Source organism: Ursus americanus, chromosome X (genome assembly GCF_024610735.1).
Source record: "Ursus americanus isolate L20-20 chromosome X, mUrsAme1.1.p, whole genome shotgun sequence".
Taxonomy (NCBI): domain Eukaryota; kingdom Metazoa; phylum Chordata; class Mammalia; order Carnivora; family Ursidae; genus Ursus; species Ursus americanus.
Window position 1 is genome coordinate 88,923,586 of NC_142164.1, and position 140,042 is coordinate 89,063,627.

General features: G+C 55.1%; 1 protein-coding gene and 1 pseudogene across 10 annotated transcripts; one reads left to right on the plus strand and one right to left on the minus strand.

Annotated features, from left to right (window-relative positions):
• Positions 1-3,113: 3,113 nt before the first annotated feature.
• BCOR (BCL6 corepressor) lies at positions 3,114-115,719 on the plus strand. 10 transcript variants are annotated; one of them, XM_087859980.1, is made up of 15 exons: positions 3,114-3,360; positions 91,346-91,471; positions 92,787-92,865; positions 93,827-96,718; positions 97,403-97,456; positions 97,935-98,121; positions 104,140-104,400; positions 104,783-105,127; positions 105,757-106,082; positions 106,328-106,582; positions 110,776-110,942; positions 112,251-112,396; positions 112,856-112,933; positions 113,137-113,293; positions 114,533-115,719. In XM_087859980.1, exons 2-15 carry the CDS (start codon positions 91,386-91,388, stop codon positions 114,822-114,824), a joined length of 5,325 nt encoding a protein of 1,774 aa, XP_087716106.1. In that variant the 5' UTR covers positions 3,114-3,360; positions 91,346-91,385; the 3' UTR covers positions 114,825-115,719. The 10 variants fall into 10 exon arrangements, with proteins under 10 accessions (XP_087716106.1, XP_087716108.1, XP_087716107.1 ...); XM_087859982.1 differs by lacking the exon at positions 3,114-3,360 and adding an exon at positions 34,398-34,533; XM_087859981.1 differs by lacking the exon at positions 3,114-3,360 and adding an exon at positions 71,227-71,361.
• Positions 3,316-8,637, minus strand: LOC148106978 (uncharacterized; annotated as a pseudogene).
• Positions 115,720-140,042: the final 24,323 nt, after the last annotated feature.

A 140,042-nucleotide genomic window follows, 5' to 3' on the forward strand; every position in this document is an offset into this window, starting at 1 on the left:
AGACGAAGGGCCCCTTCCAGAGAACTGGGGTGCGAACCAGGAACAGGGACCCAAAGGTCCCTCCTGAACCCTCTCCTACCACCTACTAAGTATTTTCCTGCTATCTGCCACATATCTTTGTGCATAGATGACCAGAGGAGGCCAGTCGCCCACCGCAATGGCCACCCCTCCTCCTCCTTTAGTAAGGTGAGGGGGCAAGGCACCCAAGCTAGAAGGTAACACTTCTCATCGTCCCTTGCAGCAAGAAGGGGCCAATGAGACAGACATGGAAATCACTGGGCGAGACTTCTGAGAAATCTTTTTAAAGGAGGCTGACTCAAAGGGAAGGGGGCGTCCCATGTGCCCCTTGTTCCTCCCCTTCTTGCTGCTTGAAGGATTTTAAAGCAGTGAGTGGCATGATGAGATGGAGGAGGGGAGTTTGGGGAGAGTGGGTTCAACTGCCTGGCGAAGAGTCCTAGACGATCTGAGTTAAGGCAGGCAGGTGTGTTAAGAGCACAGGATAGATGTTATGGGCGCAGGACCTACATGATTTGATGGCGGGGACCACATCCTGCGCCTTTTGGGCGCCAAGCAGAGTAGAATGTAAGCTCTGTGAGGGCAGGGCTTACCTTTGCATACCCAGACCTAGCAGGATGCCCACCACAAAGTGGCCGATCCTGAAATGTTGTCCAATAACTGAATAGAGAATAAATGAAAAATTTTCCAGAAGAAAGCGGGCTCAAGGGGTCAGGAGTGTCCATGCCCTGGGAAGGAATGATTCTCCAGGATCGCTTCTCTTGCTTCATGCCACCTGTGATTGCCCGCCATCCCCATGCTCAGATCCAGGCCGGGTTGCTTGGGACCTGGGGGAGACAAGCCCTAGGAATGCCACCCCGCATCGCGCTATTCCCAGCAACGCCACCGACCCTGTTTGCAGGCCCAGTTAATGCGACTGTTTCCACAACATCACTTCCTCTGCAGCGTGAGAAAAGAGGAAGAAAACTCGCTGTGTGACTCTCCTCTTCCCCCAGGGAAAGCACAAAGCTGTTGGAAACAATGAGGGCAGCCCTGTGTAAAGGGGAGACTTTTGTCTGTGCAGTCAGGGGTTGCTGCGTCGGGGACTTCCTGCAGGGACATTCGGCAGCTTTGCAGAGAAATAAATGCTCACATTCAGAATGACCAGCCTAGAACACTTTTATGAGCCTTTTCTCCTCCCCAGGCTGTACACAGATAATAAATCAAATTAGCATCCTGAACCTCCCGTTCAGCATCACTTGTCACCCGTCCCCCTGCACGAGGGGTAAGTGAGTTTCGGCAAGGTTGTTCTCAGCTACAATCGGGCCACGTGGGATGGAGGCCTGTGGCCTCTTTGGAAATCATCTGATGCTTCCAACCTGGGCTGGCCACAGGCTGAGGTCACAGGGTCCTGCTGGTCACTCCAGTACAGATTGTAAAAGAGGCCACAGAAACCCCAGCCTTACGGTCAAGACTGGGTTGTTACTTTGAGAGAAAATAAACGTTTTCATTTCTTGGTTAATAATCCTAGGAACGTGAGCCAAAATAGACAACTGTCAGAAAGGGCAGGAGGAAGGGAGGGAGGGAGGGCGGGCGGGAGGAAGGGAGGGAGGGAGGGTGGGCGGGAGGAAAGGACGGGGTGGGGGGGAGGAGAGGGAGGGAGAACAGACTATATCAATAATCAGAAACAGAAAATAGGCATTTTCCTCTCCCATGTTCTGCCTAATACAGTGACTTACATCACAGATGCATGCAACAGATGTTGGAGGAATCAAACTGGAAAAGAGAAAGTTTGCTTTCAGGTAACCGGAAGTGAAATTTGTCCTCGTTTCGGATTGCCCAGTTAGTGACATAGAAGGGACAACGGGGTAGGTTCAGAAAATGAGGGCGAAAAATAACAATATGATATGAAAGCACATTCTATCGGATTATCTACATAGAGGAAAAAAAATTTTTAATCGCATCCTCTCTTAGGGGCCACCGGAAGGAGGGGGACAGCGCAGAGAGCCAGTGGCAGCTCTCCAAATGGCAGATGTGGTCCCACTGATCAGCGTCTCAGAGCTATTGGCTAAGGGAGACGACTGCCTTCGGACAGATGTGGCCTCACAGCTGGTGAGGGCTGTGACTGAAGCTGGCTGCAGGATGCTGGTGGTCCTGATGTGGTCCATTAGTTTAAAAAAGAACCACTGGGCTGCAAACCACACTTCCCCCACCCCCTCCCAACCACGCTTCTCCACCCCCACCCACCCCATGGAAGGGAAGCCAATGAGCCATGTTTGGGGGGGGGCATATACTCTTTCCTTCTTGCTATATGTTCCGAATCACCTCAAACACTGTTCCAGCCTGCCTGACCCTGAGCAGAAGCCTCCAGAGAAAGAACAGGGTGGGGGAGAAATGGCTGACACCAAGTAAAAGCTGCTTTGGGTATGTGCCCCAGCAAGTTCAAATGCTGCCAGGCTGATTGGCCAGGAGGTGGGGGGGGGAGGTTAATATATTTTTGAATAAGAGTTTCCTGTTACCTGCAAACACTCAAAAACCAGAGGTTTTATTACGGTAGAACAATCATCTTAGAAAGAACAATAGTTGAGGCTGCTTTCTGGAAAATCACTTGCCTCGCTGGTGCCGTCAGTCAGTCCTTCAGGCGCCCATTCATTCCACCAGTATTTGAGTGCCTACTATGTGCCAACTACAATGCCTCGGGCAAAAAATAGAGCCCGCAGGCGAACACTAGGTTGTGCAGACGGGTCTGTACTTTTGCTTCCAACGTGAGCATCAGGGCATAATGTTCAACCATCCTGGACTCTGAGTGACCTGGGATCAAATTCTCTCCAAGTCCTTTAACTAAGCTGGGTGACCCTGAGCTAGTTATGTAACTGATCACTCTCTCTGCCTCAGTTTCTTGATCTGCAAAGTTGGAGGGCTTCTGAATACTCAGCCCAAAGCGGAAGTGGGAGCTACTATTAATTATTTAACGCACGCACTCCACCCCACCCCAGCTCTGCTCCGTGCCACAGCCCACCGCTGGGTGGTATTTCTGAGGCTGGCCAGGCCCTCTGCCGCTGGGCCGTGACCCTGGAAATCGGGTCAGGCACGAGTCAAGGCGGCATAAGCGTGGTGTGTGTGGGGGTGGGGGGTGCTTTCTTTGCGCGCGGCTGCAAGCGTTTCCCCAGGGCCTCCGGAGAGTCTGAAAACTCACTTCGGAGGAGAGGAAGGAGCGTGAAGTGGCTCTTTCGATCTGAGACACCCCCTCCTGGAGAAATCACCCCCTCCCCCCAGCCCAGCGCGGAGTGAAATCTTAGAAGCCGCCGCTGCTGGGTTTGAACGGAATGCCGGAGTCGGTGGAAGCCGGAGCTGGTCGGCCCGAAGGTCAGCGAGTTGTTTTGAGTTCTCGTACCCGGAAGGGGGGGCAGGGAGGAGAGGACGCCAGGGCCCGAGAGACCCCGCGTCAGAGCAGAAATTGTTTGTGCTCCGGAACAGGCAGCTCAGCGGAAGCCGCGACGGGGGCGGGTCACGTGCGGCGGTGGCGGCGCAGCTGGCGGGGGAGCCAGGCTGGGACAAGGGCCCGGCCGGATGGGGGTGGCGGTTTTCGCAGCCGAGGGCAGAACCGGCGTGCTCCGGGCGCTGAGAGCGAGCGGCGCCCCGAGTCCGGGGCGAGGCAGGCGCGCGAGTTACGGGGTGGGGTGGGGGGTGCTGGTGTGGGAGCCAGGGTGCTCGGAGCTCCGCGTGCTGCGGCACAGGCGGGACGAGGAATTGCTGGGGGGTGGGGGGGGGTGCGGAAGCGGGCCCCCGAGGCCGGAGTGGCGCTAGCGGGACCGACGCGGAGACCGCGAGGGCGTCTGAACCCCGAGAACGGAGGCGCCGCTCTCGCAGTCGCCGGCCTTGTTTTCTTCTTGCACGCAAATCCCGGAACGACCGGAACCGCCATCCCCGCCTGCGTCCCAGGGGCGCCCCATTCCGCGTGGAGGAGGCTGCATCCCGCCGGGCGGCTCCGGGCCGGGATCGGCTGAGGCCGCGGCCCGGGAAGGCTGCCGAGGTGGCTCCGCGGAGGGTGCGAGCCGAAGCCGTGGTGCACACAACACACACGCCTCCCCCTCCCCCGGAAGAGCCGGCGAGCGAAGGCGCGGGCCGTCTCTGGGGGCTCTCTGGGGACTCCCCGGGGGCGTGCGAGCCGCGCGGCGGCCGCAGAGCGGGAGAGGGTGCTGTAGAGAAACCGTCGGCCCCACCTTGAAGACAGGAGTGGCCTCGTGGCCAGGGGTGAGGAGTCTCACGCTTCCCCAAAGCGGCGCGCTCTACTCTAGCGTGGGAGGGAAAGGACACAAACTTGGCCACCCGCCAGAGCCCGTGAAGACGGCTGGCTTGGGTGTCCTCCTTCCTCCCCGTGGCCTGAAATGTACCCCTCCCAGCACCGCCGTGGCCCACGAGGTTCAGATCCGAGGCCTGGAAGAGTGGGGGAGTGTGGTCAGGCCTCGGACAGGAAACCCACCCACGTTCCTCTCCCGCGCCACGCGAGGAAGGCGCGGAACAGTTGTCTCGCAAAGTTTCCCGCGTCCCCTCACCCACCCCACCCCCAATCGGGGAAGGGCGGCTTTTCCGGACGTGGGGGCAGGGGATGGCCTCGGAACGGGGAGTGGTGCTAGTTCCTTTTCCCGAGACCCGGGCGCAGGAGAGGGGAGCGGGCCGCCAGCGTGTTCGTGTCCCCAGAGTGGCGGCGCTTGGCCCGCTGCGACGTCTGCTCGGGGTCGCGGGGCAGCGGGAGCCGTGCAGAGTCTGGGACGACGTGAGACGCCATTTGCATTCCCCTTCCCTCCTGCAGGTTGGCGGGGGCGGGGGTGTCGCCCGCCGCGGAAGCGTATTCCTGGCAGTGACACTGATTAGATGCTGTGTCGGTACGTGCACAGAATCGGGGTGGGCCTTCACCTCTCCTGTGCGCATACACTTTCTGTTGGAAAAGTTGCTGTTCCCCCCCCCCCCCGCTCTCGCCGCACAGCTGCTGTCTCCAGGGCGGAATTAGGCGAGCACGTTTGCTCAGCCCGAGGGAGACAGGATCGCGCCGGCGCGGGGAGGCCGCCGGGCCCGGGCCGCGAAAATCCAGCCCTGGCTTTGCGTCGAGCTGCAGAGTGCGGCGCTTACGCGCGCCGGGCCAGCGGAGGCCTGGTTTCCATCTGCCCCTTTTGCCTCCGTGTTAAGTTCGCCGGGGAAAACCCAATGATCCGTGTAGAGCCCCTCGGAGGGGAACCCACCGCACCCCCCCCCAAGCCCGATTCTGACCGATGGAAAAGATGACAGTATAGGTCAGAGCAGGCTGCCCGCGAGTATTAATGCGGCCGCCTCCGTTCCCGGTGCTTGGGGAGGATGGGCGCCTCGCCAGGAAACCGCCGAAGGGGGAGCCACGAGGGCCGCCTGCCCCTTCCCGGGCTAGAAAAAGTGGATTCTTAGAGAGACTAGACAAATGTGGTCAGACAGCTGCGGGAACTTAGCCTATCTAAATACAGGTCGTCCATGTATCTTTCAAGCAAGATCAATTTTTTTTTTTTAAATCGAGTACACGTTGAGTCAGCTATAAATACTATGAGAACTGGTTAATCAGTAGATACGAAGGAGAACCTCGCTTTTTTGCTTGGTATGAAACGTATGTGCCGGAGGTGCTGGGCTGAGCACGATGTATCTTGGCACGGCCCGTGTGTGTCCTAAGAAGGCGCGGTCCTCCTTGTTTTCCACCTTGGAGGACTTTTAATATAACTCTAAAAGGGGATTTATTTTAGTTGTAGTTTCTATTTGGAGGTTGCTTACTCCTTGCAAACTCCTGTCTGGGATTGTTTGTACTGCGTAGTAGACTGTCCAGGGTTTTGGCTTTTAAAGCCCACGTCTTTTCGCTTGGCTTTTTTCTTTTCCTGCGTACGTGCAGCTGGGTGCAAGGAAACCGCCCCCCCCCCGCCGCCGCCGCCGCCGCCCCGCAGCCAGCCCTGTGCTGCCACCACCTTCAGTCTCTCGCTTGCGCACCACGCGGCCTCGGAAGAGGGGAAATGTGAACTCTCCGGGTGGCGCTCGAGAACTGGAATTCTGATTTAGGGCTGCGGCTGTGTCCGGGGCGGCGGCTTGGGGGCCGGAGGCTGTGAAGGGGAAGCCCCGTAGGTGACCCTGAGGCTTCGGGAGCAAACCTGGAGGCGGCCGCGTCTTTGTCTTCCGCGGGGCTGGCAGCCTGGCACGCACGGTTCCGATAAGGATCAACCGAGAGCGAGAGCGCACCGCCAGCACATTTCAGTGATTGGGCGAATGCCTGCAGCCACGTCAGGGAAAGGCCATTTGCGTTGTCTCTGAAAAGGAAAAGGCTGTCCCACCTAATGAATTATGGGTGACCCGGGAGAGGCCAGGCCCCAGAGCAAGGGGCGAGGAGGCCTCCTCAGACCTCGTCAGACCCTTCTTCGCCCAGCTCCTCCCCATCGCACAGGAGAGGAAACGGGAAGCTTCTAGAAATCCGAAATCGGGCCAATTCTGTTGACATAAATAGTAATGCATTTATGTGTCCCTAAAATGAGGCCCAGGAACGAGGCCTGCCACATTCCAGCCCTAGACCAGTGTTAAACTCTGGCTGAAGTACATCCCCAGAGGATGTGGCTTTTGCCCAGCCCCTCCAAGAACTGATTTATAGGAGGTGGCCTTGAGCCATCAAAAAAGGGTGGCCTGGGAGAGTCTACTGGAGGTCCTCTCTCCACCAGTGCTGTTTACCCAAGGCCTCAGGGCGAGGGTGGTGGGTAATGGTGCCTGAGCCCTGGCAGAAGCTTCCCATTAATCCAGTCTAAATGAGCACCATTAAAGCGCCCGTTCCTTCCTACGTCACCACCACACACGCAGGCCTTTAAGGCAAAGTGTAGCCCAGTTTGAGCCCATTTTGCCTTCCGGCCCTTTTTTGGTGGCCACGAGTGCCCTTTCCTCTCTGCCCCAGCCCCTGCCGCCACAGGGGCCTTTGGGAACTTGAACCTGGCCGGTTTTTCTTAGCCTCTCCCTAACCAAAGGTAAGAGAGTACCAAATCCCAACAGCACACACACTGTAGTACTGTATGAGAGGCAGCCTTCTAGGTGTTTTACATATTAACTCACATTATCCTCAAGACAACCCTATGAATTAGACACTGTTGTTGGCCTCTTTTTACAGATGAGGTCACTGAAGCCCAGAGCTGTTCAGCAGCTGGCCCAAAGCAACGCAGTTTAGGATAGGGCAGGGATTGCCCTGAGCCGGGGAGGCAGAGCCGGGCTGCTCTCCAGTGTTGTGGAGTGAAGGCGAGCCCTTTGGGGGATGTTTCTAGGTGGACTGCCTGAACCCCTGCCTTCCGAAGGAAAAAGTTATGGGAACAGCTGAGAAGGCCCAACGTCTGGGCCTTATTTTGCAAAAAAGAAAGTTTCGGGGCTTCATACGCTATTGTGGCTCCGCGCTAGAGAAGGGGTCAGAGAAGACAGCGCAAAGGCCCATGCCCCACCTTGCCGCAGAGCATCCGGTGGTCACGTCCACCGGAGGTGACTGGGGGCTGGGAATAGCCGATTGCGGAGGAACTCCTTATCACCAAGTGTCAGTGGTCCTGGGAGGCGGAGCTAAACGGACGCTTGTGGGGGCGGCTGGGCCACACCGGTCCCTGGGCTCCTCCCGCAGAACTGGACCGATGTCATAGCGCCGTCAGCAGCTCCTGGCTCCCCTCCTCTTGAACCGCCAGTCCCGAGCCTGGAGCGGGGGGGGGGGGGGGGGAGGGGGGGCGTAGCTGGAGAGGCCAGCCCGTCATTCCCGGTGGGGACGGCTGGTTCTAGGTTGCTCACACCCACCCTGCCTCGCGTAAACATGGGACACCCTTTCCGGGCGAGAGCGCGCGCGCGCAAGCACATACACACACGCGAGCGCGCGCGGGTTCCAAGCGCACAGCCGGCCACCCGGGCCTCCGCCTTCCCTTCCTCCTTTCCGCTAGGGCACTTCGGAAGCCCTCGGCGGCTCTGTGCTGCGCCGGCTGTGGCGGCGTCAGGGTAGAGGGGCCGAGCTGCCCTCCTCTTCCCCAGAGTCAGTGCGCACGCTGCACCCCTGGGGCCTGCAGCCAGGCCTGTGGATCTCCCCTCCACCCTCCCACCCAGACCCCCCCCCGCAAGTGGCGGTGGCTGGCGGGGACCTGTGCACAGTGTTTCCTGATGGCTGGGGGTGGGGGGTGCAAAGGAGACGACCAGGCAGGGGGGTGAGCGCGTGGATGGGGGTGGCGATAAATCCTCTCTCCCGCGAAGGCTGGCTCGGCCTCCGGCCACCGCTAGCAGGAGTCTACCCCGCACGTCTTGTTTTGGCCGCGGCTTGACGCCCCTGCGTGCCTGGCCAGAGTGTGGGTGTGTGTGTTGGGTGGGGGTTCGTGGTCAGAGCCGGCGCCGGGCTGGGCTGGGCGCCCCCTCGAGCCTTTACTTTTAGCACGCGAGGACTCACGGCCCCGCTGCCCTCGCCACCGCCTGGGCCCGCAGAGGGGCAGGCGGGCCGGCCTAGCCGCACTCGCGGGCGTTGAGAGCGGCTCCGAGGGCCCGGGCCGGCCGCCGAGCCGAGGGAGGGAGCGCAGCAGCCCGCGCGCCTCGAGGCAGAACACACGCCTTTCCCGGAACCTTGAAACCCAGGGGAGCCGCTGCCATCTTCGCGTGACGAGCAGCGAGACGCCGGTGATTAAGTGTTTCTTTCCGGCTCCCTCCCCGGGTTGCGGCTCTCCTCCTTTCCACGGGACTGGGAGAATAAAACCTGGGGAAAAACACAACTGCGCTCTCCACTCGCACTCCGCGTCCTTGCTGGGCTCCCAGGGTGCGTCGAGGCGAGGCGTTCTCGGGCTCCCTCCACCTCGCCTCGCCAAGGATCGAGGTCTAGGGCCACGTGCCTCAGTTTCCACCGGCCTCGACCCAAATCGGAGAGTCTCATGGCGGGGGGGGGGGGGGACACGTTACCAAAGCCACCCGATTCCCCCCCTCCCCATCTGCTCTCCTCCCATGGGGATGAAACCTTAACATAGGAATCCCCCACCCACACCAGGGACTAATCCTGCCGCCCCTCCTGGGATTAACTCGGCTCACAGGTCCATAAAACACTTCCTGCGCAGCCAGAGGGTCTGTCTGCAGAAACACTTTAAAATTGTCCTCCCGGGTCTGCAGTCGGAGGCAAGTGAGTAAACAGGAGGCTGTAAGGGCCGATCCTCACAGTTTGCAGGATGGGGAGGAGCGGCCCCAGGTGGGGGCCGTGGGGGCTGTCTCAGCCCTGAAGGTGGCCCAGGACCCAGCAGATAGAGCTCAGGAAAGGACACAGCATTTACCACCGGACACTGATCTGGGGTAGGGTGGGTGCAGGCAGGAGCAGGCAGCCGTCAACTGGCTTCTGGTCCTCACTCGGTGAGGAAGATTGGATCCCTAAAACTTTGTGGGGAGGAGGGGCTCAGGCTCCTTGGCTGGCAAATGGGAACAAGACCGGTGACCCTGCCCAGCTCAGGTGGGATTCTGAGACCCAAAGTGTCAAATCACTTTGTTAAAGGGGCATGACCCCTCCACTTCACTGGGATCAATGTTCAGCCGCTCTTACCCTAGAAAACGCAGTGATTTGATCATTAGAAAACAAAACAGAGTAAAAAGCAGCCGTCCCTCAAATCCATGCCGGAATGTAGCAGACCAAGGGAATCCAAAAGCAAGTTAATCTTTTGAACCTCTTTTTCTTTTACATTGCTTCAAATTAAGTTTCTGAAGTGATGGGAGAACCTTTGGAATGTTGTAAGAAAAAGCTCTGTCAAAAAATGGGGGGGTTAAACGGAAAGAAAAAGGACCTTCGAAGTGGCTCAAACCACACTGTGAGAAGAACCCGGATGAAGAAGAGAAATTTGAAGTACCTTTCTAGCTGCTTCAGTCTGTCTGGAGAGCAGATGCCATAGACAGCCACTCCATCCCTCAGGACCCCGGAAGTAGGCCCTGACTCTGGCTTGGTCATCTGAGTACGAGGTGACGTTGGAGTTCAGGGTGGGACAATGAGGAAGGGTAATAATATGCTTAAAATGAACATCAGAAGAAAGACGTAGGCCTGCCTCGGACTCCTGAAGGCCCAGAGCTGCTAAAATTGTGTGCGGGAAGGGGCGCCCCGTGACCTCCCTCCCCACAGATGGACTGACGCAGCGTGACCGGCCCCGGGTGGCACCCAGGGACACTGGGGATAGAGGCCGAGGCCGAGCATTCACCCAGCCTAGCAAGTTGCGGGGTGGGGGGGGGCCTCTGGCTGCACCACCCACCGACCTTCCTCTCCCCTCCCAGGCCCTGAGGCCTCTGGGCAGGGTCAGCTCGCCTCCACCCCACTGCCCCGTGTGCGGCGCCCTCCCCTCCCTGGCATCCAGCCTGGATCCCGAGGCCTCCTCCGCCCTGTAGTCCCGGTCTTCTCCCTCGTGATTCATTTAGCAGCGGTGCAGAAAGCCTGTTTACCTCTGCAGCCCAGGGCGACTCGATCTGCTTAAAAAGCCCTAACGCCAGCGCCGACCAGTAGGGGGGGATTGTCCTATAGATTATTTCTCCCTCCTGGTTTTTTTTTTTTTTTTTTTAACGAGAAGGCTTGGTTGGAGAGGGGGTGGGGTGGCGTGTTGCTGCTGTTTTTTAAAACACCGTATTTGAAAGAGAAACAAAAGCCACACAAAAGCCGTTTAGGAGGTAGGAAGGCTGTTTTTACATATAAAAAGTGCAGCGAATACCAAGGGGCCCCCAGCAGTGATAAACTAAATGGTTGGCCGATTCCGCCAATTAGCAGTTAATCTGTTATCTGCGATCTGCAAACAAGTTTTGAGGCTCGAAGGACACCGAATTCCTGTTCCCGTCAACAGGGTTGTAGGGACTCCAATCTGTTGGGCACCTCGGATGCTCTCGGTTTCTGTAACCGGGAATCCAGCTTCCACAAACATGTTTCCCGGGTTGGAGGACAGACTTGAGACCCAGAAAATTCACTTCGGCAGCCGAGGAGCCCCCGCCTGCATCTCCCCTCGGGCCTGAGCTTGTCTATTTGGTTACGATTTCTCCAAATTGGTCTTTACCCCCCTAGTTTCGCAGACCTCCTAATTCTGCGCGTAGTAGGTCTCCAACACATGTGGAATGAATGTCAAAACCTAAAACGAGGCTCTAGACCTGGAAGGCAGCCTGGTGCGCCGCCTCGCCTTCGGAATCCCGTTCTGGTGCCCAGAGCCCCCAGGTCGCCGCAGCCAGTGCGCAGCTTCACCCTGCGCGGGCCGGGCGGGCGGGCGGGGGAGGCCGGGAGGCACGAAGCGCCTGGAGCCTGCACGATGATAAATATTGCGCAGACAGCCCATAAATAATTTGCATTATGTTCAGCTGACAACGCAGGGCGATTAATTTTAATAGCTACATATTTGCCTGGGCTGCTGCTTTCGTAGGCCCGGTAATGAAAGGCGAGAGGCCGCGCTGGCTCCGTGCTCGCGGTCTCAGAAGGCAGCCGGGAGGTGCGGGAGGGACGGACGCGGCGCCTCCTCCATGCAGCCCCCCGGGGAGCCCTCGCCCCAGAGCCCCCCCCCTGCCCTCCACGCCGTGTATGGATGGGGTGCTCGCGCCGCGGGAGCACCCCGGGGCCCGAGCAACAGGAGCCACCATAATGACACTGCACATTTGCCGGTATGGGGAGAGCCACTTGTGGACCAGGAGACCCTCCCCGAGGCGATGCACCCCACCCGGCCCAAGTCCGAAGTGAACTCCGGAGGGGATTTCACGTTCCAGTTTGGTGGCGGTGGGGGATTGCTGATTTTAGGCGCCGCCAAATCGCCGGTGGGCCCCAGCGCGGAGGAGACTTTTCCGCCCTCCGGACCCGGACAAGGGACAGAACAAAGCCCGGCTGCCCACGCGTCCTCTCCGCGCGCGTCCTGAGTCCTGCCGTCCCGCGCCCCGCGGGAGGCCCCCCCCCCCCAAAAAAATGCTTCCCGAGCTCCTCGGTTTAAAGGACCGAATACATTAAGGACGGAAGAAAGGGTTCGGTGGAGCTTTTAAAAAAGGGGGGCGGGGAGGGGAGCGCAGGGAGGAAGGACACAGCGCAGCGGCCGCCGCGGTCCCGTGGTGGCCGGGTGCGCGCGTGTGCGTGTCTGTGTGTGCGTTCCGATGACAAAGCCCCGCAGCCGCCAGCAAGCTCCTGGCTGCCGGAGCACTGGTGGGGGAGGGGAAGGGGAGGAGGGGAGCCGGCGCTCGCGTAGGTAGCGGGGAATCGAAGCTTCCCCAGAGAAAGAGTTCATTCATGAGCTGGCGGAGGCCTCCTGGCCGGGCCAGGTGGAGCCTCCTGAAGCCAACACCTGTGTATTTCCCTTTTCGGAAAGGGGGGGAGCGCATCGATCATTACCATATTTTAATTGCCTTTAGCAAAGATCATCTCTAATTATGGGTTGCGAGGAGAGTTGGCCAGAGGTCTGTAGCCCTTTATTATCTTTGCGTGTGTGTGTGTGTGTGTGTGTGTGTGTGTCGCCACTGAGACAATGCACCCGGCTCTTCTCGAAATGCCAATCCGAGGGTGTCCGTGCGCGCCTGCGAAGCGGTCACGACGTGCTGAATCCACGCAGACAGATCAGGCTGCGTGCACAATAAAAGCCGAGCAGGCGGCGAAGGGCCGCGCAGACCCACGGGTTTTCTTTTTAGAAACGGTGGTGCGAAGAGACTTGACAATAATAACACGCAGCAGGATTAAATCAGGGCGGGAAGAAGAAAATGCATTTTCGTTTCTAGAACCGCGGACTGCGTTTAACCCATCCGATCCCCCGAGAGCTTTTTGTACCCACGTGGAGTCCCGCGCAGGGACAGGTGCTGGGCACTGATCTGGGACAGCCACATTATTTTAATATTAATCTCTTCCTTTAATTCAGCATTTTGTCAGTTACAGGGACGTGGAATCCTTAACGATGTCTGTTTGATGGGAAATGGTAACTGGCCAGGCAAAAAGGAGAAAGATGTTGAGGGGTTTTTAGCTTTTAAAAATCTTCATTTCCTTAATTTTTGTCACTTGCGCAAACCCTTGAGGCGTAAGCCTATTTTAATTTCATCGGAGGGAGAAGAGCAGCCGGGAAGGTTGTTGGATGGTCAGGGGTTCTTGGGAGGATATTTTGGAGTTGAGATGTTGGTGATTAGTCAAGAGCTATGTGGTCAGGAGTGGGCAGCAGCCCCTCTGAACTTGACTTTCGCAAAGAATCCTGGCACCTCTGAGCCACCATGCTGTTTCTGGGAGTCCTGCCTGGTGCAGCCAGGGGCTGGGGTCAGGAGCCTTGGAGAATTGGGGGCTTTTGTACTGGCTCTGTTTCCTGCCTGCCACCCCCCACACCTGGCCTCCTGGCCTCACCAGCAGCCAGCTCTGCCCGGAGGAAGGCAGAGCCAGATGACTGGTCCAACCCCCGAGAGACTGCCTGGCTTTCTCCTCCCCTGTAATCAAAACCAGATGCACTGAAGCGCCTTTCATCAGAGGAAGCCCAAAGCCCTTTCACAGGCTTCAATAAAAGCCTTACTAGGGCCTACCAGCCTGCTCAGTGTCTGGGCCCCTGTGCCCATTTCCCAGCTGAGGAAGCCTGGGGCTGCAGCCAGGGGCTAGCTCCTTCTCTGGGACCCCAGAAGCCAAGGACAACTACTCAACCGCTGTGGCCCCTCCAAGGCAAGTAGGGTACTGGGATCCCTGCCAGGTACGCGGGTGCAGACCCGGTGGACAGGAGAAAACAGACATGGGAGGGAAGCCAACAGCTAATGCCTAAGGAAGGACAAGAAGAGTGGCCTATGAGAAGGAACCAAAGGAGCAAAGAAAGTAGAGATGGGCTGGAAAGGTGACGATGATCGGAATATTCAGAAGGGCTCCATGGTACTTGGACCATCTCCCACTCGGCCCCCTTGTGCCACTGTATTGTGGTGTTTCTGTCTCCCCCACTGGACTACAAACCCCCCAAGGGCAGAGATTGTCATATTTATCTTTGCAAGCCCACCTCACGGCCTGGCACAAAATACGTGATCAAAATGTTTGAGAGATTAGGGCTCCCGGCTGGCTCAGTCCCTAAGGCGTGTGACTCTCCATCTCTGGGTGGGGCAGTGAGTTCCAGCCCATGTCGCTGGGCATAAAATTCAATATTAAGAAAGTGGGGGGATGCCTGCGTGGCTCAGTTGGTTAAGCAGCTGCCTTTGGCTCAGGTCATGATCCCAGGGGCCTGGGATGGAGTTCCTCCTCCAGCTCCTTGCTCAGCGGGGAGCCTGCTTCTCCCTCTGCCTGCAGCTTCCCCTGCTCCCCCTGCTCGTGCTCTCTGGATCTCTCTCTCTCTGGTGAATACATAAATAAAATCTTTTTTAAAAAATGTTTGGGAGATCACAGGTGTAGTGGAAACTTCTGGAACAAGACACATCTGGGCTTAAGGTGGGAACGTCTGCACCCCCCCCCCGGGGTTGTATAACCTGAGCCTCAGTTTCCTTATCTGTGAAAAGGGTATGAGAATGCTTACTCCCAAGATTGGGGCAAGATTCGATGAAGTAATTGCATGTAAAACATCAGGAAGATAATAATAAGATTTTAATAAATGTTGTGCCTTGTTCTTGAAGGAGTGAGGGCGAGTTTGGGCTGATATTATTTGGAGTATAGGAAGGAAGTTTCACACAAGGCCCTAGCTGGGCACAGGTCTCAGTGGCCTGGGATTTGGGTCAGAAGAGACAGCTCCAGTAGCCCTGTGAACTGGAGCTATGGGACCTCACCGTCCAAAGGGGGCAGGCAGCCCCACCATGAACTCTGGGAGCCATGCCAGCCTTCGGACTCAGGCTCTGGGGAAAGGGCAGGTCCCAGGCCCTTGGGCTCTCCTCTGCAGGGCTGATTTGGGACTGAGCCCTGGTTGTGCTCGGAGGGTCAGGCCTCCTGGGATGAGCGACCGGCAGATAATCCCAGTTGGTGCTGGCTTTCCGTGGTCCCGGGAACTGTCCCTTCTGCCCGACCTCTGCTCCTGTTTCATGGCTGTATTTGATCTTGGACAAGTTCATCCTCCGGTCTTTGGCAGGGCAGGGCGGGAACGTCGCCTGCTTCTCTTTGCGGCTTGTCTTCTTCCAGCCTTTTAGGCCGCACCCCACCTCTCACCCCGCACCCCACCCCACCGCAGGCACAGTTTGGCAACTTCACATCGCAGGCTCTTTTCTCCTGCTCCATGGCCTCCTTGCTTGTTGGGGGGTGAGGGGGTACCACGTGGGCTCCCCACATCCCCCTCCTCAGTCTTCCACATGCTAGGTTCTTGTAGCCCTCCCCAGGACTCCTCTTCTGAGCCTAGCGCTTCCCCAGGAGGGCCCGCTATGAATTCAGTCCTCGAAGGAGGATGGAGGGAGGGACAGGCCAAAGGGCACCGCTGGGTGATTCTGTGGGTGTGTAGCCTAGCCACTGTGACTCTGAGTACCGTGAATGAAAATGCACGTGCCTGAAGGGTGAGACCGGTGGAGTAGGGTGGAGACAAGAAAGGGGAGATGCGGAGTTTGTGGGGGAAGAAACTCAAGCCGACACTCCTTCCTTATTTCCATCCTTCCCCATCCCCGATTGGAGAACCTTCCAGAAGAAGCAAGAAGAATGTGGGGAGAGAAGAGAACGGACGGGAGAGCAAAGCTAGCTGGGTGGCGATGTTTGGTCCTTGGCTCCTGCCCAGTGAACCGGCTCCCTCGTGCAGCCGGTGTAGGTCAGGACGGGACAACAGATAGGGTTCTTTCAACCAGGTCCTTTAGGGAAGCGTGAGATCAGATTTGAGGAGCAGGCGGGATTGCATAAAGAACAAGACAGGAGTTATGTCATCGAGGTGGAGGATTTGGGTCGCGATCAAAAATGTCCTGCCCTCCACACTTCCGTTTTTAATCCAGCTCACCTTTTCCCGTGGATTTAACAACACGTTACAAAACCGATTGCCCCTACTTACTATCACAAAAATAAGGGTCATCGTGTGTCCGCTGCAGGGGTGCTCGCCCCGAAGCAATTGACTTCTGCTCGTGGGTTCGGTGGGTCCAGAATTAGGTGGAAAGACTCAAGAGCTGGCAGCTAGAATCGTCTGGGCACGGCTTCCCCCCCACGTCTGGCTGCTGCCTGGAACCTCAGCTCTGTCCCGCCGCACAGACACGGGGCTCTCCATGTGGCCTGGGCTTCCACATGGTGTGGTGGCTTCGGGCCGGTAGGCCTTGAAGTCACACAGGGGCAGCTCAGGGCTCCCAAACCAAGCCTGCCAGCAAACGGGTTGAAAGCTGCATTGCCTCTTCTGACCCGGCCTCAGAAGTCACGTGGTGTCATTTCTACTCTATCGTACTGGTTGCACAGAGTCACAAGCCCATTCAGAGTCACGGGAAAAGGACTTAGACCCTACCTGTCATCGGGAGGAGTGTCAAAGAACTTGTGGCCATGGTGGGGGGGGGCATGCCAGGCACTCCGAGCTTAATGAACAGTGGCTCTAAACAGAATAGTCCACGTTATAATAGGAACTGGTGCTCTCAGGAGGCTGCATAAATTATACAGGGGGTCGCTAGGGGCGCCTGCGCGGCGCAGTTGGCAGAACGTCAGGACTCTTGGTTTCGGCTCAGGTCTGATCTCAGGGTCGTGCGATCGAGCCCTGCGATGTTTGATGCTTGAGTGTTTCTCTCTCCCTCTGCCCCTTCCCCCTGCTCTCTCCCTCTCTCTCCCTCTGCCCCTTCCCCCTGCTCTCTCCCTCTCTCTCAAAATAAATAAATAAATCCTTTTTAAAAAATTATACAAGGGGTGGGGAGGCAGAGAGTTCAAATGAGGCCAGGGTGAAAGAAATAGATCCGTAAAGCAAATATGGATTTTACGAAAAATAGACAATGTCAGAGGACAGCTCTGTCTGTGAGCTTGGGAAGCCTGGGAAGGACGGAGAAGAACTGTGTGCTGGGGGGCGCCTGGGTGGCGCAGTCGTTAAGCGTCTGCCTTCGGCCCAGGGCGTGATCCCGGCGTTCTGGGATCGAGCCCCATGTCAGGCTCCTCCGCTGGGAGCCTGCTTCTTCCTCTCCCACTCCCCCTGCTTGTGTTCCCTCTCTCGCTGGCTGTCTCTCTCTCTGTCAAATAAATAAATAAAATCTTTAAAAAAAAAAAAAAAAAAAGAACTGTGTGGTGGGATCAGATGGGTTCTAGGCCCTGCAGCGCTGAAAGGGAAAGCGGGTAGAGGACAGGACTTAGCTGCCCCCATCCTTCGCCCTCCATCTTTGGGGGCTCTGTGGCAGCCTTTCATCGCTTCAGACAACAGGATCTGTACTATTTGCTTACAAATCCCTTTTTGTTTTTTCCAGCACACGGGCGTCTCTGTGTTGGTATGAAGCTGGAGATGTAGTCAATGTATGTCCGAGAGTAAGTGTGGAAAAAATAATACATTAGGCTAATAATAAATTACTCTAATACTTAATGTTTGCCCCCTAACCTCAGGTGTGGTTTTAAATATCCAGCGCGGAGAGTGTTGGGGCTGCGCACATCTCTAGGGCCCCAGGTTCTCATTATCTTTGTCTCTCACCCCTGAATGGAGAGTTTGACTTCTAATTTCATGCCAGGGCTTTCACAGGCAACATAATTGTATTTGCCTCTGCCTTTGATCTGCTGCTTGATCCGCTGTTTCATTGTGGCTTGACTAGGAGACAGAGATGGAAACGTGGTGGAAAAACATGATTTTGTTTTGCTTTGGAATTGGCAGTTATTCTTTTCTCTGGCTCCCTTAACGCGACACACCTTCCCTAAATCTGAAATCTAATCATTTTCCCGTGTTTGAAAATCCAAAAGGCATGTGCCCCCTCTGGCATGCTTTCCTTTTTGCTCGTGAAGATTTAATTTTCAGCGAGGCTTGGGGGGCAGGACGCTCATGTTTTAGATCTCCATGAAAACGAAGTCCCTGGGGTTAGCAGAGAACTCCTGGGTGAACTCTGACCCACCTGCCCCTCTCCTGACCTCACCTCGACTTGCCAGGATGTACCTGGCGTACCCGGGCCTCCCCTTCAGGTGATTTCGGTCTGGGGGGGCTGGCCCCTTCTCTTCTGGAGGCCAAAGAAACCCAGATTCAGCAGGAACCTGGCAGGTCAGAACCAAGCAACAGTCAGGGTGGTGCTGAAGTCCGCTGGCTTCTCAGGCGGGGCCGCCACATGGGGTTTTGCAGGCTGTGCCTTGCACAAAGGTCCCCAGCCAAGACAAGGAGCGAGCGCTGGAATTCAGGCCCGGGGCACCTGTCCCCCATTCTTACAAAGTCACCGAGGAGGCTAGTGGTGGTTCTCTTCTCAGGGCAGAGGAGAAATAGATTCTCTGATCCAGAAGAAAAGAGAAACGGTGACACAGGGCAGGACAGGGGTCAAAAGGGCATCTTGGGAGCTAAGTGGGCCCGCCTAAGGCTGCAGACCAAGCCAGTGTTGACCCAGTGGGTTGGAACAGTAGGCCCATTTACTGACTCGCTCTTTGCAGGGTCTAGTGTTCGTGAATTACTGGGTCCCGCCTAGGCTTTCATCTGCAGTGTCTAGTGTTCCTGAATTACTGGGTCCCTCCTGGGCTTTACTTGGAGTTTAAAGAAAAAAAAAAAGACAAGGGTGTCACGCTATCTATGTGTCTTGTTCAGCAAGCAAGGTAGCATTTGGGGGGGGAGGGCGCCATGTTTTTTTTGGTTTTGAATGTGAAGACTTTAAGGGATGTTAGCTGCAGGCCTTTATGGGCTGGGTGTAGGCGTCTGAGCGGTTTGAGGGTAAGACCCTAACAGGTGGTGCAATGTAGTTTGACATCCTAACAAGTTACCTGTGAAAGAAAATGCACACTCCTGTGTAATGGATGGAGATAATTTACATTTAAAAGTGGAAGATGCCTGGCTGTCTCAGTCCTAGAGCATACCACTCTAGATCTTGGGGTCGTGAGTTCAAGCCCCATGTTGGGTGTAGAGATTACTTTAAATAATACAAAGGTAAAGACATAAAAATGTCTAAAATAAATAAAAGTGGAAGATTAGGGTGCCTGGCTGGTTCAGTCAGTAGAGCCTGAAACTCTTGATCTCGGGGTCAGGAGTTCCGAGCCCCTTGTTGGGCACAGAGCCTACAAAAAAAAAAAGTAGAAGCTGATCCAGATAAAGCAATTCCTGATCAAATTTAAACAACTCCAGAGAGGGACTTTTTTTTTTTTTTTAAAGATTTTATTTATTTATTCGACAGAGATAGAGACAGCCAGCGAGAGAGGGAACACAAGCAGGGGGAGTGGGAGAGGAAGAGGCAGGCTCATAGCGGAGGAGCCTGATGTGGGGCTCGATTCCAGAACACCGGGATCACGCCCTGAGCCAAAGGCAGACGCTTAACCGCTGTGCCACCCAGGTGCCCCAGAGAGGGACTTTTCTGGTGTCAGCAATAGGCTGCTAGGGAAAGCCTTTGGAAGCCGTCTAAATTAGCCCTGTAATGCCTACTCCTGTTGGTTTCTATACTGGGTGGTATTGGCATTCGGAATTCCATTAATACTTGGAAAGGTATTTTCACAGTAAAGCTGTAAACGGGGTCTCTCTTGAGAAGGACAAATTTGGAGGACTTGTTCTTCCCCTTTAACCAGGAATGTATAGTCTGGGGGCCCTAAATCCATTCACCTCCCTTCCCATTTTCCTCCCCACACTTTCAGTAATTTGGATTGGGTCTGTTGAAGAAAGATAGCTTCTAAGGATGTTAGTTACATCGTCGTGACTGAGAGTTCTCAGAGTTTTAGTCTTCTAAGTGTGTATGGGGGGTACGCTGGGTGGCTCAGTTGGTTAAGCCTCTGACTCTTGATTTCAGCTCAGGTCATGGTCTCAGGGTCGCGGGATCCAGGCTGGTGACCGCTGGCACTGAGCGAGGAGTCTGCTGGAGATTCTCTTTCTCCCTCTCTCTTTGCCCCTCCCCCCTGCTCGCACTCTCTCTCTAAATAAATAAATACAATCTTTTTAAAAACTAATTCATGTGGTTTTTAAAAATTTTTTTTAAAGAGATTGTATTTATTTGAGAGAGAGAGCAAGCAAGAGAGAGAGAGCATGAGCAGGGGAAAGGGGCAGAGTGAAAGGGAGAAGCAGACTCCCTTTGAGCGGGTGTCCCATGCAGGGCTCCATCCCAGGACCCTGGGATCATGACCTGAGCCAAACGCAGACGCTTCACCGACTGAGCCGCCCAGTTGCCCCAGGGTCTTTTTTAATTTTTAAAAAGATTTATTTATTTGAGTGTGAGAGAGATAAAGAGAGAGAGTGCATGCGTGTGGGGGGGGGTAGTGAGGGGCAGAGAAAGAGAGACTCTCAAGCAGACTCCCCGCTGAGTGGGAGGCCAACCAGGGGCTAGATCTTAGGCCAGAGATAAACCCAGCTGAAACCGAGTCAGTCACCCAACTGGTGTACCACCGAGGTGCCTCAGAATGCGTGTGTTTTCAATTTTTTAAAAAATTGTGGAGTTTTTCACAAAGGACTATTTGCCCAAAGTTTATGAAGCCAAATAGTATGCAAAATCTTGGTACAAAAAAGCAGACCCCTCCCTTGTTGGGCCTGTTTCTTCTGGTAGATACCATCATATTTCTAAGTAATGTGTAGATGTGGCCTTCTCTTAAATAATCCATGGTAACTATCATCTGTTGGCCTCCTAGTATAGGAGAGGAGGGTTTTAGTTCTCTACCTCATACTTCCCCCCTCCCACTCTTGCAATAGAGCTATATCATAATTTCTTAAGAAATTCATATCCAGTGTTTACTTTGTGACCACATATATATTGTTTATTGCCAAGGCAAATGAGCTTCAGTGATTGCGTTTCCTTTGTTGTACATTTTTTTTCCCTGGGGTTAATAATTGCCTCAGTTTTTAATTTGCTTAATTTTCTTTGACCTATGACTAACTTTCCCACACTCCCCAACCTCTGTACAAATCATCTTGGGACAGTTTTCTGCACGTTCACATCCTGGAGACCATCTGCAAACAAATAGGCTGACCTATTTTGTTTTGTGTGTTTTCTTTCATTCCCATTATCTTTCTGTCTGAAAGCTTTCTGGAAGTTTCTAATCCTCCACTTAGTTTTATTTTTAAAAACTTTTCTTTGTATGAGTGTGGTGGGAGTTTTACCGATTTCAAATGGGGGTGTTGTGTTTTGATTGAAAATTGCATCTCTACCATCCAGGTAATGTCGGGAGCCGAGAAATGAATCTGAAGTTTCTGATTCTTGGTATTTTGCTTAGTTTAAATAAACTTTCACCATTTTCCCTAAACATCAACCTTTCAGAAGTGATGACTGTTATTCCCTGGAACCCTGGAACTAGCCAGTGTTAGTAAATTTTTATCTTTTCCTCTCCTCCCCTCCCAGAATGGATTCTACATTTTTAGAAAGTAAAGGTTATTTTAAAAATAATTAATTGGCCGGGCCGCCTGGGTGGCACAGCGGTTAAGCGTCTGCCTTCGGCTCAGGGCGTGATCCCGGTGTTCTGGAATCGAGCCCCACATCAGGCTCCTCCGCTATGAGCCTGCTTCTTCTTCTCCCCACTCCCCCTGCTTGTGTTCCCTCTCTCGCTGGCTGTCTCTATCTCTGTCGAATAAATAAATAAAATCTTTTAAAAAAAATAATTAATTGGCCCTTCCCCAGGCCATTTACTGCAGGATTCATGCCCTTTGTTTACATTCATTTCACGTTGCCTTTTATTTGTGTTTAGTTAGTCATTTACAAGTCTGCCTTCCCGCCTGGATTGTAAATCACTTGAGGGCCAGGGGTGCCTTTTTAAAAAATTCACTTTTGTACTTTTGGATTCCCCTAGGACCTAACACAGTGCCTTGCCCTTAGCAAGCTCTCCATAAACGCATGTCAAAAAAGTAGACAAATAGAGTGGCAGTCTTCTCCAATCAAGATCCCTTAAAGAGCGGTAACTTTCCAATCTTCTCTTGCCCGGAAAGCGACTGCGAAATCTCTTGAACGGTGGGCACCAGGCCGCAGGCCTCGCTCCCCGCCCCCCTCGACCCTCCGCCCGGGAGTCGCCACCCGCACGCCGCAGTCGGGAACAGCAGCCCAAGTTCGGCGGGAGAGGTGACAACGTGTGGACTGTTGCAGGACTCCGGGAACGAGAGGTCGTCTCTCGGGCTTGAAATCCACTCGGGCGGTGCAGCGAGGGGCGACTCCAAGCAGGAGCGGCCGCCCGGGGCCAGGGGTCAGCCGTGCCCCGCGGCGCGGAGGGGGCCACCGGAGGGACAGGGCGCGGCGCCCCGCGCGCTCCCCGGTTGCCCGGGAACGCCCGCGCGGCCGCCTCCGCCCGGCCTGCGGCTCCGCAGTCCCACCGCCGGGGGCAGCGCCGCCCGCGCCGCCCGGGCTAAGATGGCGGCCGGCGAGCAGCCGCGCGGGCCGCCGGCGCCCGGGGTGGCGGGGGAGGCGGGCGGCGCCCCCCGGGAGCCGTTGCGGGCGGCTGTGTTTCCCGGCCGGGCGAAGGCCGATCCTCCTTGGCCCGCAGGGACCACCCCCCGCCCCCGAGGACCCGGTCCTGCGACTTCCCCAGACAAGCACCCTGCCAGGCGCTCTACCTGGACGGGCCCTAGAGGGACATTGTATCACCCAACTGCCCCAGACTCGGGTTCCGAGGAGGTAGGGCTAGGCCCTGGCCGAGAGAAGGACTGAGGATGGCAGACCAGAATAGACGTGGTGCACGGAGAGCCAGCGGGTACCACTGGGTGCAGGCCTCGCCCCCCAAGCCATTTCCTCCCGCGTTGGCAGCTCGGCCAGTAAGCCTTGAACACCTATGGTGCACAATTACGCAATGCCAGTGACCGCAGGGAGTGGGGGGTCACGCCCGGTGAAGACACGGGGCCCAGAGCTCTTGAAATCAGAATTCTCCTGGAAAATCTGGTACATCCGGTTGTGAAATCCGTAATATCATCTAGTAAAGGCTACAGAACGTGTGCCGCTCGTCACATTGGCTCTGACATCGGTATGCGCACCGTGTAGGCTGCCTTCCTCCTAGGACACTCCAAAACCCGAGGTCCAATTTACCAGAAATGGCATTGATGAATGCGGTGCATTCTGAGTGATCTCGCCTCGGGCTCAGGTTGGGAGGTCAGAAGGCCCCTCCCCCCCCACCCCCGCCCCTGAGGGAGCCGCTGATGCAGGTAGAATCACAATGGTAGGAACAGAGATGTACCTGGGAAAGCTGGCCATTGTCCTCTGTAAACTTCAGGCTGGCACCTCCCATCAGTTCAAGGTTCCATCCAAAGTTTGCGTGTGGCTTATCAGCTCAGCGTGAGAGGCTGAATGTGAACCTTTTTGGGTTTTGTTTTGGTGAAATAAACTCGTTATGCATAAGGTTTGCACAGGCTTTTTATTCTTATGGAGAACACTTCCTCCACCCACCTAGGCAACAGCCACACCAGCCTTTCCTTCCCTCTGCATCCCCTCTTGTAATTACCTCTCTCTTGCCCCACTTTAGGCAGCTCCCGGTGCTTTGTTCAAGGACAGCAATAAACCCGAGACTGGACCTAACCGTCACTGGTCCTGACCTTCCCTCTAGCGGGCCTGGAGCCTGGAGGGCTGTGCTGGCTCTCCCCAGCCGATGAGGGCCCAGGCCACTGCTCGGTTGTCTTTATGAGCGGTTTCTCCCCTCTGCACACTTGTTGGCACTTTTCAGACACAATGCCTTACCAAAAAATAAATCGTATGCAAGAAAAAGTTCAAAGCGGCCCTTTGAAGCCAGGCCTCCAGGAGCTGGGGGTCAATCCTGCCAGGGAGCCAACCCTCCCTTTCTAAACCACAGCCAGCGCCATCGAGTTTACCACTGACCACGTGCCCACGGAATTCCTCTAGTAACACCAGCTCGGGTGGCCTGGGCGCACCCACCTCCAGCCCTGTCCAGCCCCACGCCCCTCCTGGGAGGCGCAGTAACCATAAAAGGCACGACAGGCGGTCCACCGAGCAGGTTTGGTGACGACTCTCTGGAGACCGCGGCCTCAAGCGGCAGGCCCCATCTGCAGTGCAGCTGAACGAGTTAAGCTGCCCCAAGCATGAGCGGCCTGGGGTGGGGCCTGGATGAGAAAGAACCAGCGGCAGCTTCAGCAGCTTCCAGCAGCCTCGGTCTCAAGATCCCCTAGTTACAGAACTGCGTGAACCTGACTCTCTTCGTTCCAAGGGCTGTGTGAGAGGCTTGGAAGACCCCCGTTCAGGGGTTGGGGAGGCGGCCTCGGAGCCCCGCCCAGTGTGAAGCTGGGTATGGAGTCGCGGGGAGGGGGTCGCACCCTCAAGGTACCCCCTGGGCGTGTCAGGTGCTTCTGCGCAGAACTAGCAGCAAGGAGCTGCAGCCCCCCCCCCCCGCCCCAGGCTCCTGCGGCCGAGATGAGCCCTGGAGGAGGGCAGTCAAAGGAGGCGCAGCTCTCCGTGCAGCTCCAGACGCGCTAAGGTTACTCGCAGTCTCTGGGACAGTCAGACCCCGCCGAGCCGCCCTTGCCCTCTGCCCTCCGGCACCGGCCGGAACCTGGGCTGAGTGTGCCCCCCACCCCCGGGACCGCCAGACTCAGTCCTACGCGACCCCGCCTCAGCCTCACAAAGGCCGCGTGCGGCTGGGGCAGAGGAGGAACGGCCGCGACTCTCAGATCTTTAATTACGCCCCTACCCTTCCCCCCACCCCATCGCCGGCTTCCAGCCCTTTAATCAATTTCACGATATTAAATATTAATTTCCCGCCAGCCAGGCTTTCTCGGAGCAGGGGGAAGGGACAGGCAGGGCAGTTCCTAGGAAGGGATGGCTTTGTAGGGTGTGACCCGGGTAGTAGGGCGCCGGGGATGCGCGGGCTCCTAAGTGACCTGCGCCGGCAACTCGGTCAGCGCTTTGCGGCTGGGGAACTTGCAGAGTTATGCAGGCCTCCGAGAGGGGCAGCTAGGTGCGCCGGGAGTCTCAGTGCGCTGGGCGACCGCTTCCTGCTCCGCACCCCCCCGCCCCCAGCCCCAAGTCAGCCTCTCGCGGGCCCGCGGCGCGCAGCGATGATGGATCGCGCCTGGCGGGGGTGATTTGGTGTTGATCGCACATTATCACTGGCAGGTTGGACTGGTTGCTGATGGACGACTTCTAGCGGCAGCAGCAGCAGCGTCTTCAGACACCGTGCGGGGACTCGCTTGCTCTGCGAGGGTCTCTCTTTACCCCGCCCCCCTAAACACCCCTCTCACACTTGCCGGCGTAGGAGGACATGAGAGTCGAGCAGGGTCTTGCAGCACCCAAGGCCGCCCGCCCTCGTCCGGGTCCCGGTGTGGGCCACAGGCCGGGCGAGGAGGGGAGCCAGGACGCCTCTCCCACTTCCTCCCATTCCTTCTTCCCTCGCCGCCTGCCCACCCACCCCCCATTCTTTCCTGCTTCCCCATCGAAATCGGGAGGGCCTGGGTCACTCGCCGGGTGGCTTCCCCGCCGCGGGTGCAGGCCGCGGGGCGGGGGGGGGCCGAGGTCCCCCCCGCTCTGCGGCCCCCGCCCCTCTCTGGGGTTCGAAGCACCGCGGCGCTGCGGTGCGCCCCTCCTCGCCTCTTTTTCTAAAGTGCCTGCAGATACAAAAGCGGTTTCGTAATGCCTTCCGTCTGCGAGAGCCGGAGGACCTTGGCTGACCTTTCGGAAACTGATTGCAACTGCCTGTTAACAGCCCGTACTGACCGCACCGAGCAGAGCGGAGGACAATCATTTAAGTGACAGACGGCGAGGTGGCCTCGGCTCAGTTGAGCGGCCTGGTTAAGCCCGCCCCTCCCCCCCCCGAGTGCCCCCCCCCCAGCCCCGGGCGCACTGCGGGCTGTAGCGGGCGCCCGGGCGGGCGCGCTGTGCGCGTGTGTGTGTGAGTGTGTGTGTGTGTGTGTGTGTGTGTGTGTGCGCCCGCCCGCCCGCGATTACCGGTTGACGGGTTAACCCTTCGCCGAGCGGCCGGCCCCTTTGAGGCCGGACGCTGTCGGCTTAATCTGCCATCTGCAAAAGAGGAATAAAAGGGCCGCCTCCGCCGACTTTCCCTAATGGATAAACTGTCCCCCCTCAGCGTGACCGGGGCTGCGTCCCCGCTGCTGCCGGGGAAAGATCCCGACCCTCAGCTCTTCCGGCACGTCCCCGGGTCCCCTCCCTGCGCCCCCTCCCTTCCCCGCACAGAAAGACGCCGACACAGAACAGCACAGGGACAGCGCGAGGGGTCTAAAGGCTCCGAGAGACTCGCGGTGCAGTGGACGTGGGTGTTCCCGGTGTTTTCTGTTTTGGAAACTGGAGAAAGGCTGGGGAGGGGTGGGCCCGCACCGGGAAGGCGAGGTGGGGGAGGGGAGGCTGGTGACAGGGCACCTCGGGCTGCGCTCGCTCCCTCTCTCGGGAGAGATCGCCAGCTGCTCTCCAACAGGCAGCGCCCTGAAATCTATTTAAAGAGAGGGAAAGGGGAGGAGAACAAAGGGGGAGGAGGGGGGCGGTGAGCGGAGCCTGGGCGAGAGCGAGCGAGCAGGGAGGATCCGCCGCTCCGCGGGCACATCAAGCGCTCACATCTGTACACTCCGCGATCGATGGGGAGAATGGATAATATTTGTCAGCTGCAGACCTTTCTCTTCCCGGTTCCCGGGGAGGGGAGGGGGCGAGGGAGGGGGAGGGGCGGGCAGACCAGGAGAGAGAGGCCGCCTCAAGGACAGCGCGCTTCCCGCTGCAGCCACACGGAAACCTAGAGCCATGAAAGCCCGGGGATTTTTCTCTTATTATCATTATTAATTATTTTTTATTATTCCACAGCAGCCAGCGAACGCTCGGCGGCGCCCCTCCCCCGCTCGCCTGCCGCCTCCCTTTGTTGATTCTCAGCTGCGAGCGCGGCGGGCCCGAGCCGCCGTCGCCGCCGCTGCCGCCGCCGCCGCCGCCGCCGCCGCCGAGCACGATCTGCTCTTGCGCCCTCGGTCGCAGCTGCGGCCCAGGAAGCCGGGGCTGCGTCCCCGCCCCCCCCCCCACCCCCCACGGCGCGGCAGGCCCCGCGTCCCCCTCCCAGCCGCCCGCCACGAGGCCAGCCCAGCCTCTTCGCTGCTTCTCGCTGCGGCTCCGCGTCCCCAACGCCGAGCAGAGGCGCTGGCTGCTGCCGCCCCGAGCCTCCGGCTGCGCGGGGGCCTTCACCACCCCTCACCCCCCGGCGGCTGCACTCTGATGCCGCCGTCCCCACACATGGTCTTCATTTCGCACACTCGCGGCGTGCTTCCTCTCGGCTCCTCTCCTCGGGGCTTTTCGGAGCGAGGAGGGAGGTTTGGAGGAAGTTAGAAACCCAGCGAGCCCAGGGGAAAGGGGGAAAACCCTCGCTCTCAGTCTGAGCTTCCCAGGCGGAGGGGAGCGCCCCTCGGGGGGTGGGGCAGAGCCTGGGTGCCCTCCCCTTCCTTAGATGCGGGAAGGTGAAGTGAGGGGTGGCGGGCCGGAGGAGGACGGGGAGCTGGGGAGTGAGCTCCAGGTTTGCTTTGGCTCGTCCCCCTGCCCGATCCTACCGGCCAGGGCAGAACTGACCCGCCCTCTCGGAACGGCACAGCGGGCCTGGGAGCCGATCGGATTAGCGGTCATCAAATGAGACCAAAGACACCTCAGACTGTCCCCCCACCTTCCGCGGGGGAGTTCCCTGGGTCTTTGCCCCCTCCCTCCTCCAAGGTGTAAAGCCTGGAGCTGACGCCCCACAGGCCGGGGTCCGGGCCCGCTGTGTGTGTGTGTGTGTGTGTGTGTGTGTGTGTGTGCAGAAAGTTCTAGTCGGGGTTTACTTGTGGCTTCGCGCCCCCACCCCCACTCCCCGCTGTCCTCCTGCGATTCCGGGCCAGCCTGCGGCGGCGTCCCCGACTGCTCCGCGGTCCTGGGCAGGGCAGGAAGCTGGCACGGCCGCCGGCTGGGCCGGCGCCACTTGGCCGGGCCGGCTGCTCGCTGGAACTCGCGCGGCACCTTCGCGCCGAGTCGGGTTCCCGGGTCTCCCGCCCAGTCACCCTGAGCGGCTCCCCCACCCCCGCACCCCCCGCTCAGTCAGTCGTCCTCTCTCCGGAGTCTCCCTGTCTCCGCCCGCCCTCTCAGCTTTTCCCCTCCTTGGTCTGTCTCGGGAGCCCCGTAGCGCAGTCAACCGCCCTTCCCGAGATTCAAAAAGAAGTTTTGTGTTTCCCCGGGGGCAGCAGCCTAATGCTTCCCTTGTTTTCCGGAACAAAGCAGACATTCAGTGGGGAGGGGGCAGGCGCTGACTCCTTCCCCTCCCCGCAGCACCCCGCACCCCTGCAGGTTCAGAACGCTCGCTCCCGGGCCCCGGCGGCCTGGGGATGGGGTGAGGGCCCTCTTCCCCCAGGCTCGACTACAAAAGCCGCGCCCCCCGCGCCCCAGCCTCCCCTAGCCTCTGCCAGGAGCCAGAGAGAAGGCGACATGGTGTTTGGGTGAGGTTCCCAGGCTGGGCTGGGAGGGCGCGCACGCAGCTGTTTACAGTGTGCCTGTGCTGCTGGAAGCTCACCCACCGCCGCCTGACAGCGTGGGGCACCCGCGCGCTGCCAGCTCAGAGGAGGCGCGGAGCGGCGAGCCCTCCGGCACTGGCCCGAGGCCTCTGCAGCCCTGGGGCAGGGCGCGCTGGGAAGCTCGAGGTCTCCAGTCGCGCGAGCCTCATCTAGCCCACCGACCGCCCCCTCCTCCCCAACAATGGCCTGAATCGGGTAGTATATCAAAGGGACTTGGGGGGAAGGGGTAAAGAGCTCGCGAGGGGCGCTCAGAGCTGTCCTTGCGCCAGGGTTCTCTGCAGCCCTTCCCCTCCCAGGGGTAAGTTCTCTGGCCGGAGTGAGCAAAGCACTGCACGCCAGCGACTCGGAGATGCCTCTCGCTGCAGAGAGCGTCCCGCCGCCCTACCCTACCGGGTGGACTTCCCCTCACCCCACCCCCGGGGGCCCGCTGCACTGGCAGTGACCACGCGAGCCGGGCCTTGTCCCCGCATTGCTGCCTTAGATGCCGCTCCAGCTCTTCCCCCCTCCCGGCCCCCGGCGCTTCCAGCGCGTCCTGAAACTTGATCCCGTGTCGGAAGGACAGTGTGTAAACACCCGGCGCGCTCCGAGAGCCCGCGGGAGGGGCCGGGCGAGGGCCGCCCGGGCAGCGCCGAAGCCCCGCGCCCTCGCCCGCCGGCTCGCCCCGGGCACGATCGGCGGGGCCGCCGCCTCGCTCTCTGCCTTCCCAGTTGGCTTAGTTAATTGGAACCGCCGCCGCCGCCACCGCGGCAGCCTGTTGTTGAATTTTCTAGATCGCAACCGTTCAGTCGTGGCTGCCTCCGGCTCCCCTCCCCCTCCCACAGCTGTTATCTCGGCCGGCAACTTGTTGGTGGTGGGGAGGCCCCTCCGCTGACCCTGGCCTCAGACTCTCTTCACCCCAGCAGTTCGGGGGTGTTTCTCTGCGGGGCGTGGGAAGGGAGGTAGAGTCTTATCGAAGAGTGAGGCTTTACGCCAGAATCTGAAGCTCGTTTTGGTGAGCATGAATACTCTCCAGGGGATCCTCTCAGCAGAAAGCCATCGTGCTCGCTGTCTTGCACTAGGAGTAGTGACAGTCCCCGAGGGGCTTCAGGAGCACCTCCAATAGTAACTGCAGTTCATTCCAGGAAGACCTTACCAAGGGGTGGGGGTGTTGGCAGGCACGAAGCTACCCGCTCCACTCCGTCCTGCCCTGCCCCCCAATCCTTCTCAGGCTTTGGGACTTGCTGCACCAGCGAGCTCTCTCCTAAACCGGGGCCTAGCCCATCTGAACCGGACAGGGCCATTTTCCCTCTTGGTTTGAAGTATGGGGTGGGTCCAGGGAGCACTTGTCAGCCTCAGTGGGTTCTGGAGGTGCACCTCCCACAAGCTGGTTCAGGTCTAAGCTTGTGCCAGCAGGCCCTCCTGGGCCTTGGGTCCCCCCAGCTGAGCCTCCCTTCTCCCTTGGCCTCCCTCATGTGGCCTAGCCACATGTCACCACTTGGTGCAGCCGATGGGGTCTACAAACCGTCAGCTCTGCGTGGGTTTACAAGGGGGCCCAGAGCCTGGCCTGATGGCCAAAGGGGAAAGAACTGAGGCAGTCGGATAGTACTGAGGGACTCAAGAAAATGCTGTTCGTGATGCCGCAGCCTTGCCCTATATCCAACATCCACCTTAGAACGACGTGTCCTCTGAGTAGAACTTTTTGCTAGTGGGTTTCACCGGCCCAGGGCCGATGTTGTAAAAGTGGCTGCACCCCCGGCCCGGAAACGCCTAAATACACAGAGGCAAACTCCCAGGGGGCTGGGTCTCTGCAAAACCGCCACGGAGGGGATCTGTAGCAGCCAGAAAGTGTCAGCTTTTCCTGTGACGGTTCTGAGAAGGGCACCCATTCCCTCCCTTTTGATGGTTCTCTGACAACTGTTATGGAACAAAGAGACAAGGCCACTGGCTCATTTTCTAACACCTCTTTCCTTTCCTTCTACCTTCTACCCAGATCGCCCCTTTGGGGTTTCCCCGAGGTGTCCTCTCTCTTTATAACCAGAGCAAGTTTTCCAGCTCAATCCAAATTGATTTGAGCTATGATAAAAAAGGGAATCTGTAAAATTGATATTATACCTTGGTGTCCAGGATGACACCTCAGCAGGTCAAGTTCACCTAGTTCTTTGGCATCTAAAAGCCTCCAGGCCCCTCCAAGCAGATGATCAAAGTGTATTTCCCCACTGCTAGTTTCTCTTCTCTTTCGGGGGGGGGGGGGGGATGAATCTGCTCAAAGATGTTTCTTCTCCTTCACCCGTATCCCATCAGTCTGCGAGAACCTTGTTTCTGTGTAGGGTAAAGTGTATTCCTGTGTTTTGATAAAGAAGAGAGTAATTTGTGTTCTTCTTCGGGCCTGAAAAGATAATTATGTGTCCTGGGAGCTTGCTCTTCTCCTGGCTGTTTAACAGACAGTCTGGATTCTCTCGTTCTGGACCAGGAGCGCTTCGGACTTCCAGCCTCCTCCTCGCTGTCCCCTTCCTTCTGTCGCCACCCAGCCATCACCAGGTCCTTGGGTGGGCCACAGGGCGGAAGGGTTTCTGTCTTGAAGCCTGGTGGTGCCTCAGAAGACCTTGCAACTCTGAGTCTGGTAGCAGGCATTCGCGTTTCTTTTACTGTGTAAAGAATATCCTGAGCCATTGGAATTCCTTTTCCATCTCCCTGAAAGCTTATGCCAAGAGCTCCCCATGGGGCCTATGGTGATGGATGTCCAGAGGGCCAGGGGTAGGAGCCATCATGGTGGGAAGAGTTGAGTGCTTGCCCTCAGGACTCAGACCTGACCCAAACCGAAATGCAAACAGCAACCCCCAAACGCAGCTCCATCCACCTGGTCTCTGGCTCAGAAACAAATCCTACCCGCCCCCACCCCGCAACTAGTAAAGACTGGGGAGAGACCATTCCTTCGGCCTCCCTTTAGCTCGACTCACGTTCCGTACAGTGAAGCATACCAGGAAGCTGAGAGGCATCCATCCACTACTCCTCACTTCCCCTGGCACTGGGCTCGGCTTGGCTGAACTTGCCGTTCCTGTCTTTTTAGAGGAGCTGGTTGTGTTCCCGAAGCAGGATCGCACTGCGCCGCCTCCCCAGGGGTCCTCAGCTATTGATTTTTAATATCCGTATTCAATATTGTGTATTAAATATTGAATCCATGCACGAGAGGATGTGATGCAAATCACCAGCCGTGCCTGAGACTTTAATAGTTGTTTTATTGCCCGGAAACCACAGTTGGACGCAAGGCATCCTGCAGCCGAGGCTGGGGGCGGGGATGACAGGCAGAGAGGAGAGCCGAGCAGACAGCGGAGCCAGGCCTCCCAGAGCTACAAGGCCTCTGGAGCAGCCGCAGCTGAAGGCATGGCCAGGCACTGACAGCTCACCCCTGGGCAGGTGGGCTGGGGGCCAGCTCTCGGGCTGCTACGGAAAGAGTGGCCCGCTCCGTGAGACCTGGGTAGAGGAAGAGGTGTGGGGCTGTGTCCTTCCTTCCTGGACTTCTCTGATGGGACTGCATTCCTGTTCGGCCATCCCCCTTCCCCTGCACGAGGATCTTCACCCAGACACACACACACACACACACACACACACACACACACACACACACACAGAGCTGTTGAACAGGAAAGTGAACTTGGGGGCAGGAAACGCAGGCCTTGGGCCTCCTCCACCGCTCTTAGCTCTTATGACCTCGGTACAGCCTCTCTTAACCTCTCTGGGCCCCATTTTCCTCCTCTGCCAGTGGGGGTAATGCTATCTGCCTTACCTCCCTCGCAGCGTGGCAGTGAGGCTGGGGCAAATGATATAATATTCAGGGAAAAGGCTTTTGTAGACTGTCAGGCCCCACGGTAGGCAGGCTGAGGGATTAGTGTTGGCTTTCCCGTTATACTCCCCCTCTCCCGCAGGCTGTGTCTCCCGGGCTGGCTTCTTTCTCTCTGGCATGAGCCCCCTCCTCCATGATGGGCTCCTCGCCTCTTCTCCCTTGGCCACCTCCACTTGGTCTCTGGGGCTCCTGGCTCGGTGTGGCTCTGAGCTCAGACTAGGCAGTCAGGTTTCGAGGACGCCCAGCGGGAGACAGGAAGGGCGAGAACAACTCTGTTTGTGGTGTGTGTGTGTGTGTGTGTGTGGTGGGGGGTGGGTGTAACTAGTGTGTACAAGGCCAACAGCCTTGGGAAGGCTCTCTTCTCCGCTGGAGGGAGGACAGGCGTGCTCCGAGGTGGCTGCCCTGGGCTGAGGCACCAGGGTTGGTGGGGTTGGGGGAAGCAGTGAGTTGGGGCCTTTGCTGGCCCAGTGCAGGGGTTGCTGGGCTCACTGTGCGGGCAGTGGGAGGGAGTGGCAGAGAATCTGAGGCTGGGGGCCTCTTCGCCACATTACACTGTTCCTCTCTGAAGTCCAGTCTTGATTCCCGCTTGTTGGAAAGTCAGGGCATGGGGTTTGCCCTAAGAGTCTTAAGGTCGGGAAGCCTGAATGTTCCTTGGGTGGAGGGTGGTGGCCCTCCAGCGGCCTCCAAGTCAGGTAAACAGTTGCCTGAGGTCCCCAGGGCGGAGACACGAGTTCGACAAGGGCCGTGCTCCAGCCCTGAGAAAGTACCAAACCCCTCTCACCCAGACCTTTGTCTGGGGCTCTGGGAGTGGCAGAGACCAGAGGGATCTCTATTAGTTTAAGACCACCCCGGGTCCGAGGGAGGCCCAGGCTGACTCGCCAAGCCCGCTCAGGCCCAACAGAGACCAGCTCTGGCAGTAGGCCCCGCCAGGAGTCTGCGTCCTTGTCCCCCGGACGCGTGAACGGGGGTATGCCAGGCCGGGCCTGGCTGCGCACGCCTCCGCGTCGGGGCTTCTGCTGCTGCCTGCGTTTCCGGGTCTGCGGCTGAGCCTCCCCGGCTCTCTCCCGCCGCTTTGTCTCGCTGCCAGCTCTTCGCCTGTCCTCGCCAGTCTCCTGGGTCGGCTGGTCGCGCTCTGCCTCTCCAAGTGCATCTTGGCATTTACGCTGCCTTGCTCTTTGCGCGCGTGTGGCCCCCTTCCCTCGGCCCGGGCTCAGCTCGCCTCTTCCCACCGGCTAGTTGACACTGCCGTGGGATCGCTGAGAGTGTCCACTCCTCATGCCCCCTCCCCCGGCCCAGGCCGACGTGTCCGGGGGCTCTGCGACCTCCGGGACTGAAACATCCCGAGGTTCTGGTTTAGCTCCACCAAAGCAAACCCAAGAGGGTCGGAGTATCCCTCACTGCGTTCCCTGATGCTCCCAGCCCTAGGCAGCAACTGAAGGGGGGCTTAGATGAGACCTACTTTGCCGAGTTAAGGGGGAACTCTTCAGCGACGGACCTCGCGCAGTCTGTGGCGTTCTGCGAACTCTCGAGACTGTAAGCCGCCGAGAATTTGACTACAGGGTTCTGCCTCTGACCCGAAAGTTGGCCAGACGTGTGGGTCCGGGTAGGGGTGTCCTGAGTGCGTGTGCCTGTGAGGATCGCAGGGACTCTCGGTGCATAGCCGCTACAAAGCGGGGGAGGGGGCACTGGCCTCGGGCGCTCGGACTGGGGGGCCAGCCAGGGGCCTGAGAACACCCTAGGCTGCGGGACAGGTGAAGACACCCTTCCGAGCCCGCCCCCTCCCCCTGGGCCCCGCACACGGTCGGCCTTGGAGGCGGAAACGGCGTCCAACTCCTTGAAAGTAAACTTGCCGCGAGGGGAGCGAAGGAGGGAGGGGGCTGGCGGGGGTGTCTGCGTCGGGAAGCCTTGTGTCAAGTTTCAGCCCCTAATGACACTCGGTGGCAAGGTGCCAAGGCCCTGGGAACGGCGGCAGGGGGAAGGGCCGCCGGGGTCGGGGTGAGAGGGACCGCGCCGCGGGGCCGGACCCGCGAACCCCGAGGCGCACCGCGCGCTCTCGGGCCGGAGGAGGCCGGGGGGCGGGGGCGGCGGGCGGGGAGGGGGCGCTCGGAGAGCCGCCTGAGCGGAGAGGAGCGCAGGCATCTTCCGCAATCCATTCATGCACTGAAGCGCGTGCAGAGCTGCTGATCGCTGCCATTGTTACTCGCGGGCGGTGTGGGAGCCGAGCCTCCACTCTGGCGAGAGATAAATGGCCTCTGACAGCCCCTCCTCGCCAAGAGAGCTCCTCGGATTTCACCGCGCGGCGGCTCTCAGGTCTGTGCCTCTCTCGCTTCCCGGTGAGAACCTTTAAATCAGCCTCCCGGCCCTCCCTCCTCCCCGACGCTGCCCCCCGCCTGCTCAGGCCCCGGCAGGGCCCCCGGGGCGCTGCGCGCCGTCTCTGGCCCCCTCCCCATCTTGGGGGGGGGCAAGGTGGGGAGCTCCGGGAGTACCCGGGGGCCGCGGGGGGAGGCGGCTGGCGTCCCCAGCCCCGGGTCCGCACCTCCCCCGGAGCGGAGCCCCGCGCCCCGCCTCCGCGCCCACAAGATGGATCAGGCTACCGTGCGGAGAGCGGGCTGTAAATATTTAAAAAGTCTCTCGCGCGCCGGCGGTAATGGCTTTCGCAGTCGGAATGTGTGCTAGGAGAAGAGAGGAAGGGCGATGTGTGTACAGTGTTGCGAGGTGGGGGAATCGTTCCTGCGCCTTCCCCACCGGGTCCGGGGTGGGCTGCAGGTTCCGGCTGCCCGATTTCCCGCCCTCCGCCTCTCCACCGTCGCGTCCCCCGGTAGCGTCAAGAACGCCAGTCGATAGGGAACTTGAGCATGGAAGGGCGACGCAGGCCCGGACGAGGTGACCTGGAGCCACTATCCCCTTCGGGGTCTCTCAAGGTCCTAGGCTGCGACTGGCTAGAGATTCCCCCGTCCAGGTCCTCTTCTCGCTGGTGCACGGGGGAGGGGGGGGGGAGACGCACAGGTTAGAACCCCCCTGAGTTCGGGCAGTCGCTAAAGCCTGGGCCGGGGTTTCTGCAGCGGGGGCCTGGGCCCTGTCTGTGCCTTTGCTCCCCTCCGCATGCCTCTCTTAAGCCTCGATCCACTCTAAAGGAGAGCCCTTCCCCGCACCCCCCCTTTCTGAATCTGAAAGTAGCTTTGTGGCTGCTGGGACAGAAAACCTGGGAGGAGGCGACGCGGAGATATGGGGTGGGGGGCGGTGCCTAGCGCCCAGGCTTAGTGGAGGTCACACGTGGATGTGGAGGGGGATCATTGGCTTCTCTGGCGAGAGTGGGCCTGGGATCTTTAAGGCCGAACCCGGCCGGATGGGAGAGGTGGGGGAGGGGGCATCCCGTCTTCTCGGCTGGGAGAGGCTTAATGGGCCCACCACAGGGTGTGTGCCGGGTGAGGCCGTCGCCTTGGCCAGCAGCCCCTCCCTGGCGGGGCGGGGACGCAGAGTTGCCCAGGGCTGGGGCGGGCCGGGCGCCGCGGGTTCTCCAGGAAGGTTGGAAGGGTGCGCGCCCAGGCTGGGGCAGCCCCCCTGCACTCCTTCGCTCCTCCCGCTCGAGGACCGGCCAAAGTGTGGGTGCTGGCGGCGTGTCAGGGCGCGCCAGGGCCGCTCTCTGCGTTCGAGCGCGTGGAGCTCCCGACTCCCGGCAGCTCCGCGCGCACTCCGGTACCAGGGGCTCGTGTGGTGCCCTGCTCGCTTGTTTGTCTCGTGTGAGCCTCGTAAACCGCCCTGATTTATTACCCAGACTAAATGCTTAATTTGTGAATATGAAACAGATTAAAAGGGGCGGGGGGGAGGGGGGCTTGAGGTCGGCATATTTTAGCAATCAGACCAAAGCAGCCAGGCAGATGTTTCAAATTTGTCGACATTTTCAGGCTCATGTGGAAAGCCAGCCAGAATGGTCAAGAGGTCTTCTTCCTTCAACCTGAGAACTTGGCAGTGATCAAAAAGGAGGTGATAAGTAGCTACAGAGAAAAGACACCGGAAGGCAAGGAGTTAACAGGCTGAGCCCTTCACTTCCAGGATTGGGAATGGGGTTGGGGGGTGGCCCCCGCTGAGAGCTGGTCACAAAGGCAAGAGAGGTCCTGGCTGAAAAGGCTGAAGTCCCAGAAGCCAACTTTGAAGAATAAAGTAGAGGGTCCATTTAAAGTTAATTCAGCAAATAAACTTGATTGGCGATAAAGCAAACAGGAAAGATGGAACCGCCAACTGAAAATGGCCAAAAGACAGTGAAAGTAGTTGGCTGTGGCCGAAACATGTGCTCGTGCCTTTCGCCAGGCAGGTCCCTGCAGCCGGCTGCCTCACACAGGCCTCACCCGAGCACCTTCTCCCTTTTGAAGAGCCCTCGTGTGAACAGGGGATGTTTTTTGGCATTTGTCATTTTTAGGCAACTTCACACGTCAAAGGCAAGCACAGTGTTCTTTTCGGCTCCCTGGTTGCAGCCGCCCAGTGAAGCAGATACAATTTCTATAAATTGGCCTTCTCCTCTGGGTTTTGATTGATCATCACCATATGAGATTATTGAAAGTCTAATGTCTTATTTCACTTTCTCCAAGGGGTGAGGAGGGGAACAGTTTATTGGAAGTCAGGCCACATGAAGACTCTGGTGTTTGTGCAATAGTAATTTCCATTAGCCTGGGTAGAGATCTGCCTCCGGAAACTCTCCCAGGCATCTCCTGCCGGTTCCTCCAAGCCCCCCTCTCCCCCCCACCCCAGGTCTCAGCTTCAGTGGCTCACAGGTACAGTACAAATTAGAGCCTTCTGGAGCCTTTGTCGTGGTAAGGAGAACATGACTGTTGACTACAATAAGGCAGCACGAGACTCATTTTTTAAACATATTTATTATAACTCAAGAATTCCCTCTTGAGAATTGTTTCCCACTCCAAACTTTTTTGTTCCCCTTTTGCCTCGATACCATCTTTCATTTTATTAAAGTTGATTATGGTTCCTCTGCCTTGTCCTCAGCCAGACAAAGGCTTAGGGAAAGTCAGAGAACGTGTTAATTATATGTTTCTTGTAAACCAACTTTTCATTTCCCCCTAACACATTTAGTTGGCTTGGTGTTTAGTTTAACACTCAATTGCTGCAAATATGCTGCTTAAAAATGCTGTCTTTATTAAAACAAATAAATGAATGCAAAGACCTTTCTAATTTCAACTCGCGTGGGCTAGAAACAGAACAGAAAATCGAAATCGAGAGCAAGAACGAAGGAAAGGCAGCGGGGAAGGGAGAGAAAAGAGACCAGGAAACACACACACACACACACACACACACACACACACACACATACACACACAGTATTCCTTCTGCCCTCCCTCCCCCAGCCATGTTAAACTGGTCCATACAATTGTCCCTCCCTGTGCGCCCTGCAGCTCGCCAGCCCTCCTGGATTTTCCATCACTTGGCGCCTAAGGCAATCATTAGCCGAGAATGGACAACCTCTACCTTCTGGCAGCCCATCACTTACCAGGGGGGGGGGGGGAGGCTGGCTGCAGGCTCCTGTGCAGGGGCTGGGCCCCATTTGCTCAACCTGAGAGGGGTCCTTGGTTCTTGCCCCTGGGTGCATTGGTGCCTAATTAAACTCTATCCAGGGCAACCTTCGCTAAATATACGGAGGCTGAGAGGAAGCTGGGAGGGAAAAGGGGTCATTACCTGGGCAGAGAGAGTGAATCTTCTGAGAGGCAGGAGGACGGGATCCCTCTGATCACACCTTCTGTTTACCCTCAGCAAAGCCTCTGAGTGCACATTAGCTGTCTTGCTGAAATCAAGGAGAAATGGAAATTAGGAAGGGGAAGGAAAAAAATCCAGAGCCCACAGATAATGAAACGGGGCCTGTGTCACCACCAGGCAGGAGGGAGGTCTACCGTAGCTGCAAACAGACAATGCCGGCTGCAGAAAAATGAGTCGGGTGCCCTTGTGGCATTGGAGTTATCGCTCATGTGCCACGGCCCGGTCGCACGCGGGAGCTGCAGCTGTGTATATAAATGGCTGTGAGGACGGAAAGGAACGGATGTGTCAGGAGCCCAAGGACCAGGTGTGTGTTGTGAAGCTAAACAGACTGTGGAAAAGCAGGGGGCGAATCCTCAGCCGAAGGCCAGGGACCCCCTGAAAGACCTGGGCCCACGCAGGATCCAAATGGCCCAACCTGGGTCATGGTCACTTTACCCAGGGCCGGCGAATGGGAGTGGATGCACGTGTCATAGAACAGTCGAGCTACCAGGGCTTTAATTGAGCCCCGCTTTAACCCAGCTGAAGAAAGCAGTTCAGAGGGTAAAAAAAACAAAACAAAAAAAAAAACAAACAAAAAAACCCCACTAGCTCAAGGTGACCCATTACTGGCAAAAGTAAGACTCGAACCCAGAGCTCCCTGCTCTGGGAAACGGAACCCGAGCAGGAGGCTGACTGGTGGTTAGAAGGAGATCCAGGGTGCTCTTGGTCACTGCAGAAGCCCAGTACTTTAGTCATTTAGCATGTATTAAGCACTTGCTGTGTGCAAAGCACCGCTCTGGGTGTATAAGGCCCAGTGCCAGTGCTGTGAGCCCTCCAAGGAATGCACAGGGGAGCCGCAGTCCTTTCTCTGTGCCTGGTAACAAGGGCCTTAAAGGACAAGGGGCGAAGGGGCTGGAGAAGGGAAGAAAGAAGCCGGGCACTCGCAGGGGTCTGCTTTTATACGCAGCCCACAAGGAGGTTTACAGCGGGGCAGTCTGGTTGTGCGACTGCTCTCCCAGGGGTGGAGGTGCAAGAGACCTCTGGATCAGGCCCTTCACCTCACTCTCCTTGCAGGGCCTGCCGGGAGCATGAGTCTAATGCAAATTGGGAAGCGCTCCTTGCAGTTCTCTCTTTTGCCCTGGACAAATAGAAGAGTGTAGCTTATCCCCAAAAGCTCCTGGACAAATGTAGGCTCTCTGGGGGAGCCGGTAAGGGAATACTGCCTCCCTTAACAAAACAAACCCGAGATTCTCCAAGGTTTAGCACTGGAAACGGAATCTCCCAGCAGAGAAGGGGAGCCGGCTTAAGTGCCCCCACTCTGTACCCCCTGGATTCCACCTGCCCCTTGGGGCGCTCACAGTGTGATCACAGGTGCCCTCCCTGCAGCCATCTGGCCTCGGCCCAGCCTCCGCTCTTGGTTTCCCTAAGCAGAGGCGAAACATGCTGGAACCTTCAAAGCACATTCCTAAACACTAAGGGAGATCTGCGGGGAAGTGAAAACAAAGAGGCCAAGGAGCGCTGGAGCAGTTCAGCTTACAGAGTCTGTGGGCCAACAGGGCTGGCCCAAGTTCAGTCAGACTTCCTGGCTGGGGGCCAGCCGGAGCTGGCAGCGTGCCCTTTCCAGCCCACCACTCAGGCCTGCGTTGGCCCCCAGACCTGGGCACACCCTCGCACCCAGCCCAAGCCCTGGGAAGCCCTGCCGTCCCTCGGTGGCCCTCTCAGCCCACCCTCTCGCCCCTTAGGGTGCTTGTTCCAGTGCCAGTCAACGGTCCCTGGGCCCCTTAGCCTAGAACTTCCCAAGAGTGAGTGCGTTGCCAGTGGGCCAGCCCCTCGGGGTGGCCCAGTGGGTCTGGGGGTGGCCCAGGGCCCCTGATGGGTGACTTCCGGCCTTGAGCAGCCATCTTGGGCAGTGGTGGATACTCGGTCACTGTGGACCCTGGTGCGCCCTGAAAATAGCACGTTGTAGGTGCCGACTTGCGATAAGTGTGACACCCAGGCTCCAAGAAGTACCCGCATATACAACGGGGAGGGCATCAGGCTCATGGCCCTTTATGGAAGGTGAGCACTCATTCAACACCTAGCCCCTCTTGTTTATCGGGCGTTGCATTTGTGGCCGTTGGGGGTGGCTGGGGGAGACCCCAGGCCCTGGGCCCCTCCTTAGAGAACTTACAATCCCCCCAAGAGAGATGAGCCCCACATAGCCGAAAACCTCACTGTGCTCACACTAATTGAAACCAGGGGAAAGAGCCGCCCTTGGTTTTCCCCTCAGGCATATATTGTTCCAGCCAAAGGGCGGATGGCGTGCTTCTGCCCACTTTCCACAGCTGGATACCCAGACTTCCCCCCAACTCTGGGCTGCCAACCTGCTGAACGGGGACTTGGTCGCGGGGAGTTCTGTGCCCTCTTTCCTGAGGTTCCATCCAGACAATGTCGCGTTAGGGGCAGATGTTAGGGGGAACACCTGCATGTGCCCCCAAATTCTAAGGCTAGATATCAAGGGTGTATAGAGGGAAAGTAAGCACCACCCACCCCCTTCCTCGGTCATCCAGTTTGTCTCTCTGGGGGGGTCACTGCTCCCCAAATTCTTGCTTACCCTCCCCGAGATCGTCTATTAAGGCTAATTCTTTTAAAAAATTATTTTATTTTTAAAAACCCCAAACCCACAGAAAAATCGAAGGAACAGTACAATGAACACCCATATAGGAAGGCAGATTTTCAAAAGCGCTATATTTATTCAACACGCCTACCCTTGGAAAGAATTCAAAACCCCTTCAAAGATCTGAATTAATTTAACTTTATCTTCAGATGTTAGTTAGGAATACTTTGCCCTCGTAGATACGTCGCTTGTCCATCCTTCCTCCCCACCCCCCACCCTCAGCCCCTAGCCCCTTGTCCACGTGTCTTGTTCATGGTGGGCCTTTGACAAATCTTGTGGGGTTCAAACAGCAAAGACCATGCAGTAGTTGGCAGGGTGGAGCCACGACTGCCGGCTTGGAAACCTGGCTCTGCCCCCTGACTTAGCTGTGCGGCTTTAGGCAGTTACTCTTAAGTGCCTCACTTTGCCCCTCTGTAAAATGGAGGGTAGTAATACGACAGATTTCAGAATGTTGGGAGAATTCAATTGGTGGATGGACAGAAAGCACTTAAAATAGTGCCTGGTATATATATATATATATTTATATATATATATATATATATATATATATATATGTATGTAGGTGCTTAATAGGTACAGGGGAGGCTGGACACTGAAACACATTTGGTATCAACTTTGTTTTGGTGATTGCCCGTGAGTCATTTGGCCCCAGGTTCATTGGTGAGGGCGAGGGAGGCCCAAGGAAACCGGGAATGCAGCTGCATAATCCCGCCCCCCCCAGAGAATCGTCCCAGCCCAGCTGTGCTCTGAGCTGAGGCAGAGTGGCGCATACATGACAAGGCTTTCCCGTGGACAGCTTCCACACTCGTGGAGAGTTTCTAGCCGCGCTTATTAAAAAGGCATTTGGAGGGAAAGTCCCCCCGCCCCCCATTTTCTGGTCTAGCTAGTCGCTGCTCTGCTGATAGAAACATCTTCGGAGAAAGAACTAGCATTTACTTGAGGGACAGAGCCAGGAAGAGCATGCCTGTCTCTGTCTCTCTCCGTTTCTCTCTCTCTCTCTCAGGGAGTTTGAGGCTCACAGAAGGCCCGCTTTGGGCCCAAGGTGAGGGTCGGACAGGCCAGCGGGTGCTATCCCAGGAGTCCCCCTGTCTGATAAGCCAGAGAGGGTCTTATGGACCCTCAGACAAAGTTGTCCCAGATGCTCTTCACATAGGAATGGTTGAGTGGTGGATGTCTTAACAGCCAGAGGCAAGAGAGGACACGGGAAAGATAAAGAAATTTGTTTAAAGGTATACTTTGCTCTGTGCTATAAAATACTGTGCCTAATGTTAGGCTTTGACGGCTGTAATATCTGACCTTGACATTGTAGTGTTTCTGCCATATAATTTAATTAACGTGTGATGCTGGCACGATGCCAGAGAGTCAAACGTTCTGACAGCTCTTGGAAGCCACGTAAGTCCCTTTGAAGTTCCCCCTGGTGAACTAGCACACAGAGAAACCCCCTAAGGTTGAGGACAGCCCCCGATACGCGGTACAGAAATTTAGCTGCGTTGTGGTTACACTGGATGGCACTGGCCAAGCTCCCTCCCAACTCCTTGTCCGGGTTCTAGAGGCCTGCTATGGTTTGTGAGGGCCCCCACCACCGTGAGTGGCTCCTGGAGGACGAAAAACTCATCCCTCATCAGGAACAACATGAGGAGGTCTCCCGTTTGCAGATTTTTTCCCCCCAGATGTTTTCTTCTCCCTCCACTTTGCCTATCACCAAATCATCGAGCTTCATACAGGAACATAAATTAGATAAGGGGTGTATTAACTAAGGACAAAGAGGACCATATACCTCCATTCTGCACATAATTAACCCTTACTATGCTCCTACCAAGTCTTTGGGCATTTATAGCACAGAACAAAACAGCATCTTGGCCATTCATAAAACTTCTTTTCACTGGAGAGAGAAAAAGAAGAAATTAACGAGCACAAATATGTACGTAATACTTCAGGTTGCGATAAGTGTTATGAAGAATTCAGAAGGGTGGGGCACCTGGGTGGCTCAGTTGGTCAAGCATCTGACTCTTAATTTCTGCTCAGGTCACGATCTCGGGGTCATGAGATCGAGTCCCAAGTCGGGCTCCACGCTCGGCATGGAGTCTGCTTGTCCTTCTCCCTCTGCCCCTTCCCCTGCTTGCTCGCTTGCTTCCTCCCTCCCTCCCTCTCTCAAATAAATAAGTAAAATCTTAAAAAAAAAGAATTAAGAAGGGTAGGGGACTAGAGAGAGGTGGGGTGTTCTTTGAAATGGTAGACTGTGCATTAGGAGTCTGGGGTTGACAGAATCACGTGCTTAGGTGGCGTATCAGTCAGTGCTCGCCCCAGTAATGCCGTATAACAAAACACCTTAGAACTTGGTTGTTTACATCGATAAGCATTTGTTTCTCACCTCTGTGTCTGTGAGTCACCTGTGGGTTAGCTCTTCTAGACTGTGTTCCATTGGGCTTGGCTCCAAGTGTGGGTTGGGTCCAGTCTCCTACATGCGTCTCTCATCCTCCATGGGCGAGAGGACGACCGGGGCCATGCCTGGTGCGTCCTACTCTCCAAACTTGCACTCTGTTACTTCTGCTTACATTCCATTGGCCAAAAGACGGTCTGCGGCATGACATCAATGGGATGGGTGGGAGGTACACTCCACCTCTAGCTGAATGAATTGCAAAGTCACGTGAAAAAGGGCGTGGACACAGGGTGGGGTGAAGAATTGGGAACAGCAATGCAATGTGAAACAGATGGTTCAAACCCCAACTATGTATCTCTAGCTATGGTATTCATATATACAAATACGTATATCAAATGATAGAACCGCCTTTGCTGGAATCTTCTGGTTTAGATTAAATTTAAATAAATCCATGCAATAATTACACATTAGCATCCCTGAGGTGATTTATTATGGGACCAGAGGCTTCTGGTCATGGCCACAAACCTCAGAAAACCTGGGAAGATGGACCACAGACCATCCCAGTGCTCAGAGAGAAGACCATGATACAGACCTTCCTTCTTGCCTGGGCTTCCCTTGCAGGTGGGAAAGACCAGAGGAGACCCCCGGATCCAGCAAGTGTCCTTGCTGGCCTCTGAACGTATCATGGAGTGACAGAAATCTGGAGTAGGCCCCAGGAGGTGTCACATGGGGCCTCACGGTACTACCAGCTAGACGTTGAGTTAGTCCCATTGGCTGTCTAGGACACGTATTCATGTGTTCGTTGTATAAGGGCATAGGTCAAAGATTCCAGAACTTTCTTGCAGCTCCTTTCCTCCTGGCGCGGTCTTCCCTTTCTCATGAATGCCATCCTTGAATAACGTGAGAGGGATCCCTGAGTGTCTCTTCAGAAAGTGATGATGTTTAACATCGGGCCTCTCTTCAATGAATTCCTCCAGGGCTCTGCAGTCAGCCAAGTACTGGAACCTGGCCCTTCCCTTTAGGAAGGAAGGCTTGCTGTTCAATTGATTCCGATGGCTAATGGAATCTAATCGCCTTTGGCCAAAGCGATTCCAATCCAAGGAATCCACTGTATAAAAACTTGAGGTGGCAGCATCAAGATTTCCATCCTGTAAGCAAAGATCATGGAGCCCAGGGGCAGATGTTTAATGGTGGGGCCCCATAGGGATTCAGACCATCTCTTATTTGGGAGAATCCGGGCCCGTCACCACAGGTGTACGAGGTGATCCATCTCCTGTAACTAATCCTAGCCTAGAACTGGAAGGGGGGCCAGCCGGTTATAATCACCTCGCAGACCTGCCGCCGGTGTGCGGTGCGCTGGCCCTACAACTCGGTCTCCGATTCCACTGGCAACGTTGTTCGATTTAACTGGGTCTATCTTGAACTTACCCGTCTCTCAACCTCCCTCGGCTTTGTTGCTTTGTCACTCTCAGTGTTAAATCTCTTCGCAACTCTATGCCAGAGGCCCTTCTGTGCTTCCAGCCTCCTTCCCCATTAGATGATGATAATGACGGTGGTGATGATTCACTTTTTGTCGAAGCAAACTAGCTACACGGAAAAGCACACATGCCACTAGTGCACGGCTTGAAGGCCACACCCATTTAACGAGCACCCAGATCAGGAAACAGAACATCACCAGCACCCCAGAAATCAGTTCGTGCCCCCTTCCAGGTACAATGGCCCCAAAGATAACTGTTGTTCTAACTACTTTTATGTGTGTATATATATATATATATATATATATACTTTTTTTTTTTTTTTAAGTAATCTCTACCCCCAACCCCAAGAGCAACAGTCACACGCTCCACCGACTGAGCCAGCTGGGCGCCCCTGTTGTCCTAACTGCCAATAGCATTGATTGGCATTTTCTGATTTGGGACTTGATAGAAACAGAATCTACAATGTGAGCTTTTTGTATCCTGCCTTTTTGTTCCACATCACGCTTATGAATTCCGTCCGCAGTGTGTCTGTGTGGTTCGTTCATTCTCCATGCTGCGTGGCGTCCCACTGTGTGAAGACACCACATTTTATTTATTTGTCCACTGTCCTATTGTTGATGGGCATCTGGGCAGCTTCGCGTTGGAGCTTTTGCTGATCGTGCCGCGATGAACACTTGCGCACCTGCCTTCTAGTGAAGAGATGGCCACGTTTCTGCAGGCTGTATGTATACCCACAAGCTGTATTGCCGGGGTACAACTTGGGCCTCCGTTCAGCTTTAACAGTGCCAGAGTTTTCCAAAGCAGTCGTGCCAATTCGTACTCCTACCACGGAGAATGAGAGTTCTCCTTGCCAGCACTTGGGATTTTCTCTTTTTCCTTTTAGGCATTCCAGTGGACCCTATTCGATTTCAAAGTAATTTCCTTCCTTGAAAATTCTCCCAAGTGTCTCCCATAAAACCGTCATGGGGGAAATGTTAGCTGATGCCCTGGGACCTAAGCGCCTGCGGTTTTCTTGTACTTTTCAGGAAAATCTGAAATGTGGTCCTTGATCTTTATTTTATTTTATTTATTTATTTATTTATTTAAAGATTTTATTTATTTATTTGACAGAGAGATAGCCAGCGAGAGAGGGAACACAAGCAGGGAGAGTGGGAGAGGAGGAAGCAGGCTCCTAGCGGAAGAGCCTGATGTGGGACTCGATCCCAGATCGCCGGGATCACGCCCTGAGCCGAAGGCAGACGCTTAACGACTGCGCTACCCAGGCGCCCCGGTCCTTGATCTTTAAAGACGGTAGCTTTTGGAAACAGGGAAAATAAAAAATCTGGATCAAACTTCAAGTCCCAGCTTCCCTTCCTCCAGTCTGGTCCCCCTCTACACTGGTTGCCACAAGCCACAAGCACACTCACCAGGCGGCCCGAGGTTTCCCGATGCCTACCCACGCCCTTCTGCCTACTCTGCCCTTCAAGGGGGCCTCAGCTCCTGCCCCCCCCCCCCCAGAGTGATCGCCCTCCTCTTCCTGACGCCCGGCTTCAGGCGTACTTCCTTCACAGAGCCCCACGCAAACTGCTGGCTTAAGTTTGATCGTCTCAGATGTCCTTGTGCTCATCGTCACAGCACAAAACTTGTCATCTGGCCTCTCTGTTAGATCTTTAGTTCCTTGATTCAGTTGTACGTTCTTAGATGGCAGGGACCACAGAGCCTAGCAAGGGGCTAACGCACAAGAGTTGTCCACGACATTAGGGCCCAGAAAGTCTGACTAGCATCAGATGAGCACATATCATGAGAGATTTCCTAACACTGCGTATATTTTGAGGAAAAGCTCGTGGTCCCCTCCGACGGTCTATAATAGCTGGGCTGAGCTTCAGGGCCCACAGGCTGGCTCACACTCTGAGTGCTTCAGTGTCACCTCCGGTGTCCGTGTAGAACGCAGAGTCCTGGCCCCGTGCCTGAAAAGTCGGACTGAGGAGGCCTGCGGTAGGGCCTGGCATTCTCTACCTTTTTTTTTTTTTAAGATTTATTTATTTTTATTTGAGAGAGAGATAATGGGGGAGGGGCAGAGGGAGAGGGAAGGAAAAGAATCCCAAGCAGACTTCCTGCTGAGCACGGAGCCCGACATGGGACTTGATCTCACGACCTGAGCTGAAACCCAAAGTCGGACGCTTAACCAACTGAGCCACCCGGGCGCCCCTGGCATCCTCTACCTTTAACACCCCCCACAGCTGACCACAGCCAGGTTGGGAAACTAGTTGGGTCTGAAAAGAATGTTCTCTTCTAGAAAATGAGAAAATGTCGGAGGGTGTGGGGAGAGGGGGCTGTGATGGAAGGTTTTGGGCTTAGAGAGATGGTGTTTGAGTCTCGGCTCTTTCGCTTACCACCACGCGTGTGACCATGGGCAAGTTCCTCGACCCCTCTGAGCCTCAGTTTTCTCTTCTGTGAAGTGGGAACAAACACCACGGAGCTGTTTCAGTGCAACGAGTTACCAGGGATTTGTTGGTAATTTGCCGAGAGGAATTCCAGGAAGGGAATTCTCTGGGTGGCTCTCACCTGGGGTACCTCGCATGTGGCTGCAGTCAGATATCACCGGGGGCAGCAGCCATCTAAAAGACGTCCAAGATGGGGCGCTCACATGGCAACTAGTTGATGGGGCCCACTGTCTGGAAGTTTGGTGGGGCTGTTGACTGCGGTGTCTGCGTGTGACTCCCCAGCATGGTGGCTGACTTCTTTCTGACTTCTCCCGGAATGGGTGCCCCAAAAGAGCTGGGAGGAAGTGGCATAGCTTTTTTTCTGACCTAGCCTCTAAGTCTCATGGCGTCACTTCTGCTGTGTTCAAAGCAGTCATGAGCCCATCCAGATTTCTGGGAGTGGGGGCATTGGCTCGCAGTGGGGAGAGGGTCAGTAACCTGCAGCCATGACCTGCGGCCGTGTATCTCGTGGTGTCGTTTTCAAGATGAAATAAGGCCATCTCTTTAAGTGCTGGGCCAGTGTGGATTCCCCTTCTAGACGGAGGCCTGGGAGCTCACGGGTCAATGTCAGTGCGGGGGGCCAGGTTCACAGTTGCAGTTGTCCATATCTACTGGGCAATAGGGACCAGGTGAAGGGACAATTGTTCTTGGTTTCTAGTCATTTCTAGTCCCTCTGGATAGTTGGTACAGGGCAGCAGTGGGGCACCTTCTGATTCTCTGATGGGGGTTACTGGCTGCAGGAGGTGTCCCGTGGTTCCCTGTGACCGCATATGAGCCCTGCCCATGTGCCTGTTCTCAACTAGAAGCTTTCTGGGCTCCAGATGGGAGCACTGGCTGAGGACACCATGTCTTCAGGAAGACACCCTGGTGTGGGGCCCTCCGGAAGCCCACTTGTGTTAAGATGGTGAACTGAGTGGCAGCTGGAGAGTAGCTTTTGTGGGCACGGTTCTTGTACCTCATGTTCAAGAATGGGTCCCTTCTCTGGCTTTTCTTTCTTCACCCCAGGTCTAGAAAGAGCCCCAGGAGCTGAGGAAGTCAACGAGAGACCATTTGGGCCAGGTCGCAGGCTCCCAGAGGGAGGTGGGGGATGGACTGCCTTCCGGAACTGCCTTCCAGGGTACCTCAGGATGAGGCAACATTAAAAGGGAGACTGGGAAGGCAGGACAGCGCAGGGACAGCCATTATGTGTGTGCTACAAGCTGCTGTCATTTGGGAAGGGGGTGGTTGAGAGCTGCCGCTGAGAAAGGGTCCCATTTACCCCTCTGGCTCACACTCTTATTCTGGAAAAAGGCAATGGAGCCTGTGTCTGGCAGTGTGAGGAAGCTTCTCTGTGTGGTCTTGCCATCCGCTCGCAGCCTCGTGCCTCAGGTGCCCCATCTGTAAAATAGTAGGTCATGAGCTGCCTGCCTCAAGTGTCATGAGGATGAAATGTGAGGGTGCACATTAAGCCCCCCCTTAATGGGGTTGGGCTTCAGGTAGGGATTTGCGTCAGCTGGAGCCAGGGAAGAAGGGAGGGGTAGTGAGGGTGGGTTCAGGGCGGAGCAGAGACCCGTGTGCTGTTTGTGGTTCCTGCCTCTGAGTAAGGACACTGGAGGAGCTCCCCACCCCCACCCCTACCCCCAGTTCCCCAAGGCCTCCCAGCTCCTGCTTCCCTCCCTCCAGACTGGTTCACCTTCTCCCTGAGCATTTCCCGGGCTGCTCCACCCATCCTTCTGCCTCCTTACATACCTGGCCTGGCCTGGCCCTCCCTACTCTAGTAGAAGACCAGCTCCTCCTGTTTCTACTCACTGGGCCCAAATCGCCATTCTCCTTAAGCTTCAGACCAAACCCTCCGTTTGGGAGTGGGCGCAGCAGCTTTGTGACCTCAGGAGAGCTACTTAACCTCTCTGAGTCAGTTTCCTCATCTACAAAAAAAGATAGTAATTGTGAGTAATGACTTGTTTTGACCGTACTCCCACGAGGTACTTAGCAGGTGCCTAATAAATGGCGGCTCTTTTCAGAATGGTGCTATGGGTGTGTATCCAGAAGGTGTTTCATTCAGCCACATTCAGGGATTGGACTGGCAAAGGGGGCCACTTACTGTCAGAGGGTGGATTAAGAAGCAGAGGTCCTCCTCCCGTGATGACTCGGGGAGAGCACCCCTTTATCTGCCTGCCTCCTTTACCTCCTGAGAGGTACCCTGTGCTATGCCCCAGGATGGAAACAGCGGGGACAGACTCGGGGGGGGGGGCAACCCAGAGGGAGCTGGGAACCCCTGAGGGAAGAAACAGTTCTGGATAGAGGATTTTCTCATCTCCTTGAGGGCTTTGCCCAATATACATGAAACATACCTTCTTCCAAAACTTTTGGACCCTACTCTCTCAATGAGATGTATCAGTTGGTTGTTGCTGTGTAACCAAGTACCCTAATATGGAGTGGCTGAAAACAACAGTGTATCTTCCTCGCTGTTGGGCAGTTCCTGCGCACAGCTGGTTGCTGGAGCGGGTGCACGGGGACAGTCAGCTGGGGGACATCTAGGGGAGGGGACGTAGATTCCACCTTGTCTTAGTTTGCCTGGGCCACCGTAACGAAGTACTACATGCTGGGGGCGGGGAGGGGTGCTGAAATGACAGAAAGGCACTGCCTCACGGTTCTGGACGCTAGGAGTCCGAGATCAAGGTGCCGGCAGGGTTGGCTTCTGAGGCCTCTCTCCTGGGCTTGTACACGGTCACCCTCTCACTGTGTCCTCACATGGTCTTCCCTCTGGGTGGGTCTGTGTCCATATTTCTTTTTATAAGGACACCAGTCAGATTGGATTAGGGCCCACCCTCATGACCACATTTTAATTGAACTAACTCTTTAAAGACCCTAATTCCAAATATACTCATAGTCTGAGGTACTAGGGGTTAGGACTTCAGCATGTGGATTTTGGGGGACACAGTTCAGTCCATGACGCAACCCCTTGGTGGGAGGAGCTACAGAGAAGTGGTGGCCATGTTTAATCTACGACGGGAGGTTGTACAGTACCCAACCATAGCAAATGCTCACGCGTGTCAGTTGCTAGTGTTACTGTCATTACCTTGGCATTGTGAGGTTAGTGAGGTAACACTTCCACTAGTGGCCCTGCCCCCCCCCGACTCACCCTCTCCAGCAGTCACTGCCCCTAACCCCTGACAGCAGGCTGTAGGGACCTCAGCCGTCTTGGCCACCAATCTTCCCACTCGCTCAGTTGGCCCTGAGTGGACTGAGTGGGCGGCCTCCCAGAACTGGACAAGCTGGGCTGGCCCCAACAGCCTTTATCACTCCCACACCCTCCCCCCAACATACCCCTCCACCCTACGCCTGACTGGTCGCCTCCCCCAGGGTGCCTGGAGTGTCTTTTCCAGGGCATTCTCTCCTGAGAGCACGGAAGCTGTTCCCATAGCACCTGGCTTATACATAGGGGGTGTTTAATAAGCATTTGTAGACTAGGTTTGATTGCAGAATCTTCACGGTCCCCTTAAGGCCCTAGCTCGGATCCCAAAGTCGCAAAGAGCCCAGTGGGACTTGGGAAGGTTTCTTCGATCGCAGCTTCTCTGATGCTCATTCCGCCCCTCCTGCCCCTTACCGGAACCCGTTCCACATCTGCCCGTCCTCACCAGGGGGCCCCTTCTGAAGACGCAGGGTTTTCACCTTGAACCTGACTTGTACGTGCGGTGGATTGATTAGGACGGTGGTGCATTTCTGCTCCCCCTGAACCTCCTTACACACACATGCACGCATGTACGTACACACACACACACACACACACACACACACCCCAGGAGCCATCCTGCGCCCCGGGCAGTATCTCCCCCCAGGCCGTGCCCCTGCACTTCCAGAGCAAGATCAGTGAAGGAAAGTGGGACACAGCTACAGGTGCCGCCATGCCGGGACGTGAGAACACGGGGGAGAAGGCAAGGGGAAGAGATGGCATGCAGTTGGGGGAGGCCAAGCGCCGTATTGGTTGCAGCGCTAATGGGTACCCAGTGCAGCTCAGAGACACAGGGATGGCAGCACCCAACAGAGAGGGCCCACAGAGCCCACACTGTGCCAGAGCTGCGGCTCAGCAGGGCAGACGATTTTAGCCCCGTCCGTGAGCACCGTTGTGAGCTGATGGTGAATTTGCAGAAGGCCTCACCGAGAAACAGGCGTGAGTGACGGCAGCATCCCTACTGCCCCTACACAGCCCTCCTCGGCCCTCGGGGCTCTGGTGGTGGAGGGTTCCCGAGACCCTTTCGCAGCCCCGTCCGCACCCCACCGCTGACCACACAGCTTGGCGGCAGGCCAAATGTGACACCCCCTTCGGCGTGGGAGAAGCACGTGCATCCCGAAGGGAAAATCACGCAGGGATTTCAGGAAAGGGACAGAATGGGGATTTCTGGTCCCCATGACCCATTTTGTAAAAGTCGCTGTTTGACCCACAGTGGATGTCTTGAAACCTCTAACAGGAAGGTCAGCAAGTGTCTGAGGCTCCCAGGCCTCAGAGTTGCCCCAGGGCCCAGAAACGAGGTCAGACGTGCTCAGCGCCATGCTGTGGCCCAAAGCTCCTGCCGTGCCAAGCAGTTCTGCTAAGGCAAAATGTGTTTTCCAAACCGTCTGGCTGGTCAGCCAGGCTCGGGGCAGCAGTGGGTAGCAAGTGTGACGCGCTGGGCTTGGCCCCAGACTCTGGGCCTTTTTAAACCAGCACGCTCTGCTTCGCTCTCTACTCTAAGCTGCCTGCTTGGAAAACATCTCGGCCCGGGTGGTGAGGGATCTAAGCCCTGGTGACAGGGAAGTTGAAATTCTCGCAACCAGCGGCCGAAGGCTCCTGAGAATATCCAGCCACAGATCTGACCACAGGCCAGTTAATGCCCCGTGGCTTCCGTGGCCCTCCAGGCACGGGAGGTGGGACCTTACTGGACAGCGGTGCTCAGAGAATGCCGCCATTGTGAGTGTGCGGGCACGGAAGTAAAGACTAAAGTGAAACAAAAACCAAACCAAACCCACCAGTAAGCCCCCCGCCCTCAAGGAATATATCATCTGAGAAGGGAGGACAGAGACGTACCAGAGGGACTCCCTGGATGTTACAGATAAAAGCAAGGACAACCATACGGAGGGGACAAGAGGTTCCCAGGACAAAGCAGAGAGCCCGCCCTGGCTTCCCGCAACCAGACGGGTGGATCTGTGGCCTGGCCACTGGTGGCCTGCCAGGGAGCCCAGGATACACGGGCCTTCCTCCAGCCCTCCGTTTCTGCATCTGCGAAGCCAGGGGTTTGGCTCAGGGCCAGAAACGTTTCACGGGCAAAGGGGACTCCCAGGGGCCTGGACCCCAGTTCATGCCTCACGGCATGTCATGAGCAGGTGGTCAGCGGGCCCGGCGAAAGGAAGCAGGGTGAGAGGAAGGGTGGGAGAAGGGGGCTCCCGGACGGGGACCCGCGTGCGCAACAGTGGGGAGCGGCTGTGCCTGTACAGGGGGGTAGTGACAAGTCCAATTTGGCTGGAGTGGAAGGAAGTTCCTCTAGAGGAGAGGAAGATAAGAGGAAAGACAGGGTGGGGGCCTGGCCTTCGGCCAATGCTGCCTGCTTTCCGCCCTCACTCTGGAGTCCCGGGCCGCGGGCAGGGCCGCCGGGAAGCTGCACGGTGCATCCTCAGCCGGCGTGGGGGCCTGGCCCTCGGCCAACGCGGCCTGCTCCCTGCCTGAAAGTTTGCTTCTGTTCACGTGATTTTACCCTGTGCCTCCTGGCTGTCTCTCGAACAACCTCGCCGCCCTCCCCTCGCAGCCGCCCTCCCCCCAGCGTGTCCCCACCGTCCCCACCGTCCCCACCCTCCGGCCGCCAGGTCTCCCGCACAGAGCTCCAATACAACCACAAGCCTTATTCTTCCCCAGTCTGTTTCTGTACGTTTTGCTTTATTGTATTTTCTTTTATTTTGTGAACATTTGATTGAAGTGCAGCGCACCGACAGAAAGGTGTATAAATCCTAAGCGTACGGCTTGATGAATTTTTACAAGCTGAACACACGTCAGCCTCCAGGTCAAGATGCGGAGTATTCCCTGCCCCCCGAAGTCCCCATTGTGCTCCCCCGCCCCATGGTAGCCCCGACGCTGACGTCTGCCACCTTAGATCGGCTTCCACGTTCGATTGGCTTCGCCCCCTGACAATTTGATGAACATGGAATCCTAGTGTGCGTGTTGTTTTGGGGCAGCCTTTCTTTCATGGGGTTCGTCCATGTTGCCTGCCCTTGGCTTTGTAAAAAGAATCTTCCCAAGCAGCTTCCCACTAGAGGCGGGTCACGAAGGCTGAGCTTCCCGAGAGCCCTCCGGCCTATGGAATCCTTCGAGGAAATCTTGGGAGAATCCCTAGTAGAGGCAGTAGAGGGCCCACGGAGACTGGGGGTGGGGGTGGGGGAGCACATGGGTGTTTTGCACAAATGATATGCTAAGCGTTGTTAGGTGCTGCAAGGGGTAACAAAGTGGAAAACGGGGTCAGGAGGGAAGGAAGGGAAGACGAGACTGGATCTAGGGAGCTGGGCCAGGTTATATGTAAGAGGGTCTTGAATGGCCAGGAAGTAGCTCACGCCCGCCCCCAAGGAGGAAGAGACCAAAGGTCTGAGGGGCGTGACTCCTGCCTCCCTAAAGGATGTCTTCCAGGCTCTCCTGGGAGTCTCTCTTTTTAGCTAAAGATTAGAGGAAGGTGGGGTCCTTGCCTTGAGGGAAGAGACTATTGAAGTTTCATTGTCCCAGCGTCTGCGAAGATTTTTCAGTGTGTGTGTGTGTGTGTGTGTGTGTGTGTGTGTGTGTGAGAGAGAGAGACAGAGAGAGACAGAGAGAGACAGAGAGAGAAAGTGTGCTTCATTCCTAGGGGGCCTCCTTCCTAGGGGGCCTCCTGCCAGATGGCCAGTGCTGGCTTCCCCCTGCATGATGATGGCAGGGGTAAGAGGTAAGACAGAGGGAGGAGGGTGCCCCAGAGATTGAGATTGGCAGAGACCTTTGAGAAGTCCAGAATCCGAAGTCCAGAGAGGGCGAGTGACTTGCCCAAGGTCACACGCCGAGGGAGCCAGCTTTAGAAACCAGATCTCTTGTCCCTGCCATGGTTCTTTCCATTCCTGCGTACCACCCCCTCACTTTACAAAGAGCCTAGTGTTGCTACCAAAAGAGCTGAATTACCTCATTTTTGAAAGGCGTTATGAATTCAGTTCTATTTTGTGGACCGGGGCAAAGATGCTGTAAGCAGGCATGACATTATAATTCATGTCCCACTTCTTCTATTTATCTTTGCTGGGTTTTGTGTATCTTTGGAAGCAGCCTTAAATCATTATTGGAACAAAGTAGGGCGAAAAATAATAATATATAATTACAAATGAGGAATAGGCTGTGTGATCCTATTAATTGCCTTCCCTGCAATCCTTATTCTTGCTATTTTCAGAATAATTAAAAGATTAGGCTAACATCAGCGGACGTAGTGGGTTAGCACTGAACCCCAAACAGTCACATCACCTACTCCAGAAATGGCCCGGTGCCACCTGCCACCCGCGACTCTCTCCGGGTAACACCAAGGGCTGTGCTCCAATCTGAGTATTTACTCTCTTCAGAGGAGAAACTCTGGCAACGGCTGTAAAATAAACCCCAAAGCAGGGAAGAAGCAGAAGAGAGGAAATACTTGGTGACGCATTAATCATAGTCGTCAGCCCTAGAGCAGAGGACAGAGGCTGGATCGAGCAAAGACAGAACCAAAATTATCTTGGAGATTGATCTTCCCTTCTCTGCGCTCCCTGTGCCAGCCAGCAGGTCAGAAAGGTCCCCGCGCAGCCGCTGGCATTGAATCAGCGAGGGTCAGTCCGTGGGTGCCGCTCACCCTGAACGGCGCCTCATCTTGGAAAGCTACAGAAGAGAAGACGCACCTACCTCAGAGGGACCAGGGGGACAAATTCACTGCCATCATGTCCTCAGGGGACATCGTTGGCATGCAGTGAAGGCCATTTCCTTTCAGATCTGCATAAAGCACCCAATTACGGATGAGCCTATGGAATTGGCAGAGTAATGAAGCTGACCACAGGGGCCTGGAAAGTCTGAAAGACTGCGTGGATTAAAGTTTGGGCTCTAGGAATCAGGCGATGAGTGTCCAGGCAAGCAGGCTAGTTCATTATCCTCTAAAGTCTCGGTTTCTTCATCTGTGAAATGGGGATCATAATAGCACCTTTATTATAGGGTGGTTTTCTATATGAAATGAGATTACTAATGCATATAAAGTGTTTCGAACTGTGCCTGGCGGACACTAAGCTCTTAATAAATCCTAGCTATTGTTTTTCTAAGAGCTGGAAAAAGGTAGTGACCCTTTTCTCCTCAAATCTCAAGAGCTGTCCAGCTTCAGAAAGACTGTGTGGTGGGTTCTTTCTGGATCATCTTTTCCCCTGCTCTAGCTCTCCCCACGCTAAGAGCAGAGTAATGTTTATCAAAGCTCAAAGCAGGAGGGAAAACAACAACAACAACAAACAAAACAAACAACAACGTTGCCCAGCAGTATGAAAGGCCAAGATGGTTTATAATCTTGACAAACGCTGAGCCCTAATGTAATGCGGGTGGAGGGCAGAAGCTTTCCAAACAGCTAGAGAATCTGCTTGTTCTGGGGAGGAGGGCCTTCCCTTGAACTTGGTCCCACACTTTTTCAAAGCTTAGCTGGGAAGAAGGCAACTCTTCATTCAGATGATAAACTCTTAGGTTCCCATGGTGAACACAACAGATCTACGAGACCTGCTGATCCCAGAAAGAAACGAACTCCTTTTGTGATAGTTCCTGCAGTTGGCGAGTTGCCAGGACGACCCCAGAAGGACATGATTAGAGAAGCTATGTAGGATCTGATCCCAGAAATAGTTTCAGGTTTGGGGGAATAGTGCCTGTGTGTGGGAGGTGAACGATGTATAGTTTGCTGGAAAGAGCCCGGATTTGGAGTCAGGTAGAATCCCTGTAGCCAAGCTCGGCTAGACTAGCTGTGTATTTTTGGAGGGCCATTGTAGAGCTTGCGTTTCCCCAACTATAAAATGTGAATGGTAATACTTTACCCATTGGGTTATTTGGGGTCTTACGGGAGGTCCATAAACAAACATACTGGAAATGTACCTAATAGTAACTGCAAAGAGCAAAGGCCCTCAATAAACAGTAGCTCTTTTTATCACGTAGGAATTATTCATGGTTAAAAAAGACTTGCTTTGCTACCAAATGCATCGTCGTGGCACAGTTACTGTTAGAGGTCAGGTGGCATGGAATCGAGAAGAACTCCAATTGCCTAAGGTCAAGTGTGGCCAGAACCCACTCTTAAGGTTTCTGAGGGTCTCGAGATAGAAAGACAGCCGCAAATCTTTTGCTACCAAGTAAGGCCCAAATGATGGGCAGTAGATGAGGTACTCTAAAGAGGTTCTGGCTTTGGCTCTGGGTTTCTGGTTTGCTCTTGGCTGTCCTCACTCATCTCCTTAAGGATGATATTCTGTGGCATTTAGCAAGGATACTAAGGATGTCCAAGGCCTCACCCCCAGTGGGCACCCCCAGGAACCTTGGCTTCTCTGACAAAGACCTGTATATGTGCTCCCACCAGCTTCCCTTGGATCTCCCCAGACCATAATGGCTCCTATGGCTTCATTCATCCTGCCCTTTCTCAAATTCTTCGGGCTCAATCCTCACCAATTCTCCGGGCTCAATCCTCACCGTAACTACCGAGCCATGCCCTGCAAGCCCAGGCACCCCCCCCTTTTCCTTTAGCACACACCCACAATTGTCTTGCTCTCTTAAATTTGGTTTCTTCTCTTGCCATGATATAGAATATTGACTCAATACCATCTTGCTATGACGGCTGAGTCAGAGGGGGGCTGAGAGTGGCAGCGCGGAGACCGGCTGGAATAATCATCTTTGGTTATTTTTTTTTTCTAAGATGTTATTTGTAAGTAATCTCTACACCCAACATGGGGCTTGAACTCACAACCCCAAGATCAAGAGTCCAGGCTCTACTCGACTGAGCCAGCCAGGTGCCCCATAATCCTTGGTTATTATCCAGGCGAATGAAGATGGTGGCCCGGCCTGAGGTGGATGTGGGAGAACGGGAAGTAGGCTTATCGGACGGGACATTGGCAAGTACAAACAGCCCTGCCACTGGAAGAATGAAGTGGGAGAGAAGTCAAGAATGACCGCCCCTCCCCCCGCCCCTCCCCCCAGGATTCTGTTTTAAGTACTTGGGTGGCTGAGACATTTTCTACAACTGGGGAGGTAATTGGGACAAATGGCGGCATGCAAACAAAGAGCACATTCCCTTTTTAAGGGACAGTTTGTCCAGCTTACCACTCTTTCCCCAGCACCCGTCACAGGGCCTGGAATTTAGTAAACACCCCACATATTTGTAGATGAATTGGTGATTTTAAGAATTCAGTTCTAGGCATGCTGGGAGGCAGTGAAGTCGCATGGCTGCGGACAGGACTCTGGAGATAGAACTGCAGGGGTTTGAATCCTACTTCCAGCATTTTCTGAGCGACCTTGGGAATGTTCTGTAGCCCCTCTTAGTTTCCTCATCTGCAAAATGTGGATAAGGATTAATAGTCAATTTACATAAAGTGCTTACAGGAGTGCTGTCTGCACTATGCAAATGGTAGCTATTGTCATTATTACACCGGCCGTTGATTGCCAAGTTGAGATGTCAGGTCTGCAGCTTGATAGAGGGGTGTGGGATGGGGGGGGGGTTGTAAGAATCATCAGCAAATAGGTGGTATTTAAAGCCATGGGCACGGATGAGATTGGGGAGGGGCAGGGGGGAGGACCCAGGCCCACAGCAACTAGTAAAGCAGAGAGAGGAACCTAGAAGGAGGCTTGGAGGGAGGATGAAAACCACGTGTGTATGTGTGTATGGCATCTGGGAAGCTAAGAGCAGTTTGATGGGGTGTAGTCAGGGGTGTTCAGTGCTTCCAAGGCCAAAGGAAGGACTGGGAAAATGCCCCCCACCCCTGGCACCAAGGAAGTGACCAGTGATTAGCACTCTCTGCAGAATGGCCAGGAGGCTGGTGTAGGTTGAGATGTCGGTTGACCAATGTGATAAATGATACACGTATATACAGTGAAATTCCAGGAACCTTGGCACAGACAAGGCCCATCTCCCTGCACTGGTAGAAAATGATCTGTAAGATGTAGTGATAAGTTTCATAGGTAAGATACAAAGCAGTTTGTGCGATGTATTCCCATTTCTAAAAATAAAACGGAGGAGGACGTGAATATGTACAGAGAAAGTGGTAGTGGTGGGGGTGCTCCCAGCAGTGTTGAAGATGTTTCCTGCACATACAGATAAATGTCTGTATTCCCCCGAACTTTGTTTTTATACAAACTGTAACATACCCAAATCGTAACATACTATACACATCACTTCCTTCTGCACCTTATGTTTTTCTCTTAACAACAGACCGTAGGGGTCATTTTGTATTAGTCCACAGAGCGGAGCTTAATTTTTAAAACAGCCACAGAATATTTCATCCTATGCATGTACCATCAATGTCATCACTGGACACTTAGGTTGTTTCTAATCTAATGCTGTTACAAACAAAGCTACAATTTTCCCCAAATCATAGAATGACTTCGAAACTAGCTGATCTTGAGTGCACCGGAGGTAAGGGAAATAGAAATGCCACATGGCTGCAGACACCTCTTTCAAGAAGTACAGCTGTGCTAGGGAACAGATAAATAGGGAGCCGGGGAAGGAGATGTGGGGTCAAGGAAGGGCATTCTGAAGATGGGAGATGCTTCAAGGGAATGAATACAACAGGGTAATTCAATAAAGAGTGCAGAGGGTTGGGGGAGGGGGCAGCCAGGAAGAGCCTCTGCCCTGATATTTTAGCAGGTGTAGGAGGGTGACTTAAAATGGTACGAGTCCTCATCCTGGGTGCTGTGGAAACATGAGGATGGATGGATGGATAGATAGACAGACACAGGCCACAAGGGAGTTTCCACTCCAGCAGGGAAGCTACTATGTTTCACAAATCAGTTGCAATATTGTTAGAAAGTGGTTGATTCTGTTTGGAGGTACAAAGATCTACAAACTTCCCACTGAGGTGCCTGCTGGTGGAGTTTGCTCACATTTCCAATGGTTCCCTGGGTTCCTGATAAGACATTAGCTGGGGAGAGGAGAATGATATTTTGCCTGAAATTTGTAGATTTTCCCATAGGGATTAAATGACATGCATGCCCTGGAAGGCTTAAAAAAAATCAGAAATAAATAAATAAAAATCCCAAGAAGAATTTATATTCCTGATGGCTTTGCTGATGGTCTTGTAAATTGTATATTTAATCAAAGGCACTCGAATGTCTTTTTTTTAACTATTGAAGAGCCATTTAAATGTCAACATAAGTGATTCCCTCCCAAATAGTGCTGTTTATACATTACTTCCCCTAATAGACCATAATGATTCATAAGGAGGCATTTCGCGCCTCCAAATTGTAGGCCTATTGAAATATAAATTAAGATGATAAATAATTTGACCTTACCTGAGAGTACTAAGTATTTACATGTGTCAAATACGAAATTACCCTGAATATCAGGGTCCCTAAAAAGGGCTTCCTCTCCTGGCTGAATTCAATAAATGACAAGGGTTTAGAAATTTCCTTTAGTGTGTGTAGGAAGGAGAGGGCATACACAAAGACTGAGCCCGGGGACCCGGCGGTCCTTGCTCTCCAGACTTCCCATTCCGCCGGGGGGTGGGGTGGGGGGGAGCGTGGATTCCCCCCCCCCAGCCCCGCAGCTCCCGGGGAGTGAAAGGCGGGTGCCGGCCGCCCCCGCACGCTCCGAGTGTTCTGTCTCTCCCCCTACTCCCGCAACGCCGCTGGAGTTTCTAAACATGGAGTTTGTGCAGGAACTTTGCCAGGCCGAGCTCGCGGCCCTCCGGGGTCCCCGCCGCGGAATTCGCTCAGTCGGCGGCGCCGCGCCGCCTCCCCGCCCCCCACGCCCTCGGGGAGCCGCTGACCCGGCGGGCTCCAGCCCCGCAGAACCGCCCCGCCGGGTTCAGAACCGGAGAAGGCGCGGAACCTCCCGGGCTCAGCGCCCCCACGCGACCCTGCCCGGGCCCCGGAGGGTGGCAGCTGGGCGCCCTCGGCGGGGCCCCGAGCCGAAGCTGCCCGCTGGGCCTGTTTGTTGGCCGCCGCCTGCGCTCGGGGCCCGGGGCTCGGCGAGCTCTCCCCTTCCCGGGCCGGGGCCGAGAAGCGGGGTTCGCCGAGGTGGCAGAGGGGTGCAGGCCGCGGCGGGTAAAGTCGGCCGCTCGCGCCGGGTTTTTGTTTTGTTTTGAAGCCCGGCGTGGGGGAGGGGCAGCACCTTGTCAATGAGAAATTTCCTGTTCGCAAGACTCCGCTTGCAGAGTTTCTGTCCTGCCCTTGAACTGACAAGTGGATCTCGGCAGCGCCAGCCCCCGAGAGTCCATCCAGCCGCGCCGGGCACGCGCGGGGGTGGGGGCGGGGGCACTCGCGCCGTGGCGCCGAGGCCCCGGGAGCCCGGCTGAGCGGGGCCGACGCCTGCCCTCCCGGTTCCCGGGCGCACCCGTGAGTGCCGAGCCGAGCGGTGACTAATCTGCGGCTCCGGGCCTCTTGGCGCGCAGCCCGGGCTCGCCTCCCGCCCCCTCGTCCCGCCCCCCCCCCCCCGCCGCCGTCGTCCTCCCGGCCCCGCCGCCCCGAGCTCCGCCAGGAGGATCGTGCGGGCCAGCGCTGCCGCCGCCACTGCGTTCCCGAGAGTGTGGGAAGCGGGTCGAGGCAGGCGGCTCCGAGCCGTCTCTCCAGTCGGCCTCCTTCGACCCAAGGCCGAGTGTGCGTGTGTTTCCTTCCCCGTAAGCACTTTGATCAGCGTTTCCTCAGCGCCGCCGAGGAGCCAGGGCGAAGTGGAGCTTTTAACCCCCTGCGTGCCGCCCCACGGTGGGCTCCGTGGGGAGGGCGCCACGGGGAGGCTGGTCGGCACGGGGGCGATCAGTTTGGTTTGGCAAGCCGGAGTATGGAGGAGCCCAACCGGATCTGAGGAGCTTGCCCAAGCATGGCAGGCTCTCTTGGGGAGAGCAGGCCGTGAGGCCCCGGGCACCTCGTTAATGTTCAAGCCCGCCCCAGGGCCGCACAGTAACCCGACCTGCCCGGCGAGGCAAGGTGCGGGCGTGAGAGGCCCAGCAGGCGGAGGCTTCTGGAGGGAATCTAGAGGCCCCGGGGGCACCCGCCTTCACGCACCCTGTCCGCTGGCGCGTGGACGGCTCCCCACCCGGGGTGGGGGCCTTGCGCTCGCCCCACGCACTGGGCTCTGGCCGCTGCTCCCTCCCTCCGCTGGCCAGGCCTCGCCGGGGAGTTAATGATTGATTTACTGGCTCCGCGCGGCCGGCGCCCTCCCAGCTATTTGTCCAAGCTGAGGAGTTGCTGGCGAGCCGCGCAAAGGCCGGGAGATCGGGGGTCGCCCGGGATGGGAAGCCGCGCTGCCGACGGGAACGAGCGGCCACTTGATTAGCCCCAACTGAGCGGCTCTATCCGTGTCCGGGGCGAGCCCGCTGGAGGCCCGGGCCAGGCGAAGGGAGCATTGGGAAGCGCCACACGTAAACGGGTTGGCAGCTGGTGATTAGGCCGCCCGATTTTATGAGTCATAATGGGCCGCCCGCCTGGCCCTCAACCTGCTCGCTGTGGACTCGGCGCGCTGGGGTCCAGGCGGTGGACTGTTCTGGGCCGCGCAGAGGGGAGATGATGCTCTGGGGGGCCTGGGCCGCCGAAGGCGTTGCGCAGGATTTCCTCTCATTTCTCGCAGAAGGCAACACAAACACCCTAAATCAAACCGCTCCGACAACCGAGGGCTCCACACAGACACATCAATAAGGATTTAGCCTCCCGCGTTCGAACGCACTGAAACACTTGTCCTATTTTTATGCAAATGACACCACACAAATAGATCTCGCAGGCCCGGGAGTGGGGCGAGAGGAGGAGGGGCGCCGCCGCCCCAGCCTGGGGGCTGTGAAGGGGGAGGGAGTCCCAAGCCCGCACCCTGGGGCCCGCGCCGGCTTGGGCGCAGCGGGGCTGGTACTGGCCAGGCGGCCCGCCCCGCGCGCGGTGGCTCCCTGCCAGCGCCGCCAAGTCGGCCGCGTCCCCAGGCTGCCTGCAGAGGCGGATTAGGGAAGGAGCGAAGCGAGCCTGTGACTAATCGCGGGGCCTCGGACCGGAGCACCAAGGCCATGTGCGACTGACAGGATCGACACTAGCAGAGGACACGGCGACGCCTCGCTTAATTGCAGGCTTAAAAAATTGCCGCCTGAGCAGCTCCGGTGCGGAGAGCCAAGGCGTGCGCCCTGGGCTGGGGAGCGCGCCAGGGGGGACCTGCGCTCTTGCCCAGGGGAGGGAGGTCTGCCGTTTCCTGGATCCAGGGATCTGGCCCTCCGGTCCTCGACTCTGTAGAGTCGCCCCACCCTTCATGCGGGCCATGCGGCCGAGATGGCCAGTAGAGTACGATCCAGCTCCCAGGCCTAGGTTTCTGACCCTTTTCCTCGTGGAGCCCCCGTCCCCCCCCCTTCTCGTCCTAGGTCCTATAAAGGAGGCTGTACAGTTGGGGGTGAGAGATTCCAACAAACCCTACTAGAAAAGCCACACATACAAACCACTTTCTTCTCTTCCCTCCCCTTCCTTCTCCACCGGCTGATACAAAGCCCCGAATAACCAAAGGGAGGGAGAGGCCAGTCAGGGCTGCAAGGCCCGAGGTTATCGAGCGCCCCAAAACTCGGGGCTCCCAGACACGCACCCTAGGCTCTTCACCCCTGGTCACAGCTCCTCTGGCTCAGACCTCCTTCCTGGAGCGCTGAGGCCTCTCGGGGGAGAAGGGGGAAGCGTCGGCAGGCCGGCTGGCCTGTGTGTGTGAGGGGAGGGGGGGGAAGGCGGGGTGGCGGGGAACCCAGCGAGAGAAGTTTCCACCACGCTCTGGTCGGCTGCTGCCAAAATCCCCGGGCCCCTCCCCGCCCGCACCGCCTTCCGTTGGCACCACAAGTTTGGTTTAACGAGAGCTCGGGACAAAAGCAAACGTTTTCTATAGACCCGGAAAACAAAGGGGAAAGAGACGCGCGGGGCCGCCGAGAAGCGGCTGCTAGCGTAATGGTGCCGGGCCGACAGCAGAGCATTAGAACTGCAAAAGCCGCGCGGGCGGGAGGAAGTGCGAGGCGGGAGGCGGGAGCGCGGGGAGGGCGGGCGGGGGAGGGGCGCTGCGCCATGTTTCCGTGTCACCCGCCGAGTCGCCGGCGCTGGGCTCGGTCGCCGGCTCCCGCCTGCCTCCGTAACAGCAGAAAGCGTGCGATTAGCAGCCAGACAGGCGGGGACTCCGGGCCCGCGGGGCCGCCGCACACGCCGCCCGCGGCCCCGGCCTGCGCCCCCCCGCCCGCCGGGTAATCATCCTCCTCGCTGCAGCGCTGTGTGCACTCTCATTAGAGCAGGGAGGCTTTTCTCTGCGCACTCGCTCGGCCCCCGCTGGCAAAACAACGCCTTCCCCGGCCGGGCCCTGGGCCAGGAGCGCCGGGGAGGGCGGAACGGGGGAGGGGGGGGTGAGGCAGGGCAAGCAGCGCAGGTCATCTCGGCCGCCCGATCTCATCGGGGCACAGAGAAGATGCGGAGGGTCCATCCGCCCTCCCCACGCTGAGCGGCAAAGTCCGAACCCCATACCAGCCCCTTCGGGGGAGGGGGAGGGGGAGGAGGTGCCGGTGCCGCCATAACCTACTCTCGTCCCCCGCCGGAGGCTAGAGTCGGGGCCGAGGGGAGATGAGTGTGTCTGGTTTGGAGAGCGGGGGCGGACACCGGGAAGGTTCCCAAAACAGGTTTTGCCCCATCTGTCTTGCGAACGACCTCTTAAGGACAGAAGTCGGATCCCAGGGGTGGGGGCCCTTCGAGCCCCCAGGAGACCCGAGTCCCCAGGCTTCGAGCTTGATCGCACAGAAGGGGTGGGAGATGGGGGCGGCCGAGACGCGGCTGCGCCTGGCCCAGAGCTTCGGAGCCCCGTGCTCTCCTCCGCGATCTCTGCACACAACAGTAGGCAGCCTCTCCCGGCACCACGCGCCCAGCTGCAGGGCCCCGGGAGCAGGTGTTCCTGCCCGGCCGAAGTGCCGGCTCCGAGCCCCTCCCGTCCCAGCTGCGGGGCTGGGACTGGGGGCGGGGAGGGGTCGGGGGGGGGCTGGTAAGGTGGTCACAGAAGGAGGTCTCCCTAGACCGCGAGAAGGGTCCTCCGGGCTTAATTCGGGATGCCCCGGGGCGAGGGCGGCCGCCTGGGGCCAGGAGGCATGGAGGGTGACGCGCGGCCAGCCCTCGTCTGGAACAACCCTGGGGGCCAGCAGAGGCCTCTCGGGGCGGCGCGAGGGCTTCCGGTCCCGGTGACTGCGGCGGCGGCGGCGGCGACGGCGGCGGCGGGGCGGCTGGGAAGTTCCCGGGGCGGCCGCGAGGAGCACCCTCCCCTGGCTGCTGCCTCCGCGCAGCTTTCGGAGCAGCGCCCTGGGAGCCTCTAGGCGTCTGGCAGCGCCACTCTCGGCTGGAGCGGGGACGGGCTGCGGGGTGGTCCCGGCCCAGCCCCCAGCGCAGAGGGGGAGGCGGGGGCCGGAGACCCCGCGGGAGCTGCGGCGCGCCTCCCTGCCCCCTCTCCTCGCCGCGGCCGCGGCCGCTGATATGGCGGGCACGTGAAGCGCAGCTCGGCGCCCCGGCGCCAGCCAGGGAGCGGCCTGCCCCGGCGGCTCAGCTTACCCGCGGGCCCAGGAACGCGGAACCGAGCCCGGCCGGGTCCCGCAGAGCCCGCGCCCCCGCCCCGCTCCCCGCTCGCTGCGGCCCCGCACCCCTCCCCGCCCGCGCCCGGCCTTGGGGCCGCGCCAGACGGCTCGCCCGAGGGGAACTCAGGCTGACTAATGGGACGCGTGTAGGCCTTACGTGAGGCCCGGCTGTCAGCGGATGCCCGCTCGCTCGGCGCCTACGCCGCGGCCAGGCTTTTCGGGGAAGGGCGAGAGGAGGGGTTTCCCCGCTCGGCGGTTTCGGCTCCCCGGGGGACAATCCGGCCGCGGCTGGCCCCGGGCTGTGGGTCGTGCAGCCTGGCCCGGAGGGGGCAGACTCGGTGTGCGTCCGGCGTCAAGGCGCGAGCCCGGGATGGGGGGCGAGGTGGTGGGAGCCTCGGAGCTCTAAGCCGGTGGTGGGCACTGCGGCTCAGCAACTCGGCCTGGGGCGCCCGCCTTGATGTTTGCGATCTGGAGCTGGCGCCTGGGCTGGGGGGAGTTTACAGGCCGCCCTGCGGGCCTGGAGTTCAATACCGAAACCTCCCTAAACAAATACAAAGTCTTCCGGAAACCCCTTCGTGAAATATTTGTGCGGGGAGTGGGGAGGATTTTACAAAACTGCCCGACAGTCCGGTTCGGCTGAGAGTTCTCGGGTTCTGGGGTGCATAATACCTTTTCCTTCCTTTACAGGGGCCTGCAAAACCCAGCAGAGTTACTATTTCGCATTAACCACCACTTCGTGTTGACATAGTTATAGGACTCCCAAATATAACTCCCTGTTTAGTTTCAACACGCGAGCGCAATGGAGAAACACAAACACTGGTCAGTAACCAAGAGAAGAAAACAGGGCCACGAGCTTGAGGTTGGATGCAGGATAAATCCTCATCACGCATCCCTGGCTTTATTCAGCCTAATTACACTAGTAATCTTACCCCCCCCACCACCACGAGAAAGCCTGAAACCCTGTAGTCGAGGTGTGACTTTTCCTGGGGAGCCCCGCCGATGGGGAGGGGGTTGCTGGTGTAGAGGAGGTGGGTTTTAAATGTCACTTCCAAATGAAAATGCTTTCCTTCGGCCTTTTTCTTTTTTTTGATGCAGTTTTCGAAAGGAGCATTTTTGCGAGATAAGAAGTGACCGATCAAAATCGCTGAGGGGAGGTTGTAAGCAGCCGCTTTGCCCCAGCTTAGCGTTATCTTATCTTTCACACTTGCATGGCGGAAAAAAAATTGGCTTATCTTTATCCCCACCCCCTTCTCGCCTTAATTGCTAAAAAACACTGGTGTGTTAAACGGGGAGGAAGGAGGTCTCTGGATTGTCAGTGGAAAAGCAAGATTCAAAATGTGGGTGCGGGAGGGGGAGAGCAAGGGTGGCAGGATTTATTTTTTCTCCCAGACCTTTCTAATACAACTAGAGGGTCCAGTCCAGGATGGAAAGCTTCAATGGCCAGATTTAAAAAAAAAAAAAAATTCTGGGGATGGCCTTGGGTGGTGTGGCTTTCCCTAGGCCTTGCTTTTTTCCACGCTGCGTTTACCAACCTCTCCTTCCCTTCTTGTCTCAAAAGCTGGCAGTGGGTCTCGGGTTGAGGCCTCTCTGCCTTCATTCCTCCTCCCCATACACATCCCCCTTTTGGGGAGGGGGATGCAAGACTGGGACGCTTGGCCTGCTGGAAATCATTAAAATATATGCGAGTGTCTGCAAACACACACTTTTAAATCATGGCGTTTCCCCTCCACGCTGGTATATTTAAACTCCAGAGCGAGCTGGATCTCCTCCCTCTCTCTGAGTCGTTTGTCTGTGTCACCGACAGGCCGCTAATGGCCGGGCTTCCAGGCGCTGTGCATTATGCATTAGCCTTCTTCCTCCGCCGCACACAGAAGGTTCTGTCAGGCCTCGCAACACAAACCACCCTGCGCCCCCCTCCCCCCTCACGGCCAGGCTGAGCGCCTGCTAACGCACTGGGGTCTCAGGGATGGGGAGGGGGCCCCTAGGGGCGAAGGCAGAGCAGAGTGGGCCAGAGGGGGAATGGGAGCAGGTAAAAAGTGCCGTGGACTAGGCCGTGTGGAATCCCCAGGCTGGCGCTGGCCCCAAGCTTTGCTCCTGGCTGACCTTCCCGAGACCACCAACCGGCGCCACTCACCTCTGCGCGCGACTTTGAGGGAGCCTCAGAGGTTTTTAGAGACAGATCAGCGCCGCACTTGCCTCTGCTGGGCCGTACACCCTTTCTGCCCCGAGGGAGGGGCTGGTGGAACCTTCCAGATCCCTCCAGTCCCCGGGTGGTGCCCGTGAAGGAGCTTGGGCTCCCGGTGATGCGTTTCCACAGGGCTCCCCCCGGAGTGGAGGAGGGAGGCTGGATACAAAATGGCTGGGGAGGAAAGCCAGCCTGCTGGGTCCACAAGCGAGGGGTTTGTGGCTGTCCGCCCCCTCACCCCGGGGTTCCCACTCACTGCCCCCAGCCGCTAAAAGGCGAGCTGGAGGCCCCCTTGCTAAGTAAGCAGGCAGGGCGGGGGGCGGGGCGCGGCGTCCAGGTTTAACTGCGGGAGCGTCTGGCCCCGCGCAGCAGCTTTGAGGGCTCTTCAGCCGGGCCAGGTGGAGCGCAAGACAAGGCCTCCTTGAAGCCGCCGGTATTTATGCTCGTCAGGCTGACACCCATCTACCCAGAGAGCCCCCCAGTGTAAACCAAAGGGCAGCTCACTCACGGGTGCCTGGGTTGGGGGAGCTCAGAGCCTGATACTAATAGAACCCAGACCAGAAATTGCAAGAGGCAGCTGGTACTATAACGTTGGGCCTGCCCCTCGGACCCTCCTCCCCCAAAGGCTCAATAACCCCTCAAAGGCTAGACAGAAAGAGAAGCCATTTTCAACCCAGCGACCCCTGAGTCTAGGAGACTTCTGCCATGGAAAGCAGCTACCTTTAGATGTTTCTGGATGCCTGAAATCCCAGGAACAAGGATTCCCGGTGCTTGGAGGGTGTAGGCAAGTGAATCTTTTCCGGGCCACTAGGTAAGCCCAGAGTTCTTTTACAAAGTAACCAGGGAAGGCTGTATGTGTTGTTTAAAATAGTTACCATTAAGAGACTAGCTCATACCATATGAAGTAAAAATACATTATCCGTGATCACCCAGATCCCACCTATCACAATAATCAGCCGCATAAATGTGAGAACAGCCTCTGAAGAGCATCACCAAGGGCTTCCAGAGCTTTATGCTTTAGATCTTACGCATATGTTACAACTGAACTGCGTCCACAATGCTGGAACCCCACGGTCCACCAAATACCAGGTAAGGACCTCACCATGGGATGGGAGGCCTTTCCCCCAGGCCCAGGAAGTGGTGGAAGGTGTGGAAGGGGCCCTGGCAGAGCTTGCACAATCAGCCTGGGCCAAAAAGGGTGGCCAGGCTCCAGGCCTGCTCCCTGAGGCACCAACCTGCATGCCTAGTTACAGAGCAGGGATAGAATCTGCAGCAGAAGAGTGCCTGAGAGCCTGAGGTCCAGCTGTAGGTTCTAACCAAGAGACCCTTCCAAGGGGACAAGGGGTGGGTGAGGTGGGTGGGAGAGGGGTGGCCTCACACCTCTCCTTTCTGAGCCTGTCTCTTTCTCCACGGCCTGTGCTGCCTCCCCTCCCTTGCGCTCACTCACTGCCTCTCTCCACCTTCTCCTCTGCTTTCATTGAAATCCTCCCCTTGCTGAGTGCTGGGTATAGTGGCCTGACCCCCAGGTCAGCTCCCCGGGGACTCCTGGGAGGGCAGGGGAGGAGGAAGCCCAGGAAGGCCATGGCTGCCTGAACACTCCGCAGGCTCCGAGGTGTCCCCAGCTCCCAGAGTCCCTTCCTGAACGGAGACAAGGGATGGGACTGCCCTGCGTGAGCTTTCTTCTCCTCCTCCCTGGAACAATTCCAACTAACCGGGCCAATAGGTGTAAACTCCCAACCCTCCCCTGCCTTAGAGCACCTCCGGAAAATCTCACATTTTAATTCCCAGTGAGTCACGAACCACCCTCCCCACACACACACTCATGCCTCTTAGGACTCCCTTAATAAGATATTTTAAAAATCCCACAGAGTTGGAAAATGTATCCCTCAGAGATGGAAGCGAAACCCTTTAATCCCACCAGCCCGCACGAGGATACCATGGAGGCCTGGCTCCTTAAAAAAGTGGGGGGGGGGGGTTGGTGAATGCTGCAAATTACGTCAAAGGCGAATTTACTGGCCTGTTTGTCTCCAGCATCAAATTTCTCCCACAGTCAGCCCTCCTCGCGGCCCCCTCGCATTTACAGCACCGCACCCCCCCAATTCATTTTAACTCTAGGACTTTTAAAGTTAGACAAACAGGCCCCTTTGTCAGCAGCCCCAGGAGGCCACAGGATTCCGAGAGGCAGCAGGCTCCGTGTCTCGCTTAGTTCCTGGATTTTCCAAAAGTTCTGGACGGTTACATGCAACTCTTAACTCCGAGAAAAGCCTATGCCTGGGGGGAGAGTTGGGGAGGCATGGGAAGGGGAGAGAAGGTGGCCGGGCACAGTGCCAGGGTCTCTGCGGCGGCCTAACCGAGCCGGAAGAGCCTGGCACGGCTCCACACTCACCCAGGCCAGCTCTCCTGCGCGGCCCACAGTGGCACGGCGGCCTCCTGGCCTGGAACCACGTTCGGAGAGTTTCCCCACAAATACCCAACTTCAGCCTTCCCGGTTATTTTAGACTTGTTTTGAATAAAAGGAGTCGCTTCAAAAAGAAATGTTGCTACAACACACAACCAGAGGCCTTTTCTCCAGCTGTGTCTGTAACTCGCATGCGTTCAGTCTAATAACTTTTAATGTCTGGCCCTAAAATGTCTTTATAAAAAATAGCTTTACAGCATAATAGTCCAGGTGTCTTTCTGCTTGTTACCGGAGATTAAAAAAATGTGTGGGTTAGCTTTCAGAGACATCCACCTCCAGAAAGACCGGGAAGAAAAAGGCGTGCATTCCATTATGCAGGCGCGGGTCCTGGAAGTGGTGGCGGCCCAGCAGGGCTGGGCACTGTTCTCTGGGGCACTTGCCTGCCTGTCTTTTACACCAGTTGTTATAAGCAGCTCTGGACCATGAAGATTTAATTCTGCCCGAAGTTTCGGGTTTCAAACGGTAGAGATGTTTCACTTCTGCTTTGAAAAGGGCTCTTTTTATAACTATGTACTGAGAACTAAAACAGAATAAATAACATCGCACCTAACACTAGTCCCGCAGTCAGTATTAAGTCTAATTTTTAAAAGGGCTCTGCTAGCTAGAGCTGATTTTGGCCTTGACCTTGACTTCGTAATCAACTTGAGATGCTTTTGATTATTTTTGGCATGGAGACACTCCAGGATATTTTAAAACTTTCCGTGTGGATTTACAAGCTACCTCCATTTCGGATTGATGTTCTCATCAAGCCTGCACCATCTTGTCCTTAGGCAGAGACCTCCCCCACCCCCAGCATATAAAGGCTCTAGCGAAGAGCCGGGTAGGATCACCTTTTGCCGCGAGGTCCGGGCCCGCGGTCTGGGTGCGGCTAGGCCGGAACACCCCTCCCCCACTCCCACCCCTTCCCGCCAGCTTCACGAACTGGGGCTTCACGGCTCGCCCCAGAGGCTCTGCGCTCCGGGGAGGCCGGAACCTCACCTCTCCGCCTCCCCCTCCCTCCCGCCGGCCCCCGTCCTCCCCCCGCAGCCAGCGCCGCGCCGGGTGCGCTGGAGAAGCTCAATACGTGTCAATTGAATTGAACTGCTGCGGGCGCAGGTTGTACGCCGCCGCCGAGCACCGATCAGCACGACGTTACCGAGTGGAAATTTATGGGGCGAACGGTGTAAGCCAAAAGTTGCTCCCTGCCAAGGAAAATAAAACGCGGGAGATAATCTCCCGAGGCCGGGGTGAGGGGCCAGGATAGAGCCTCCAACCATCTGAGGTGCAGACTACGAAATGCCCGTGAACGGGGAGAAAGTCTGGCGGATCTCCGTTCCCCTGCCGCCCCCACCCCCGCTTCCTTGTGCCCCACTGACTGCCCCCCCCCGCCTCTCCAAACAATTCCCACACAATTGAAACGTCCGGGGAACTCGGGTGCAGAGTTCGGGCGGAACGGCCACCGGGGATAGGCGTGGTGTTTCCAGGTAGCTCTGGACACCAAAATGGGCCAGGGCTCCTCCCGGAGGAAGGGGCGACCCAGGGCGAGGGTGGGAGCCGACGCGCACTCGCCAGGCTCTCCTGGGTCTCGGAGGGGACGCGCGAACGGGAGAGCGCAGCGCTGGTGGCGAGAGGAGGCAGCGGCGGCTGCCGCTGGGGTTTGACAGCTTTGGCTACGCGGAGTGCGAGGCGCTTTATGGTAATTGCGGTCCTCCACTGGCCTTCTGGGTAGCGAGGGGAGTCTCGGCGCGCGGCGGGGAGAGCCGCCCCCGCCGCCCCCCATCCCCTCGGCTCGGGATCAGCGGGCCGCCCTCACCGCCGCCGCCGGAGCCGGTCTCTGGCTCGCCCAGGACGCTCGCCCGGACCGGGTGTGCGCAGCCAACTCTGTCCGAGCGGGGGAGGGGAGGGCAAGGGGCGAGGGGGGGAGCCACCCAAGTGGTCCGGGCTCCCGACCCAGAGAGGCGAAACGCGCCCGGCCGGGAATCGCTGACGGCTGGGGAAACTCGGGCAAACCTTTCCTGGGGAATCACCCCTCTGCAACCCCACCGCCGAGGCGCCGCAGCGGAGGGTGAGCGGAGGCTGGGGGAGCTCAAACTTGCGAGAGCTGGAGGCGGCGGCGGCGGGCGGGCGGCTGTCGCCCGAGCGCTGCGCCTGCGGGGGGAGGGGAGGCGGCTGCTGGGAGGGAGGGAGGGAGGGCGGGCGGAGGGAGGGGGAGGAGGAAGAGGAGGGAACCGGGGAGGGGGACGCGTTGGGATCGCGGCGTGCGGCGGCAGACGGAGCCCGGGCTCCCAACGGCAAGGTGAGGCAGAGCTACGCTCCTCGCTGAACGCGGGCCGAGCTCGGCGGCTGCGGGGGAGACGCGCCGGAGCCCAGACCGCGACCGAGAGCGGGAGCGAGGCGGGCGGCGGCGGAGGGGGAGCCCGCGAGCCGCCGGGCGGGGAGCCCAAGCCGCGCTGTCGCCGCGCAGGGACGACTTGGCCAACACACTCACACACATACACACACACACACACACACTCACACACTCACACACACCCAGCCCGAGCGGGCGCTCGCGGCGATCCGTCAACATGGCGCTGGGGCTCTTGCCCGAGCGCGGGCGGCAACAGCGGCGGCGCGGGAGCTGCTGAGCCCGGCCGAGCCCGGCCCAGCCCCGGGAGCCCGGAGGATCGCGCGGGGCCGTCGCCACCTGCCCGGAGGCTTTGAGCCCGCCCCGCCCCGCCCCGCCCCCACCCGGCCCAGAGCCCACCCCTCGGCGGGGCCGACCCCGAGGGCAGCCGGCTGGCAGCAGACGGCGAGGGAGACGAGCGAGCGCGGCTCCGCGAGCGGGCTGCGGGCAGCCGGGGACGGCAAACTTTGCTGCTCGCCGCTCTTCCCCGGCCCGGCTCCTTCTCCGCTCGCTAACGTCGCCACCCCACTTTCCTCCAACCCCGCACACCTCTCCCCACCCAGCCATCCGCCCCTCGCTCCTCCGCGCCGCCTCGACTCTGCTCGGGGAGGGGGGGGAGGAAAACTTCAAAGCGCCGGATCGCAGGCTCCCTGCTCACTCCCCGGCCGGGGATTTCAGGTCAGTGCTCGGAACACCTTTCCCCGGGGAGGCCGCGCGGGCGGCGGGCGGGCGCGCGGCGGGCTGCAGTCGGCCCCCTCCCTCGGGGCCCCCGCCCGCAGCGGGTTGCTCCTCCAACACTCTTGCGTACCCCGTGGAGCTCGAAGCTTTCGCCTCGCGCTTCCCTTTGGCTGCTTGGCTCGCTTTCGTTTTTATCTCCTAGCTGTAAGTTATTAAAAATGCAGCCAGCCTAAGCGGCCCCGCGTGGGCACCGGGGAGGGAGGGGCGCGGCGAGGGGCCTGCCGCCTCCCCGGGGGCTGGGAGGAGAGCGGGGAGTTCGCGGAGTGGAAGTTTGCAGCCTGTGTGTGTCTGTGTGCGCGGGAGCGCGGTCACCGCTGAGCGCCGCGAGTCGGGCGCGGGAGGGGGGGCAGCTGGGCTGGAAGCTGGGAAGCTCGGCTCGGCGTTAGCTCGCGAGCAGGAAGGGGAGGGTGGCGGGTTCCCGTCTGCTTTCTTTTTCGACTCGGGAAAGAACTGTAAAAACCCCCAGCCGCCGCCTCGTCTCGCCTCTCCAGGGGCCGGTCGTTCCTCCTAGTGGAACGACGGCGTGTGCGTGCGCGAGGGTGTGTGGCGGGCGCCCCGGGCCGAGCCGAGCTCGACCTGCTGCTGTCGCCGCCGCGCAACTCGGGAGGGGAGTCCCGGGTTTTTTCTTGGCTTGCCCCAAAGCGCGAATCACGTGGATTAAGAAAAAAAAAGAAAAAGAAAAGAAACTACTAGGAAATCGAGCCGAGCGAGAGGTTCCGATTCGGCCCGCCCGCCCGCCAGGTCAGACGCTTTGTTTTTTAAATGTTCTTCTTAAATTATATTCCGCGACTCCCTCCTCCTCTCACGCCCTCCCCCACGTTGCGGGGTAGGTTTTAAGTTGTGAGCCCCCGGGGGCGGGGGTAGAATGTGCGGGGGCGGCGGCGGGAGGGGGGGCGAGACCTGGGCCCTCCACTGGGCAGCGGGGAGTCTGGTGGGGAAGCTGTTTGGGCGTGTGCGTGTCTGCGGCCGGAGGAAGTTGGTCCCACTCGGAGGGCATGCGGCGCAGAGGCTGAGGGCGAAGAGGAACTTGCGCACCCAGGCGCGATCCTCGGCCGAGGCGGGGAGGGCGAGGCGCCGCCACGCCGCGCCGCGGGGCCCGCGCTCGGAGCAGGCGGGCCGCTGCACCGCAGAGCCTCCGCCAACTCGGGGGCTCTGGGCGGCGGCGACGTGCGCCTGCTGTTTACCAAGCAAGCCCTGGGGCGCCGTGTGCAGAGTAGGACGGCTCAAGGCACGCGTGGTCCCGGCGGGCTTCCCGCACTTTCGGGTGGGCACTTCCCCGGGTCCCTGAGACGGCGGAGTCTGGCCGCGTGTAGGCCGAGGCCGGGCGAGGCTTAATTTGCTGTTAATGAATCTTTTCCAGAAAGTCCGCGATCTCCAGCTTAGAGGCTGCGAGTGCCTGCGCGCGAGGGCGCGCGCCGCCGGCGTCTGAAGGGTGGGGGTTGGGGGAATTGAAGAGCGAAGGAAGGGGGAGGGTTATGTGTATTTAAAAACAAACCTTAAAAAGAAACCAGCGAGCTTCAAATAGGTATTCTCACAGCCTCTCTGTGTCTAGACCAGACAGCTCAGGGTTTTAGCTGTTTTTTTTCTTTTTTTTCTTCCCTTTTTTTTTTCTTTCTTTCTTTCTTTCTTTCTCTCTTTCTTTTTTTTTTGAGAGAAGGCGAGGGGAGGGCTAGGTAGTGGTATTTGTGCTAGGGGTAGCCTCTTGAAAAATCCTTAAAAATGGCCTGTGATTGAAAACCTGGAGGAAATGGCCCACCCCAGAAGGTAGTGGGTGGCGAACGCAGACAGAGTTGGGTATTTCTAGCCATCTGACACTTCCTGTGGCACTGGAAACGGACACCGCGGGCCGAAATCAATCCTTACGAGGTGTTGGATTCGGTTTTGCCAGCGGAATTGCTTGTGTGGAAGGCATATTAATTGTCGGCCTCGGAGACTTCTGTACGTGGGCCCTTGGAGAATACGTTTGCTTCTCGACCCTTCCCACTCCACCCCGACCTGTTATCTGGTCTGGGCTTTGCAGTGTCGGTTCTCGTGTTTATTTTGGGCAAGATTTCAGCGCGTGGAGGGACGAGGGGGGTGCGAGATGGCGGTGATTAATATGCCGTCCAGGTTTAATGCGAGGCTGGCCTTCAGTGTGCGGGTATCCGCCGCCCCTCGTCGGGATTGCCTGGGGTAGTTAGGGGAGCGCGCGGGGTTCGGGCGCCAGGCGCTCGGCAGGCAGGTCGGGGCTGGGGCTCGCAGGGCCCCAGCGCTGTCCTTTGAGGCGCTGTCACCAGTAGGTGACTGAGAGTTAATTAGGAAGTGTTCTCCGGATCAATGGGCCGCACAGCTCATTAGCGATTCTCCCCAGCCCTTTGCAGGGCAGGCCGGGCCTCTGCCTCCCACACAGGCCGGGGCCCCGCGGCCCGGGCTTCGGAGAGCGCGGCTGGGAAGTGGGGAGGGACCGTCAGCGAGGGGCGGCGGAGAAGCGAGTGTAACTTCGCCGGGCTGCGCGTTGCGTGCGGCGCCGCGAGGCCCACGCAGCCCGCTCTTTCTTCCTGCTCTCGGTCGCCTCGACTGTGTCTTTAACTCGCTCCTGCTCGCGTCGCTGCCTGGCTGCTCCTCCCCGCCTCCCTCGCCTATCTCTTGTTCTCTAAGCACGAAGCCTGTGCTCCCCGCCCAGTTTGGGATTAGACAAGATAAAAATAGGACTGCCCAGCGCGCAGAGCTGTGACTGCCCCGGCAGCCGGGCTGGCGGGAGCGCCGGGGGCCGGGGCCAGGGCCGGCGAGAACCCGCGGTGCGCTCGGGGCAACCCGCGCCCGTAGGCTCCCACCCCCACCCCGCAGGCGCGGTCACGCTTCTCGGGTTCTGTCCGCCGGGAACCGTGCGAGCAGGGGGACCTGGGCAGGGTCTCCGCGCTCTCGCGGGTGTTGTTGGTGTGCCTCTGATAGATCGGTCTAGACAGGCATGCAGGCTCCCTCCCGGCTGAAGGACGGGAAAGGGGGGGGCGGGCCGCGGAGGCGGCGGCAGACTCCCGTGAGCAGCGAGTGAGCGAGCAAGCCTGCGGGCCCTGCGAGCAGGGTGGAGGGAAGGCTGTGAGGATTTCTCTTAACCCTTTAAAGGCAGTGGGGGAGTGTGGGGGGGGGTGGGGGCAAAGATCCTTGTAGAAATTCCTGGAGGCAGAGTAGCCCCCTGGAGGGAGGGGGCGGGGCGGGAGTCTGGGCCTAGGGTTTTCCTTTCTCTTCGGTGCTTGCACGTTCACATCCTGGTGCATTGGACTCGATTCTTCGACAAACCAAGCGCAGCTGCTACATGATCTAGTTTGACCCAGGACTTCTCAACGGGAGGGAGGCGTGAACACACACCGTGGGCACCTTCACTGAAGGAACTGAGTTTGGGAGATGGAGATCTAGACCTCCCAGAGAGAATTCGTGCAGACGATCTAGTAATGGGAAGGTCGGCTCAGAGCCGTAGCGGGGTGGGGCCTCTGACCAAGACTGCTGCAGACGGAAGACCTGAGGCTGAAATGCCAGGCCAGTGCATACAGGTATGCGTTGGACACGGCAAAGAGGTCTTTGAGTTGTCTGTATAAATAGACGCACTTTTAACCATGAACTTGTGGGGAGTTAGAATCAGATATGTGCAAGGAGACAGCCTCTAAACAGGAGTTGGATAGGGATGTGTACAAGATTGAGCATTCGTATGCACGGACGTGGGGTCGACATTGAACCGGTCTAAAAATGTAACATAACTTTGCAGACGTGGTCTAGTTCTCTCTAGAGGTTGAAATTGGTGGGTGGGTTACCCTATATATAAATAAATCATTAGTTAACACACCTCTCTCTCCTTCCCCATCCTCTTCCTTTTAGGGTTTGTGGTCCAGGGGATCCTCTAGTTATATTTAATCTGCAAACCCATGTTGGTCTAGCCTGGGAATGGGCCACACATTACTGACAAAGCAAGGATGTAAGTGGTGGGGAGGTGTAGGAGCTAGACAGGAATGTTCAGATTAAGATGTGTGCCTGGATGACATGTGCTGAGATGAATCAAGACACTTGGGCTCCGATGCCCACATGGAACAAGAGATACATGAGAGATAAAGAACTGGCCGAGAAGAATGTAAACACGGGTATGCAAATACAGGGACCTATAACGATATTCTAAGAGAAAATCCCAGACTTTGTTGAGCTGGAAAGTGGGGCAGAATTTCTGTAAATGCGTTCCAGAGACAAAAACCCATTTAAAGGTGTGAAGAGGGTCACCTGGAAACACAAAAAGCATTCATATGCGTACATCCGTGCTTAGATACACAGGCTGAATAACAGAAACTTCTCCTTGGCCGACGGAGACTTTCCTGCCAGGGGAGAGCAACGTGGGCAAGGAAGTGTGGGCTGCCCAGCCACCTTCGTGCACTCACTCGCAGGGAAAAACTGTGTCGTAGGCTGGAAGGAAACTGAGGGCAAAGCGGCCTATCTAAGGATGGATGGCCCTCGCTCACTAATAGTACTCCTGGTTATAGTTTCTTCCCTTCTGGAAGCAGGGGAGAGGGTATGTGTGGAGCAGGTAGGAGGATCTCCAAGAGATTTTGAGTTCTTGACCTTGAGTGGATGGACTGTGGAGGAAAAAGAGGAGTAGCGTTCAGCCTTGGGTCAGGAGGAATAGATGGTGGCCCTGCTCTGAAGTCCTGTTTGCTGATGTGGCTGTCAGCCTGGTGGACTGATAAAGATAGAACCGAAAGAAGTGCGAAGTACGGCCTCCGGGAGGAATAAAGGGGAGGTATGCTTTCATTTCGGTATGCTTTAATTTTTTTTTTTTTCTTTTCTGGAGAAGACCTTGCGGGGACGGCCTATGTAGGGTGGATTAGCAGGCGCCTGTGTGACCCCAGACGCTCACGTAAACTAGGCTAGGGTTTGGTTTGCCCGCGGCGTCGATTTGCCGCGGTCCCTCTTTGTCTGAGCCCAGCCGGGAATTCCAGCTTTTATTGGGAAGACCGCACTCGGGTGGAGCCCGCGCCGGGTCGGGCGGGGCAGGGCTGGGCCGCGCGGGCTGGGCGGGAGGCTTGCAGGCCGCCGTGCTGCCCGAACTCCAGGACGGTCCTCAGGAGCGCGAGGCAGCGCTGACAATGCCACCTCGGTGGTTTCCTCGAGGGCGCCGGACCGGCCGAGCTAGCCAGGCGCGGCGGGGCGGGGTGGGGGACCTCGAGGGTCCACTTCGGCCGCCGAGCCCCACCCCTCCCTCCCTCTGGCCCCACCCCTCCCCCGCCAGCCAGGAACTCAGAAGGCCCTTTGTTAGGCCCCAGGGTCACACCCGTGCCCTGGGGGCCGCAGAGGGGCGGGAGAGCGGTGCTCTCAGTGAGAAAGGACCTTATCCTTGCTCGGAGGCCTCGGCCTCCCGCTCACACGGTTCGGGGAGGGGAGGCCGAGGCTGGCCAAGGCCCGGCCCAGCTGCTTTGCCAGTGTTGTATGGCCCGCAGGATTCCGTCTGTTTGCAAAGCCAGCTGCGCTGCTGGGGCCTAGGTGGCGGCGGCGGGGTTGAGAAGCTGCTGGGGCAGGAGTGGACGGCCTCCTCGGGCCGCCCCGGTGGTAGCCCAGCTGCCTTCGTCGCGGGTACTTGGCCCGAGACTTTCCCCGACCACCAGCCCGGCCCGACGGCTTTTTGCTGGTTGCCCCCAACGTGTTCCTCTGGAAGAGATATCTGATTTTGCGTTGGATGGGAATTCATGAATGATGCTTTTCCGCGATATTTCTGTAGAAGGCCCCCTTTCGCAGCACAAGCTCATCTGTGCCTGTCCCCAGCCGAGGGTCTCGGAAATGAGGGTCCCTCCCTTGGCTATTTTTTAGAGCCACGTCTCCCCAAGCCAGCCACTCCCCCCCAGCACCCACGGGCTCAGCTCCCCGTGATTAGACTAGCGGGGAAGTCCGCTAGAAGATCCTGACAGCATAAAATATAATTTGTGATCTAAAAGACAGTTTCCAGTATAATCTCATTATGCACCACAGACTCCCGGTGTTATTTTGTGGAAGGCGGACAATGATCAATTTACATTGACCCGGGGCTGGGCAAGCTTTTAGATGGTAATTGCCATATTGATTTGCATGCAAAAAGGAGACCTGCTAAAATTAAAGACCGGAAGCTAAATTAAACTAAATTTATTGTCTAGGTGCAAACCAGAGAAACTGCTGGGGGAGGGGGTGAGTCAGGTCGGGGTGCCAGGGGCAGAGCAGGTGAAAGTCCCAGAGAGCTTCTAGAGGTCACAGATTTGGGAGCGATCTTTGCCCTTGTGATTTCATAATGTGAGGAGGGGGACTTGTTTAGGGTATGGGGACCCAGCGGGAAAAAGTTATAAACAGGCACCATTGCACTGAAGGCACTGGGGTCTTTTAATGCTAATAGTAACTGGCCAGGGGAGGAGAGGTTTATAGGGTTATAGGGGTCTTCCTGCACCATTTCCGGCAAGCCCCTATTTCTATTGTTCTACCCGAGCGCTTGCTATCGTGCCGGGGACACCCAAAACTCCTGCAACTAAAGAGTTTAAAAAAAAAAAAAAAAAAAGCCCACGGCCCTCCCCTCCCCCCCCCCCCGCGTAAGTTCTTTCAGAGAGCGCGCGAGTGTGGGGCGCACTGCACGCGCGCCGCGGGCAGGCCGGGACCGTTGGTGGCTGCGGGAGTTCCTTACCGGACGCAGCAGCCCAGCGCTCGGCGGGACGCCGAACGCCTCGGGAAGCCGCCGGCTCCAGGTGGCTCCGGGTGGCTCCAGGTGGCTCCAGGTGGCTCAAGGTGCGTGTGTGTGTGTGTGTGGGGGGTCTGCCGGGGCCGCTGTCTCGCGGTGCCGGGGCGGGGTCGCCTCCCAGGAGGTTTGGAAGGGCCAGCTCCGAGCTAGGGGCGGAGGCTGGAAATCCTGACCCGATCGCCAACACCGAAAAGTTTAAAAAAGAGAGAGAGCGAGCCACTGGCCGGGAGCCAGGGGCGGCCGGTCGGCGGGGGCGTGTTCGGTTGGCTAGTGGGGTGAGGACCCGGCGCCGCCATTGCCTCTATCCCTCCGGCTGCCGAGGCCTTTGCCCGCCCATTCGCTCCTGGAGCCGTTTCGCATGTCCGGAGCCGCGGCCTCTTGGAGGAGTCACGGGGCTGGTGCTGGGGCCGGGGCTGGGGCCGGGGCCGGGAAGGCCGCAGGGGCAGCCAACTGTCCGGGGCCCCTGCCCTTCCCGGTCGCCACCGAGCGGAGCGGGAGATGGCCCTGTGGAGCCTGGGTCGTCGGGTGTGAAGAGTTCCGGGAGCCTCCGAAAGCCTGGGGCAGATCTGGAAATTGGGGACGGGGCGGGGTGGCGATGTTTGGCCCCGACCCCCGCTTCTGGGATGAGAAGTTGAAGAAATGAGAGATAACCCAGTCCCTGGCTTGTCTCGGGGCTTGGCCTTTTGTGGGGGACACCCCCCCCCCGCGACCCGGGAAGTCCAGTAGGGCCTGGTATCTTAGGAGCCACTTCCCTCTTAATTTTCTCCCCCACCCTACTTTGGTCCCTGGGGTTTTTCCTTAAAACCCTAGGAAAGGTAAGTGTAGGCACTCTTTCCAAAGGGCTTTGGCTCTGTCTAGATAATTTGATTTATTGCTTTCTGTGGCAAAACTAGGGTGGCAGGCCCAGCCCTAGTACCAGGAGTCAGCACTTTTTACAGAGCTCTGAGAGTAGCGACCCACCTACCCCTGCCTAGTCTGGGCTCTTGGAGGAGGGGAAAGTGGAGCTTTGTTGGAAGCCCTGACCTCACACCAGGGTATTCCAGTGTAGGGAGATATGTAGGAAGTCTCTGGAAATTGGGAAAGACGTCCAGGTGAACTAAGCGATTACTGGGGGTAGGAGACACTTGGTTCTGGTCTCCCTGTGGACTATGTTACATCGGTGTTCAAAGCTTTCTTCTTACCCTGCCCTCGCGTCCAAGGGCTAAGGAAGCTTTCCGAAATTCTTGGGGATTTCAGATGGCACAATTAGACCAATAATTGGCTCCTCTCCGCAACTCCAGGACTGAGTTTGACCGTGGCCCATTTTTACTAGCTGTGTGACCTTGGGGGCAAGTTATTTATGGCCTCTGAGCCTCAGTAAGTTTCTTCATTTGTAAGACTGGGAATAATTATCCACCTTTAGGATCAAAGAAGACTACTTGGCACATAGTAGGCCCCGAGGATTTAGGGATTGCTTTGAATGACTGGTCGTGTTCCTATAGGTTGAGTCTCCCTTGCCCGCTGCCCCCCCCCCTTCCGGAGAGCTCCTGAGACCTGCCTAGGCCAGTGTCCGGGGAGCGACGCAGGTTAAATTCGCCTTCGAGGATATTCCTCCGGTCTGCCTTCGTGGGCTCCTCTTTGTTGTGTTGTAGTTCTTCACATTCTGTGCTCTAAAGGGTTCCATATGAAAGGGCTTGGAGTTTTCTCCCCCCCTAAGTGGGGTCATTATATGGTTAGGAATTGATTCCAGAACCGGGCATCTGGGTGCTCTTTGGCAAGCGTCCCCGTCCTTCTTTCGGGAGAGAGAGGAGCCAGTGGCTGGAGGGGAGAGACCTGGTTGAAAGAGGTGAGGGGGTGGCCTGCAGAGGCCAGAGGTGCTGTGGTTGGTTTGATAGGGATTAAGTCTGGATGTTACGAGGTCTCGGTGTGGTTTTCAATAAAGTCTGCCAGGGATTGCTTCTTTTTTTTTTTTTCTATCGATATGTATTTTAAAAAATTACCAGCATGAGAAGAAAACCAGACCTGTATGGATCCAGGCCGGTAGTAAGCTACTGTGATCAGGTTTCCTACTCGACTCCCAGAGGGGAAGTCAGCGTTTGATTGAAGCTACACTTGGTTCTTGACTCTCAGGGGATGCCTGCTCTGAAACAGGAGCCCTCCCTTTCTCTCCTCCTCTCCCCCCTCCTCCTCCCTCTTTTTCCCTTCTTCCCCTAAAAGCCTTTGTGCTGAAAGAGCTTCAGTAGGCACGAATCCCTGGTCCCTCTCTAAAGAATGCCTTCCAGCCTTTGCTGACATTGTTTTGTGAACAGTGGGTTTTACCAGGCCAGCAGTTTTCCCCGCATCTTAGCTCACTGTTTTAGAGGTAGAGTATGGCGAGGATGCACCCAACTGCCGTGATTTACACATCGTGAAGCTGGGGCCTTGCCTGTCATCTGAAGACAGCCGTAACCTTTGCCCTAGATGCCCCCAGAGGGGGTGAAGGTGGGGAGAGCAAGGACAGGGGGTCGTTGTGGAGGGTCTGTTTGTTTTTCTCCCGCACCAGACGCAGAGGGTGGAGAGGGGGCGAGTCAGGGAGGAGGGACGGTCCAGCTTTGGGTCTGATTTAAAACTTGGTCTAATTGGAGAAGCTCTTAGGCACTCAACAGTTCTGTACAAATGCAAACTTGAAATAGCTCTAGGCCTACGTCATTTAGGGCAGAATAAATGAAGTACAGAAATGTCCAAACTATGCAAATCCTGGAGTTGTCTGCCCTCCCATAAACACATGACAAGTGCCAAGGCATTTCCAGTCAAAACAGCCGTGGAACCAGCAGCCTCCATCCTTTGTATTTATTATTTTATTAACAGCATTTTACACAGCAGTTAACAAGCACAGCCCGGCCTGCTTTGCGCCCCAGCTCTCACTCTCGTCAGACCAGGGGGGAACACTGGCTGCATGGCGGTGGGGAGAGGTGGTTTCTAAAGGAGTGGCTAGCTGGAGGAGTCTCTGCAGATAGGTAAGGAAAAGTAGCATTTGGGGCTGCTTTCTACTGGCCCGAAAGAGAAGAAGGCACCAGTGACCCTTTGGAGGAAGAGATCCTCTCTCCCTCCTCAAGAGGAAAGTTGCACAGATGTGATGTCTGGTCTCTGCTGGGATTCCAGAAGGTGAAACAGTATCGTTTCAGGACCTTCCCTGCCCATCAGTTGTTGGCGATTTTCAAAGAATAAGTATTTGTCTGCTATCGTGAGTCTATATCCTGGTGGAAAGTTTATAACGAAAAGTAATGCCTTTCTTAAGTCATAAAATGAGCCTTGTATGATTATTTAATTAAAATCTATTTAAGGACCGATTAGGCGTGTAATTTGCGCTAATAATGACGATTATGGAAATGTTCGACTTAACCAAAAATCATAAAGGAGACATTTTGATCAGTGGGGCGGCCAGTAAGTATTCAGGGAGTTGGACCATTTTCGAGGCGCCAGAGGCGTCGGGCCGCGGAAAGTGCAGAGCCGCCTGGCCTCTGCGCCCCAGCACGGGGAGCGCCAGGCCTCCCTGCCCCGACCCCAAGCCCTGGCCGGCAGGCCGGGGCAGCCCACGCTTTGCTGAGCATAGAAAGCGACCCTGGGAGTCTGCACCACCTCTCTTCCCAGCCGAGGAAGTGGGGGAGGGGTGCTTCCCCCAGCCACCAGGAGGGGCAAACTCTGGGAGAGGGCTGATAAACCACACAGAAATCCCTGCGACATGGCTGTGCTCTTTCGCCTTTACAATCAGCGGCGACAAACTGCACGCTGCCTTGGCTAGCCTTGGCTGGAGCCTGGAGGGGTGGGGGAAGAAGGGGGGGTCCCCTTGTTCCGGAGAAACCTGCCAGCTGCTGGGCTTGGTGCGAAGGCAGCGGAGGCAGACACAATGCTGCTGTTGTTGGTTTGATCTCGAACTGTGGATTGTTAGTCTGGCTTTAACTATGTGGTAAGGGGGGAATGTGAAGGCTGTTTACAGCGAGTGCAAATAATGTGACAGCTGTTGGTGCGCGAGCAGCGCTGCGCTTACACAAAGCGTGCACTATGCAGGCCCGCGGAGAGCTGCAGAGGTGGCCGCCGCTTTCTGACCACGGCGTCCTCGGCCTCAGATGAGAGAGAAAGTCAGCCGCGCCGCGCACTGCCCCACACCCCCCCCCACCCCGCCCCAGCACACACCTTTCCGGCTCCCAGAATCGGCGGGGAGGTGCAGGACAGTGTGTGGTGTGTCGTGCTTCTTCTGCAGAGGTGGTGGGAGAGGGCCCACAGGGTCCTGAGTGTCACTGTCCAGAGGGGTTTGGCCAGAATCGGTGGACTTGGGTCCTCAGGTGCTCATAGGCATGGTTTTTAAGATTCGGGAAAATAACTTCCAGCCCTAAGCGAGCTTGTTGGAAACCATGTGTTATTAACCTAAGGCTTTTCTGGAAGTTGCAGGGGCTCTGGCGGCCCTCGTTTCCCCTCTGTCACTCAGACAAGTTAGAGAGACAGGCGGGCGCTGTGTTCTGTGCACTCATCACTCTTTCCCCAGGCTGGAAACACAAGTGTGTAGGTTCAGGACCCAAAGGGGAGTGTATTGGAGAGGGGGGGGCGGGGAAGGGGTGCAGTTTGGCTTTTGATTACCCACACCCCTTAACCTTCCCTCGCAAGCCTTCCCATTTCCACGAGCACATTCGCCTTCAGCTGCAGGACGCAGAGGTGCGGCCCTGAGGTGTGCCCACGGCGCCACCCACTCTGACTTAATCAGCTAGATGCCCACAGCCACAGGCCTTCTCTGAGTTTCTGGTCGCCCGCCAGGCACTGGGGGGAGGTGCTGGGGTGGGAGGGAGAGCCGTTGGTGGCAGCAGTCACCCCCTTTGCCGGTCCTGGAGATGTACTGCTGGCCCAGGCCGGTGGGTTCAGGATGGCCAGAGATGTTGGGCCTGCCTCTGGGCTGTCCTGGGGACAAACGGGGGTCAGAGTCGCTCCCCTCCCCCTCCCAAGGCTGGAGCCTTCACAGCCCTGGCCTCCCCGGTTTGGAGGATCATTGAGAGCTGGTTGAATTCTGTATCTCGTCCTTCTCTGTGACTTTGGTCCCTGGGGGTACAGCCTCCAGGATATCTGCAAATTGAGTTCATTGCCCCCAGCCCCCCAGGTCTACCCTCTCTGAGTTTTAACGTGGACTTCTATATCCAGTTGGGTTCCCCAGTGGGGAGCTGGGAGATGCTTCTGGAGTGATACATGAACTTCGGTGCCAGTTCTATAAATTGGTCTCTTTTTATGACGTGTGCCATTTTCTGTAGGAATGTTGCTTGCAAAACGAGTTTCGCCTTGGAGGAAAGGCGGAAAGATAAACAAGCCTGTAACGCCAAAACACTGGCAGTCTTTCCCTCCTTCCAGCTCTCTTAAAGCAGCCGGGCTGTATTTCCAGGATTAGACTCGTGCTTGTGAAGAGGGACTCTGGTTGGCTTTTTTTTTTCCCCAAGCAAATGCAAATTAGAGAAAAATAATTTTCTTTCAACGATATGCAATGTATTAGTCACTTGTTATCGTGCTCCGAGGCAGGCCTCATTTGCGCGTCTGCCAGCTCGCTCACATCTGCTCGGCGCTGTTCGGGGCATTTTAACCTTGGCGGTGTCGTGTCTAGTCCCACGGATCAAGGAGGAGTAATTAAGCTCTGAACAGCTACAAAAATTCACGGGCCCCCATCTATACCGTAGTTGTTGCACAGCTTTGTTTGGGGTGTTCCGAGTTCCAAGATTGAGTAGCAGAAGTGGGGTTTCTTTTGTTCCTTGTCAAGAAAGTGGGAGCCCTTCTCCTCTGACCCTCATGCCCAGCCCTCCCAGAACTCCCGGGCAGCGCACAATCAGCCAAGGAACCCGGCTGCAGATCACAGGACCCCGTGTGTTATGCTTCTTTTATGTGTAAAAGTTCTTTTGTGCCTCCCGTGTACTCCTGGTCCTCTTGTTAATAGTCTTACGATACAGCTTGGTCCTTGGTGGGGGGGGGGCATGAATGCCTTGTATTCCTACACAACCCTGGTGGGGATCGCAGTGCGGACACCCCCTCTGGAGTTGTGATACGGATGGTTTGTTCAGGTCGTGCAGACTCCCAGGTGGCAACCCGGCTCTTTTGGGATTAGCCCGAAGGGAGTGTGGAGTGTTTTCTGGGGGGGTTGGTAAGTAAGGGCGTAAGGGTGATTAATTGCATTCCACCTAGTTTCCTGTCCTGGGCTGCCTCCTGTTGAGGGACACCAGCTTCCAGATGGGCCTTCTCTTGCCCACATGGTGGTGTGTGGCACAACCCTGAAAGAAAGTGAAAGGAACAAAAAACCCGAGGGGGTGGCCAGCATCGGTGTCAGGGGAGAAGGGGAAGTGTCCCATGTTGGTCCAACAGCCGGCCCTGGGTTGGGGTGGTGGTGCATGGCAGGGACCCACCCCGGGTTCGGCAGCCACTCTCGCCAAGGATCCTTGCAGGGGCCTCCCCTCCCTGAACCCCTTCCCACTTTACAGTTGGCTACACTTGGCTTGCTGGGGGGGGGGCACGTCCTTGGAGAATAACGCTCCAGTCCGCTGGGAAGGACCCCAGGATGATGGCCAGGAGGGGGTCGGGTCTGCGTGCGTCCACTCAAAGTTCCTTTTTGTCAGAGATTCAGCGGCGGGAGCTCGGGAAGGGGGAACCCCAGAGGAGCGCGCGGGCCGCAGGGCCTGAGGGGTTAACTGGGGTCGGGGGGACTGGGGATTGCGGAGGTCGGGCCGCCTCCCGGAGAGAGCCGGAGTTCCTGGAAGGCCGGGCGGGGGCGCGTCGCGAGGGTGTGGGCGTGTGCCGTGGCGCGGCCCCGCGCGGGGACCTCGGTGGAGGAGCCGCGAGGAGGGGCGGGCGAGCCCGGAGCAGCACGGGTGTGTGCGGTGGGAGAGAAAATCCCTTTGTTGCCGACCGATCGCGCTTGGGGCTGAGGCGGGGGAGGGGGCGCCCTTCCCCCGTTCGCCCTCACCGTCGCCGCCGAGGGCCAAGTTCCCCCCCCCTCCCCGCCGACCCACCCGGGTGGCTCTCTGCTCTGACCCAGGCGCCGTGGGAGGAGGCAGGGAAGGTTCTGGTTGCTCGAAAGGTCAGGGCCGCGCGAGTTTCCCATCCTCCTCGCTCCCTCTCCCCTCCTGCTCCGCAGCTCAGTCTGTTACTAATGCAAAACTTGGGGCGTGGGTGGGGACGCCCCCGGAGGCAATGGCCCTGGCTTGGAGTGTGCCAAGAGACAGCGCCTGGGCAGGCTGGATCACTCCTCCCAAACCCGCACCCCCTCCAACACCCTTGGAGGGCGGGTGGACCGAGCCAGTCACCAACCTCATCCACAGCCCTGGAAGCCTGTGGCCCTGTCCCGACGGGGGCCGGGGGGGGCGGGGAAGTCCTGGGGTCCCCTTTGCCTGGCAGCTGCATGCCCTGGGGAAAGCAGCCCAGGAGGACCCGCCCCCGACCGTGCACATCCGGGAGAGCGTTTTCCTCTCATCTTCTACCCCCACACAGCCCCCCTCCCCCCATCCTAAAATAGGAACTTCTTCACCCCTCCCTTCCTTGACACCAGGAGAGAAGTGCTGCTGTGCGTGACTCAGTCTGCTCTTGGAGCAGCCCCAGGAAGGGCTCCCGTGGGGTTCGCTTTGGGCTTTGATGAAATCCACACAACTCTGCTGAAGGTCACCCCTCCCTGGCTTGGCCCCTTCTGTGTCCCTGCCTCAGCCTTCCCACTGCCACACAGAAACTCTGCGGCGATCTGGGGTTGTCACACAACGTGCTTGGTGGAGTCAGATGCCGGTTAATGGGGTTAAACGTGGCGGGTACTAGCTGTTGCCAGGCAAAACTCAAGTCCTTAGTGCAGTTTAATCCTCTGGAAAACACGGTGCCAAATATTTACAGGTGAGGGGAGCAAGGTTGAAGAGGTTCGGCCACCTGCCCAGAGACACGCCGTGGATGAGATTGGGAGCTGGGAGGCCGTGGTGGTGACCGTGTTCCTGCATGCTCGCCACAGAGAACCAGCAATGACGTGAGGGTGGCCCCTTCCCCAGCACAGCCTGGGCACGCATATTTGTCTCCCTGATCCCAGCTCGGCCTTCGGAGCCAGAAGCGCCCCCTCCCGCACCTGCCCAGGCCTTCTTGGCCACTGACTGGTTAACCTCCTGATGGGGGCGAGGGGCGCCAGGTGAGAGACCCTAGGAAGGGGCACCATTCGTGCGTGCGTGGCGTGTGGGAGTTGGGGTGGTTTGATGGCCATGCTTTCCCTTTTGTTGGTGAACTTGACAAACGTGATGTGCAGACTTGAACTGAGCACCGCTTCAAGGGCGGGGGCGGTAAAAGTGGCCTGGTGCCAGGAGGAGAGCCCAGTGGAGAGAAAGGAGGGGTGCCAAGCGTGGTCTGGTGCCACCGCCCCTCCCCTTGCTCATCCCAGCCTCTCACGGTCACTGCCGCTTCCCTTTTCAACCTGCTGTTTGTTGTCTGCCAGGGTAGAGCGCCTTTAAAGAAAAACCAAACAGCTCCCTCCTTTTCCTCAGTGTATGAACGGGTGGAATGGTGGTGGCGGTTGCTGCTCGGGGGCCTGCGTGCCCCTCTTGTCCTGTCAGGGCCTTGGCAGTGCCTCTTCTCAGGGATGACAGCTCCTAATTTTGGTCCCTCTGACCTCTTTCTGCCAGTCAGGCCCTTTCCCCGGTGTCCAAGCCAAGCCTAGTACTCTAAGCATGACCCTTGGCTTCCAGAGCAGATAACTGCCCTCGTCTGTCGAGGGAGACCCAAGCTCTCTTGTGCTTTCAGTGACTGCCGGTCCGGGAGCTGGAGTCCACTGGTGGGGGGGGTGCATTTTGCAAGCCAGGTCTCTCCCCGGAACTGGGTGTTCCAGCAGGCAACCACTACGATTCCTGGTCTGTTCTGTAGAAACCAGACACTCCTCAGTCTCCCCATCTGACCTCTTCTCTCAGCCACCTTCCCCTGCCCTCTCCATCCCTATCGTGCATCCTTGGCCCCCTTCTCTCCACTACTGGAAGAAGGGTTAAACCCCACAGTCAGGGTGTAGCTTAGCAGCTCACATGGAAACAGGTTGGTGCTTGTAAAGTGCTTTTCTTGAGTGACTTCACACATCTTGGCACTTCTAGCCTGCATGTGGAAGAGCGGGGCGGGGGGGGGGTGCACGTGGAGAAATAAGGGCAAACAGGCCTCTCATAGCAGCAAAGTGCCTGCTCTGTTTGTCATCTAAATCGCATTATTTGTCCTCTCCACCGTGGCCCAAGGGTCAGCGAAGTCAGTTTTGAAGCACTTTCTCTTAGAGTTAAAAAAAAAAAAAGACCCCAACTATTTCAACAGCCCCTTCTAGAAGTGGAGTGGGATGAGCATCGCTGTATCTCCGCCTCTCAGTCTCTTTGTGTTTCTCACCCCAGTGTCCCCTTAGCTGCCCATCCCAGAGAGATGGGGGAGGGGAGGTCCCCAGCCCCGACCCTGGCGGGGTGGCTGCAGTGTGGCCTCCGCTGAGGAACACGTTCCCGCTGGGCATTCCTGCCGGGGCTCTGGGCTCCTCCGGAGCAGGCTGTCACCCTGGAGAAGGTCCTCCTGCCAGGCAGGGCCCTGGCTCACTGGCCCTTCCCGCTCAGCTCCATCCTCAGCCAGGAACCTGAAGAGTTAAAAGTCTTTAGCTTGTTGCAATGAAATTATGGCTGGCAGTGGCGCCGCTGTTTGTTCAACAGACCTCCACTTTTAAACAGTTCACAAAAAGTTCATGGGGCAGCTAAAGATTGTGTGTGTGTGTGTGTGTGTGTGTGTGTGTGTGTGTGTGTGTGTGTGATCAGCAGGACCCAACAATGTACCTCCCCTCACTTGTTTCTTCGTGTTCAGCCTCCTCCCTCTGCCCCCTCCCCAACACTCCCATCGGACCCCAAAGTGTCACCTAAGTGTGTGGCATTACTGTTGAAAAGTCCACAGGAAGGGCCCTGTGGAGGGGTGGGGAGGGGGTGGGGAGAGCTCTGAAAGCACCCTGTGCTCCCAGGTGTCCCTACATCACATTCACCCTTCCACCAAGTTCGGGCTGCCCGCTTTCCAGAAGAGACCTTCGTGGGGGGGGGGCAAAGTAGGATGATGGGGGGCAGCACCCTTCCTGTTTCCTCACTCAGGTGCTCGGAGGTCCTTGTCACAAGGCGCCTACTAAAGGAGGTGGGGAGGTGACAGATTGTTTAAGGAGAGGCCAGTTTGGGGACAGCAGAAGCTTGAGGTCTCAGAGGCACACACACACATTTTTTCCTTCCCTCATCCTTTTCTTAGGGGTTTGATGAGTGACCCTTTTTGCTCCTGGTGTGACTTCTGCATTTCCCCGGGGTGGCCTGGTGCAGTCGGTCCCACTGGTGCAGCTGATGACCAGGACCCTGCACCCGGGAATGCTGCTCCGCCTTCCCCATCAGGCCACCCGGAATGGCTTCCTTTTGTTAGAAGGGGCGGCAGGGGTTAAGGAGGGGACAGTCCCTTGAATGTGCCTTGTGGTCGTCCCTGCACTCGTGGTGGCCTTCCGCCCCAACTCGATGTGTAGGTTTGGAAGAAGGAAGAGAAGCCCGTGAGCCCCCAGGGAACCTTCTTCAGGACCCCGGTTGGTCTTTTCGGGGCACCGTGGCTAGCCCAGTGGAAAGAGAGGGAGGCGCTTCCTGGAGAAGGCGCTGCCTCAGAATCCCACCAGGCCTGCTGCAAGTGCAGATTTCGGCCTCGTCCTCTTCCTCCTCCTCCTCCTCCTCCTCCTCCTCCTCCTCCTCCTTCTCCTCCTCCTCCAGCAGCTTCATTGTTGGGCTCTAACTCTGCGCCGCGTGTGGCTCTTGATTAACAGACGGTGTTCTATGTATAGGGGGCCGACAGGGATACCGGTGGACAAAAGGCCTAGTTAGGACAAAGAACTGCCGAAGGATAGACCAGCCAGGCTTGTGGATTCAGGTCTCCCAGGTGCTCCCCCCACCCCCACCCTCACTTACTCCCAGAAAGAGTCCCCGGACCTGGTGCCTCCAACCCACCCGACCTGGCAGTCTGCTCCTTGTGCTCAAGTGTAAAAGCAAGCATTTGCATATTTTTCCCTGCTAACAAAGGAAATGTGTCGACTTAGGGAACATTTGGGCTTTCGGAAACTGTGTGGGTGGGTGTGTGAGGGAGGAGAAAGAAAAGTTCCCCCGACGATCTGCACACCACTGATTTCACACTCCGCTTTGGGTCCCGTGTAAAGATGGCCCGGCCTGGCCCGGCCTGGCCTGGCCGGACAAGGGGGATGACGACGTGTTTGTGCGCGGGGAATTGCCCAGGGCCATCGGTCCCAGGCATTAAAGGCTCCCCTACTTATTAACCCAGCATTTAACAGCAGGATATGGGCTGAAGCGCAGTCAAAAGAAACGGCTCAACCTCCAAAGAGCAATTAAAATCGTGCACGAGGATAAATCACGCGCCGTGATAATCCTGTTAATAAAATGCAGCTTGTCCTGACCCTTCACTCATGCAGCAAACTAGAATGTGATGTGGGTGGGGGTGGTGGGCACAGAAGGTAAGGAAGGGCGGGGAGAGGTGCTCTCCCCTCCTCTGCCCGGGCAGCCTCCCCCTCCCTGTAGGGGAAAAATGGGGTGGCTTTCACCCGCTCCCAGCGTGCCAGTGGCTCCTAGCCCAGCAGCCTGGGCTGCTAAGACTTCTGCACTCACTAATGATTTCTTGTCCCCAGTGAGCAGGCGTCATGGAATTACTCAACCGCCTCCCTCTGTAGCTCCCAGGCAAAACCACCTGGGGTCGGTGCTTCATCTGATGTAGGGCCGGGTGGGGTGGTTCACCAGCCCACCGACTCTTTTTAACCCTCCATCTGTTAAGTAGCCCACACTGCAGCCCTGGAGATGTGGTAGTTTGGGCTGCCACACCTGAGTCCCCAGGAGTGTGGCTCCCCAGGATGCAGCACTGTATGCTGCCAAGTGTGGTCCCCAAAGGCTGGGAAAGGAGAAGGCAGGCAGGAGTGGCCAGAGGTGGTGGCGATGTGTATGCAGCTAGCGCGGATCGTGTGTCGTGTGGTCCTTTAACCCCCTCCCCGCCCCGCAGGGAAGTTGCGGGCCGCCCCTGTACCCTTGGAGTCAGGTGTGTTCCCTCACTCCCAGACATCTGTAGAACGTCAGGCACAACCTGACTTCCCAGCTCTGCGTTCTGTATGAATTGCCTAGAAAGAGGGCCTCTCTGGTTCCCTGTTTGGCTCTTCTTTATTCAACCTCCTGGGATTTTTTTTTTTTTTTTAAACAGACTAGACGCTTGAAGAAAAGCTGCCATCCAAGAAGACGACATGCTTTCAGCAACCCCCCTGTATGGGAACGTTCACAGCTGGATGAACAGCGAGAGGGTCCGCATGTGTGGGATCAACGAAGAGAGGTGAATGTGCCTGTCTGGCTGAGGCCGGGGGAGAGAGGGTGGGTGCCGCCCCCCTGCCCCGCCCCCACCCCAAGCTCGGGAGCAGAACCCATTCTAAAGCCCCCCCTCACCTTCTCAACAGCCAGAGTGGGCCCAAAAGGGGTGGGGGAGAACGATCTCCCGCCTAGCTGGCGGCCCTTGATTTACAGTTTTAACAGGCAACCCGGCTCAGCGAAGCATTGCCGCCCTTTAAAAGATTAGCCCCTAAAGCGGCCTTTCAGTGCACTTTCGTCCTTAATTTATTATTTCATATTTATGAAGGAGAATTAATCCCAGTCTATATGCTGCTTTAACTCTAAATGTCAGGAGTGTGGGCCCAGGTGGATCGGCATTCGATGTGCTTTTAAAACAAATAGTTTGCTCAGTAATAAATGGGGAGATGGCCACCCCTTACTTCATTTAAGCCCCGAGTTGCTCGGTGTCCTCTGCTACCTGTTCAGCGAGGCCATCGGCTCCTGGTTTCAGTCCCCCGACACTCCGCCGGGCTCCCTAATCAGTAATTTTGGAGTGGATGATGGAAGCCGCTCTTCGGGGTATCCGCTGTTGCTTGTCAGCGATTTTATCCTGGGGATTTGGAAGTTGGCACCGAGCGCTTTCTTTATCGATGCTGTCTGATAACAAGTCCCAGGGCAGCCGCAGCAGCCTGGCACAGATGTGCGGCTTCCTCTGGAGTCTGGAGCAGCTGACATTTGTATGATATTCGTGTGTCTCCCCCGTCATTTTGATAAAGGCAGTCAAATATGGCTTCATTATCACCATGGAAACCAGTTTTGTAGAACATGGTACCTAACTTTGTTTGGGGAAAAGTTTTGAAAGCCTGCCCTCGTGAGGAACACAGAAGTGACTGGTGCGACTGGCCCCGAGACGCCGGCCTTGTGTCTCCGCTTCAGTCCTTGGCCATTGTGCTTCCTCATGTCTGAGCTCCGGCGGAGGAGCGCCGGAGGGCCTGCTAGGACTGCAGAGCTCAGATCGGCCGCCTCAGCCTCTCTAGAGAAAACAGTGGCGCGGGATCTTCGTTCCTGCGTCGGCCAGCTTGGGGCCCTAGCTGGGATCTCCCGTCCCCATTGTGCCCTGCCTTCCCTTTGGTTTCTCTCAGCCCAGTTGAAGCACTGTTTGGGGACAGCTTTCAACAGGGGCCGTTGGGGAGAAATTGTTTGGCGAGGGCGGTTTGAGAAATGGAGTTATTAGAAATTGGCCTGTTCTGGGGCGATCTGAGGAAAGAGGGATTAAGTGGGGGGAATGCTTTCACGAAGTTTGGTGTGTCCTTTTTAAATAGGAAAATTCCTGTAAATGATGGTGACGCTTCAAAGGCCAGACTGGAACTAAGGGAAGAAAATCCCTTGAACCACAACGTGGTAAGAGACTCACGGCTTCTGTCTGAATATCAGTGATCTGTAATCCAGCGTGCATTCATTCGAGCGCTGCTAAAGGGCCTTTTGGGGGCGGGGCAGGGGTGTGGTGGGGTGGGGCTGAGTGGGACGCTTCTTCTGCAGGATCCGGCCCTCCCCCGAGCTCTCCTTGGCCCTGCACTCCTTTTGACACCCTGGGCATTTATGTCCTGAGTCCCATACCTAGCAACTGGTGGGATACGTGCCTCCTTTCCTTCGATAAGCCACGCCCCCTCCATGCTCCCTGGAGCTGGATAAATTTCCAGCCTCCAAGTAGACCCTTAGGGTTTCCTTTTCCAGTAAAGTATGAAACACAGACCCGTCCTCACACAGCAGGGAGGGGAAGTCAAAAGACACAACCACAGTTTGACCCATGGCCTCTTTATTGATTTAGAAATGAGACAGCTAAAGTCCTCCTTCCCTGCCATCCCTCCGAAGATTGTTTCTTGTTATGTTAAATAATCACGCCCCCCTACCTCCAGGGGAAAAAAAAAAACACTCCAGTGAGGCCCCCCCCCCCGCCCCCCACCAAACAGGCCTGGGAGGTTCGGTCTGTACTCGCGAGGCTGGTGCTGAGAGTAGCGGAGCTGGTGTCCTCTCTGTTGGCAGCAGAGAATTTGTGCTGAGAAGGTGAATTTTCCAGAGTTAATAGATGACTGAATGTAATGTATGGGCCCCAAGTCTAAAGGGATCAACCTTTTACAGGCTTTCAGGATACTAGTTGAACCGAGGTAAGAAGGCAGGCAGCAAAGGCTTTTGGATAAGTGGGCAGGGGACCCAGGACCCTGTGGAGCCTCTCTGTTTAACCCTTTCTGCTCAGATGTCGAGGCCGATGTCCCATCCAGCTAGCTTCTGGTTTCTCCTGGGGACGGGCCCTACCGCTCTGAGTGAGCGTCGCGAGTAACACCCATCTTCTTCTTCTGCAAAGGTGGACGCCACTACCGCCCATCGGATCGATGGCCTGGCCGCGCTGAGCATGGACCGCACTGGCCTGATCCGGGAAGGGCTGCGCGTCCCCGGCAACATCGTCTATTCTAGCTTGTGTGGACTGGGCTCGGAGAAAGGCCGGGAGGCTGCCACGAGCACTCTAGGTGGGCTTGGGTTCTCTTCCGAGAGAAATCCAGAAATGCAGTTCAAACCGAATACCCCTGAGACGGTGGAGGCTTCCGCTGTCTCCGGAAAAGCCCCCAATGGCTTCAGTGCTATCTACAAAACACCACCCGGAATACAAAAAAGTGCTGTGCCCACAGCAGAAACCCTGGGCTTGGACAGGCCCGCCGGCGACAAACAGAGCCCTCTGAACATCAATGGTGCTAGTTACCTGCGGCTGCCCTGGGTCAGTCCTTACATGGAGGGCGCCACGCCGGCCATCTACCCTTTCCTCGACTCGCCAAATAAGTATTCACTGAACATGTACAAGGCCTTGCTACCTCAGCAGTCCTACAGCTTGGCCCAGCCGCTGTATTCGCCGGTCTGCACCAACGGGGAGCGTTTTCTCTACCTGCCGCCGCCTCACTACGTCAGTCCCCACATCCCGTCATCGCTGGCTTCGCCCATGAGGCTCTCGACCCCTTCGGCCTCCCCAGCCATCCCACCTCTGGTCCACTGCGCAGACAAAAGCCTGCCCTGGAAGATGGGCGTCAGTCCCGGGAACCCCGTTGATTCCCACGCCTACCCCCACATCCAGAACAGTAAACAGCCGAGGGTGCCCTCTGCCAAGGCGGTCACCAGCGGCCTGCCCGGGGACACGGCTCTCCTGCTGCCCCCTTCGCCTCGGCCTTCACCCCGGGTCCACCTTCCCTCCCAGCCCGCCGCAGACACCTACTCGGAATTTCACAAGCACTATGCCAGGATCTCCACCTCGCCCTCCGTCACCCTGTCAAAGCCATACATGACGGTCAGCAGCGAGTTCCCATCGGCCAGGCTCTCCAACGGCAAGTATCCGAAGGGCCCGGAAGGGGCCGAAAGTGCCCAGCCGGTTCCCGGGCACGCCCGGAAGGCGGCGGCTCAAGACAGGAAAGACGGCGGGTCCCCTCCTCTGTTGGAGAAGCAGACGGCTACCAAAGACGTCACCGATAAGCCGCTGGACTTGTCTGCGAAAGTGGTGGACGTGGATGCTTCCAAAGCCGACCACATGAAAAAGATGGCTCCCACGGTCCTCGTGCACAGCAGAGCTGGAAGCGGCTTAGTGCTGTCCGGGGGCGACATTCCGAAAGAAACCCTGTCTCCTCCCGGAAACGGCTGTGCTATCTACAGGTCTGAAATCATTAGCACGGCTCCCTCGTCCTGGGTGGTGCCCGGGCCGAGCCCCAACGAAGAGAACAACGGCAAAAGCCTGCCGCTGAAGAACAAGGCCTTGGACTGGGCGATACCGCAGCAGCGGAGTTCATCGTGTCCCCGCATGGGCGGCACGGACGCCGTGGTCACGAACGTCTCGGGCTCAGTGTCGAGCGCGGGCCGCCCGGCCTCCGCGTCGCCGGCCCCCAATGCCAACGCAGATGGCTGCAAGACCAGCAGGAGCTCCATGGACACCACGCCGTCGGTCATTCAGCACGTGGGCCAGCCCCCGACCACGCCTGCCAAGCACGGAGGCGGCGGCGGCGGCGGCGGCGGCGGCGGTGGTGGTGGCGGTGGCGGTGGTGGTGGTGGTGGCAGCAAGGGTGCCAAAGCCGGCAACCCGGAGCCCAGCTTCAAAGCAAACGAGAATGGCCTCCCGCCCAGCTCGATCTTTCTATCTCCAAACGAGGCGTTTAGGTCCCCACCAATTCCCTACCCCAGAAGTTACCTCCCTTACCCAGCACCTGAGGGCATCGCTATAAGTCCCCTCTCCTTACATGGCAAGGGACCTGTGTACCCTCACCCAGTTTTGCTGCCCAATGGCAGTCTCTTCCCTGGGCACCTTGCCCCCAAGCCTGGGCTGCCCTACGGGCTGCCCACAGGCCGGCCGGAGTTTGTGACCTACCAAGACGCGCTGGGGCTGGGCATGGTGCACCCCATGTTGATACCTCACACGCCCATAGAGATCACTAAGGAGGAGAAACCGGAGAGGAGGTCCCGCTCCCACGAGAGACGCTACGAGGACCCAACCCTCCGGAACCGGTTCTCCGAGATGCTGGAGGCCAGCAGCACCAAGTTACACCCAGAAGTCCCCTCCGACAAGAACCTGAAGCCCAGCCCCAGCTGGAATCAAGGGAAAACTGTCGTCAAGAGCGACAAACTTGTCTACGTAGACCTTCTCCGGGAGGAACCGGATGCTAAAACAGACGCGAATGTGGCCAAGCCGGCCTTCGCGGCCGACAGCGTGGGCCCCAGCGCTGAGCCCGCCAAGCCCCCGGCTGACCCGGCCCTGCAGCCGCACCGCGATTTCGTCGCTCTGAGAGAGGAGTTGGGGCGTATCAGTGATTTCCACGAAGCTTATGCTTTCAAACAGGCTCCGGGCCAGTCAGTCTTCAGCTTAAGCAAGGAGAATATTCCGGCGGGAACCAACAAGGAGAACCTGGGGCTGCCAGTCTCGACTCCCTTCCTGGAGCCAACTCTGGGGAGCGATGGCCCGGCTGTAACTTTTGGGAAAACCCAAGAGGATCCCAAACCATTTTGTGTGGGCAGTGCCCCCCCGAGTGTGGATGTCACCCCCGCCTATACCAAAGATGGAGCCGATGAGGCAGAATCCAGTGATGGCAAAGTTCTCAAACCGAAGCCATCTAAGCTGGCCAAGAGAATCGCGAATTCCGCTGGTTACGTGGGTGACCGATTCAAGTGTGTCACTACCGAACTGTATGCCGATTCTAGCCAGCTCAGCCGGGAGCAGCGCGCCTTGCAGGTGAGCCACCCCCCCCACCCCGCCCCACGCCCCAAATTTCAGTGACTTGACCAGTTGTCAGTTCTGTTTTGTTAATGTGGAAAGAGGATTGGGGGAGTATGGTAGGGCAGGGCGCCGGGCAGATTCGGTTAATGAAGATTATGGTCACGTAAATATATGACATGTGTCCAGTAAGGGGACGTGAGTGGGTAGCACTTAGGAGGCTCACGTGTCTGGGTACTTGGCCGTTATTGTGTAGATGCTAAGAGAATTCCACTCAGACGCTGCTAACAGACGTGTTAATGATTGCGAAGGATAGCTAAAGACTGCATGACGTTTACCTATCAGTTGCCTTGATTTCTCTGCCATTACTGTACGTTAACGAATAATGCCTAGCAGTGCTGCTTAGAATGCCTTACGTGATACCTGGTGGAGGTGTGTAGCAGCCGCATGTCTGTGGGATTCGTGCAATTTTTTTTTTTCACCAAAAAAAAAAAAAGCTCGCTTAAAGGGATAGAGTATGTATTTAACTTGCTAGTGAATGATAGATGTTGTATAGGAATTTCCTTACAATATTTTTACTTTTGATTAAAAGATAAATAAAGCCAAATTGTGTTGCAATGTTAAGAAAAAAATTGGTTTATGCTTATAAAAATGGATGAAGTTATCTAAATGATCCATTGAGTGCCCATTTTAATTACATAGATGGAAGGATTACAAGAGGACAGTATTTTATGTCTACCCGCTGCTTACTGTGAGGTCAGTTCTTCAAATTTTTATTACTAGAATCTTACATAAACCTTTTGAGTTAAATTTCATTTCCAAATATACAAAGGGAAGTTTGTGGGCCATGGTCGTCTTTATTCATTGTGCATTTTGTTTTCTTTTCTGTTGTGTTTTTGTTTTGTTTTCTTTGCGTTGTGTTTTTGTTTTGTTTTTATTTACCTTCAAAAAGAGAATGTCTCTGTGCCATGGTATATGTATGGGTATACATACACAACGCATATATATCTATATACATATGGCTTTACGAGTAACGACTGTGTGATTACTTACGTATAGCTATTCTTACATTTTTATCTGTTACGTTTTAAAATATCTCAGTTGTATCATAAATTGTGGTTGGTATTGGGCAAACTTTTCTTTGCAACTGCTTTCCTTTAAGGTAAGGCAAATGAAATAGCTTTGATGGTAAGGTGTTGTGTTTTTTTTTTTCCCGTCTCCGTTCTCTTTCTAGCGTGCAATGATGCGCTTCTCAGAGCTGGAGATGAAGGAGAGAGAAGGTGGCCACCCCACAGCCAAAGACTCCGAGGTGTGCAAATTCAGCCCCGCCGACTGGGACAGGTTGAAAGGAAGTCAGGACAAAAAGCCAAAGTCGGTCGCCCTGGAAGAGGCCATTGCCGACCAGAATGACAATGAGAGATGTAAGTAAACCCAAGCAGCTTGTGTGTGGGGGGGGGGGGCAGTGCTCCCAGAGCTTCGGAGGGGTGTGTGATGGGACGCGGTTCACTGCAGCGGCCCTACGGCCAGTGAGCCGCGCAGAGAAATAGGCCGTTCTCGAGGGCCGAGGAGGGAAGGACTGATTGTCCGTTCGAACGTGGTGGCGTCCAGGGATGAGGCACCCGTGAAAGATGATTTCTTGGGACGCATCTCCTTTTCCAGAGAAACGCCAGTCCTATAGCTAGTAGCGGTCTGATACGATTTAAGTGGGAGAATGGCAGCGAGGGAAGAAATGTGGCCATGTGTATTGTGTGCTGTTCCGTGGCGGGTACAGATACGGTTCCCTTCCCTTCCCTTCTTTTTTGTACCAGTGGGATGATACTTCAGCTGGCGGCACTTCCCCCCCCACCACAGGGACAGTCTCCCATGGAATGGAGAATACTCGTATTCTCCTTCCAGACGCAGAAGTTTTGTTAAAATGGGACGGAGGCTGATGGAGGCACCATAGCGATGAGATCATTATTTTCGGTGGCAGGTGTGTTGGCCATGGTTAGATGGTGACAGCGTGATCCGGGGGCGTGGTATAAAGGAGAGGGGGTCCTTCCCAGCAGACAGAGGTTGTATTCTGTTGGGGAGGCAGAATGGAGGGAAAGCTGGTGCTTTTCTCAAGTCACTCTTGGGGCCCAGCAGCTGGTCCCCCACTGTGGTGTGGGTCATGAGATTTGCTCGCAAGACTTCCCTGGCTGATATGGTGTGTGGGTAGCAAGTGGAGAAGGTCTTTTTCCATGCGTGTGGCTGAATGTCAAGGAGACAATGGGTGCAGAACCCTCTTGACACAGGACAGTCAAGGATGGGAGGTGCATCTGTGAGCTCTGTGCTATTAGGCATCATGGGTTTGGTGTTCATTGGCGCCTGATGGAGTTTGGGAGAATTTGTGGTCCTGGAGAGGGCGCTTCTCGCTGCCTAGGGCACAGACCCCTTCTCCGTCTGTACAGCACCCCCCCCTCAGCCTTTGGGTCAAAGGTCTGTGTCCAGGTTTCTGGGTAGGCCACACCAGGACCAGTTTGTTTTACTTCAGTCTCCAAAGAAGGGAGTTTTTGTCGCTAGTCAGTGGTGGGGACTCTGAGGCACCTGAAGTAAAGATTTCCTTAGTCTTCTACCTCAGGGGGATGGATAGGGGAACATGGAGGGTCCGAGCCGCTCTGGAGTAAAGCGGCAAAGAACGCCTTCCTCCATGCTCTCGTGCTCGCTCTAGGCAGCCTTTTTTTCCGACTTGCCCATAATGCCAGCTGGGGAAGCCTCTCAGGGAGACGTGGTAGAGGTGGGCAAAGCCAAGTTAACGGCTAGGTGCCTCTCTGAAGAGAGGGAACGGGTGAGGTAGGCTGGAGGAAGGGAGCAAGAAGTTAGCCAGACTTGAGTCTCTTGCCCATTGTGTGGGTTTCTGGTAACATGGCCAGATCCGGGGGTGGGTCTGCTCGTCCCACCTCACTCACCCTGGCCTTCTTCCCAGGGAAGTTTGTGTCCTCCACATCTTTCCTAATGAACCTAGAGACGAGTACCCAGTCTGGTCAATGGAGAGCAGAGCCCAGATGACTCAAAGGCCTCTCTTCTCCCCTCCCGAGTCCCTCCAGGCTCAGACCAACGGGTTCTTTTCCTGGAGCACCCAGGACACGACCCAGCAAGGCATAGGTCATCACCAAGGGCAGGAGAAGGATTGGGGAAGAGGTGGGGGTGGGGCTCACTTCTGAAGATCGGGACAATGAAGGAGGTGGGTCACCATCCCCAGTCTTTCTGGGGACTTGTGGTTTGTGGTTGGTCAAGAGGGGTACCCTAGAGGAACCGTTGTCCTTGCTGTCACCTCCTCATCTGGGGGACAGCAGGTGCTGGATCCATTCAGCTACTAATTAATGGGTCTTCTTGACCCTTTCTCCCTCATGTCTCATGCCCTGCTCCACACTGGCTCTTTCCTCCAGGGGTCCACGTGGCTGAGAGCCAGGCTGTGAGCACGTGGAAGCTAGGGGGGTGGGGGTAGCCAGGGGCTGTGAAGAGGGTAGAGGATGCCTTCCAGATGCCTTCCCTCTTCCAGGGTAGCCCTCCCCTCCCGCAGACCCTAGGAGCTTCTGAGATGGCGGGTGCTTCCTGCTTGGCCTCGGCTGGGCAGACATGGGTGCACATGGGTGCATCTCGTTGGGAGGGGCTGGCTTAAGAAGAGCGAATGAAGTCGGAAACAACGGTCAGGACTTTCATCTGCTGTTTATTTATTTTTTATTTTTTTTTAAAGATTTTATTTATTTATTCGACAGAGATAGAGACAGCCAGCGAGAGAGGGAACACAAGCAGGGGGAGTGGGAGAGGAAGAAGCAGGCTCCTAGCAGAGGAGCCTGATGTGGGGCTTGATCCCATAACGCTGGGATCACGCCCTGAGCCGAAGGCAGATGCTTAACCACTGTGCCACCAAGGCGCCCCTCATCTGCTGTTTATGGTAGTCGGGGTGGCCAGATTCAGTTTTTATTTTAGAAGTCCAGCCAATGCCTTAGGAGGCTTCGCAGACTTGGAAGCTTATCCATAGAGGAACCGTCAGTGGCATTTCGAAGGTGGGGAGGGACAAGGAGACTATTGGTCCCTTCCCCCGTGAACTGGGAGTGATGGTCTCCCTTGGCGGCCACTTGACTAGGGCAGAGCCAGGACCTGCTCCGTGGTGATGCCTGGGCAGGACCTGGAAGAAGTCTCAGTCAAAAGACTTGACGAAACTTCTCTGGGGCCGAGCACCTGCATGTTCGTAAACTGCGTCGAGTTTGGAACCCGAGGTTCCCCGTGCCCCTTTTGTAGAGGGCGTGAGTTTCCACAGGCTTAGCCTTTGCTGGAGGAGCTATAGTTCCGTGCAGAGGAGGGACTTTCCATCACGGGGACCCGCCCACCTTGTTTAGGGCTCACGGGGGCCTGGTCCCCCACAGTGGGGAGGGTGCTTGGCTGCCCCGGTGAGGCATTAATGTTGCCATGGCGATGTTTCTGTGAGGTGGCGCTATGGCACAACCATGGTAAGTTGTGGGATGTAGGCGCTGCGAGTCACGGGACCGCGCTGCAGAGAGCAAGTGTTAAGCCACGAACAACACAGCCACATTCACGGCTGCTTAGATCACGTGACCAAGAGCACATGCCTTCCCACTTGTAGAAGGGCTGAAAGTAGCAGCGATGGCGGCCCCGGGGGTTAGGACCCCTGTGTGTCTAGCTCTCTGTCTCCTTTGCTTTCAAGGGTAACCCCACGAGCTATGGCTAGAATAGCTTCGTCGCCGAGCTCTGGGTCAGGCGTGTGACATGGAGTCTCCCCCCTTAGCCGGTGGCCATGTGTCTCTTAGACAGTCATGGTGGGTGCTCTTCAGGAGTCTTTGTGGGGGGGGCCTTCACTGAGTCCAATTGGGATCTTTGCCCCGAGAGGCTCGGGAGTTGGGGAAAGGTTGGCGGGACCTAGTTTGGGGAAAGATCCTCTTGCAAAATAGGGATTCAGAAGGCAGCTCAGCTATGTTGCGTGGGCAGTGGTGATTTCATTGACCCGCGACTTGAGTCGCGGAAGGGTTCCTGGTAATGAGCCACAAGCGTTACATCGTGGGGTCCCTGGGACGCGGCAGGAGGGGATAGTCTGCCTGGAAGGTCAAGCACGGGAGCGCCCTCCCCTGCTGAGCGGGAGCAGCGGGCAAGGTGTGGCTTTGCTGCCTGTCTTGGTGGGTGAAGGGGCGCCCTCTGCCCTCAGGCAGCTTTTACCAGCTGGAGAGCCCGGAGGACACGGAGGGGAAGGGCTCTTGTCCGCGTGTTGGGGCGCTGTGGTGCAGCGAGGAACAGGGAGACGAGGTCTCCAGTCAGTCACTGCTTGCTGACCCCGCGAAAGGCCGGGAAGGTGGGGTCGAAATGCACCGCACGGTTGGAAGTTTGCAGCCAGGGTGAAGACCCCCGGAAAGCCGCCTCCTGGAGTAAGACGCGCCTCTTCAGACAAGTTGGGGCTGTTAACAGATAGAGGTGATTATGGGACCAGCAGTTAAAGTGTAAAATATGGAAGCGGAATCTTGGGATGGAGAGAGGTGTAAATGGATCAGGGCACATCTCAGGTGTGGACAGAGGCGGCCAGGGCCCCACGCAGCGTCCATCACCTCCCGGTTACCCCTGCTTTCAAATCACCTGCTTCAAGCCATCTTTCCTACCTGGGGTAGGGGGATGATGCATCCACTAAATTAACTTTAAAATTGTGCACTGATCCCCAGCGCCTCCCCTGGGGCTTGCTGGGAAGGCTGGCCGAGGCTGGCCAGAGACGTCAAATAGTGTTAACCAGGAGGGCTCATGTCTGAAAATTTCCTGTGGTGGGGCTAACATTCAAGCTAGTCTGACGGTCTTGGCATCCTTCCGTTCGTTAAAGTGATTTCTCCAGCCTTTTTCTTAGCTGGGCCCGGCCTGTGTTTATGAAGCCCACCCCCAGGACGCAGCTTGCGGTAATAGTCCCACTTTACAACTGAAGGGGGCCGAGTTGTAAAGTAGCGCTGTTACTGCCAGAGCAGTTAAGAGGGTCACAGAGCAGCAGGCACGCGCGAGGCGCAGCCTGCCCCCTTTGCTTGCCCGGGCCCAGCCCAGGCCGGCGGTCATCCCGGCTGCCCGCTGAGCTCTGTGTCGGGACGCTGCCGTGACAAGACCCACATGGTTGGGTCCTTCCACCATGGAGAGCACAGGCTAGCCAAGGCCAGGGAGAACCCCCCCCACACACACACACACCTGACCACCACTAACTGGTGGTGATGCCCCCAAGAAAAAGCCGATCAGGGAAGCAGCTGGGCTGGTCAGGAGCGGGAGTGATATTTGAAGTGGCCGGGGGTGGGATGGGTTGGGCACATGAAGAGTGTGTTTCTGGCATCGTCTAGGGATGGACTCGAGCAGTTCTGCTCAGTGTGACCGGAATACCCAGCCCCCACTCCTTAACATCGCAGGGATGCTTATGGAATTCTTTTGTGTATTAGAAGAAAGGTGACCCAGACCGTCGATGAGCCATTTCTTAGGCTAGAGCCGCAGCAGCGCGTGATGTCAAGCTGAGGCGATGTGAGGAAAGGTCCCGAGTCCATGCTCGGTCGAGCAGGAGGAGGCCACGTGGCATAGGGAGCGCTAGAGCAAGAGCAGCTCACCAGACCTGGCGCAACGGGACACACCTGACGGCAAAGGGGGCAGGGCCTGGGGTTTGGAATGTCCTCAGGTGCTTTCGTGTGAAGGAAGGCATGAAAGGAGTGCCAGGTGGGGTAACTGGCGGCCCCCTGGGTGTGCGTGGTGTCACCGAGGAGTTGGGGGGCTAACGTAAGCTTTTTCCCCTCCCCGGACGGGAGAAAGACACGGGGACACGTGGTAATCAGGTTGAGTTCTTCGAAATTGGCCTTGACCCTTGTGTGCACACCAGGAAGCCTCTCCTTTGGCTTCCCCGGGCTCCTCTTCCCGTCGCCCTTGGTCCCAGCTTCTCTGCCTGCCAACACTCCCCGCGCCAGCCCTCTTCACTGTCTCCCGGTTGACCCAAGGGGGCACGGATGCGATCCCTTCTGCAGATGACATGTAGGAGCTATTTGTTCTCTTTATTACAGAGCCTTCCTTTTATTTCAAAATAATGCCCTCAGCAAATGTTTCCCGAGAGAGTTCTTCGGTCAGCCCTGGCTTGGTTGGCTCTTGCCGCGGGGTCACCTGCCCCCTGTGGGAAAGGGCCCCAGGAGGGACCTAAGCCTCATCGAAGTTGCGGCGATGCCTCATCTTCCCAGTCTCCTCATGCCCCAACTAGAAGAAGGTAGAAGGAGAAAGTTGAGCGTCGTATGTCTCTGCTTTCTGCTTTACTTGCCGATGGGCTTTGTGCTTGGAGTGCGTGAGGCCCCCGGTCTTCCGGAGAAGGGTCTGTTGGTGGCAGGTTAGCACGGGCACGGAGGTCCTGCCTTCTCACGGTGACCTTTGAGCCTTCATTCCTTGTACTCCTGTCTCCCCGCGCGCCCCAGGCGAATACAGTGCTGGCAACAAGCACGATCCTTTTGAAGCTCCAGAGGACAAAGATCTTCCTGTGGAGAAATACTTCGTGGACAGGCAGCCCGTGAGCGAGCCACCCACTGACCAGGCGGCTGTGGACATGCCGCACAGCCCCACCCTCCGGCTGGACAGAAAGCGCAAAGTCTCAGGTGACAGCAGCCACACCGAGACAGCCACGGAAGAGCTGCCGGAGGACGCTCTGCTGAAAGCCAAGCGGAGACGAGTCTCGAAAGGTGAGCTTGGTCGGCTTCGGCTGCCTGCGCATGCGGCCCCAGGAGGACAGCCCCAAGCTGTGCTGCACCCCCTAGCCGCGGGGCGCCCCGGGGGAGTCCCTAGTGCCGAGCCGTGGAGGTCCCCCGTTCCCCCCCTCCCCCGCCCTGGAGCCCCGGGGAAGCCGCTCACGCCTCCCCTGTCCCCAAAGCCAGATGCAGGAGCTCGAGCCCAAAGATGGCCAAAGATGAATAAGTCCCCTCCCGAGAGACTTGGTGACCGGCTCAAGCAGAGGCAGTGACCACTCACTCCCCTTCCCTCCCCCACCCCTATTAGTGATGCATAAGACACTTTGTTCCCCCCCCAGGGGGCTTTTTGATTAATTTGTAGTTATTTCTCCATTAGATGACGGGCCTGAGAGGGAAATGACAAACAGTTCCTCTAACCACTTAGAAGAGCCACATTGTAGTGAGCTGACCAAGCTGAAGGTGTGCATTGAATTAACAGGGCTCCATCCTAAAAAGCAACGCCACTTGCTGCACCTTAGAGAACGCTGGGAGCAGCAGGTGTCGGCAGCAGAGAGCAAACCTGGCCGCCAGGGCAGGAAGGAAGTGACCCAGGCGCTTCAGCCTGAGGTAACCGCCCAGGGCAATAACAGCCCCGAAGAGAAACCCGGCAGGAAAAGGGCTGAGGCCAAAGGCAACAGAAGCTGGTCGGAGGAGTCCCTCAAATCCAGTGACAATGAACAAGGTACGCAGAGGCCGCCCTGCTCCTGGAGGGTGGGTCACCTGCCTTCCGTGGGGAAGGGCCCTGGGAGAGCCGAGCGCCAGAGAAACGGACGGACCAGGATGTGGCAGGCGGGGGTGCTTTCCTTCAAGGTCCTTCCAGCCTCCGCCCTTGCCTTGGGAATATACAGTGAGGGGCTCAGGAGGGAGCTTGTCTTCCTGGCTCCTGCTCTGGGCCCGGGCCTGGGCAGGAAGGGGAGGTCCGGGTGACCCCGTGGGGCTGGCCAGCACCCTCTGTCCAGCCTTAGCCTGTGTCCGCTCGCTTAGGTCCAGAGCACGCAGCCCCCGCGCCCCCCCCCTCCACGTGGGTGGGGGTGGGAGATCTGGAAGGGCTGGCTCCTGCCCTCCTGTCCCGGTCCTTTGAGGAAACTTGGGGCCGTTTGGCGTTTTGTGGGTTAACCTATTTGCCGTTTGAATGTGGGATAATTAAAATATTAATGCTTTGGAAACATAATTGGTATATCTTTAAAAACTGAAGCCGCTCCAGTGATCAGTGCTAACAATGGGCTTTTCTTTCCACACCGGCTACAACTGTGTAACGCCCGCTTCTTTTCCCCCTCCTTCCTTCCCGCCCGCCACCCCCTCCGGATTTAGGCTTGCCTGTGTTCTCCGGCTCTCCGCCCATGAAGAGCCTTTCATCCACCAATGCGAGCGGCAAAAAGCAGACTCAGCCAAGCTGCACGCCAGCCTCGAGGCCGCCTGCCAAACAGCAGAAAATTAAAGAAAGCCAGAAGACAGATGTGCTGTGCACAGACGAAGAAGAGGATTGCCAGGCTGCCTCCCTGCTGCAGAAATACACCGACAACAGCGAGAAACCATCCGGGAAGAGACTGTGCAAAACCAAGCATCTGATCCCTCAGGAGCCCAGGCAGGGCCTGTCGCTGACGGGGGACTACTATGTGGAGAACGCGGACGGCAAGGTACCTCTTGCCCCTCTGTTCCCCGCTGGGCTGGGGACAGAGCGTCCCTTTTCCCACGTTCCTCCCCGAACGTCACTCCTGCCCCCCTCACGAGGTCCCCTCCACACAAGCCCATCTTCTCCCCCAAAACAAAAGCCAAGGGAAAGGTCCTTCCTCTGCTCAGGTCTGTCACTCGGGGAGGAGGGCCGGAGAAGCCGGTGCGTGACGCCGGGCTTAACTGCGCGCTCCATCCGGTTTTGTGACAGGTGACCGTCCGGAGGTTCCGGAAGCGGCCTGAGCCCAGTTCCGACTATGATCTGTCACCAGCCAAGCAGGACCAGAAGCCCTTCGACCGTTTGCAACAGTTGCTACCAGCTTCCCAGTCCTCACAGCTGCCACGATCAAGCTCCCCTCCAGAGACCACCCAGTCGCGCCCGATGCCTCCAGAAGCACGGAGACTCATCGTCAACAAGAACGCGGGCGAGACCCTCTTGCAACGGGCCGCCAGGCTCGGCTACGAGGTGAGGGGCCTTGGGGGGTCCAGCGGGGTCCGGGCAGGGACTCGGAGCGCAGCCCCCTCCTCATCCGGGGCTGGGCCGGGTGTTCCAGCAGGATGTTTGCGTCCGCCCCACTCGCGCTCCCCGCTCCCGTCTCCTTGCTGGCGTGTTCAGTCGCCATGTGAAAAGAAAGGCCTCTGATGTTCACTTCGTGTTCAGGCAGGTAGCTGCTTCGGCACCCTCCAGTCTCGCTACTTATCTCTGATACAAAATCTGACATAACCCAGGGCTTGGCGACTGGGGGAATTTTAATGAGCCCTTGCGGATTCTGATTAGCAAGGGGGAGAGAAGTTATTAGCTCTATTTTGGGTTGCTTGTGCTGTTCCGGACAAAGTGGTGCCCCTGGTGGGAACGGGCGGGAGATGTCTGGGTAGGGGTTGGGGTTGGGGGGCAGACCTGAAGAGTTTTTTTGTCTGAGCGTGGGTTGGAGGGGGGGTGGCTGAGGGCTGCCGAGGGGGAGGGGGACGGGGACTCCGGCTGTGCCTAAGACTCACCGCCCCTCCCCCACCCTGCTCCTCTCCCAGACCTGCTCAGGCTGGAGTTGCCCTCTGAGAGATAGATTACCCCCTCTGCCCTGCGCGGCTCCCCCACCACACTTGTCAGATGAAATTGTGATGTAATAGCCCACAGGGCAAAGGCATTTTTTATGCTGGCATCAGCCCTCTGGGAGTTGAATGGTGGAAATAAAAGAGGACTCGGCAGGCTGAGTGTGCAGGTGTGGACGAGCGCCGCCGTGGCAGGGCCTGTGCTGGCCCGGAGTCCTGGCCCCCACACCCTGGCCAGCTCTGTGCTTCCGTCCACTGTGTGGGGGAGCCCTTCCTGGTGTGACCGCCTTGACCCCCAAGCCAGCCCCCCCCCCCATCTCCCCGGGCATGACTGCATAGGAAGCACCAGCGATTTCTTAGTTTGGGGGTAGTTTTGGGGATCCGTTAAATGTGCTATTGTTTGTACCAGCGTTCCTCTTCTGGATTGCCTGGAGAGAACTCTCTCGAATGATTTTTGGTTAGGGGAGGTGAAATCCCCGTGGCAGCCGGTTGGCTTCCCGCCAGCTGAGAGCTGCAGCACCTAGGATGACCAGGACGATACCATACCCGGTGCTGAGCTAGAGCCCGCGTGCCCGTGCCCCGCCTTCGCTCCTCTGCGCGTGATTGGTCCTCACTGAGAAAAGGGACCTGTGCTCCCGGCAGACGCTGGATGAGAGGAGGAACAGCAGGAGGGCAGGGCTCCCCGCCTCTCCTCTGATCTTGGCATTTCCAACAGTCTCCATTAGGGACCAAAGACCTTTGTTGGTCCTCTAGGGAAGCTTCCATTTTGGTTTTTGTGGAACCAGTGGGTCTGAGGCCTGGACCAAGGGGGCACTTACTCGACCTGTGTGCTTTTAAGCTACGTACCGGGCCTTTGATGGCACCTGAAGCCTTGGAAATGTTTATGTCAGGACAGCTGGGTTTTGTTTTGTTTTCCCCCTTCACACCTAAAGTTCAGTATGTAAGTTGCATAGACCGCCGGTGTGATGCTGAACTAGGATTTAACTAGGATTTCATTGGGCAGAATTTAAAATATTGGGAAGATGGCCAGTTGGATTCCCCAGTCTAAATCTTTGAAAACTGAAGGACAATCTGTTTAACCCCAAAAAGGCACGTTTCACGAAGGCATGGATTTGGGAGGGTCTTCCAAAGGTCAGTCTTTCCCACTGAGTTTCTGCTTAGCTGGAGATACTGTGTGTCGTAAAAAAGGCCATCGGAACTTTGTGTTGTGGTTATCTGGTCCTTAAGGTTCAGAAACACCCTCCGTGTTAAGTAGACCACTTGCGTGGCTGGAGACACTTGAAGCTTTCCCTCCCGATGAAAAGGCTTCTGTTTCTTAGGCTAAAATGCCAGTGTGCAACCACATGCTTGTGCGTTTAGTGGTGATGGTTAAATTTTCTATGAATTGAATAAATCATGTTTTTAAAAAAGTTAATGAGGCATTTAATTAATTAACAATGTCGGGTTTATGGCCTTTATGGTTACATTTTGCGGTTAATGGCATTCGGCTTATAGCCGCTTAACAGAGAATTGTCCAACGAAAACAGTGTAATTTTGTTTGGAAATGGGTGGGCTGCCCTTCCAACCCTCCCATTTCTAGTGTCAAAAATCAGCCAAGAACTGGGTCGGGTAGGCCGACTTGCCCAGCCTCGTTGCCATTATCTCTGTGGCTGACAGCAGTGGCCAGCAGCGAGGAGGGTGTAGTTCGTTAAGCCGGGTTGACCCTAACAGAGCGGGCCTCGCGGGACGCTCATCGCAGCTGGATTGCATCCCTCTCAAAGGGGCCCCCTTGGGCCCTCTGACTCTTCCCAGCTGACCAGGTGCTGGAAGACTTGAGCTAGTACTTGGTGTTCATCGCACTTGGGGCTTAACCTCTCTGGACCTCTGTTTCCCCAAGCGTGGAATGAGAACAGTACCACCTTCCCTTCCGGCTGTCCCGTAGCTTACTGTGGGGTAACAGGTGACATCCTCATTTGGGGAGACCGAGAAGGGCTATAAATAGCACAGTGCAGTTAGGGCAGCCCATGGCCGGCGAGTGCCTGCTGCCTTCTGCCTTCTGCCTCTCCTGCCGCCTTCCAGAAGAGAGTCGACTTACCCATCAGCTTGGCCATCCTTTCATCTCGAAGTACCCTCGAATCAGCCCAGTAGCGATGGAGGTTTCCAGGTGAAGGCCATGACTGTCAGAGCAAATAAACCCTGGGTTGATAGGACACCAGGCAGGCCGCCGGGACCCGGGTAAATTGATCCGCGCACAGCAGTCGGTGGCGCTTAGGCCTGATCCCAGAGCCACGTGACGAGGCCTCTCCCTGGCTGGGGCACACAACTCGTTAGCTTGCAGCCGTCCACCCGAGCCTGGAGTGAGGGCTGCCAAAAGAGCAGCAGCTTCATGCGGTATCCTGGATACCGGGGCTCAGGGCAGGTGGCCTGGGAGCCCAGAGGATTGTGGGCTTTCTGGCAGGTTGGGCTCCGAACGAAGAAACACATCTGTGGGCATTCCTTCTTTCTTCCTCCTTCAGTTTTGGAGGGGAGCTGCCGTGGTGACCTGAAGCCACAGGGCACCGATGGCCAGGTTTACCAGCATGCAGCATTAGGTTCACAGGGTGAGCATATGGAACATTCTAGTTAGCTCCCAAGTAAATGGTCACTTCTGATTGATGGGTCCCCGGAAGGGCACAGAAGGTTTGCCCACCTTACATCTGCGGGTGGCTGGAATGACCCCTGTTTGGGGTTTAACAGATGCGTTATTTCAAAGGTGTCACAGGGAGGTCTGCTCTGACCCCATCCAGCTCCCCCTCAGCAAGGAGACTGTGTGTAGGCTGGCCCCGCCTACCCCCAGCTCTGGGAACCTGACAGCTCTCTGCTGGGCATGACTTGTAGGAAAACAGTGTCGTGTGTTTTCCGGTGGCAAACGCTGTTCTATGTGTTGGAAAACTTTCTTAATCAAGGTAATAAAACATGGAATAAATTACTGCTCTGCTTACCGGGAGCGGTTCATATTAATATTTTAACACACCAAAGAAGTCAGATTAATAACAGTGATTCTAATGCAAACCGTTGACATAGAATATCTTCTGAGACGGTGGGGGGAAGGGTAGGCTTGTTTTATTTAGTTCTCCAGATGTGTAGGTTGCAGCGTGTGGTTTTTCGGATCCCTGTTATTAACTTAAGTAACTATGAAAATGTTACATATGGATCCGGCTCCCAGGGGGGTGGCGGAGGTGAAATAGACGTGGGGTTATCTGAAGCATTCTGTGTGCTTTCTCGATGTCAGACGTCGTGCAGAGAGAGCGCGTCTCTTGTTGTACCCTACTTACCCTGCAAGCGGGAGCGTGGGAGGACCTGGCTAACCTGACGCGCCATCCCTCCCTCTCTACGTGAAGGAATGTTCTCCCGGCTGATCTAATCTTTGTGCATTGGTCATCCACACTTTTATCTAGACTTGGGTTTCTCTCCACTGCCACTTACTGAATGGACCCATTGACTCCATTACACGTGCTCTTGCCACCTCCCCAGCAACCCCCTCCCCCCGCTCCCCGCCGCCTCCCCCGGGGGCACATGCCTCTGAGGTCAGCCGCGCAGGGTTCCTGGTGCAGCGGTCTGATGGCGTCCCCCTCTCCCCACCCCCGACCACAGGAGGTGGTCTTGTACTGCCTGGAGAACAAGATCTGTGACGTGAACCATCGAGACAACGCGGGTTACTGCGCCCTGCATGAGGCTTGTGCGAGGGGGTGGCTCAACATCGTGCGACACCTGCTCGAGTACGGCGCGGACGTCAACTGCAGTGCCCAGGACGGAACCAGGTTAGTGGTGGTGGCTCTCGGGGGCAGGGGGAAACCCCAGAAGGAAAGACGGGGAGAGGTAACCTAAGCGCATTGATGGCTGAGTCTTCTAGAGTGGAATTGAACAGACCTTTCTGGCAAACGTCAATAGAACATTTATAAAAATGACTAAGGTTGCCCTGGATAGAAGGCCCTGAAGAAGTCGGAGCCTGCGTGATAACTGAGGGTGTTGGCTTTTTTAAGACCTTGCACCCTTTGTCAGTATCTACGAAATCACCTTATTTAAAATACATGTGAATTGATAGTCTCAGGAATACAGACAGAGGGTCAGCGGCCACTGGCTCCGTAGGACCTGCCCTGTCCTTGACCTTGGGTCAGAGGCCCAGGTCGGAGTCAGCCCAAGCGTCTTTCCTGCTTGTGTGTGGGATGCAACCGGGAGGCGGGGCGGAGGGCTTTGCTGGCAGGCGTAAAATGAGCAAAACCGCAAGGTATTTGGTGTCTCATGGTTTCCGAGTAGTGTTCCCTCAGCATGGGACTGCGGGCAGCGTTCTGACCCCAGTGGACACGGGCGGGAAGATTCTGTACCCTCCTGAGAGCTCACCCCCCAGGGACTCTGCTTCGGGGCCAGAGGCGTGATCATCTGTCTCCAGGCTGCCGGAGCGCAGACTTCTGGAAAGGCTCCACTTTGCACCTAGTTTCCTTTTTAAAAAGGAGTAGGGGGGCGCCTGGGTGGCAGAGCGGTTAAGCGTCTGCCTTCGGCTCAGGGCGTGATCCCGGCGTTATGGGATCGAGCCCCACATCAGGCTCCTCTGCCAGGAGCCTGCTTCTTCCTCTCCAACTCCCCCTGCTTGTGTTCCCTCTCTCGCTGGCTGTCTCTATCTCTGTCGAATAAATAAAATAAAAAAAAATAATAATAAAATAAATAAATAAAAAGGAGTAGGATTTTTTTTTTTTTAAACGGTAGAACAGTTGCTTGGCATTTTGGCTTCCATAATGGTGTGATCCCCCCCCCCCCGCGCGCGCACCATAAATTCTTTTGTCCCCAGCCTGTGTCACTACTTAAGTTCATTGAAAATGGTCTCAGTTTAGCTTGAGTTTCCTCCTCGGGCCCTGGATTAAAACAGATTCGTATTTGAGAATTAGGCTTGAAATGGTCCTTTCACCTGTGTTGGAAAGGGTTACATGTAGAAATAACAAGAGTAGGTCATTGCTTGACCGTGGGCCGCTCCCGGTGCCTCCGTTCCCCTATCCGGAATGGCCGCGCACGCCTCCAGTTTTGCCCGTCGTCAGAGGCGAGCGCGGATTTAACCCCCCGCGCGTCTCTTCTAGACCTCTCCATGATGCCGTTGAGAACGATCACTTGGAAATTGTCCGCTTGCTCCTCTCCTATGGTGCTGACCCCACTCTGGCTACGTACTCAGGTAGAACCATCATGAAGATGACCCACAGCGAACTGATGGAGAAGTTTTTAACAGGTACGACAGAGTTCCAGAAATGGCCTTAGTCCAGCCATTTAGATGGCTTCTTCACTCCCGTCTGTCCGGGGCCTACCCCCTCACTTACGGGGTGCACCCTTCCTCACCTTATCTATGCTTGCTGGGGAAAGTTAGTCTGCCAGAGAAGGGCTACGTGATTCAGAGAAGAGATGCGCACTGTCTTCGCTCGCGAGGACCGAGAACATTCTTAGCTTGCCAGCCTAGCTTTTTTGGCGGGCCAGGGGCAGTAAGGGTGGTCCGTGGGTCAGGAAGGCGGGTGGACACGGGTAAGTAGGTTCTGGACCCTTGTGGCCGAGAGCAGGGTATTGGAAGTGCACCCGAGAGGGAGGGCTGTGGGCTAGACGGGAATCACACACCAGCCCCCACAGGGAAGTGCCCCCTACCGCGGCCAGTGTTTCATTCCTCCCCGCGGGGTTTATCTTGTTTTTCTCTCTCCAGATTATTTAAATGACCTACAGGGTCGCAGTGACGAAGACTCCAGTGGCTCTTGGGAGTTCTACGGTAGCTCTGTGTGCGGTGAGTACCTGTCCGTTCTCGTTCAGTGGCGAGTGAATGAGCGACAGAACATTTCTCTCGCGCGTGGGTGAGGGGTGGCGGGCGGCGGGTGCCGTAAGCAGGGCAGAGTTGGGCAAGACTTTCTAAAGAGTCCTCTTCTGACAACAGCGGGCCTCTCGCGGCAGCTTGCTGATCTCTTGTCCCTCTTGTTTGCCGTCCATTAGAACCAGATGATGAAAGCGGATATGATGTTTTAGCGAACCCCCCGGGACCGGAGGACCAGGATGACGACGACGAGGCCTACAGCGATGTGTTTGAATTTGAGTTTTCAGAAAGCCCCCTCTTACCGTGTTACAACATCCAAGTGTCCGTCGCTCAGGGGTGAGCATGGCTGTCACGTGCTTGAGGGAGGCTGAGCTGCTGGGGGGCCAGAGTTAGAGACCCCTTTTGGCAGATGGCGGCCGGGCGGGCAGGCGGGTGAATGAATCCTCAGTGGCCACGAACCACCCATCCTGCAGTAGATCCTTTCTGGAAAAGGTGTGGAGCGGAGGACAGGATGGTCTAACTGCCCTTATCAGGGACCGCCCGCTGCGTACCCCAGCCCCAGCCCAGAGGACATTGAATTCAGTGGCTGGAATTTCACAGAAGAGTCGGGGCAACTTAGATCCTTAGGTCACTGAACTTTTTCGGAAAGGGGTCCTCTTCAGGAGCCCCCCGCCATAGGCCACCGTAGGGACCTTTCACGGCACTTGAGGTCTCCTGGCCTGTGCTGGTGCACCCCCTTCTCGTGTGAGACTGAAAAGAATGGTATGTGGTATCTGGGCTCTGGAGTGTCGCCAGATTTGGTGAGACCCAGTCTTGCCCCCAGGGTTGGGCCATTGGGCTGCCGATGACCAATCCCTTGGAGGGGGTGTACCCCACAAGCTGGCGGGCTGTGTGTTGACACAGGTGTTTAAGGAGTAACCACCTCCTTGGGCTCCGAGGCCATAAGCATGTGGGCTGCTAGAGCGACACCGTAGTCGTAACAAGCCGCATACAGCGTGACCAGGCGCACGGAAGGAATGGAACACCTTCTTTCTCGGAGACGCGCCTCCCAGAGCACGGAGGCACGGGGCTGGAGCGTGGGGAAGGGAGTGCAAGGCGGCCAGCCCTCCGTGATGCTCGTGCTCCTTTCGGGAGGAGGGGACAGGACAGGACAGGAGAGACCAGGAGGTCTCCGGGAATGGCTCTCGGGCTGGGGCACAGGAGGCTTCCCACAGTGACAGCGGGGCACTCACCTTGGAGAGTGGTGACCCGAGCTGTGGCCACTGTTTGCCTGGCAGCCTCTGGCAGCACTGTGACACCCCGAGGTGAGGCTCCTTCCGAGGTACCGTCCCTGCTCCCGTCTGAGTCGGCCTGTCCTCTCTTGGCGGTCGATTAGCAAATCCAGACGGGTCCCACGTTGTCACCTCCGGAAGTAGCTCTCCTAGGGATGGTGAGACACCGGGCCGGGGCGGCAGTGTCCCAGCAGAAGTGACACCCCCCCCCTTCCCGGCCGGCCCATCGGCGTGGGGGTTCCGAGTACGGAGTGCATTCAGGTTGGCCCAGAAACCTCGAACCGCTCTCCTGTCTCGTCCGCAGGCCTCGAAACTGGCTGTTGCTTTCGGACGTGCTCAAGAAGCTGAAAATGTCCTCCCGCATCTTCCGCTGCAATTTCCCGAACGTGGAAATCGTCACCATCGCCGAGGCCGAATTTTACCGGCAAGTGTCGGCAAGTCTCTTGTTCTCCTGCTCCAAAGACCTGGAGGCCTTTAACCCCGAGAGCAAGGAGCTCTTAGATCTGGTGGAGTTCACCAGCGAGCTGCAGACTCTGCTGGGCTCGTCCATGGAGTGGCTGCACCCCAGCGACATGGTGTCGGACGACTACTGGTGAGCTCGCCGCGCCTGCCATGTACAGTGTGTCATAGTGTTAATCTTTGTGCATATGTGTCATAATACGACTATTTCTGTAAAGAAAGGACACTATTACATATGAAAATATCTCTTCTTTATATAAGAGAAACGACTCCAGTCAGAAGGACTTAGCAACATGTCGTGTTGTTCTGTTTTTTTGTTCTTGTTTTTTCCTTTTTAAACTTCTCAGTCAGTTTTTATGAAGTTGTTATAATGTTTCTTTACTTTTCAAATGCACACCTGCTTTTTGGGATATGTTCGTTTTTACCTGGAACATGAGTTTCTTTTCATTTCTTTTTTAAGGAAAAAAAAAAAATGAGGAAAAGGAGCTGGGACACTTGGACTCAGTGTCACACACAGCTCCCGTGACAGCGACCGCCACCGTTTCAGGTGTGGCCAGAGCCACGGGGTTGGTTTGGGGGCGTGAACTGGGTGAAGGCACTTGGCGATTGTTGTAACTTTATGTTTTGTTTACAGAGGACCTGCTCAGGCCAGGTCAGTGCTATTGGATATAATCCGGTAGCGTGTAATATAAATTCAAACCGTACCCACACACAACAACTAATTGTATGAAACTTTTATATCCTAATTTAAAAGCTGTGAAACTAGTTTTCACGCATCAAACCGGATTGTTTATATGTTTAAACATTTTATGCTCTTATTTAAAGAAGACTTTGAGCTATTTTTTTCTGTACCCTGTAAAATATTGAAAACTAACATCATATGTTGAGGTTGCTTGGAAATGTACATAAAAGTAAACTTTTCTGAACGGTGTGTTTATGTCTGAAACCTGTGCTCTAACTTTGTAAGTATTTATATTTTACAAACATTTTCTTAAAAGGCAATAAACCTGTTGAGGAAAGGAGAAAACTGAAGGATCTTGCGTCCTGTGTTTCCTACGACATTACCGTTGTCACAGATGCTTCTTGAAGTGATGCTGGTGGTCAGTCCCCTACAGAGGACTTCAGGGGAATTTATAGTCTCTGGAAACCAAAGCAGACAGAGCATTTCAGGGGAGTTAGACTCAGAACACGGTTTGGAGTCCTAGCCTAAAAGCTCAGTACATGTGCCTGTATTTTGATGTCTCTCAGATCCTTCTCGTCCCAGCTTTTATTCTTGGTGCCCGAGTACAGCCTTACATTGTCTTTGGCTGTGACCGATGGCGTTAACTCCATCCTGGCCGACCCTTCATCGTTAAGGAGTGATCCTTCCAGAAACCGAGGGGTCGCATCCCTTCTCCCTCCAGACCTCATGTTTTTTTGTTACTTCTTATGGTCCAGGCCTGTAGTTTTGACCACCCTGCCACTCTGCTGCTCTTCCCTTTCCAGCAGTATCCATGCTGGGTTTCTCTCAGTTGGCACTCAGTTTCTGTCCCACGTCCTTCTACGTCCTTCCTTCATTGCAGAGGCTGGAAAGCTGAGAGCTACTAGACTCTCTTGCAGCTAGGATCTCAGCGTCCCTTCAGTTTGGAGGGAGAGGCATCATCCTGCTCTGGTAGCTGCCGACAAGAGAGCTCACCGAGACATGTTGGCCGGTTGGAGTGACCAGACCAGCCTTCCAACATCGGGTCTTCAGAAGCAGTCGTGGCTGTGCAGCTGCTTTCTGATGCCTGGATGACAACCCTGGCAGATTGTTCTGGAACCCAGTGATCCCTCCCAAAGATTTTATAAGCATGTGATTCCTTGTATCAAATCCATTGGTGCTCACAATGCCCCAGGTGCTTTCTAGGCGTGCGTGGAACTTGGAGAACATGAAGGCGAAGTGGAGGGAAGGAGGGCTTGGGGGGCTGGGAGGAGCCCACGGAGATGATGTACTCGAGTGGGGTCTCGAAGCGTGCAAAGGGCAAGGTGGGCAGGCCTCAGCAGGAGGGACCGGCGAGGCGGAGCTGGGAAGGGGGACATCCAGTGCCGTCGGATAAGCCGGTGTGCAGAATGACAGCCCCTTGTTGGGGAAGACTTGGAGTACCTGTACATCCGGGATGTATCCTGAAGACAAAGGCAGCGAACAAGCGGTTTTGATCTATTAATGCTTCCAGTGAGAAAGAAATCCACCATACTTTTGGCTAACGGGGTTGGGGGGGGTGGCCAAAAAAAAAAAGTCATTTGTAAATAAATAAATAAATAAATAAATAAAAGTTGTTTTGAGCAGCACAAAAAAAGAAAGAAAACAATCATACGTTCCAGAAATACAGCCTCCTGTCCTCCATCCCCAGCCACCTTTTCCTCCCATCCCCCACTCCGGTATCAAAATGACTGGTAATCGTTTGCCAAATTCTTGTTTTTTAGGAAGTCCCAACAGCAGGTGAGAGTGGCAAAAAGGAAAAGGCAAACAGCAAGACCGGTCACCCAGACCCGCGGAAGTAATTTAAGCAAAAGAGGACGGGCGAGCCCAGACTACTGCAGGCAGCGAGGGGCTCCCGCGGGCCCACATTAAAGCAAAGAATGCCAGGGCGCGTGCCTCTTTGTATTTCTATTTGGGCGGGAGGCACAGGGAGGGCCTGAGCCCAGCTGAGGTTCCATCCCGAATGAAGGGCATTTCTATGAATGAAGCCAAGAAAACGGGTGGGAGCCCCAGGTCCAAGGGATGGACGGGGGAGCAATGAGCTTGGTTCAGGCAACACAGGAGGCGGTGGTTCCGGAGGAACATGACACCATAAAGATCGTGATGCCAACACATTGACCTCAGGTACAGGGGAGATGGCGTAGGCGTCCAAGCTCCCCTGTGGGAATCGAGGGGACATGGGTGTCGACCACATCACTCGGTGTAGACAGTGAAAACGCGGTGTAAGACACGGAGACCCCCGTGGCTGCGGTGAGATCACAGGGAGAGGGGGGCACTTGCTGCTTAGCTGGGGGGTTGGGGGTGGGGAGTGGCAGGGTGGTTCCTTCCACTTCTGAAGGTGTCTCTAAAGGTGTCCTGTCCTCCTCCTCCTGGCTGGACTGTGCTTGTGACCGCTGGAGCCGGAACAGCCACCTTTGACCCAGGAACGTGCGAGTCAAGCTCTCGGGGTGTTGGGCGGGGCCTGGGTCACTGAGGCCCTGGTGCAACAGGGCCACCACCCCAGCCCTGCCTGGCTTCTCTGTGGGAGACAAGGAAGTGATGATGTTGAGCCAGGTCACTGTTAATTTTTGAGTTTTTCTCCCACTGCGGCCAAATGTGATCTCATATGCTTACGACCGGTGCGAACTTGGGCGTGGTACTCTCAGCCTGGTTCTCTCGTGGCAAATTGGCCTCATGGTTGTTCATAGTAAAGGACCAAAGACATCCCAGTCTCTGTCAGCCGGGTTCTGGGTGAATGAACCGGTACATTCCTGCGAGGGACTGAGGACCGGCTCTCTGAATTTCTTCAGAATGTTCTTCGGCGTAGATCGTTAAATGAAAAGACAAGGTGAAGAAAAGTACGCGTGGTTTCCTGCTATTTAAGATGGGGATGGGGAGTTCAGCATAGACACGTATCTGCTTTATTTTTAAAAATGAAACACCTTTGAAAAAATGCTTACATCTGGGGGAAATAGAACGGGCTGCAAGGGAAAGAGGATGGAAGCTATACACCTAAACTTCCTCAGTGTGTACGTTTGACTTTAGAGTTCACATAGTTTTCGTTTTCTTTTCTTTTTTTTTTAAAGATTTTATTTATTTGACAGAGATAGAGACAGCCAGCGAGAGAGGGAACACAAGCAGGGGGAGTGGGAGAGGAAGAAGCAGGCTCCCAGCGGAGGAGCCCGATGCAGGGCTCGATCCCAGGACTCCCGGATCCCGCCCTGAGCCGGAGGCAGACGCTTAATGACTGAGCCATCCAGGCGCCCCCAGAGTTTCCGTAGTTTTCAACTCTCAGCAATGCCTACAAATCAAAAAGCAAAATGCAGCCAGCCTAACTTGGACCTGGTTGGTAGCACAACCACACAGAGAACTATTTCAAGTGACTTTAGAGCATGATCAATTGATGATATCATCCTTTGTGGTTTTACCCTGGGGACAGAAAAGGGCAAAAAACATTTCCAATCTCTTTTCAGTAATCCTATCCTTGGTGGTAGTGTCCGCATTGTTATTCGGAGCCGGTCCTGTTTGCGTTGTGAGATAGAGCAAAAAGTACCTGTTGTCGGGAACTGAGATGTCCAGCACCTGAGAAAGGAGACGTAAATGTGCGATTCGTGAGGTTGAATACAGAGTATGCAGTCCTGAAGCTGAGTTAGAAGTACAATCACTATCAAGTCAGGATGAATTTTATTTTAAAATATTCCAGGGCGCCCGGCTGGCTCAGTGGGCAGAGCACGCGACTCTTGATCTCAGGGTTGGAAGTTGGAGCCCCACGCTGGGTGCAGAGATTACTTAAAATCTTTGAAAAATATATTTCGTATATATATATATTTTTATATATATATTTTTTCTATATATATATATATATTTTTTTTTCATAGCTCTGTCCACTGAAAAGGCCTAGAAACAATGACCTATAGAAATGGGCACCACTAGGTCCCAGACTGTGGTTTCTAAATACCTTATCCCACTACAAAGAAGTGAGCTTCCTTGGAGAAATGGTTGATTGACTGCAGTTTGGGGAGGGAGACAGCTGGAGGGGAGTATGGACATACACGATAAGCTGGGGGGACTTGGTCAAAAAGACACAACCGTGCCCTTGGAGAAGCCCCCAATAGGATACATATGGGCTGCTTTGAGCATCAGTGACGATAGTTGCAATGAATAGAAATACGCACGAATATGTTCAAATTGTGAGTTTATAAAGGTACGCAAAGCCAGCCCCCTTGATCCCCTTTTGGAGGAGTGTTGGGGAAAACTGGCAAACAAAGGGAGAGAACCGAGCATTTCCCCTGCCTTTCCTATATGAAAGGCAATGTGTTGCTGTGTGACAATATCCCAGCCAGCTCCTGAAGACATGACAGAATGCTACCAGCTTACGACCCTTAACGAAACAGCAGATCTAGCCAATGATTGTTTATGCATGCCAACGTGACCAAAAATAAAGGAAAATGCAAAACAGGAACAACCGGGCTTTGTGAGTCTCCTGATGGGAAAACACCTTCACCTCCTATGAAGTTGTATTGCCAAAAATTTGAACCTGAAGACTCGTCAAGCCTCTAGAGCAGTGCTCCCCAATTAGAAATACGTGAGCCACATATGTAATTTAGAATTTTCTAGTAGTTACATTTTAAAATGTGAAGAGAAACAGGTGAAGCGAATTTTTCTATTTTACCTTAATATACCCAAGTATTACCATTTCAACATGCAATCACTGCAGAAATTAATGACATATTTCACTTTTGGTTTTCTGCACTTAGACTTTTAAAAAATCCAATGTATAGGGGCGCCTGGGTGGCTCCCTCGGTTAAGCATTTGCCTTTGGCTCAGGTCATGATCCCGGGGTCCTGGGATCGAGCCCCAGTCGGGCTCCCTGCTCAGCGGGGAGTCTGCTTCTCCCTCTGCCTCTGCTGCCGCTCCCCCTGCTTGTGCTCTCTCTCTCTCTCACTCAGATAAATGAAATCTTTTTTTTAAATGAACTTTAAAAAAATCCAACATATATTTTACACACACACCACTGTTCAATTTCAACTGGCCACATTTCAAGTGCACAGTAGCCCCACGTGGCTGGCGGCTACCACAGTGGACGATAGGTCTAGATCTCTTCGCAATTTACAGGACACACAGCAGACAGAAGAACGTGGTAGGACGCTATGGGCATGTATTCAGCAAAAGCCAGTCTGAGGCTCTATAAGGCACATGACTCAGTTTCTTCAAATAAACTCTAAGGGGAAAACAGATGGAGGGGAACCTATAGACTAAAAGACTTAAGCACTAGGAGTGGTGGAATATGGATCTTAGAGTCTGATTTGAACAGACAAACTAAAAAACAAAATATCTGTGAAAACCAGGGTTGCCTGCCTGGCTCAGTTGATAGAGCACGTGACTCTTGATCTCGGGGTCCTGAGTTCGAGCCCCACATTGGGCGTTGTGCTTACTTAAAAATAAATTGGGGCACCTGGGTGGCTCAGTCGATTAAGCCTCTGTCTTCGGCTCGGGTCATAGCTGCGTGTCGGGCTCCCCGCTCAGCGGGGAGTCGGCTTCCCCCTCTGCCCCTCACCCCACTCTTGCTCTCTCTCTCTAGCTCTCTCTCTCCGTCTCCGATAAATAAGTAAAAGCTTTAAAAAATAATAATACATAAATAAATAGAATTTTAAAAATACATATTTGTGAAAACCAGGGAACTAGGAACACTGAACATTTTTTGGTGGCGTCCTTATCTTTTAGTAATATATGCTAAAATACTTATGAGTGAAATAACAAGATATCTGGGATTTGCACCCAAGTCATCCAGGAGGAGGGCAAGGAAGAGGTAGAGCTGAAATCAGCCAGATCACCAGTCGGTAATTGTTGAAGCTGGTGATGGGCACAGGGGGGTTATTTCCATTATACTCTTTTTCTCATTTTGGTTATATTTGAAATTTTCCACGATAAAAAAAAAAATGTTATGGGGCGCCTGGCAGGCTCAGTCAATAGAACAGGTGACTCTTGATCTCACAGTTGTGAGTCCTCCTTAAAATAAAAGAAGTTTAAAAATTTTTTCTTTACATGAGTATCAATACCTATCTTTCAGAGTTGTTGTGAAGAATAGATGAGATAAATGAGATAATACGTGTAGATTACCAAGCACGATGCCCAAATAGACAGTAGGCACTGGATAAATGTTTAGGTTCCTCCTTTTAAAAATGTTGGACCCTTGGGGTGCCTGGCTGGCTCAGTTGGTAGAGCCTGGTCTCAGGGTTGTAAATTTGAGCCCCATTTGGGTGTAGAGATTACTTAAAAATAAAAGAATCCTGGGGGTGCCTGGGTGACACAGTCATTAAGCGTCTGCCTTCGTCTCAGGGAGTGATCCCGGCGTTCTGGGATCGAGCCCCACATCAGGCTCCTCTGCTATGAGCCTGTTTCTTCTTCTCCCACTCCCCCTGCTTGTGTTCCTTCTCTCGCTGGCTGTCTCTCTGTCAAATAAATAAATAAAATCTTTAAAAATCAATAAATAATAAAAATAAAAGAATCCTGGGGCACCTGGGTGGCTCAGTTGGTTAAGCATCTGCCTTTGGCTCCGGTTGTGATCCTGGGAGTCCCGGGATTGAGCCCTGCGCCAGGTTCCCCACTCAGCAGGAAGTTGGCTTCTCCTTCTGCCCGTCACACTGCTCGTGCTGTCTTCTTTCTCACTCTCTCGCTCTCTCTCAAATAAATAAAATCTTTTTTAAAAATCTTAAAATAAATAAAAGTCATTCAAGTCAATTAAAAAGGCATACACTTTTAAAAAATAGACCCTGAAATGAGCCTGCCCCTTCCCACACAGTTTGTAAATTTCTGCAAGCTAGATTTGTGGGTTTTTTTTATCTCAACCATCTGGTGATGACCTGTTTGCTGGAAAACGCAAGGAAACCATGGCGAATGCTAGTTCTTAATGGCAAAGGCTAGAGGGGTCACAGAAGGGGCCAGACTTCCCTGTGTATGCCGATTATATAGTTTTAAGTGGTGTAAATATCCAAAAGCCAAAAATAAAAATAAATGAATGAGGGCAAATGCTGAATTTGAATGTAAACAGGAACAAACTAAACTTTGTATCACATTGACAACATCGCCCCACAGAAAAAAGGTAATTGAAGTAAGTCTGGAACTAGTACACGGAGTGTTCATTCTTAGCGGAATGTACTCTGACCGAACCATCCAGGCGCACCCCCCGCCTTTTGTTTCTTTTTTTCTTTTTTTTTTTTTTTTAAAGATTTTATTCACTTATTTGACAGAGAGACAGCCAGCGAGAGAGGGAACACAGCAGGGGGGAGTGGGAGAGGAAGAAGCAGGCTCACAGCTGAGGAGCCTGATGTGGGACTCGATCCCGGAACACCAGGATCATGCCCTGAGCCAAAGGCAGACGCTTAACGACTGAGCCACCCAGGCGCCCCTTGTTTCTTTTTTTCTTTTTCTTTCTTTCTTTCTTTCTTTCTTTCTTTCTTTCTTTCTTTCTTTCTTTCTTTAAGTAGGCTCATGGAGCCTAACTATGTGGAATGTATTCTAAGGACCAAAATAACTGCAAAGATATCTTGAACTCTACTTAGCAGATCTCTTGTAGTGGTATTTGTATTATTCTGAAAGTATTTTACGTGCATCGTAGGACAAAGCAAAGATATTGGTGATGTTGGAAACCACCGTGTGAGAAGGGAAATATGAATATAGAATGGAGGGAAGAGAAAGTACCTTGTGATGTTGGATTTGAATTGTCCACTCAAGAGTTAAACAAAACAAATACAGTGTGGATTTTTAAGTTCCGTCCACTAAAAAAGCCTAAAAAACATCGACACTCCAGTAACAATGAGCACATCTAGCACCAAGTTCTTGGTTTCTAAATACCATTCTCCTCCGTTAAGAACCAGGAAGTGCTTGAAGAAATGGCTGACCCCGGCTCTGTAGCAGGGAGCCTACAAGGCGAGCCTTGCCTGTGGAGGAACAGACTGACACACGTGTTGAGTCAGGACACGGCATCACCTCCGCAGTGTTCTTGTCAAAAACGTGTAACCTGAATCCAGTCATGAGGAGACAGATAAATCCAGACTGTGGGGGCATTCTGCAAGACAACTGGCCTGGCCTTCCTTTATTTTAATTTTTTAATCCATGTCATGAAAAGCAAAAGCAGAAGGGAATGTTCTAGATTAGAGCAGATGAAGACACAAGGCAATCAAATGCAACACATGAACCTAGATAGAATTCTAGGACACAGAAGAAACCATTATAAAACTCTTGAGGGGGCACCCTGGTGGCTCAGCTGGTTAAGCATCCGACTCTTGGTTTTGGCTCAGGTCATGATCTCAGGGGCGTGAGGTTAGGGAGAGAAGACTCGGCACAGAGTCTGCTTGGGATTCTCTCTCTCTCTTTCTCTCCCTCTGTCCTTTGCACTCTCCCTCTCTCGCTCTCTCTCTAAAAATAAATAAATGAAATCTTTAAAAAAATAAATAAAACACTTCGGGGACTACTGGAGAAATTTTTAAAAATCGGTCTTAAGGAGGTATAATGTACATACAATAAAAGACCCCCCTTTCAACGTACAGTTCTATGAGTTTGGACAATTTCACACCCTGTAACCACCACTCCCAGTCAAGCACCCAACACGTCCATCACCCCCCAAAGGTTTCCTGGTGCCTCTTTGCTTTCAGGGATCCCCTCAACCCAGGCAACAACTGATGTGGTTTCTTCACTATAGAGTTAAATGGGAAATTGAAATAAAGGCTATAAATTAGAGGGTATTACTGAATAAACGTAAATTTTCTTAGTGATAGTGGCATTCTAGTTATGTAAGAAAATGTTCCTTTGGGACATCTGGGTGGCTCAATCGGTTAAGCGTCTGCCTTTGGCTCTGGTTGTGATCCCAGGGTCCTGGGATGGAGTCCCGCATCCGGCTCCTTGCTCAGCGGGGAGTCTGCTTCTCCCTCTCCCTCTGCTCCTCCCCCACTTGTGCTCCTAATCTCTCTCTCTCTCTCTCTGACAAATACTTAAAATAATTGAAAAAAATAGTTCTTTTTAAACATTTTTAAATTAGTTAATTAATTTAAAAGATCTTATTTATTTATTTGACAGAGCAAGGGAGCACAAGCAGGGGGAGCAGCAGAGGCAGAGGGAGAAGCAGGCTCCCTGCTGAGCAAGGAGCCTGATGTGGGGCTCGATCCTAGGACCCTGGGATCATGACCTGAGCTGAAGGCAGATGCTTCACTGACTGAGCCACCCAGCGCCCCTGCAAGAAAATGTTCTTATTCTGGGGTGATGTACGCTAGGGTGTTTAGGGATGAATTTTCATGACATCTGTAATTTTCTTTCAAATGGTTCAGCAAAAAGTACACACACACACAGATAACAAAAGCATGGCAAAATATTACTAATTGTGAATTGAAGTAAAGGGTATATTAAACTGTTCTTTCAACTTTTCTATAGATTTGAAATTTTTCAAAATAATAAGTTGAGGGGGAAAAAGGAAAAAAATTGTAATTTTCATCTCAGCCTTTTTTCACTGCCTCTCAAAGCGGCTTCCTGAGAGATAGATGAGACAAAGGCAGGTTAAAACATTTATTACCTTGTCACTCTTCTCCTGTTTTCTAAAAAGTATTAGGATGCTGCCAGAAACAGAAAGCCCAAGAGGTTTTGCGCCCCTCTCCATTAAGGCTCCTCCTGAAGCCCAGGTTCAGAGTTTGGGGGGTCGGTTGTGGGTCTGCTTTTGGGGGAGGGGGTGTCTCTCCTTCTCATGCTGAAGGACCCCCTGTCTTAATTCAGTCAGGCTGCCACAAGAACAAAGTATGGAGAGTGGGTGGCTCTTAAACACTGGAGATTTTTTAAAATTATGTTTTTATTTGAGAGAGAGAGAGAGAGCGCGAGCGTGAGCAGGGGCAGAGGCAAAGGGAGAAGCCGACTCTCTGCGGAGCAGGGGGCCCGGTGCGGGACTCGGTCCCAGGACCGCGGGATCATGACCTGAGCCGGAGGCAGACCCTTCTCCGACAGAACCACCCAGGCGCCCCAACCGGCTGCTTTCTTACCGTGTCCTCACTCGGTGGAAAAGTACCGGCCAGCCCCGTGGCCTCTTTTATCAGGGCACTAACCCCATCCGTGAGGGCTCCACGCTCACGACCTCGGCACCTGCCGAGGGCTCCGCCTCCTAAGACCATCACCCTAGGGGTAGGGTTTGGACAGGTGAATTTTGGCCAGGATTGGGGCCACGTTCAGTTCCTAATGCCCTCCTTCCCTGAGCCCCCTGGTTTGGACCAACAGACTTCTGAGGGGGGATTGGGCAGCCGGGTATCCATCAGAGCAGAGGGGTCCTCGTTAAGTCCCTGCAGACAGGCAGCCAGAGCCAAGCCGCCGACCAGAGCTGCCCTGCCCTCCTGGATCCCGCACCACGTTGAGGCCAAGGCCACACTTGCTGTGGGCTCTTCCCAGCCAGGGACGGAGCATAGCAGCCGCCCTGACGCGTACTCACTCTGGCAAGACGGGGGCGGTGGGGGGGGGGGTGCTGGAGGGGGTTCCTCAGTGGGCGACTGGCCTTAGGACCCAACGGCGCCGGCTTAACTGGAAGGGGGCTCCATCAGAGTCCTACCCACCCCGCCTTCTTTCCCTTGCCCTCTGCGACTGTCCCACCTGCCCAGGTGTGAAGGCTCCCCTCACCTTTTCCTTCTTTTTAAGATTTCATTTACTTATTTGTCAGAGAGAGGGGGAACACAAGCCGGGGGAGCAGCGGGCAGAGGGAGAAGCAGACTCCCCGCCGAGCAAGGAACCTGGATGGGGACTCGATTCCAGGACTCTGGGATCATGACCTGAGCTGAAGGCAGACACTTCACCGAGGGAGCCACCCAGGTGCCCCTCCCCCCCTTTCCCTGCTTTCTCCTCCAAGACTCGATTTCCTGTCCTATTGCAGTATGCGCCGGCCTCTTGGAGGACCTAAACGCACACACTTTCCCTCTGTCCCACGTTCTATGAGAAAGGACTGGGACCAGGGTCAGCAGGGGCCGCATCTGCTTTTGGAAGCTGGTGTTTTTCCTCGGTGTGCTTATGTTAAAAAGAGGAAGAGAAGGAAAAAGAATGGAAGGCCGGGTCTAGATGAGTGGGCAGGCCAGGGAAGGCCTGTCCCGGGGGGGAGTGTCTGAGCAGAGGAATGGATAAATACCTTGGCTTACAGTCAACCAGTGTGATACTAGACCCCAGCTACAGCAACCAAGGCAGATGCGTGTCACAGACGTAACTGATCAAAATAGAAGGTAATTTACAGAAGAATGTGCGTGGCATGACACGTTTATGTAACATTACAAATAGGCACAATCCCCTGTTACAGTCTTAATGGGTTTCTGACTAGTTAGTAAAGATATAAAAACAAGAAGAGAAGTCATACATACCTAATTCAGGATAGCTGTCACCTGGGGGGCAGTAGAGGGAGGGAAATGGTTACCAGATGGGGGAGGGGGGCAGGGAGGGGAAGGAGGAGGAGGAAAAAAGGAAGGGAGGGAGGGAGAAGAGAGAAAGAAAGAAGGAAAGAAAGAAAGGAAAGAAAGGAGAAAGAAAGAAAGAAAGAAAGAAAGAAAGAAAGAAAGAAAGAAAGAAAGAAAGAAAGAAAAGAAGGAAAAAAGAAAAAGAAGAAAGTAAGCGAGTGAGCCAGCGACCAGGCTCAGGATATAAACTTTGGAAGCAGAAGTTTCTTCTGACAGAAACCTGTGTGGTGCTTAAAATAACAGAAGTAAACAGTTTCTGGTCTTGAGGCACATCCTATGTCTACAATCCCAGAAGGAAAATCCTAAGAGTTTGCAATTATCTCTTATCTGCTTGGCTTTTCTCTACAGATGAATCTTGCTGGCGGGTGGGAGCCTGACCCTGAACACAGTTTGGAGGCAACTCCGAGACTTGGTGATTGGCCCAAGGCTTAACTTTTGCCTCTGCCTCGGCTACCCCCAACTCGGCTGGATTTGCAAGGTCCATACAAGTGCTAACAGCGCTCCCCACCAAAGGCTTCGGGCTAAAAAGGCGGAGACCTTTCTAAGTTGGCCTGGCGGCTGTGTTACCAGGCTGGTATTTTTCAGATACACAAGTTTAAGCCAAGAATATAGGCTTCAGAAGCCTCAAAAAGAAGCCAAAGGAAGATTACTGTCACTCCTTCCTTCCACTGCCTCTCTCTTTCCCCATCTTTCGCTTGATTCCTTCTAATATTTTATTTTTTTCTTAAGTAGGACCCCAGACCCATCGTGGGGCCCGAACTCACGACCCTATGTTCAATAGTCACAGTACAGACTGAGCCAGCCGGGCGCCCCTCATTTGATTCCTTCTACCCGTTCTGCCCTCCCTGCTGGCCCCTGTTCCACTTGTGACAGCTGCAAAAAAGTCACCCCATCTTACTACATTTTATTATGATTCTCTGCAGATATGCCCGTTGTCCTTTTTTAGAGTGTTAGCTCATTCTTCTGAAAGGAGGATAAAAAAAGGTCAATAACCTGATAGGAAAATGCGTAGGATGTGATTAGAAGGGTCATAGAAAATAATGCAGATGGCTCAAACATCTGAAAAGATTCCGGGGTCCTGGGATCCCCCTCCCTCTGCTTTCCACACTGCCTGCCACTCCCTTGTGTGTGTGCTCTGGCTCTCTCTCCGTCAAATGAATAAATAAAATGTCTTTTTTAAGATTTTATTTGTTTACTTGAGAGAGAGGGAGAGGGAGAGGGCAAAGCAGACTCTCTGGTGAGCAGAGAGCCTGATACAGGGCTCGATCCCAGGACCCCAAGACCATGACCCGAGCCGAAGGCAGAGGCTCAACTGACTGAGCCACCCAGGCACCCTAAATAAATAAAATCTTTACCCAAAAAATGTTAAATAGAAAATTTCCCAGGAGCCTGCCCTGGCAATTCCGCTCCTAGACGTGTACCTAAGAGATACAAGGACATGTGTCCACAGAAACACTTGTACACATTCGTAGCAGTGTGATTCCTACAAGCCAAAGAGTAGATGGAAACCAGATGCCCATCCACTAACGAATGACGGATAAATGTGAAAACGCCGTCGAGCCAAGCAAGGGAATATGATTCAGCCATCAAAAGGAAGGCGGGTGGGGCGCCCGGGTAGCGCAGTCGTTAGGCGGCTGCCTTCGGCTCAGGGCATGATCCCGGCGTTATGGGATCGAGCCCCACATCAGGCTCCTCCGCTGGGAGCCTGCTTCTTCCTCTCCCACTCCCCCTGCTTGTGTTCCCTCTCTCGCTGGCTGTCTCTCTCTCTCTGTCAAATAAATAAATAAAATCTTAAAAAAAAAAAAAAAAGGAAGGCAGGAGCGGCACCTGCTACATCACGGATGGGCCGTGAACATGTGATGCTGAGGGAAAGCAGCCAGACCTACGCGGCCACGCAGTGTACGATTCCACGCACATGCGATGTCCAGAACAGGCCAGTCCACAGAGGCAGAAAGTAGATCAGCGCCTGCCAGAGGCTGGGGGGAGGGTGGAGAGAGGCGAGTATGGGGCTCTTTTGGGGTGACGAAAGTCTTCTGAAATTGATCATGCCATGTCTTCGGACTTTTCAGAGGAGAAGCCGGTCATCCGGGTTTTATGGGAGCCCTCACAGTCGTTCTTGACGTTGATAAAAACATTGTGTTGGCCAAATAAAACCGTCCCGGTGAGGCCCCGGGGCTCACCGGTTTGCAAACTCCGGTGAACGGCCTGGAGATTTTTTTCACTCACGTAAAAATACGGCATAAACACTTCCAGAATCGTGCTTGGTCTGGATGACGTACCCCCTGGGTAGGGGCACAGAGACCACTTCCAGAGCGTCTGCCTCAAATGTTCCCCAGAGAAACAGTGCAGTGAGGCCAGAGAGCCTGGGGTCTTACTTAATTTCCTGAGAAATAAATAAATGAATCCAGTGTAACGGCAGGAGTTTAAAAAATTCTTTTAATTTAAAAATTTTAAATTTTTTATTATACAAATGAACTGCAAGCCCATGGGGGTAGGAGGCAGGGTTTGGGTGATGATGCTTTCAACTTCCTTTTTCTGTGCATCTATCTGGGTTTTTTTTTTTTTAATGTGCTTTATAAGCAGCTTTTAAAACAATATATGGCAAACACCTTTCAGTGTGAATGAGTATACTTCTTTGTCAATATTTTTGATGGCCGACGTGGTATTTTATTGTCCTAGGATGTATTTAATCAACACTCTGCTATACCAGTAAGGAATAGCTTTGGATTTGAGGGCCAAAACCAAAAGGGTGAACAATAGCAGCACGTGAATAAAATAATAGTGGCCTAAATAAGATAGAAGGGCTTTTTTTTTTATTTAACAAGATAGAATTTTAAATCTCTTTCACATCAAGAAAGTCTAGAGGTAAGCACTGCTGTGTGGGCATACCAACTTTTGGCTCTGTCTCTCTCCACATGTTGCTTTTACCTCATGGTTTGATGAAGCTGCCAGAGCGCTGGCCATCATATCCACATTCCAGACAGCAGGGGGAAGGAAGGGTCATACCCACCTCCTATAAGATATCTCCCAGAAGTCTTCTCCAACAGCTCCGTTTATGTGCCATGGATGAGAATTTAGTCACCCACTCATAGCTAGCTGCAAGGGCGGCTGGAAATAGAGCTTTGACCTTTAGACATCCTAGTGTCCGAACGGTGGCCTCTTTTTTTTTTTTTTGAGCGAGTAGGCTCTACCCCCAACATGGGGCTTGAACTCACGACCCCGAGATCAAGAGTCTCATGCTCTCCGGACTGAGCCAGCCAGGCGCCCCTAAACTGTGGCCTCTAGATACCATTTTCCACTGAAAAGAATCAGGGCTTTTCGGACAACTGGCTGATTCCAGACCTGGGGCTGAAAGTACCAGCTGAGTCTAGAACATCTTACACTAGAAAGCAAGGAAACTTTCCAAGTTTGACATGGATTCTGTGAAAAGAGCGTGTCTCTTGTCAGGCAGCTGTATTACTATAGCCTTTCTGGGCCGCATAACCGACCCTCATCCTAGCTGATATAGGAGTTTACCTTGAGAACGAGGAGCAGAGGGGCTCCTGGGGGCTCAGTCGGTGAAGCGTCTGCCTTCAGCTCAGGTCATGATCCCAGGGTCCCTGGGATCGAGCCCCACATCAGCCTCCTTGCTCAGAAGGAGCCTGCTTCTCCCTCTCCCTCTGCTGCTCCCCTGCCCTGCTTGTGCTCTCTCTCTCTGACAAATCAATAAATAAAGTCTCCAAAAAATAAAATAAAATGTGCATTGTCTCCTTCACCCCATTTCTATTGCTCAAGTACCACACACCCAACATTCCCCTCCACCGTTTTTATTGAAATGTAACATATAGAAAAGTACATAAATCATAAATATACACATTGATGAATACATGAGTCTTAACAAAGTGAACATACCCGTGTAACCCACACTCAGATGAAAGAGAACGTGACCAGCACCCAGAAGGCCCCTTGTGCCCCCTTCCGATTGCCTCCCCACCAGCGATAACTCCTAGCTCGTTGTCTGGCGTGAGAGAGACATGTGACCAGTTTTTATATTTTCTATAAACGGAAGCATGCTGTGCGTATTCTTTCATGTTCGGCTTCTTCGGCTGGACGTGTGATTTGGGAGATGTGGCCCACGTGGTGAGGCGCGACTGTAGTTCACTCCTCCCTGTGTAGTGTTGTTCCGCTCTGCGAACAGTCCACGACTTCTCAGGCCACCGGAGCGCTGACAGTTGCCTTATATTTGAGTCCCAACAAAATCTCTCGCTTTGGAGAACACCATCAATGACTATTTCGAACAACAAAGTGGTGTTTGGGGAAGACCCATTAACCCGAATTGGCCTCAATCAATACAGGTCACCTAACAGAACTGGTTTACAGAAAAGAAAAAAGGAAGGAAGGAAGGAAGGAAGGAAGGAAGGAAGGAAGGAAGAGGAAAGAGGGAGGGAGGAAGAGAAGGGAGGGAGGAAGAGGAAGATGGGAGGGAGGAAGGGAGGGAGGAGGAAGGAGGGAAGGAAGGAAGGAAGGAAGGAAGGAAGGAAGGAAGGAAGGAAGAGGAAAGAGGGAGGGAGGAAGAGAAGGGAGGGAGGAAGAGGAAGATGGGAGGGAGGAAGGGAGGGAGGAGGAAGGAGGGAAGGAAGGAAGGAAGGAAGGAAGGAAGGAAGGAAGGAAGGAAGAGGAAGATGGGAGGGAGGAAGGGAGGGAGGAGGGAGGAAGGAAGGAAGGAAGGAAGGAAGGAAGGAAGGAAGGAAGGAAGGAAGGAAGAGGAAGATGGGAGGGAGGAAGGGAGGGAAGAAGGAAGGAGGGAAGGAAGGAGGGAAGGCAGGCAGGCCGGCAGGCAGGCGTTCGGGCCGCTGTAGCAGACCACCATAGACTGGGCGGCTTATAAACACATTTATTTCTCACCGCCTGGAGGCTGGGAAGTCCAAGATCAAGGCGCTGGGAGACTCAGAGACTGGTGAGAGCTGGCTTCCAGGTTCATAGACGGTAGTCCTCTTTTTACTGTGTCCTCAAATGGCTGAAGGGAATAGGGCGCTTCCGGAAGCTTCTTTTAGAAGGCACTAATCCCTTTCAGGAGGGCTGTACCCTCAGGACCTAATCACCACCCAAAGGCCGCCTCTTATTGCCATCAGCTCTGGGGGTTAGGTGTCTGCAGAGGGATTTGCCGGAGGAGGCAGAAAGGAGACACGTTCGGTCCATTGCAGAGGCAAAGAAGCTTAACGAAGGTTTAGTCATTATTCCTGGTTACCATACGAACATTGGGCGTTGTCGTGAATCAGTCATTTAGCGCTTGCTTTCCAAGGCAACAGTCCGTGGGGCGATTGTGGGGGCCACGAATGCACACAGAAAGAAAGCATGAAAGAAAGACGGAGCCTAATGGTTGGACAATGAGTACCTGTAACTTTGGATAAAATTTCTTTTTTTTTTTTAAAGATTTTTTATTTATTTATTCAACAGAGATAGAGACAGCCAGCGAGAGAGGGAACACAAGCAGGGGAAGTGGGAGAGGAAGAAGCAGGCTCATAGCGGAGGAGCCTGATGTGGGGCTCGATCCCACAACGCCGGGATCACGCCCTGAGCTGAAGGCAGACGTTTAACCGCTGTGCCACCCAGGCGCCCCTTGGATAAAATTTCTGCGCAGAAAAGTGTAGGGCCTCAAACTACTCGGCGGGCTGGAAAGCCGCGTCAGGGGATGGGTGCCGTGGAGCGCGGAGGAAATCACCAATGTCAATGATTTGTGGGAAGTTTGCATAACAGAGCTTTGGGATGTGACAGTTGAAGAGGCAAAACATTTCAACTAATACATCATTACTTTTTTAAAAGATTTTATTTATTTGACAGAGAGAGACAGCGAGAGAGGGAACACCAGCAAGGGAAGACGGAGAGGGAGAAGCAGGCTTCCCGCCAAGCAGGGAGCCCGATGCGGGGCTCGATCCCGGGACCCTGAGATCATGACCTGAGCCGAAGGTGGACGCTTAACGGCTGAGCCACCGAGGCACCCCTCAACTAATACATTATTTGAATAATATGTGCTTTTATGTACATATAGGTAACTATGATGGTTTAAAAGATACGTCTACAAATTTTTTAACACCTCTCCCTTCAAGGGGTAGAGTCAACTTCTCTTTTCTTTGTCTGTGGGCTAGACCCATAGCTGGCTTCTAGTGAATAGAATAAAGGGGACATGGGGCGCCTGGCTGGCTGAGTCGGTGAAACACCCAACTCTTGATTTTGGCGCAGGTCCTGACCTCATGGCTCGTGAGAATGGAGCCCTGTGTCGGGGCCCTGCGCTCAGCACAAGTCTGCTTGGATATCCTCTTCCTCTGTCCCTTCCCCCACTTGCATTATCTCTCTCTCTCTCTCTCAAATAAATAAATAGATCTTAAAAAAAAAACCACCCAAATCCCACAGATCTGTGATATAGTCATTGTGACCACAAATTCTTTGATGCTTCCCTCATTGAGAGGTGGAGTCTATGTTTCCCCCGCCTTGTAACCAGGCTGACCTTAAAGAGATTTGCTTGAGCAATAGAACAGGGCAGAAGGGACATTCTGGAACTTTCTTTTCCTTTTTTTTGTGTGTGTGTAATTGAGGTGCAATTGACAATAACCTCATATTCATTTCAGATGTACAACACACAGATGTCATACTTGAATATATTGTGAGACCCTGCAAGTCTAGGTAACATCTTGTAACATTTTGTATAGTTACAAAATTGGTTTTTTTTCTTGTTTTTTTTGTTTTTTTTTGTTTTTTTTAAAGATTTTATTTATTTATTCGACAGAGATAGAGACAGCCAGCGAGAGAGGGAACACAAGCAGGGGGAGTGGGAGAGGAAGAAGCAGGCTCACAGCAGAGGAGCCTGATGTGGGGCTCTATCCCGTAACGCCGGGATCACGCCCTGAGCCGAAGGCAGACGCTTAACCGCTGTGCCACCCAGGCGCCCCGGTTTTTTTTCTTGTGATGAGAACTTTTAAGATTTACTTTCGTAGCAACTTTCAAATATGTAATACTATCGGTATTATTAACTACTGTTGCCATGCTGACGTTACGTCTCCATGACTTGGTTATTTTATAACTGGAAGTGTGTATCTTGTGACCCCTTTCACCCATTTCGCCCACTCCACATTCTGGAAATTCTAAGGCTTGGTCAGAAGAAGCCTGGCAGATTCTTCCTTATTCCCTGGAACACTCTTTGTATTTTTTTAAGAGAGAGAAAGAGAGGGAGTGGGGATGGGGGGAAGGGCAGAAGGACTAGCAGACTCCCCACTGAAAGCTGACAGGGGGCTCGATCCCAGTACCCTGGGATCATGACCTGAGCCGAAGTCAGATGCTTCACCGATGGAGCCACCCAGGGGCCCCTGGAGCAGTGTTTTTGGAGCTGTGAGCCGCTATGTATGAAGTCCCCGTAGCAGCGTTTGCTGTGATGAGAGCTCGCTTGGACAGGGCACATGGAGACTCTAGGGTACTGCTTCGAAGCACAGACAAAGGCCCAAGGAGCCCCAGGCCTTTGGATCATCCCATCTGAGGCCCCCGGCATTGCCTGGAATAGAGAGACAAGACAGTCCACCAAGTCCTGCCCACACTGCAGGTTCGAGAGCAAAAGAAATGATCGTTGCTGTTTCCAGCCGCTAAATTTGGAGGCAATTTGTTACATGGCAAAGATAACCGGAACACTAATTGATGTGCCTCTTTAATTAGGAATTAAATAACGAGATCTAGCAGGTCTAACAAATACCATAATTTCGCATTAGTGATGAGTGTAATCAATATATTGAGATATTGGCATCAGCGGTAATGTCATATGAAAGTATCTGGGATTTTGATCGGTGACCAAGTCACAGGTGCTACTCATACAGTTGTAATCGTTACTTACGCGTATGACGAAAGGAAATGTTAACTTTCGGTGAAAGACGAATGAAAAGAACAATGAAAAGATTTTCTGCCCAAGTTCACAAGTCCCCCGAATTCTAGCTGCAGATGCCAAGTTAAGAAGCCCTATTTTAGAGAGAAATCGGGGCATCCCTTTGATGACTGATTCTGTCCTTCTTAAGAATTCAGTGAGGTTGCTTTTATAGACAGCTGAACAGACTGTATTTTTAAATGTGTTTTACCGGAAGCTTTAAAAATACCCGTTTTTCATTCTTCTCACTTTCTGATGTTCTTTCTCATTTTTCTTCTGCGGCAGCTCTTGCTGTCCCTTAGCACTTTCTTCTTCTCCGTCCCCAGAATCCAGTGGGTCAGCCCCCCCCCAGCCTCCCCCCCCAGCCCCGTGCCCCTGGCCTGGACCACACAGAGGGTTCCTCCAGTCTTCAGTCATGCCCCCTGCCACCCACCCACCCACTGGCCTGCTCACAGGGGTGCTTCCTAGAGCACGAATGCAAGCCCGGCCTCTCCAGCTCCCAAGTCGACTCGGTGAGCAAAGGCGAGACGCATTTCTATGATAAAAACAGGTCAGAAGCAGACGCCTGTCTCCTGATGACCGTTATTTTGCAACACTCGCCTTATAGTTCCCCAGGGCTCAGGAGGGGTCCAGCCTTGCTGGGTTTGCTTTTCCATATCCACCCTCCAGGTTCACCTTCTCGCGTTCATCCCCAAGGCTAACACAGACATCCCTGTGAAGGCCCGAAAGGCCTGCGACCCTTTCTCTGGAAAGCTTTCTTAAGCTCCCCACCCCGAGTTAAATTAACCACTTCCCCCTCATTGGCCCACCCACTCTATGGAAGGGTGGATTCTTTCTCTCGCACGTTTTATCGATGGATAGCACACACACAGAAAAGCGCGTGTATCATAAGTGTATCACTCAACAGATTGTCATAAGCCAAAAAGACTTGTCACACTGGCGTGCAGGCGACGAGGAACAGAACTTTCCCCGACTTTTGGAGGCGCCCCTTGTGCCTCCTCCTGGAGGGTAACTGTCATCCTGACCTCTAACTGCCAAGGCGGGTTTAAACTTTGGATATGCGGAATCTGACAGTATGTGCCTTTCGATGGCTGGCTTCTCCCGGTCAATATCACGTTTATGAGATCCCTCCCTATTGCTATGTGTGATTATGGATTGCTAATTTTCACTGCTGTATAGTATTCCACGGTGGGAAGACACCAGTTTCTTTCTCTTTTCAGCCGTTGATGGGCATTTGGGTAGTTTCCAGTTTGGGGCCATTACCGATAGTACCGCGGCAAACCCTGGCTTTTGGTGAACATGGGTCCACAATTCTGGTTGCGTATGTACCCAGTAACCTACAAAGACTTGTTGAAATGTCTGCAACCCTTTATTGCATATCACTTTGCTTTGTGTCCCTGCTTCCGTCTTCTAGATTGGAAGTGTTTTTACCCATGGGCCCCGTCTTACATGTTTTGGTATCATTGCTATCTAGCTTATCGTAGCTGTGTGATCCATCTTGTTCAAATGAATGGATACCAAAGGCTGACAAATTGCTAGAAAAAAGTATTCCTTCTGTGGCCTTCATATTGTCTCATCCTTCTATTCTTAGATTCTCCCAGATTCTGTTTTTGACTATTTATACTTTTGTATTGGTGTGTTACTTTTTTTTCTTTCTTTCTTTCTTTTTTTGCAAATTTACTCAAATCCTTTGTTGAAGAGTGTGAAACACACACACATACACACACACACACACACACACACACACACACACACACACACGGCATCCTTCTTCCCATCTAAGCTCACAGAAAGGAGTGGAACAAAGGAATTTGAGGGGCGCCTGGGTGGCTCAGTCAGTTAAGCGTCTGCCTTGGGCTCAGGTCATGATCCCAGAGTCCCGGGATCGAGCCCTACGTCCGGTTCCCTGCTTGGCGGGGAGTCTGTTTCTCCCTCCGCCTCTGCCCCTCCTCCCCTGCTTGTGCTCTCTCGCTCGCTCACTCACTCTCTCAAATAAAGTCTTTAGGAGAAAAAAAACATTAAAAAAGTAATTTGAATATGTGATGGTTTACCTACTCTTTTTGAGAAGGAGTGTCTTGGCGACACTACCAAGTCCCTGTCCCTGCGACAGGAAGCAATCTGAGTCATTTAGGTCACCCTTCAAATGTTTTACCATTTTGGTCGTTGAAAAATACCATGCACATAGAAATGTTCTTTTATCTTTAAGTCGCGCTCCGGGGCATACCTATAGGAGATTCGCCCCTCTAGAACTTAGTCACCCTGGTTTTGCTCTTCACGCTCTTGGTGGCCTCTTGTAGGGTATGACTGTGTGTTTTGTTTCATTCTGACTATCTCCAAGCTCGGTTCCTCTCTGTAAGTTAAAATGGTAATGAATTCTTACAAAGACCTGACTTTCAAATGCAAAGTGATCAAAGAACTATTTAAAACTGTTTTACTTCTTCTGCTAGTTTATTATCCCGTTAGTGCCGGAAACATTGTTTTGCTATATATTTAGTTCACTCTTGTCTCTTACTCCCCGCGATGGGATGTCGGTTGCATTCCCCATGGCGTTTAGATACTGGTTGTCAAGGTTGAGAGAAACGGGTGGTGTCTTCCTTTGAGGTTAGAAGAGGCACACCCACCCCTCCGAGGCAAAGAGAAATGTGTTTCATGTCATTAGAATGGTTTAGAGCTACGTTGGAATGCAGGATTGACTCACGTATTAGTTGTCTCTTGCTGCCTAACAAGCCACCCCGCAATTCGGTGGCTTAAAACAACAAATATGTATTATCTCAGAGTTTCCGTGGGTCAGGAATCCAGGAGCAGCTTAGCTGAATGGTCGCGGCTCAGGGACTCTGATGAGGTTGCAGTCAAGATGTTGGTTGGGGTGGCGCCTGGGTGGCTCAGTCGATTAAGTGGCCGAGTCTTGATTTCGGCTCAGGTCGTGATCTCAGGGTCGTGGGATCGAGCCCCGTGCTCAGCGAGGAGTCGGCTGGAGATTCTCTCTCTCCCTCTGCCTCTCCCTCTGCCCCTTCCCCCTGCTCATGCGATGCACACGCACGCTCTCTCTCTCTCAAAAAAATAAATACATCTTAAAGAAAAAGATGCTGGTTGGGGCTGCTGTCAGATCTGAGGGTTCTGCTGGGGTCGAAGACCTTCTTCTGGGATGGCTCGTTCCCAGGGCTGTTGGCAGACCTCAGCTCATTGCTGCTTGGCTCGCCCCACAGGGCTGCTTGAAGGTGCGCAGGACAGGGCAGCTGGCTTCCCCCAGGTGGCAATGAGGAAGCCACAACGCCTTGTATATCCTACTCATGGATGTCACCTACAGTCACATTCTATCCATTAGAAGTGAGTCACTAAGTACCCGCCCACAACTACGGGAAGGAAAAACCAGGCTCTACCTTTTGAAGGGAGGAAAATCAAAGGATTTGTGGACATACTTAAAAACCACCACAGATGGTAAGTAAGTTAATTGGATCCAATCAAGTGTTGAGGCAACGTGGACGGTGACTACATATTTCCCTCTCCTCCAATCAGATGACAGAGTGGAGAGAGCCCAGAGGTTAGAAGAGAAGCAGCGTGGCATTTACCTTGAACTTGGAACCTGAGGTTAAGAAAATAATTCCACCTGAAGGGGACGGCCTTGGAGCTTCAGTTGTCATAGCAACTATAAACAGGATTAAAAAGGGCTCTGTCGGGGTCTGTCTGGGGTGTAAGCAAATTCTCCCTGGAGATCTGTAGGGCCTGGCCTCCAATTTCCAGTTGGCCACAAATATTATCCATACAGCGTGAAGAACCGTGAACCAACGTCAAAGGGAGATTCTCAAAAGAAGGCCGAATCATGACTCTTATGCAAATGTAAAATGAACACGTGTCAAAGATTTTATTTAACCTATTAATTAAAGGAAGCAATGGGTCAGCTATTCCAACCCATTCAGAGGAGAAGTCCAAGAATAGAAGCATTTATAGGTAGGGAATATTGAAATACATTTGCAAATGAATGCAAAACCGGCTTTTGGGGTGGGGGGTGGAGGTCGTGCCTCTGGCAGATCGAAGTTTCTTAGCTTGTTTGCAGGCCGGAAGTATTCACAGTGCCAGTAGGTATCGGTGCCCTCTTGAGTTGTAAAATAGCCTAGTGAAAGACAAAGGGTCCTGTCGCAGTAGGTTCAGACAACCCCACCCACCCCCCTCAGGCTCCAACATTCCAATGAAAGAATAGCCAGTAATCTCCTGATTGTTCCAAACCCTTAAATTTGTCCCTTACGCCAAGTAACCTCCACTCCCTCAAGAAGGCAAAACACGCTCCTCGGAGGGGGTCCTCTTAACCTTGGGAAGGTTGCGAATTGAACGTGAAAGTGAAACCCATCCCGCACACTGTAGTGATACGTGGTTGTTACGTCCAGGAACAGTCTGCCTATGCCATTCGATGTGGAATGCTTGCGAAAACTCGGGGGTTAGTGAAGAATCTGACGGACGAGCCTTAGGATTCCGACTTGAAATTGTAGAACAGACTTTAAGCTTGCAGGTTTCAGGTAAAAGGAATTAAGATTTGACTTGGAAAGCAGAGTGGCAATTGTTCAGGACAACTGGAGCTTCACTATATTTACAAATTTAATTGATTTGATTTACAAATGTTTGAGTCCTCGGGGAGGTTTTGCTTATTAGGGTCGTAAGTTTGTCCATTCAAGCGTTCCCTTGAATGCTTGAAAAGAAGATAAACATGAAATATACATATATATATATATATATATCTCCATGTGTATATATGTGTATATTGCAGTCCAAAATGTTGAGGAGGGGCGCCTGGCCGGCTCAGTCAGTGGAGCATGTGACTCTTGATCTCCGGGTCGTCAGTTCGAGCCCCACGTTGGGTGTAGAGATTACTTTAAAAATATAAAATACAATAAAATGTTTAGGGAAAACTAGCTAAAGTTGTATGGGTGGAACAGTTTAAGAACATTTAGTCTGAAAACAAAAAGAATATTTTACCTTATTTACCCAACGTGCCTTGATCAAGCTTTTATCAAAGACCGCTCTGAACATGATTGCTTTCATTTCATTTTTTAATAAAAACAAGGTTAATAAACGGAAGTGAGAGACTTGTGAAAGTCTAGATTTTACAATCCGGAACTCTAACAGATCAAGAGCCATTTAAAACCCAAATGTAAGTGGGCTCTTCTGTCCTCACGCACGCAAGCTTACCGGGCTATCCAGTGATTCCCGTTGATGGAGGGGAGGGGGGAGAAGATGCCCAAGAAGGCCCAGGTGGAGTGAGACGTGAGGCCAAAGAGGAAGGCACATGTTTTATTTTCGTTTAAAACGAGTTAGGTGT

Excerpts from the sequence above, each read along its gene's own strand:
- BCOR (XM_087859980.1), top strand. The coding sequence starts at position 91,386 with ATGCTTTCAGCAACCCCCCTGTATGGGAACGTTCACAGCTGGATGAAC. Across the intron at positions 92,866-93,826 it reads ATCCCTTGAACCACAACGTG|GTGGACGCCACTACCGCCCA; the intron begins GTAAGAGACTCA and ends TCTTCTGCAAAG. Across the intron at positions 106,083-106,327 it reads TGGAGAACGCGGACGGCAAG|GTGACCGTCCGGAGGTTCCG; the intron begins GTACCTCTTGCC and ends GTTTTGTGACAG.